This window comes from Cupressus sempervirens, chromosome 4, assembly GCF_028749045.1.
Source record: "Cupressus sempervirens isolate cs-2001-9-10 chromosome 4, ASM2874904v1, whole genome shotgun sequence".
NCBI lineage: Eukaryota > Viridiplantae > Streptophyta > Pinopsida > Cupressales > Cupressaceae > Cupressus > Cupressus sempervirens.
In genome coordinates, this window is record NC_143121.1 from 263,656,479 (window position 1) to 263,800,657 (window position 144,179).

General features: G+C 34.3%; 2 protein-coding genes across 2 annotated transcripts; one reads left to right on the plus strand and one right to left on the minus strand.

Annotated features, from left to right (window-relative positions):
- Positions 1 to 18,544: 18,544 nt before the first annotated feature.
- LOC149561013 (copper ion binding protein) lies at positions 18,545 to 90,076 on the minus strand. The gene is made up of 3 exons (XM_089824927.1): positions 89,689 to 90,076; positions 66,178 to 66,216; positions 18,545 to 18,909 (listed from the first exon to the last, which is right to left on the minus strand). Exons 1-3 carry the CDS (start codon positions 89,821 to 89,823, stop codon positions 18,730 to 18,732), a joined length of 354 nt encoding a protein of 117 aa, XP_089681053.1. The 5' UTR covers positions 89,824 to 90,076; the 3' UTR covers positions 18,545 to 18,729.
- Positions 32,199 to 34,451, plus strand: LOC149561014 (uncharacterized). The gene is made up of 2 exons (XM_089823721.1): positions 32,199 to 32,588; positions 32,693 to 34,451. The coding sequence occupies exons 1-2, from the start codon at positions 32,199 to 32,201 to the stop codon at positions 33,107 to 33,109; spliced, it is 807 nt and encodes a 268-aa protein (XP_089679847.1). The 3' UTR covers positions 33,110 to 34,451.
- Positions 90,077 to 144,179: the final 54,103 nt, after the last annotated feature.

The following is a 144,179-nucleotide window of genomic DNA, read 5'->3' on the forward strand; positions in this document are numbered from 1 at the left end:
TCATACCTTGGTTACATGTTTTCAACATTTGTAATGGGCTAGGCCATGATTGTAATTTGATCCATTTTGTGATCAACATGAAGTCTCAATCGCGTACTATATGCCTCCTCTTGATCCAAGATTTTCTTTCTTCTTTAGGGATATCACATGATGATTGATTTTTACATTGATTTTGATGAGTTGTAGTTCACAATTTGCAAACAAGCGATACTTTTCCTTTCCTTGTTCTTGCACAATTAATTCTTTACTTCTCCCAATGATTCATTACTATATTTAGATTTTCTTTACTTTTTACATTTGATTTAATACCCAAAAATTGTGTGAATGAAAGCATGTCTTGTATCTTGTGAGGAAGGGAGTGATACTTGTCATAACTAGCCACAATCTCTTTATTTGTTGGTAAGGCTATGAGGATTAGCTATTTTTGTAGATGGAGATGAAGCATTAGTATGACTAATTTTCCTTTATTATCCTTTTTTCTATTATCTTATATTTACTAGAAGATATAACTTTATAAATCATTTTAATTTTTTGGCTCATAGCATCAGACTGCCATCCTTCGATACTATTTTGTGGTTGAATTTGTTTATTCAATGCATACTATGATTAATTTTGTTTACATGGCTAGAACCTTTATAAATATTTGTATAGACATTACCAAGTCCTATGGAACATGGGACAAAACCATTAGCGAACCACCATACCATATCCCTACACATGTAACCAAACCCACATAAGGACTGACAACTTAGCTAGAAGATCTTCCATTCATATTTTAGTTGGTGGGTATTCTAACACAACATACATTGAAGTTGTTTAGAGAAACCTTTGTCTTATAAAATAACTCCAAATTTGCATAATTCCATAAAATCATGTGCCTTACTAACTGTCAATTTTCTAGCCACATACTGGTCTAGTAGACCATATTCGGTAATTGTCAATTTACTAGCCACCTATTGATCTAGTAGACCATATTCGGTTAGTAAAATGGAGTTATGGTGTGTTAGTAAGCCCTAGAAAAATAGCTAAAGAGCTTCATGGCCATAACAATGTTCTAAGCTTGCTACTGCACTTCCAATGGTTTGGGCTTTAGCAATATATTCAATTTTATTGTTTAAAATTTTGAGGATGGAAAGGTTCTAATTTTGCTACTACACTAAATGAATGGAAGAAAATAGTGAATCACGAGGGTTGTCAAGCAACTGTTTTTAAAAAATTGTGGTTATGAATGATTATCAATTTATGGATATAATATTAACTCTTATACATTATAAAAGATAGAAGCATAGAAATCTCAGAAATACCTTATTATCCAGTAATTGTCCTAGTAATAAACTTCTCTAAAGCATGAGCCAAGCATATGAGAGCCTATGATAACGTTAGAAGGGTATGGGCATTGGGCTCTTATTCACTTTCATGCTCGGTACATTCCAAAGGTTTTTAATGCTCGATAAAACTCTATCTGGTTCTGTGACAAAATCCAATGGAGAATGAACACCCACATCATCTCTTGCCTATCTAAAATGCTTGCCAAGAAAATTAGAGAGGGTTTTCTTTGGTATGGGTTGAGGCAAGGCTAAGAAAGCCTGTGTAGCGACGAACAAAGTATAGCCGAGAGGCAAATCGACATAGAGCTTTGGGTCAATGTTTGCAATGCAAATTGGTGCAATTGTTGTGTAAAAGACAATAGACCAGAGGGATTTTCCATTGGGCTATTTTTAGCTAGGCAACTGCCCTTTCCTCTTGTCGAACTGAAAGAAAGTGCCAAAACAACGATTATGGTAATGTATCTAGTAGAAATGAAAGTTAATCCATGAACCCTTACCTTGAAAGAAAGTTCCAAATAGAAGAGGATGAGAATGAAAGTTAATCCATGAACCCTTACCTTGAAATCAAGTTCCAAACAGAAGAGGATGAGAATGAAAGTTAATTCATGAACCCTTACTTGAATGACATTGAAAAGATCTCCATCACACCTCTGAAGCCTCCCACCCGCACTTTGTCGCGTGAATAAATGAAGTTTCACTTCTTCTTCTTTTTGTTTATATCCCCAACAACATCAAAATTTTGATGATAAACTTAATGCTCGTCAAAATTTTGACGATAAACAAAACTGTCATCAAAATTTTGACATTATCGAGATCATATTTTTGAAAAAAAAAAGAATTTTACAAGCCAAATTGTTCTACCGTCAAAAATGACCCCCAAATATACTAGTGTTGGAACCTCCAAGTAGACCTTTACCAAGTACTCCCAATTTTTTGGATCCCCAGATCTCAATTTTAGGGCTCTAGAACTTGTTTTGTTCCAATTTTTGACATAGTTTGATAGTTCATTTTCATATTTGACTTGGCCCCTCCTATTGGCTCTCAAGGTGAATTCCAATTTCTTATTTTTATTTCATAAAACTTACTCTGTCGTGTTAGATCTGATGTTTTTGTGTGCTTAGTTATCATATATGGTTCTACATTTATTTTTAATTCAATTTGTCAATCTACGTGCACTAAGAAAACACTTAATAAAATCAATTAATCATATGACATTAAAGGTAAAGAATATTATATAGGAAGAGATCCTTTGAGAATACATCTTGTAAACAGACTTTAATTCAACATTGGCAACTTTTGTATCCTCTTTGTGTAGTGTTAATCTAATTTAGGCCCTTCATAAGGTTATGCTTAAAGGTCCCTCTTTTGCTTTCTCTAATGTACATCTAAAATTAAGGGGTTTAATACACATCACTCACACATTCACATTCTACTCCTAAATTTTATGTTATATTTTGGTGAGCCCAAGTTCTTACAACTCCTCTTTTCTATTGGTGTTAGATCTTAGGTTGCATCATTGTGTGACAGGTTTTCCCTTTTCATACATTTGCTACCTTTTAAATGGCTAGTTAGATCGTGCATTCCTTTCAATTACAACAAAAATAATTTATCTAGTGATTAGATCTACTTTACATTTATAGCATTAGTTTGAATTGTTATAAACAAAATTGCAAACACAATTACATTTCATTTCTTGCATTTGTTATTTAGATCTATACTATATACATTATGATTTTCAAACTTTACATTATATATTTGCTACATTGTCAGTTTCTTTATCTTTTTATGTGTGAGCTTTATCATGTTGAGTCCCACCTATAGTAATCTAATTAAAAGAATTCATAGACTCATAGGTTCCTTTGTGTACCATCTTAAATTCGAAGCACCTCAATTTACTAATGATTTAATGCCCATGTAATGCGAGCTCATCATTTATTTGCAAAAGTTGCATAAAAAATTAGAAAGTTGGAAAGGAAATGGTTGACTAAAGCTAGTAGAATGACTATGATCAAAGCAGTACTTTCAGCCATCCCCACATATCATATGGCATGTTTTCCCCTACCCAAAGGTGTAAAAATTAAATTAAATTCTAAACTTAAAAAATTCTTCTGGGAAGGTACTGGAGATAAGAATAAACAAGCTTTGATAAAATGGGAAAAAAAATGTAGGCCTAAAGAATTTGGAGGCCTAGGCATAAAAAATTTGAGTTGGCAAAATGAGGCGCTAGGGGAAAAACTTATTTCGAGAATGTTTAAAGAACATAATAATAAATGGGCCAAAATATTATTGCATAAATATTTAAACAACAATAACCCTTTGTCTTTGGTTAGAACTAAAAATCCTGCTAAAGGCTCAATAATTTGGAACTTTATGTTCCACCTATGAATAGCTAATAACTTAGATTGGGATATTAGCGTAGGGAAAGAAGTTTTATTTTGGGAAGATTCATGGGATGGGCTTCATTTTCCACATAATGTAAATATACTTATCAACATCAAAAATACTCTTTTAGCTCTATGGGGTAAGAATGCGAGTGATTATAAAATTAAAATTAATGATAATCAGTATAGAGGATGGAAATGGAAAACCCTAGATGAAACTCCACTTTCATCACAAGAAAAGTACATTTTTAATCAATTTTTAAAAAAGTATACAAGTAAATCATAAAAATAGGAAAGATAAACTAATTTGGCGAGCCTTGAAGGACAGAAACTATAAAGTCAAACTAGGGTAAGAAAAGTTAATAAATTCACAACAGTGGGATAGGATTGACATCCCTCTAAATCTATGTTGGGATCTGGCATGCTTTTTGAAAGCAAGTATCTTCCTTTGGGTTTCTCTTCAAACAAGGATTCTAACAATAGATAGATTTACCAAGATGGGTTTTGAAGGACCATCTAGATGCCCATTTTGTGAAAATGAATCAGAAACTTCCAAGCACTTGTTTTATGACTATCCCTTTACTAAGAATCATTGGTATTGGCTATGTGAGTAATTAGATTGGCAAACCACATTCCCTGATAACCTATTAATTTTTAAAAAATTGCTCGAAACATGGTTGTTCTAAGGTTTATAGTAATTTATGGAAAATATCCTCTTCCATACTCATATGGGAATTATGAATAGAAGAATATTTTGTAATGAAAAGATGGATATAACATCTTTGTTTAATGAATTGGAGGCTTTTATTATTGAGGTAGCTAACAATAATCTCATAAACTCATATAAGGAGGAAGGTTCCTTTTCGGACTAGGATGCTGATATGCGTAAAAATTGGGTTAAACTAGTTAATTTACCAATGATGTACATAAAATATAACAATATTGCTAGGAAAGAATATGAATGGGTATCTCCTCCTACAGGATGGTCAAAGTTAAATTTTGATGAGGCCTCTACAGGTAATCCAAGTTCAGCAAGCTTAGGATGTATTATTTATTCAAATAACATATCATGCCTAACTAAACACACCAAATTTTTTGGGAGTATTATCTAATAACTTAGCCGAATTAGAGACCTTGATAGAAAGCTTAACTCTTTATAGAGATATAGGTATTAACAAATTAGTTATTGAAGGAGACTTGCAAATTATCCTAAATGTGTTAAGAAAAAGAGAAACCCCAAATTGGGTCCAAGTAATTCTAAACTTGAATATGCCTTAGTCATCATTGATCAATTTGAAGAAATAATCATAAAACATATTTATAGGGAGGTACTAGAGAAGCGGATAATCTCGCTAACAAAGGAGAAAATGTAGAAAATATTCTAATAAGACAAGATAATATGATAAATATAAGTTAGACACTTGTTCTTGGAGCGAAATTGGTTAAGAACTTTTACTGTCAAAATAAACATATAAATTTCTTTTGATAGGTTCTGTAATGTCTATGTACATGCTTTATGATTCACTAATTTAGCTAATATCATGAAATTTAATGTTAATAAGAGACATATTTTAGGTTATTCAAAACTTTTCCTTATATACTATTTCATTTTAAAATTTAAGTTAAAAGGAGATAAATTTCCTTTTTAATTATGAAGCACATTTCATTTCGTTCTAACAACTTGATCATGGCCAAGTTTAATTTTCAAGTTATATTGACAAGGAATTATCAAGAGCAAAGCTATAAATTTGGAAATAAAAAATAGGCACTAAAATTGGTTAAATTACTCTATGTTATTTATGTAAGGGCTACACCAAGGATACCCATCCATCTCTGGTCTTTGGTGCCTAATTGAGATGATTTTAATCTAAACACAATCTTGGGCCCCATGGCCTCTTATCTATCACAAAAAAACTATGAAAGACATGAGGGCTTCAAAGAAGAGGGGGATGTCTATGACTATTTTGGAGTGGTAATTTGGGAAGATTTGTCAAATAATGTCACAACAATGGCTCTAGGGTCAAGTAGTCATTGTACAAGTCAACTACAATGGAAGCTCTTTATGTCCAACTTTTTTATTTGATATGGTATAAATTTTTTGTATGGAATAGGGTTGAGAGGTCACTACAGAAAGGCATTTTTTGTATTTATTTTTTTCCAATTTTGATGGCTTATCAAGTTAGTTTTGAGGTCATGTAATCATCAATATAAAATATTGTATTTTGATAAATATAATTACTAAGATAACTATTAAAATTGTGCATTTTTTTTTCATCATTAAGAGGTTGAAGCCAGAAAATTGTGCGTTGTTATGTGTATTGACTCTTGTTGCATTAATTCAACTATTAGAGCCAATATGCATGCAAAGATTATAATATCAATATAAGGTTTGAATTAATAATATTGTGGTTTTTTTGTTCATTGTGACTATAATTTCTAGAAATTAAAACTAGGGTTTAATTATTAGCGTTAATATTAGGGTTTTAAAGGTAACTAGAAGAATATTTTTTCACAAAATCCCATTGAAAATATTAATTGTTTAAATTGTATTAGCACAATGAATGGAAACTACAATGTTAATAGTAGACCATAATAGTAAATGTGAAACAATCGTAGATCATAAATAAAAGGGTTTTCCTATGACTATATCAATTTTCTAGTTAAAGAGGCATATGAACACCCTAATACTAGAATGGATTACTAAACCCTAATAATAGTGAATATTCAACCAAACAATGAATATTAATAATGATGCAGAATAACACCACCATGAAAATAGTTGAGGCTTCTACAAAAGAGCATATTTACCTTACAATTTTAATTTTGTTTATGAACACAAATTTGGATATAATGTACACAACAACAAACTGGGGATGTATACCACATTCTAGTTAGTGATAAATGAAAAAATAAACTTAAATGGAATAAAATCCCAAAAATGGAAAATGGAGGCCTTAGTGAGGATATATCCTCATTTGGGTCAAATACTTGGCATCAAAAATGTTTGAAACCATCTTGTGCATCCTCTCCTTCAAACCCTCAAATGTGATCATGCAAGGTGAAATGGAAAGACATGATTTTGCAATGCAGGAGGTACCTTGAAACTAAAGCATGAATAAATGACATCTTGAAACTAGAAAAAAAAATCTACTAAGAACAAGGGAAGAATGATACATGGAGAGAATCATTTCTATCAAGGAGTGTGGCTATTACACAAAACATGTTGAGGTTGCTAATAATGGGATGCGTGCTCTATTTTACAAATGAACCAATAGTAGTTTTCCAATGAACATATTTTGGTGGAAGGGGGCTTCCCCAAATATTATAGTATTACTAATACTCCCAAGAGGAATGCTTTGCCTACAAATATTTCTTCAAATATGGAATCCAAGAAGAAAGATATCAAGAAGACTAATTGTGTTCAACTAAATAAGGTGAAATGTTTTATCTTAGAAAAGTGACCCCTCTTGTGAAATTCAAGTTAAATATTAAACTTAAGCTTCTTAGTGGCCCTTTCCTACAACCTCTTTACAAAAATAAACATTTGGACTCACATTCTCTAAGTATAGGATCTTATAGCTATTGGGGTGATGGACCCTACTTCATCTAATGACGTAAAGATGATAGATGAAAACCATAATGCCAAAGGACAAGGTTAAATAGAAGTTAGGATGAGGATACATATTCATCAACATCACATGATGTCGAGATTCTCCAAAGAAGAGAAAAATGGAAAACAATTGATATTTCTTTGTTTCAACCTTTTGGGATGGAAGATAGGTGTAGGAATGGTGAATTTAGTATACAAGATCTATCTTGTTACAATAAGTGGCAATAATAATTACTTTCTTTTCCATTATTTGGTGATTAGGTGATTATCACTAGTCAAGACCAGTGGATACACCCCTTTTAAAGGGTGGTTTTATTTCCTTTTTTCTAATTTTTATATATGGGAGTGGGCCCCTTGTCCACAACTTTTTATGGATTAAAAAAATAGAGCCTCAATTGAATGAGTCTCCTTCCCCAAGTTTCTCATCATGAATGGTTGTACCTATTGTGTCAAAATAGAACATTGGAGAGTTTCAAAATAATTAAAGACCACACCAATGAGACTAGGGAATTGGCTTGTAATCAATTTCTTGATGATGACATTTTTTTGAAATCACTTGAATTTAGGGATTTTTATGCCCTTAAAAAAGGTGAGTATCATATATTAGTTGTAGGAAAAGTAACAAGGCATCACCCTTAACATGGGACAAAATCTTAAAGAAACTTTTTGGATAAGTTTGAGTCTAGGTTAGGCATTTTTACACTAGAAGATGGGAGGAAATTGGTCAAAAAGAGTGAGCTTCTACTATTATAATATTACGAAAGTCCATTTCTTTGGCATTTGATATAGTAAAAATGAGTATAAATAAGTGTATTTGTCTGAGGAGGAAGTAGAAAAGGATTTATCTAGTCTAGTCACCAATCCACAACATGAAACTCTAGGTGGGCATTTAGTCCCAATACAAATATGTCAAACTTTGTTCTAAATTTACAATACTGAAAAGATATTATGTTTGTCAAAATACTTCTAGAAATAAATAGAAAGAATAGAAAGTTTATACATAGATCACGAGGCTTTAAATAAATAATGTATGCATCATTCCATAAGGAATGAAAATTTTGAAGAACAAATAGAATTTTTGAAAAGAACTCTATTGCATATTGTGTCCACCCCTTCATCTTTTGGTAAAATATTTCCTCTAAATAGAGAGGCGTTATTGACTAAGATCAAGGATTTGAAGGGTGAAGTTGAAGAGTTGAAAGCCAAAAAAATTACCATTGATCTAGTTAACAATAGTTTAACAAAGATAAATGGTAAATTAGATGATGTCTATAAGGTGTATTTTAACCTTACTTATGAAATGGTTAATCGTCATTTTGATGTCAAAAACTTGAAGTCAACCAAGAAAGGTGGATCCCTAGAACTCAAATTTTCAAGGACACAATCAAAAGAGTAAGGTATGATGAGAATAAGCCAATAGAGCCTCCACTAGTTTTGGGTAATGCCCTATTTACTAGTAAGATGGTATTGTACATGATGAAACTTGATAAGAAGCTCAAAGACAAGTTGAAAATTATTTGATCGAATGGAATTTAAGGTACAATCAAGAATCAAGGGTGGCCAAAGAAAGGAGAAGACACTTGAGAAATAGAAATTGGCATTTAACACTACTATTCCAAAGGTAATGAAGATTTTGAAGAACACATAGAATTTTTGAAAAGAACTCTAGTGCATATTGTGTCCACCCCTTCATCTTTTGGTCAAATGTTTCCTCTAAATAGAGAGGCATTATTGACTAAGATCAAGGATTTGATGGGTGAAGTTGTAGAGTTGAAAGCCAAAAAAAATTACTATTGATCTAGTTAACAATAGTTTAACAAAGATAAATGATAAATTAGATGATGTCTATAAGGTGTATTTTAACCTTACGAAATGGTTAATCGTCATTTTGATGTCAAAAACTTGAAGTCAATCAAAAAAGGTGGATCCCTAGAACTCAAATTTTCAAGGACACAATCAAAAGAGTAAGGTATGATAAGAATAAGCCAACAAAGCCTCCACTAGTTTTGGGTAATGCCTTATTTACTAGTAAGATGGTATTGTACATGATGAAACTTGATAAGAAGCTCAAGGACAAGTTGAAAAATATTTGATTGAATGGAATTTAAGGTACAATCAAGAATCAAGGGTGGCCAAAGAAAAGAAAAGACACTTGAGAAATGGAAATTGGAATTTAACACTATTATTCCAAAGGGTATATCTCTTGCTTACACAGATAGATAATTGAGCATGGATTAGTTGAATTCAGTTCTTGACATATGTATGCCTTTAAGGTCATATGTGAAAGGTTTAAAAGAGATTCAGGAGTAGACCTATATGTCAAGCATATTAAAACAATGAAAATGTTATCAACTTTCAAGAGTTCTAGTAGCTTGCAAATATAGCATTTGGAGATGTGGAGATAGAAATTAATGATAAACAATAAGGACAAATTTTCCATTTAAAGAGCTCATCATTTTCAATTACACCAAGTAATCTTGTAGATGACTTGATTCTAACATCTTTCCCTGTAGTAGAATCTCCTCATTTCTTACTCTAAAATATATTTTGCTACTTTTTGAATAGAAGAAGGTTAAACTTTCTCATTTTCATCTCGTCAAGGAAAATTATTTCCTGCTCATATTTTCTCTATCTTCCTATTATTGTCTTTGTATAATTTGAAAGAGGGAATATTAGTATTGATTAACATAGATAGATAGTACTATAAGGTTATCATAGATAGTACTTTTTTTCATCTACACTCATTTACTTCTTGTTTTGTACTTTTTTTCATCCATGAAAGAGGGAAGATTGCTATTGATTAACAACTTTATGTATGTCTAAAAATCTATCATTGCATTCACCAGAAATCTTGTCCTATATTATTAACACCGTTAGTTTTGGGACTACAAAAAATTAGTTGTGAACTCAAAAAATAGTTATGTTGAATATTCCTATGTAGTACAATTGTTGAATGGTACTAATGTAGACCTCTTGAGAATTAGTAAGAGGGTTAGATCTATTGTATTTATCTCATTTTCTACATTGTCTCTTGCATTGTCATGTTGATAGTCTTGTTTTGGACACTAACTTGTTGATCAAAAGTTGATTATTTTTAGTTGAAGATGTTTAAAACATGTTATTTTATACTAGAACCTAGGTCATGGTGCCTAATTTGATATACTTGTGTTATTAATATGTTTATTCTTGAACATAATTCATACTCTTTTTTGTTTATTTCTATATAAAGAAGTGTGTAATGGTTCTCATTTTTACACATGTAAATTACTAAGATTATATAGCTCTTAGATTGCATTAATCTATAAGTTTTTATGATGTATACATTGGGTGATTATGTGATGCTCAGGGGGTCTTCAGTGAAGAGGTGAGACAATGTCATGTGTGTACATAATGGGAAGTTTAAAATAGGGGAAAAAATGGGGCAATATATTTCCTAAATAAAGGGAAGGGGGGTTTTCTTGGGGCAGGAGTGGGGGTTATATAGGAAAATGAGTGTGGGGGTGAGGTGGGGGGGTGTTTCGGTGTGTATTCAAGGCGTATGACAAAAAAGAAGTTTGAGGCGATATTTTTTTAATAAGGTGATTCTTTAATATTGCACGAATACATGTGCTATGAATTGGGTTCACTAAGTGAAGCCTCTTGTAGTCATGCGTTAACTATTATATAGATGTTTTAGGTATTTGTGCATGTGCAGGTACATGATATTTCTCCCCTGAAGAGGTAAGATAATATCATGTGTGTACATAATGGGAAGTTCAAAATAGGGAAATAAATGGGGTAATATATTTCCTGAATAAAGGGAAGGGGGGTTTTCTTGGGGCAGAGGTGGGGTTTATATAGGAAAACAAGTGTGGGGGGTATTGGGTGTGTATTCAAGGGGTATGACAAAAAAAGGAGTTTGAGGTGATTTTTTTTAATAAGGCGATTATTTAGTATGCCACAAACACATGTTCTATGACTTGGGGTCACTAAGCGAAGCCACTTATATTCATGTTTTAACTATTATATACACGTTTTAGGTATGTTTTGCATGTGCAGGTACATGGTATTTCTCCCCTGAATATGTAGTTCAAAGTTATTTTATACGGTGGGTATTTTTTTAGTGTCATAATTTATATCCTTATATATCTTCAACTTATTTTTGGTTCACTTTGGTCGTTGTCCCTCATTCCCCTATTTCATGTCAAGTTGTTCTTAATGCATGGTCATCTCAAGAAGCCCAAAATAATTTTAGGCTTATTGACACGTATCAAAGTTCAAAAGTCCAAGAATATGGTACTTAGTTCCATGGACCTTCTAAACTATAGTACCTAGTTTCATATGCCTCCTAGACAATGTCACTTGGCCATTTTAGGTTAGGAGGCCAAACATGAACTTCTAACGATTGATAGATTAAAGAGTGAAAGTGCTTCCTAATGTGAGACTTCTTCAAAATTTATATCCAAATCATTGTAATTTGTGTAAACTAAAACTCACTCAGTTCATTCAAACATCACCTAGCTCAAGCTATAATTTTCTCTCAAAAGCATTTGATCAGACATCTTTAAGGAAATTGAGGAGAAATTTAAAGTCAAGAATTCAAGCATTGAATTTTAGTAACCATGATCAAGTTTCATGTGTTCATTCATGGATGAATGTGTGTATTAAATTCTACCAAGCAACATCAAGATCTATATGATGCTTCGAGAAAGAAGTTCATATTAAAATTAGTGTAACATTGTGATATTTCTATCAGGATTTAACTATGCAATTCTTGAGTCAAACTCATTGACCCATGTTTCATAAGTAGTGGTTCACATGGACCCATCTCTCATGAGAATGAATGGAACACTTAGCACTCATTGAATCTGAGTGATGCTCACACAAATGAAGCATCGAGACTTCTTGAGAGATCACCCATCCCATTAGCAATATCACAATATGACTTGTGGAAAATATCTCCTAATTATCATTTAATTAGTTTAGGTGTCTTTGTAGTTAATAGTTCATAAGGCACAGCACTTAGTGAAGGTTTTACAAATGGGGTTGCAAGCAAATTGGATTTAACCATTGATGAAACTATGTAGTTAAGTGCACTCAAGATGGAGTAGTACTAACCCATGTTTCATGAGTGGTGAATCATATGAACCCATCTTTTGTGAGAATGAATGGAACACTTAGCATTCACTGGATCTAGGTGATGCTCACAGAGGTGAACTATCGAGACTCCCCGAGAGGTCGCCCATCCCAACAACAATAGCACTATTTGACTTATGGAAAATAGCTCCTTCTTATCAAGTGATGAGCTTAAGGTGCTTTCTAATGAATGATTCATAAAGAACAATACATGATTAAGGTTTTACAAATGGGGTTACAGATAGAGTGGGTTAATCCATGGATGAAACTATGTAGTTAATTGCACTTGAGCTAGAGTAATACTAGGATGGGTGACCTCATATGAAGTCCCAATGCTTCACCTCTTTGAGAATCACCTAGAGCCAATAAGTGCTAAGTTGTCCATTAATTCTCATGAGAAATGGGTTCAGGTGAAACACTACTCATGAAACATGGTTTAATGAGTTTGACTCATGAAATACACAATTGAAACCTAGTAGCAATATCACAATTTACATTGTTGTGGAAAATATCTCCTACTTATCAGTGTCATAACATTTCAATTCAAACATTTCTTTTAAGTTTTTCAATTTTTTCCCTACAGGATAATTGCTCTTCCATCCAACATTGTTACAGTGGAAGCAAAAACTTATCCAAAGCTTAATTTAGGCAAGAACCCATATAGCACAATATTTTCCCTCTCTTTGTGTAGGTTATGAATCTATTATCAATGGTGACATAATTATGCAATGTGGATTGAGACACACAATTCTAGATTTTAAGCAAGAGAAAACCCTAGGATAAAGTGGTTAGCTTTATGGTACAATGGTTTCTAGCTAAATTTTTGAGGAAGTGATCTATAGGAGTAAGACACCTAGCTTCATAGTCCATCATTTATAGGTTTTGATTTCATAAATAGATTCCTCATTCCATCCCCTTGTAGATCTAACTTTACATTTTGGTTTACTATTCTAGATTTATCTATTTATGTTGATATTTGTCTATTTTGCATCATCTTTTATCATAATAATATCAAATCATAAAGTGGAACAATCAAGAAAAATGATTAGCTATCCTCAAGGACTAAATTTGAGCCTAATGGATTATTCCCAAATGAAATTATATCTAACATGGGAAATGGTTCTTAGTTTTCAGTCCTAGGTTTAAAAATGCATTTCTCAATCATTTCATTTTGGACAACTTGCATTATTTTAGATTGATTTTATAAAATAAAATAAAAATAGATTTAGAGATAGTTTTTTGTTCATTGCATAATATATATCATCTCATAACATTTTCTAAGTGAATGTATTATCATTGTTTACATCTGCAATAAATTAATTTAAGGAATTGTGTGCATAAACAAATTTCTTTACCCTTACAACTATCTTTTCTTCTTTCTTTCCTAAATGAATTGTGTGCCAAAGCATATACTTGTTTGTGATTTTCATAACACATTGTTATCAATCAATATCCCAATGAAAATAAATTAGTAACCAACTCGTGACTTCTCATTGTTTAAATGTTAATGGTGTTGAGCTTGAGGCAAAGTGTTAACATATTCCTCACCTAAGAGCTTGGGTGAATCGTCATTTATAGTATAGCACCTATCTTGTCCATCATTACTAAGAATCATTCCCCTCATGCTTCTCATGATGAGTACGACCCTTAAATGCAAGTGTCTAATGAATTATCAATTACAATATAAAAGGAATTGGAAAATATTTTGACAATTTGTGAGTCAAGAGCACTTGGGTAGAGAAGTCTCATTGAGTCAGATTCAAATGAAGTTGATACAAGGTGATGTACACAGTGTACAAGTTCTATGTAGCATAGATCACACTATGAATGAAAATGTTATGGAATTAGCTAGTTGTGTGGAAGTATGGGGAAATTTTGCTCCTCCAACACAAGTGGAGATATTAATGTCTTTACCTATATTAAAAGTCAATGTTTCTACGTACATAGCTTCCATTATAGCTACTATTGCACAAAATGGTAATGTTATCCATGTGAGTAATGGGGCTAATCCTATAAAAGAATAAGTTTATGCTCTACATTCAATAAATCTCCCTTTTGTGTCTCAAAACATGTGTCAACTATCTCCTCTACCCACTTAGCACAATGTTTCACTTACATACCATGTTATTCCTTCAAATCCTCCATGACAAAACAATACCCCCACAAAAGCTAATATAACCCATTTGTTAACAAAATGTATCATCTTTACAACAATTGACCAACATAACCCAGTCTCAATCAATTGTCCCTTCATACATCACAAGTAGTCTAATTTTCATTGAGATTCTTCAAACCCAACTCCCACAAAACATTGAAGTTCCTCATTTTGAGATATACAATAGAAAATGTGAACCTCATATTGAAGTAAAAACATTTTTCATTTTATGCAATTATGTGTTCTTTAACCAAAAATACTTACAAAAATCCTTCATAGATCCTTGAAAGAAACTTTTTGGAAATAGCCTGATAACTCAATTGTGGGTTCTCAACAACTACTCGCTGATAAGTTCTTGCAACATTTTAAAGACAATATTTGGCTACAAGTTACATTGACTAATTTATGACATTGCAAACACAATGCTTAGAAAAAATTGACTAAGTATGAAGATACTAATCAAACATACAAAGGCTTAAGAAAATAAAATAGAAATCATTATAATAAACAACTACAATTCTTTCAACAACATTGGAACTCAAGTTTCCTTGAAACAACTTCAATTGTAGCTTTTTATTCTACTAAATGATTTGAACATCACAACTTTGTACATCTTTATGAGTACTTGCAAGGCATTATGTTTTAATTGATTAACAACAATTTAATGAAGCTTTCCTATATCCATCTTGTAGAAACCTCAAAAATTTTTACCATCTTCCTTCGACTTAAAATCCTTTAATCCACATTTTTGTCATCTTGAGCCTGACATAATGAAATGTATGCATATGAAAAGGAATTCAATACCTTATTCTAATATAATTGTTGAGCATAAGAGGAATAAGTCTATAGTACAACCTAATCAAAACTTGCAAAGCTTTACTAATTGTTTGTCTGCCCACACTAGCAATCTATTTAGCATAAAATGAATAATTATATATAGTCACCAATTACATATCCAATGAAACCAACTACATTATAAATTCGATAGACCAAGAGAAACCTAAGCCTATATGTGAACCCAAAGCCACCTTTATCTCAAAGGTTGTCATAATCGTGTTTAATGGTCTATTAAACATTACTATGAAAATCAAAGACAAACTCTCATATGAAATGCTTATTGATCTAATATGTATAGTATTTGTCAATGGAAGAATATCTTTACACGTGAATTATATCAAGACACGTGATAAATCCAAGGTCTCGATCAAGGTGCATGATGGTTAAATTGAATCAAGTGCTTAGAAGTTTCTTTTACTATTATCTCTAATTTAGACCAATTGCATGGGAAGTTGTATTATCCTTGTCTCACATCCATGAATATCGTAAGTGTTTGAATTTCTCTTTCTATGCACACTACAAAAATGCATCATTGTCTTTTCCAACCTTTAGCTAATTGTAAGAACTTCACTCTTGATTGCTTTTAACCTCAAAAACCTCAACCACTCAGCTTATCAAGATATCCTGTATTCCTTACCTACCAAAAGTTCAAACTCACATACATACATACATACATACATACATACATACATACGTACGTATGTATGTATATATATATATATATATATATACATATATACATATATATATATATATATATATATATATATATATACATACATATATATATATATATATATATATATATATATATATATACATACATATATATATATATATATATATATATATATACATACATACATACATATATATATATATATATATATATATATATATATATATATATATATATATATGTATGTATATTTATATATGTATGTATATTTATATATGTATATGTATATGTATATATGTATATATATATATATGTATATATGTATATATATATATATATATATATATATATATATATATACATATACATATATACATGTATATATACATATATACAGGTACATACATATACATACATATACATATATATATATACATACATACATATATATACATACATACATACATACATACATACATACATACATACATACATACATATATATATATATATATATATATATATATATATATATATATATATATATATAGGTAATAATTTAGGATCCTTTGTGATTGCTACTCTAAAGTATCCTTCATTGCCTATGGAGACAATAACTCTTCCTACCTATGGGTGACTAGTGAACCACATCCTAGATTGGGAATCCTCTACACTCCTAACTCACATGTATTTTTTGGTTCAACCTCGAAAATCCTGTAAAGGAAAATGATGCAAGTTCTCAACACCTCGTATCTCTCAACATTTAGTAGTTCCTTCCATTCTCATTCTTAAAGCAAAGAAAGAAAAGGAATCAATGTTAACCCCAACTTTCTTCTACAAAAGATGAAGTTGTAGTATATGAGAACATTGATGAAGGCAACATGTCAAGGCTCTTGCGCTTGCTAAAGAAAGTAATTATTCTCCTAAATAGCCAAATGTTGATTTGATCCATTTGTATCAACCTTACTTTTGATCTTCCCCTATTGACTTTGTGGATCGAAATACCCCCTCTATATTAAGCCCCAACAAATTGGCCTCTTTTGTCCATATATAATCTCAAAATCATCACTTTAAACCCTAGGATGACATTTAATATTTGTAATGTACATTTCAATGATGCAATGATATGTGGGGGGAAAGCCCCAACCCTACTTCCATTGTATAATGAGCTCAACAACACCAAATGATGTCTTGCTCAATGATACTCTATATGGGTCTATATGAAATTATATTTAAAAGCAACTTAAGTATCAAGAAAACTATGCCCTTATAATAGACTAACAAGAGATGGTAAATGATTTTTACAACTTAAAATTGGAACTCTTTCTAAGTTTGCAATTTTAATACTTACTAAATTCTTACCTATGCATGGTTTGCAATCACATATATAATGTATAGTGTAGTGAGTTCAACAATGGTGATAAAAATAATCATCAATAACTAAATGACAAGTGCATATATTACTGATTTATAATTATTTTCTAATATTATAATCTTTTCATCATTAAATAAAAGTTTATATATGATTTATTATATATTTTTATTAATCTAGATTATTCTCTGTTTATTATATACTTATATTGATTTAGAATCATTCTAAAATAAATATATGAACTTATAAATGAGCTAATTATTTATTTATTTATTTTATTGTTACAATGCCAATAAAAAGAGATTAATAGCTAAACTTTTATTTATTTTTATATGTTACTAATTTATAATATAAAAAATAGATTAATACATATTTGATCAAATAGATTATTAGATAGGCAAAAGATAAACAAAAAAAATGGTTGTGCATCCATGGCAGTGGCACGCCATTCTTTGTTGACCATAGCTTAACATATCGGGGACCACGTTAAATCAGAAAAATTAGAGTAAATTGAAATGTTTTGTAAATAGAAACGCTTCAGAAAGGGAGTCTAATAATGGTACCGGAAGGAGTGGTAGAGTAAACAGAAAAATTATTGGGTGAACCGGTACCAGCAGTCAAATATACTAAAGATAATAGACGGCTAGATTCATGGCACTTCTGATCGGAGATTGGATTTTGAAACTGGACAACTCGAGTATAGGTACGCCTTAGGCGTAATTAGGCGTAATTAAATAAATTATTCAATTTATTAAAGCAAATTATTGGGAAGACGAGACGGAAGCAACGAGGCGGCGAAATGAAATATATCAGGGAACCCTTCATTATCAGATAAACTGAATTTTTTATCAAACTCATTTCCTACATTAGATACACTACGGCTGCTTAAACATAATGACCGAAAAGTGCACATATGTTACTATGCATTCAATCTCTGAACTGGCATCCTGACTGGCTATTTTTAACAGGCTATGAATTGCAAATGAGCCTTTTTGTTTATGATAAAAACACGAGCTTTACTACCATTTTTAATTAGGGGAATTTCAACATGCATGATTGCGCTACAGTTAAAATATCACAACATTTTAAGGTACCGCCACATTTATTATTTACAGTGTCCGAGTCAACAACATAAAAAAGAGTGTTCCTCATCAGCATTACTAAAATATCCCAAGCCCTTCTTTTTTCACATATGGGTGGAGTCAAAGCCAACTGTAATCAAACAAAAGAAAACTGTTGACATCGATAAAATTTAGGCTTGCTCTTTTTCTTTAGGCTTTGAAGAGGTATACCACCAGATGCCAGCAGCAACAGCAGCCACACTGGCAACAATTGCATAGTTCTTCGTCTTGTCCCTTGATACATTTTCAGATGACTGGCTTCCAGCTGCACCATCTGAGGCAGATTGTTTCTCTCCCTGTGGCTTGTGTCCCTGGAAATTCATCGTTAGCTATGTTGTCAGGCCGCATTCAAAAGACATTGGAGTAAAACAAGGTAAATACAACTCGTGTATTGATATCTACAAATACATCGTATCACGTACAATACAAGGGACAACATAAATTTTCAAAAAATCAGGAGGTTATCCTTAAATCTACATTTATTAGAACTCTGGAATTAGTCGTCCTTGTCCAAGCAACAAAATTGGTATTTCATGCAGTTGGATCTGTAGAAGTACCTTCACAGGCACCTAATTAAAGCTACTGAATATTTTACTAATACAGCCTTTAATTTTTAAGCCATTCACAATAGACTTCTAAGTACCTGATGAAGTTACTGCTCTGGTACCACTTGATTAAGGGCCACACCACCCTACCAACTCATAACTGAAAATGCCACAATAAGGAGACAAAGAGATGACAAAATACTTCCTAAGCAATTTTATTATACTTGAAAATCCAATAGCAATTACAATAACTTTTCTCCAAGATCTCTCAAGATCCAATCCAAACCCAAGCTAGTCCAGATCCACACTCTCTGGTAGAAACCTCCGAGATCTCAACTTGTGCTCGCAAGCCACCAAGCAACCTCCTTGTTTCTAAACCGCAGTCACTAGCTCTTCTCCAACTTTATCCAAGATCCAAGTGTAAACTGCCTCCCATTCAGCGCTCTGTCTACACACTCACAAGTCCATCACAATCCTGCTGTAAACTGCCTCACATTCGGGCTGTAAGTTGCCAATTGAAAGATACTATTTTAAGATGCCTGATTTTGCTGGAAACAAAATTGAAATTTGGCTCTCCTATAGTTATGAGGCCAGTATGCCCTTCAAGTCCATCTTGATGTTGCAGAATTTTTATGTGTTTGGTATTTCTTCAGCCTCTACTACTGCAAAAGAAATTCTCCAGTAGCCCTAGTTCACCTGGTTGGACTGTTTTCCTCTCCACTCCAACTGCTCACCCCAACACCAAGTTTACTGTTTTTCTTAGATAAGATGTAATACAATCTGTAAATCCTCAGGAAGATCTGAATCAAGAAGGGATGTGTAATCCCTACCCCTAGTTTACTTTTCATGTTATTTTGCCGAATTATTTTAGGCCATCTTTATGGTTATGTTTTATGATTTAGTAGTACTCAGTTAACTGATTTGATTGGATGTTATTTCATACTTAGTTTATAAATGTGATCAGCTACTTGATACTAAGTTATTTCATGAGTTTATGTTTATCCTTGGAATGATGATGCTTCGTATGTTCATATAGTGATTTCACTTATTTCATGATGATAGTTAGAGGGATGATTTATGTGCAATTTTCTATGGATACTTACCTCGTACTTGCATGTGTATATTGTACATGTAAGTTTTACTTTATGGTTGACGTTTCTGATGTGGTTGAAGGAGGGAGTCGTAGTCACCTGCTAGTTGGGATCTACACAATGCACCACTCTCCACCATTGCATATTCAAGGTTTATTTTAGTGGCGAATATTCACCAAATGGATAATTTCACTCATCGGGGACCCTGAATTTGGCAAAGTTTTTGGCACTTTTTGGGTGGCGACATCGCCCACAATTTACAAAAACTGGATCGGATGCTCAAAACCAATTGCCAATAATGATACATAATCATTTTTATTTTGACGATGACTTCGACAATGGAATCTAATCTTTCCACGTGGCAAATTAAATGTTTTCGCTCACAATTTCCGAAGCATGTCTTAATTGATGGTCACATTTGCCAATCTATGGTAAAACTTTAAGTGAGATTATAGGTAAAGTACATATATTTGACAAGTGTCTCTATTCTAGAGACTTTCTTAGGAATTTTTCATCCTTCTAATCTTTGGCCCAAAATAGATTATACTATGGACAAGTGTCGTTATTTCTGAAACTCTCTCTGAAACTTTCTCTACTTTTAACCTTTTAGCCCGAAATGGGATTTGGACCGTTGATTTAGGATCATCTAATGGTCATTAAATAGGGTTATTATATCTTGGATGATACAAATTTATGGTTTCTATATATTTTTACTTTTGGTCGCGATTTTTTGAAATGATTAAAGATTCGCCACGATTTTACAAAATTATAATAGAACGAGAAAAAAAATCGCCAATAAAATTTAAAAATTTCCGATTTTGGAAAATAAAATCGCCAATTCAAATTAATTTTTTGCCCCTAAAATAATGTTGGATTCGCCACGATTTTAAACATTTTTCCAAGGGGGGATTTTTAAAGTTATCCCTATGCTTGTTTAGTTTAGATTTATATGTATGTGCACGTGCTCAGGTTTTATGGAGATTGCAAGTACCGAGCATCAACTTCCCTGAATTGCCAAGATGAGCGTGCCCTATCAAAATATCTCAATGGTAAAGATGCGAGATAGTTCTCAAGTCCAAATCCTAAACCTAAGCCAATTTTCCTAAAAAATAGAACAAGTGTCTAAGTTATTTACCCTTCTAAATTCATCTAGTGACATGAATTCGATATTTTCACCCTTGAATTTGATTTAGTACTATCTTTAAAATGAATTTTCTTATTTAGTTTTATGGGTTTGTTGTGATTTTCGGTTATAATTATATCAAATTAAAAAAGTATTAAAAGATATAATTTTAAATCAAATTAAAAGAGTGTCAAATGATTTAATTTAACGAAAATTTATAAAGAAAAAATCAAATTTTAATTATATTTAATTAATTAAAAGATTTAATTAAAGTTTCAAATTTGGCGTAATAATATTTAATTTAATTAATTTAAGGCAAGAGCCTACAACGCATTGGTAAATTGCGAACCTCTCATCGGGGAGGTCTTGGGTTCGAATCTACTCGCGATTAACACATAATAATAATTAATCTTAATAATAATAATAAATAACCTAGGCTTCGGCCGCTTATCTATCCAAAAAAAATTATTTAATTAATTTAGGAGTTTCATTTTAATTAATGAACTCTAAATTTTATTATTATTTAAATTAATAAATATACTATTAAATACATCTTGAGACTTGATAAAAAGAAGAGAGAATAAATTAAATAAAGTTTATTTTAATTAAAAGGCAAAAATTTGCACATGAAATTAAAATAAATTAAAATAATAAAGAAAAAAGGTCTGCATGATTGTAAAACCAAAACCCTAAAAGAGAAAGCTCTTTATTAAGAAATTAGAGTCCATTTCTCCACACATAAATTTGAAGAAGCAAATTTCTAGGAAAGGGTTTTCGAGGAGACGGAAATTCTTGCAATGTCCGAGCATTCATCTAGTTAGCATCAGATCGAGGTAGGAATGTTGCTTAAGATTATCAAAGTAGTTGTTTCCGAATCTTTCCTCTGTCTTCTTCATGCTTGTGTGAGAATCTTGTTGTAGAAATGGATTTGTTGAAACCCTTATTTGAGGAATCTTGTTTATTCATTATTGAATTGTCCGTGAGAGAAATCTACTGAGAAATTCTTAACTAGAAATTGGAATGTTTTAGAAATTTAAGATTAGGATAGTGTTGAAAAAGAAAAGGAGTTTTTTATTATTAAATTTGATTGTTTCAATTATGTTGCCCTATCAGATCTATCATGGAATTAAATATATATACATATATAGGAGTTTTTTTATTAAATTTGATTGTTTCAATTATGTTGCCCTATCAAATCTATCATGGAATTATATATATATAACATAGTTATTCGAAAATTGTTGTGGTAATTGCAAATTTATATGATACATTTCCATTTGTTGAGGGGGGGCTGGATTTTTTGTTCTATTTAAAAATATATATCAAAAAAAATTAAATGGGAAACGAGAGCCACGACCCCCCCGTCCCCCCTACTGCTCATGCAACTTGGTGCAGCCAAGGCAATTGTTAGTAGTTGTAGCTGCCACGACAGTCGAGGCTGCCAAAGCAACAACCAAGGTTGTAGCTTGCTACCGTAACCAGCCTACAAGCCTTTAAAAAGTTTTTCAAAATTTTATTATTATTTCGTTTTTAAATGAAATTAGTTTCTACTATATAGTTTTTAAATAATATAATTAATATATTCAATATTATTATTATATTATTAGTTTTAGTAGTTATTGTTATTAATAAAATTCTATGCTTCGTGGAGTTTCTGGGACTGGGACAGGGACGTTTTAGGGGACAGCAACATGTTTCTAGTACGAGTACAGGTCAAAGCCAAAATTTAGGGGGCGGCTATAAAATATAAGGGATTTTAAAAAAATTATATATGGAGTATTATACTTTAGAGATGTATTTCAAATATGCATATCATAACATTGATAAACCATTCACCGTAGAATACATGGAAATCGAAACTATCAAGATTAAAAATATATATTTTTTTAAAACTTTACTCAACACTGACCGCGTGCTGGGAAAAAGGGGACCGGACGAGGTTTTGGGGACGCTGGAGGGACTGGAATGGCGTTCCCGGTACAGATTTTCGTACCCAAGTTTCTAACGAAACAAGAAACGACGTTTCGAGGGCGATACCTCAAATTGCCCATTTGGCACGACACGGGGGATTGCCAAAAGGGGTACCCACGTCCCCGTTTCGTACCCAGTACGGGTACGAGGGTAAAACTCTAGGAAACACCTCCCCATGGAGCAAAGATAAAATTAATTAATATTATTTTATTAATAATTTAATTATTATTATTCTAATAATTTAATAATTATTATTTAATTTTAATAATATCTTATTTGAAGTTTTGGTTATAATTATCACTTAATTTAATTTCAAATTGGGAAATTTTAATGAAGTTTGGATTTTGTTAAATGGTAGTTCTTTTTATATAAAAAAAAATGGGTTTTTATATTTAGATGATTCTTAAGGATTGTTGTCTTTTGAGATACTTGTGAACTTGAAAACCTTATCAACTATAATACTTTGAAAACAAAATAAAACTTGAACCCATTGTAATTAAACTTATATGTTTTCAAACAAATGAACTATGAAAACACTTGTTAAATTACTTGATGTGATGTATGGTTTATTTTATTAGGGTTGGGTTTGACTTAGTGTGGACCAGTTTTGGATGTTTACCAAAGGCCTAGGAGTTATTGTTTTATGATGTTGTATGTGATGTCATGGTTAGGTGTTTGATCTATGAGGTTGTGATATATGTTATTTGGTCATTATCTTTTATTCCCAACCATTGTGATATATTCACGTAATTCTATGATGAGTTTTAATCAGTTGCTAGTGCTTTCCAGATGCTTGTATAGGATTGAGATGAATAGTGTGATTTTCTTGGTGTAACCTATCACGTTTCAATCAAATATCTTTTGGTGCTTTCCAGTTGCTTGAATAGGACTAACATGAATATTGTGATTTTATGAATTGTACTTTTTATGAGCTTAGGGTAGATAATTTTTATGTATGTTGGGAAGTGACTTGCAATGGAGGTCGGAGCCTTAAAGACGCTGCTTGGGTAACCCATTGTAGGTTGTTCTTGGTAAGTGATAACATTTCATTAAATGGGTTTAAAATGAATTAATAAGACATGCCTCAAGTGCTAGTATAGGCTAGGATTGGAGTAGAGAGGATGCTTGGTTGCGACTTTACCTTATTAGCATACCTTGTATGTACAAAAGGATACGGATGCTGCATAGAGTCACTAGGGGGTCGGGGCCCAGAGAGGCTGCCAGGGTGTATAGGATTGAGATGAATAGTGTGATTTTCTTGGTGTAACCTATCACGTTTCAATCAAATATCTTTTGGTGATTTCCAATTGCTTGAATAGGACTGACTTAAATATTGTGATTTTATGAATTGTACTTTTTATGAGCTTAGGGTAGATAATTTTTATGTATGTTGGGAAGTGACTTGCAATGGAGGTCAAAGCCTTAAAGAAGCTGCTTGGGTAACCCATTGTAGGTTGTTCTTGGTAAGTGATAACATTTCATTAAATGGGTTTAAAATGAATTAATAAGACATGCCTCGAGTGCTAGTATAGACTAGGATTGGAGTAGAGAGGATGCTTGGTTGCGACTTTACCTTATTAGCATACCTTGTATGTACGAAAGGATACGGATGCCACATAGATTCACTAGGGGGTCGAGGCCCAGAGAGACTGTCAAGGTAACCTTAGAGTTGACTCATGCGATGACACTTGTCCACTTAAAATAGTAGATTTCCTACGTGTCTGTGATGCCTTTGGGTTTAGATGTTACTTGTGTCTTGGTACCTTTAAGATAGATTTCTATTAGGTTTTCCTTGACCTAGATGTTGGTTATGACTTTTAGATTGATATTCATATGGGACTTGAGATTATCTCCTTAGCATGGTGGGAGTGGGCCATTTAGGTTCCATGAAATCAGGTGGTAGTGTTTCTTATACCATTGAGATCTCACACCTAAACGTCGTTGTTGGATGTACTTGTGCAGTTGTTCCTTTCATTCTGATCTTATGTTTATGTTCGATGGTGATATTTTGATGTACTGTACTTGGTTGTTGATCTTTTGAGAAGATGTATTTATTCATGATGCTTATGCAGCAGGTTATGCCATGCGGCATCTTATGTAATTGTATATTATTACATTGGATTCATACTTGTGGTTATTCTATGATGTGGATTTTGTTACGTATCAAATTTAGTATTAATAAAACTTATGTATGTGATTCAACGTCATAGAACCCTTAAGAGATGTAATTTGTTTATGCTTTGTTTGTATATATGCGAGTTATTGCTTCCACTTTATTATCTCTTGTCTTAATCTTTAAAAAAAAGATTTAACAAACTTAGTAACACTTAAGGTTAATTTCTTTTGGGTTCCATACCAAGGCATTACAAGATGCCAATCATGCACATCATCAGCCACTTTTTTTTGGCCAAATCAATTTTTTCCTTCAAAAGGATTTTATGGAAAGCGCCATTTTCTTTAGGAGGTATGTCCACAATTCCAAAGATTAAGTTCTTGAAATCACATTGGGGTTATTGCACTGTGTGCAATCCTTAATTTGGGTGCCTTCTAGAAACCCAGCCGGTAGTAGGTTTTCAACATCAGAGGCAACTCGGGGATTTTAACATGTAAAACAATTTGTTTGACACTGGTTCTCATCCCATTTGGGGATGCATTGGGAATGGCTTAATGGGTAGAAGGAATTTGGTTGTTAGTTTTGGAGACAACAAAAATATTTGTAAAGGTTTTGTTCAGCACCAATGCCTCAATAGTGAAAGGCAAGTCCTTTCCTCTACCTAGTTTCCAATTTTGTTTTTTCTTCATTCATTTTTATTCTACCATTATCAATGAAATTGGAGAATGTTTGTAAATGTGCTCTGTTTATGCACTAGCTGGGAGAAATCCAAAGCTAAATTATTAATTTTAAAAAAAAGAATATTATATATTTTATATTATTTATTAATTGTTAATTATATAAAATTTTAAAAATTGCAGCCTGATAGTTATGGGAGAAAAAGAGGCTTTTCTAGAGCAAACTATCTTGCTCAAGCTAGCTATGTTGTTTCCCAAACATAAAAATAGTGATATTGTGAACAATTTATCTTAAATACTTGAATTCTTTCATATTTTAAAAATATCTCTAAATATTTAGGTATCATATATAAATCAAAATTGTTGTTAATTTGTTTCAAATGACAAATTGTGGAATCTGAGCTATTCAAGATCACAAATATTGCACTTATTGTTGGTTTTCATGGAGGATCGCTGCAAATGTACTAAGCACTGCCAAATTGGTATGTGTTTTCCAATTGCAGCCACCTCTTATATTTATAAGAGTGTGAGAAAATGGACATGTCCCTATAGGGGACATGTCTATTCATTAACATAATAGATATCTATATATATCTTGATGTAATTTAACCGAGTAATGCTACAAAACACCAACACTCCCTCTTTGCTAGGGAGGATAAACACATGACCATATGTTAACTCAATGTACTATACGAATATCTTCAATTAGAAGATATTCAACATTTTGATATCACATTTGATATGAAGAGTATTGATCTTCCAAAATATCAACACTTGATAGTCACCAAATACTCGAATAAGGTTTGATATCACATTTGATACCATGAGTCTTGGTCCCCCAAAATATCAACATTCGATATCCACCAAGTACTCAAAAAGTTTTGATATCACATCTGATATCATGAGTATTGCTCTCCCAAAATATATGATATTCACCAATTACTCAAAAATGTTTGATATCACATATGATATCATGAGTATTGGCCTCTCAAGGTATCAGATGATATTCACCAAATACTCTTTGAGTAATGGCCTTCCAGAATGTTGAGGTGCAAGCTATTCACCAAAAACTGTGAGTAATGGCCTTCCAGAACATCAAGTCGTGTGATATTCTATAAGTAATTGTTAGAGTTAATAGTTCTTTTCCATTTCACTCTTATACTAAGTTTACTTAAGTGAGCTCATAAATTAGGAGGAATTATGTATTCTTGGATATTATTATTAGGAGAATAATGTGAGTCATCGTTTTGACTCCAACTACTCCCAAGATATCACACGTGGTTAATTCCAATTTGGACACCACCCTTTTAAACTGTAGGTCGATAGTAGGTGGTTGATTCTATCTGGACTCCACTTCCTCCAAGTTAAGACACTTGTCTCAGTCTTGTCCAAGTATCCTCCTAGCTCTTTCCTATCTAAGTAGGCTAGCTCTTATCTATTACATATTAGAAAATATTGATGCTATTATGTCTTGGAGCATTTACATTATCTTTCATTAGATTCAGGTTTTTATTTGTTTTACCCAGATTCTAACATGGTATTAGAGCAATTTTGAAAGAGTGGATTATTTTTATTAGAGGTCTTGGAAAATCGTGTATGCTCTTCTCTTGCATTTCTATATGAACTGGAAAATCATAAAGGATTTATGAAGACCCAATAATCTCTCTTTTGCATATATGTGTGTTTTCTTGATATGTTGATTGCAGCACTTTGGTGGATTCATAGACCCATTCTAACAATTCTATTGCGTCCAGAAGGTTCAAAAAGTCAAAATCGACTTTTGATTCATCCAAATCGGAATTCATTTGCATCAATTACAAACACATGCTTGGAGCTCAGATCTAGAGGAGGGTACACAAAACGGAGCAATTTTAATGCCTAACAGACCCTTCCATTGCATTCAGAAGGACCGAGGAACAAATTCAGCCTATTTCGGTGCTCAAAACTATCTATGGCGATAATTTGCTTGCCTCTACCTCAACAGGAAAATTGAAGCAATATCATTTTTTTAAATTAAAATTTATTTTTTTTCAAAAGATGCGGCCACCCATTTGAAGGAGCATCAGCCATTGGAATGTCAACCACCCATTTTGCAGGTGCTAGCCATAATCAAAGTCAACAAACCGCCCATGTAAAAATCATCCACATTAAAGGGTTGCTTAGCAAGGCCCACAAGCACTCACTGCCCACCAAGTTAGACCACCAACATTTCTTCTTTGTCTAAAACTTGGGCGCTACTCATTTTAAAGCCTTTAAAACCCATTTTCTCATAAATGTGGGACTAAAAGTCTTTGCAATATGCCACCGACCTTATAAGTTAAATTTGACATCCCCATGCCTATCTTTGTGTTTTTCTTTGTCCTGTCGTCCATTTGCCTAGATTTTTGGTTTACCCCTCTTCAATTGTATTTGTATTTTGTTAGTCTAACTTTGAATGGCCCTAACTTGGTCATCCGAACTCCAAATTGTATGCAATTTTTTTTTTTGGTAGGATTCTCCAAACAATGCAATGGTGGTGTTGTTTTTGAGTTTTGGATACATATGGTAATCCAAAATTGCAGGTTTTCATGACTGTACCTGTGTAATCCTACATTTTGCAACTTCTACAACATCGTACAGACTCATATGGACAAATTTTAGAGTGACACTTGTAATGGTTTGGATTCATTGAAATCCTTTGTCCTGATTGTGTAAGTCTTCATTTGCTTCAAATTGGAAGTTTTAATTGCAAAATCAAGTCCACTTTGATCCATATTTTGCAAAAGTGGCAACTATACATGCATTGAAGTATATAGTGTCAAAATCATTGCATCTTGGAGGGGTGAAATATGATCTAGTAAAAAAAGGGGTAGTCTCGTGTGTAATCTCTTGTACTCTCATTACTCTCTTGTGTAAACCTTACTTCTCTTTCATTCTGCACAACAATCTTTATTTCTGTACTAAAATGGATCAATCAACAATACCATTACTCACACCCTATATCTATTATGAGTGGAAGTCTAAAATGAAGGGTTTATATGAGTAACAATGGGTTTTGAAACTGAGCATTACTTGTAGAAAAGCCTAAATAGCACAACAAATGTGATGAAACATATGGTACCTTGTGCATGGCTATATCTCTAGATCTTCTCTTTCATGTGGAATCCTCTACAACTCCTAATAATGTATGGACAACATTAAAAGATTATTTGGAAAGCAAGATGAACTGAGAGGGCATCAATTAAAAAGTGAACTGATACGATTAAATCCACATAAATTTGATACTATTCAAGACTTCTTCAATAAGTTGAAAGCTTTAAGATTGCAATTAAAAGAATGTGGAATTGCGAAGAAAGATTCACAATTAATTCTAAGTATTCTTTCCAACCAAGGCTAGCACAAAATCCTTCAGCGAAGTGGTTGAAGAAAAAAACCACCTTACCTTATGGTGGTGTTGATGTTTGGTAGCTTCAAAACTATGAGACTAAAGTGGAGAAATATTATATTAGTTAGATAATAATGGATAGACATATGTCTCCATGTCTCTTCCTTAATATAAATAAGAGTGAAATTGCTGCCATTGGAAAATATATACCAGTAAGGCAATGTAATTACATATGCAGTGATCCTCCAAATCAACATGGTATCAGAGCCATGGTTGAAAATGCATACTGTAAAGCATGAATAACAGTAAAAAAATTGCAGGACTTTCCAATCATATCTTATTATAGGAAAGAGGATGGCCAAAGAGTGCACATGTGAAATGCATTCATAATATGAAAGTAAAATGCAAGGCACAGTGATTGTTTGACTGGAATTTTTTAGGAAGTTAGTCTTGAAAAGAGAAACAAATCCCATAGAAAAAAACACTCCACGGGAGTCATCCCAAATTCCTTGACAATGTGAGGATGACTCGATGGAGAGTCCAAAGAATTTCACTACAAGATCCAAGTGTTCTTGCGATGTCAGAGAAATTCCAAGGCCTCCTTTGGTTGTGGATCACAGGGATGTATACCAAAAAAATTCTTAGGACTATAGTGCTTCCCAAGATCTTTGTAGGTGTTAAGCATAGTAACGAGAATCGGCGATTCCGCAACCAGATTCATCCTGCACTATTTTTTTTGAATCGTGAATCGATATCGCCGATTTCTGGGCCACGAATCGCCTGAATCGCCGATTCAGGCGATTCATGTAAAAATCGCCAAAATCGCCTTAAAAAATCGGCTATGAATCGCCCGCCGCATGTAAAAAGGGAAGTTGAAATTTTTTTTAAAATCACTTTTTTTTTCACTTTGTTTTTGACCTATTCTCTTTGTTATAACCCTAAAGGGCCTTCTATTTGTGAAGCATGAGTAGAAGAGAGGAAAAGTAAGAAAGAAGAAAAGAAAAGAAAAGCCATAGGTTTCCAACCGACAAGAAGGAGCACCAAAGAGATCAGCAGGCCATTTGGGGAGCCCATCAATTGCTTTGGGAGCATTAAGGAGCCAATATCAACACTCCTCAACTCATTTGCAAGAGGTAAGTGCTTTTTTTTTCTTGCATGTTAGTGTATTATGCATTTTTTGTTAAATTTTTAGTGTATTATGCGTTTTTTTTAAATTTCTATAGTTTTCAAAAATTTTAGTGTAAATCTTGAATGTTCTTTATTTTTACTAAGTTGCAAGCTAGGGTTTGTTGTTTTCTAATTTTTATTAGCTTCAGACTTCGATATTTTACATTAAAAAATTTATTACAGCAACCTTTGCTCTCATTTTTTGCAAATTCCAATGGGTAAAAAAGATGAATGTTGGAAATATAATGAAGAGTTTCCTGGAAGAACCAAATATCAAACAAAATGCATGTTTTGTAAAGAAAAAATAACTTCCGGGGGTATTTATAGATTGAAATTCCACATTGCTGCTATACCTGGACATGATGTTACAGTTTGCACTCACCAAACTCCTGAGGCAAAACGCACTTGCTTAATGGCATTAGAAAAAATTGAAAAAGACAAAGCAAATAGGAAAATGCAAGTTGAAGGGTTAAGGGGTATTGGCTCCCATGTTCCCGCATCCGCTGCCGCATCCACATCTGCATCTGCATCAGCTTCCGCATCCGTAGGTTGTGTTGGAGAGGGTTCTTCTAGGCCTCCTTTTTATCCTAGTTCTTCTGCTCGTGCTACTGCTAGTGCTAGTGCTAGTCGGTCACATACTGAGACAGAGTCCCACACCAACCTATTGCAGCCTAGAGTGCGGAAAAACAGAATGGATAGTTACTTTGTGCCCCGCACTACTCCTGGTTCCCAACCCACGCTTGAGGGCATGGGTTTGAACAAAGAGATTCACGATGCTGCCAGAAAGGAGATATGCAAATTTTGGTACTTTTGCAACATTCCATTTATTACAGCCAGGTAATTGATTCTTTTTTCTTTGTTTTCTTTAAAGCTAAAATTAAAAGTAAAAGTAAAACTTTAATTATATCTACTTGTTTTATAATTTGAGTCTTTGACATCTAAACTTTTATTTGTGACAGGGCTCCTTATTGGCAGAATATGATAGATGCGGTTGCTATTTGTGGTCCGGGGTTTAAAGCCCCAACTGAGGCTGAGTTGAGCGGATACCTCCTGGATGAGATGGTAGAGGACATGAGAGTTGACCTCGAGGAGAACCGAAAGGAATGGATTGCAAAGGGTTGCACCATCATGACTGATGGTTGGACCGATAAGAGGAATAGAACACTCCTCAATTTTCTTGTATCCTGTGGAGGTGATTGATCATTCTACTTTCCTACATACATTGTAAATTTTGATTTGTTGAATGCTAATTCGTTAATGATCCATTTAATATTATAATTCGTTGTTTTGTTACTTGTAGGATATACCATGTTCATAAAATCCATTGATGCTTCCGCACATGTGAAAAATGCCACATATTTATGTGAGGCTATTGAGGAAGTTATAACAGAGGTGGGAGAACAAAATGTGATCCAGGTGGTGACGGATAATGCAGCAAATTATGTTGCAGCAGGTAAACTTTTAACTTTGCAAGTTTTGAAAATAAATTTATTTGAATTTTGAAATTTGAGTTTCTAATTGACTTAAAATTGTTATAGGTAAACTTTTGATGGAGAGGCACCCCACCATATTTTGGTCCCCTTATGCGGCACACTGCATTGACCTCGTGTTGGAGGAAATTGGCAAACTTGAGTTTGTCAAGTCATGTGTGGAAAGGGCAAAAAACATATGCAAATTCATTTATAATCATGCATTTGTCCTTAGCACAATGAGGAAGTACACAAAAGGCAAGGAGTTAGCTCACCCAGGTATCATGAGGCTTGCCTCGAATTTCATCACCTTGCAGTCCTTGTTGACATCAAGGGATGGATTGAGGAGCATGTTTGTTGGGCAGGAGTGGATTTGCTCTTCCTATGCTACGACCACTGTAGGGTTAGATGTGGCGGATTGCATATTTGATGAGGATGGTTTTTGGAAACCCGCTAGAGAAATCCTTAAGGTAAATTTATTGCAATTTAACATTTAATATTTTGCTTTTACTTTAAGTTATATTATTTTATATTTAAGTTTTGACTCAAATTTTTTGTTTTACTTTATATGTAGGTCACTGAGCCCCTTGTAGCTTTGCTACAAACTGCTGATGGGGAGAAGCCCTCTATGGGCTACATTTATGAGGGCATGGATAGGGCCAAGGAGGCCATCAGAGCCCAATATGCAGGAGTGCAGGAGAGGTATGGCCCTATTTGGGACATCATCAATAGGAGATGGCAGAATCAGCTCCATCGACCCATCCACGCAGCAGCTTACTATCTGAATCCGGCATTTTGTTTACGTCCTGAGTTCAAGGCGGATGCGGAGGTTCTCACTAGCTTATACACAGTGATTCAGAGATTGAGTAGCGATGAAAATAGCACTGCTGCGATTGTTGAGCTAGACCAGTTCAACAATAAGGAGGGGCCACTTTTCTCTAGCAGGATGGCCATAAATGCTCAGACAACACTACAGCCAGGTAAAAATTAAATAATATATTCAATGTTCATGAATCTAGATTCTAAACTTAAAGTTGATTATATAATGCATTAATTTTAGAGTTGTAATCTGTAAATGAGACTAATTGTTTTTGTTTTTTCCTTATTTCAGATAGATGGTGGCAAATGTTTGGGGCCACAACCCCAAACCTTCAAAAAATTGCCATCCGCATTCTGAGTCAGTCGAGTAGTGCTTCTGGATGTGAGCGTAATTGGTCCATGTTCGAGCACATCCACTCGAAGAGGAGAAACAGGTTGACAGTGCAGAGGTTGAATGATCTTGTCTTTGTTCATTACAACCTTCATCTTAGGATCAGACAGATTTTGGGCACTGACTCCTCTCCGATCATTCTAGAGGAGATTGATCCAGAATCAGAGTGGATCACAGAGACCGTGGACCCAGTCTTCACTGAGGAAGACCGCGCGTGGGTTGACCAGGTGGATGTAGAGGCTGAGGCTGTTGCCAGGGCAGAGGAGGCAGCTAGAGCACGTTCAAGCATTGGTAGATGCACAAGTGCACGCACAGACGCAGGTCCTAGCGACGTTATTCATGAGCCCATTGCCCATGCAGGGGACATGGCTCGGCGGTCCTCTAGGACCTACCTTACACGCCTTTCCAATAGGCAAACTAGATACTCAAACGCTGAGGTTGAGGCTGCAGCAGAGCTAGAGGATGATGATGAGGATGATGAGGCTTGAGTTGGAGCCTTGTTTTTATATTTTGTTTACACTGTATAGATATTGATAGTGATACTGAATCACTGATAGACATGTTTCAAACTTTCATGGATCTTCATCTTAGATTTATACATACATTTATGACTTGATGTCTTATAGATCTTCATGATTTCATCTTACTGATTCTATGATTTGAATCATTATGATCATTTGATTTTTATTTACTTCAGCTAGCATACAATTTACATTTTAGTACATAATGATAACATAGTTACGTATGTGATGTATTTTATGTTTCATGTTTATGTATGTTAGATTCTATTTGATGATGTTATAGTGTTTTTAAGTTATATTCAATAAAGGGTGCATGAAATAAGTCTTAAATTGTTAAAATCTTTACATTTAAAGGGTTTTTTCAAATTTGCCGATTCACCGGCGATTCACCCCCAATTCACGATTCGATTCGGCCGTGCCGATTCTGATTCACGTTACTATGGTGTTGAGGATACTACTGTGAGGTGCCCAAGCAACATCATTGCAAAGCTTATGGAATTGGGTGAAATGCCAGACCCCCCTGTGTCTCGTTCTCAAAATTTTGGATAAATTTTAAACAAAAAAAATTTCGCAGATGAGCCATTTTAATAATTTTTTCCCTTTCCATTTTAATAATTTATTTCCTTCTCCTTATCCCAGTAAGCAGGGACTCTTGCTCCCCCAAAGCTCTTGTTCATTTAATTGACCAGCCTTGAAAGCCTTAATCTGTTGTCTTATTTAAACAATTTGTAACAACATTACACTGTTTGTCTATCCTTTGTCTCTATTATGCAGATGTTAAATGGTGGCAAGACAGAGCAATTGTAGCAAATAATCCCACTCTTATTGCTATTCGGGAAGCACAGCTCTTGTGGCCGGATACTCGGATTGGGTGCCTTATTTCTTTAAGGGGTGAAAATCTGCCAACTAAGCCTCGAGGGAAAGGAGGATGGCGATATTTGGATACGGGCCAGGTACTGATTGAGAGTGCATGTTCAGTTGAGCGTGTTGAGGAAACATTGGACATTTTGTTTCCTATGCTTCCATATATACAGTATTTCCGTTTTAATCCAGTTGATGAGAGGTGTGGTATGGAGGTAGACGAAACTGATCCTGCAGTCTCAGTCAAATTAGAATCTGCAACTCAAGAGCATGTTGAGGCCAACAATATAGCCTTTCAGGCTGCATGTGAACGACTATTACCACCTCATCATGATGAAGAGGCCTGGTCGGATATAACAAAATCTTATCATTTTCTGTCACAGACCAAGACACTTGGTGCAGTCAATGATGAAACTGGACTGGAGGTGTAGTATATTGGCAGAATCTTCTAAGAGTCTTGACTTACCAAGTTCCATTAATCATGTACGCTCTTTGCAACCCTATTGTTCCCAGCAAGATTGATGAAGTCTAGCCATCTGTTTTTTCCAGAAATGGTGCTTCCTAAGCAACACTTGACGAGATGACAATGAGGAGAATCGCCTTCCTTCAATACCTTTGATGGAATGATTCAAAATATTAAGCTCCCTGTTTGAGTCCTGTGGTGGATCCAAATGATGATCATGTCTGAGAACCCAGGACTCACAGAATTACAGAGAGAAATTGGCTCGGTTCTGTGACATCATATATAATAATTAGTGACTGAATTTATTTGGTAAATGAAACTGAGGTAATGCAAAGACTGATTCTCTTTAGCGCATATCTCACTGCCACTTTGTGAATGAATATTTCAAACAGTTAGATAGCTGCCAAATATTATTTCATCGGGTCTTTCTTGACTGAATCATGGACTTCAGGGAGACAAAATATTCATTGAAGGCTTCATTCTCTGATACAGTCATGGCAAATGTTAGAAACTCAAAACACTTTTAGCCCGGAAATGTGGGAAGACTAATGGAGGCGCCTATATACAAGGAGGGTGCAAGATTCATACTTCTTTATACAAAAGGAGGAAAATCAGTTGGTCAGAAGTATATGAACAAAAATATCTAACGATATATGCAGTGATTTACAATTAGGAGACAACAATCACAGATATTGGCTTCCAAATATACTAACATGTTTTCTAAACTAATTCAATCATCATATGATCGGACACTAACTATACCGAACATATGTGTTTTAATTAAAAAACCCGATTAATTCTTGTCTCGAAAGAGTGATGGTTCATGAAAAACCAACACACCTTTTTGTTTTTATAAATAAGAGAGGCCTGGGTCATAAAAAGGGGCAAGATTAATATTTTGGAATTCTGTGATAAACAACACATTTGAAGGATTTATTAAAAGAAGCAATTTTCATTGTATGACAGCACCCTTGACTGGAATATATTTTGAAGAAAACTAAATTCCACATTTAAAGTATTTAAACAAGAAGAAAATAACAGAATAATCTTCAGGCGTAGACAAATCAAATGATGCAGTACTGATATGAACCGCAAGAACTCATGATTCCTTTTATAGAGCAAGGGAATCATAACATGAACAAGTTTCATTCTTTATAGTCATCGGGAAATTGGTGAGCAATTCTAAAAAAAGTAATTGTAAAAGGATAGATCATAGCATTTTAAGTTAGATTATCAGAATAGAGAAATGTTAGTCCGTTTCCATATCTTTGTCTGTTTTGTCTCCCTTCTGTTGAACTCAAAACTTAAAATTCAATCTGAACATATGTAATTAATCCCTTCCATTTTGATAATTAAATTGCTAATTGTATTAAAGCATACTGTCCTATAAGGTTGTGCACAAATAACTTTCATGATATTGACCCTGTTGCTCACATAAATAAGGCACTGGTGTTTACGTTCTTCATATTGTATTCATTTAATTCGTAACCTGGGAATTGGAAATTGCTTTAATTCTTTCCTTTCAAAGAATTAATTTATTCATTTACTATCATAATTTATGAACATTCATATTTTAAGCATCTTTTCTTTCAAGTAATTACATTCGTAATCATTTGAATTTCAGAATATTGAAGAGCATTTTATCAAAAAGCATGCATATTTTAATGTTATCAATAAGTTGTGAAGTGAATGTATTTTCAGTATTTTCACATATTCAAATAAAGTGGTGCAGATTATTGATTCTTCAGAATCTGGTCATTTGGGGAACAATCTTGTTAGATTTGCGATTAAAATTTCTGCTATAAATACCTTAGGCTGAAGGATTTAGCCTAGGAGTGTGTGCACCTGCCTTGGCCTTGCAGAGCCAAAAGTGCAGAGGATTTCGATCAAATTGATCAATCCTGTCAAGGTGGCCAAAATCTGTTGGAATCCCAGATTGAGTTGGCAAGGCTAATAAGATTCCAACCTGTGGTTTTGGGGATGAACAGATTGGCGACTCTACTGGGGAGAGTTGCAAGTGAACTTTAAAAGTTTTTTGTTTATAGACCAGTGTAGAGATTAATTTATTTAGAACATTGGGGTGAGTTTCATAATTCAGATTTTGAACAATTCTGATTTTTTAATTCAGCATTTAATATTTACTTGTTTATTAGGGCATTTTATTAATTGATATTATTCAGATTTTAAAAGGTTCTGATTTTACAATTCAGCATAAAGAAGTTGATATATGTGATATCATTAAAGCTTTTAAATCTGATATAAAAGAGATTTTGCTTTTTATTAAAGTTCTGATTTTGTTTCAGATTTATATATTTAGAAGAATCTTTATTTCAATTCAGATTTTCGTGGCATATACTCTGTTGAGGAAGAACCTAGAGCTTTTATTTTATTTTCCTTGAAGAGGGTGGCGACTCTGTGATAAGAATATTGTTTCATGAATGAACAATTAATTTGGCATTGAAAGAAAGAAATGACTTAGAAATTTATCTTTAAGGTATATGTGGGGAAGATCGGAAAATTAAGGGCAAGATAATTTCACAAAATTAAACTTCGAAAGGAGGCCAAGAAAGAAAAAGGGTAAAAATCAAGCATCCAACATGATTTGTTCAGGACATGGAAACTTCCATGAAAGGACTAATAGGCAGAATAATTATAATGAAGTAATTAACTCAAATCATAATAGTCTTGAAAAAGAAGACGAGAATTTTAATTCATTCATCCAAATCCCTAATACTAAGCATGAACCTCAATGTGAGATAACACGGGTGGAAGAGGAGGATGAACATTTGCAACAATGGGATGCAATCTTTAAAAAAATGGCCTATGTTTCAAACCAAGAAGATAAATGGCAAAAATGCTTAAAAGACACCCTGATTATATCCTTGGAAATATGGAAATATCAAGGGATTGAATTGCATCTCCACAAAGAATAATGAATAATGGAGAAAAGAAAAAGCAAGAAAGATGGATGGAAGAAAGAAGAGAGCCTGATCAGGAAGGGGCAAATAAAACACCCAAGTATAATCCTCCTCATAAGAAAAATCTAGACCCACTCTTCGGCACTAGTCATGTAAATCTTTTATTTGATCATAGGGACAATAGGAATGAAAGAGCAAATCAGAATGAAGGCTTTGGAAGATATCATGATAATAACCAACATGCCTGAAATTCAGGACCATGTAATGGAGGTATTCCACACAATATGGGCTATTCTCATAATACAAACTTAAGGCAGCCTTAAGGTGGGAATCAAACCAATAGTGGAATGTGGAATATCAATCACAATAACCAAGGCCATGGAATGCAAAATCAAGGGGTAAGAAGCCATATCATAAGACAAACTATGGTTATCAAACGATATAGACAATTGGAATTCGATGGGATAAGAGGATACCCAAATCCGATTACCAATGAGTTACGTACTGCCATTCCGAAATTCTTTGGTAATGGAACCGAATCTGCAGAACAACATATCATCAATCTAAAACGTGTCATTGAAGAAATGGATGAAGATCATGAAGATGTCTTAATGGTATAGGAGTCTTCATGATAGACCTATTACTGGATAGTGTCATTTTGTTGATCAATTTATAGAACAATTTGGGAATCATAATATTACTTCATTTGCTTCAAGAGTTAACGAGTATTAAAAAGAATATGAATGAATCAGTTGGAGAATTCAACAAAAGATTCAATAAGGAATTAAACAGAATCCCAAGAGAGATCAGGTCAATTGATTCCTTCCTAGTTGATTTTTATCTCAGTGCCTTTGATAGCAAAACACATTAAGAGATAAGATCTCGTAGACCTTGTTCTCTACAACAAGCTTTCAAGATAGCCATGACAATGGAGAAAGATAGAAAGGCAGCTGGCAGGGTAAGTAAAAGGGATGATGTGAAGTTGTATAATCCTAGAGCCCCAAAAAAGGATAACTAAAGGAAATCATGGATGTGTTCAAAATTTTGAAAATGAAGCAAAACATAAATGAAAGGCCAACATTCCAGAGATATGATAGACCAAGATTACAAGATATACCCTATCATACAAATTGGAAAGATGGGAAACCAGAAAGGCCTAATTATGTTAAAGATACTCCTGATCCTTTAAAGAAAGTCAACATGGTTGAAGATTATAAGATATAACTTCACAAGGTGTGAAGTTTGCAAATTACCTCATGGATTTAATCGCTATGTTATTGTGTAATCTATTCTAGAAGACGAAAATCAGGAGATGGCAAGATACCATAAATGCTTTATCGTCTGAGCCTTTGTGGGGTAGAGATGATGAATATTACTCAGATGAGCAGCATATTTCAGATTCTTACTCAAGGAGGATGGATCAGCAATATCATGTACAACAAGTGTTTTCAGATGAAGAGGAAGTACGTAATCTAAGAAGGCTGACTAACGAAGAAAAAAGAGCCTATACTATTGCAACCGTTGAGTAGGCCAAACACAAATATCAGCTAAGGAACAAAACTACAAACGCAGATCACAGTAATCCTACTGGTATATTTGCCAAGGTTTTGCAACAAGAAGATACATCACGGAAGGCTAATAACCAAGTTCAAGGCAAACAGGTAGACACGTTCCAGCCACCCAAGTTAACCAAGCCATCAACCAGCAGAATTCTGGTAAGCAAGTTTCTAACTGTCACTCTTATGAACAATGCATTATCTCAAGTAAAGATATCTGTTCTGCTAATGGAAATAATGAAATTTCTTGATTACAAGAAGGAGATTGTGAAGATATTGTCTAGTATAGAAGATCTAAATGATGAACATGATAAAACGGATAATGAGGAACCTTCTATTGTATATTTAAGGACTACATTTAATAAAAATCTTAATCAAGTCGATCCTTTTTATTTAACTTTGTTGATTAACAATAAATTAGTTAAGAATTGCATGATTCATTCTTGAGCAGCGGTTAATATTATGTCTTCTGATGTAATGAAAGAAATTAGTTTTAAAGTTGATACACCTTATGAAAATTGTTGAATTTAAATTTCCTGCATGTCCTCAAATTTCATATAGAACTGGCATTACTGTTGTAGCAATCCCTGCAAATTACGGCATGTTGTTATCCAGATAATGGTCAAACCAGGTTAAAGGACACGTCCAGCTTGACTTATCCTATGCCACTATACCAGTTGGTGGGAAAGAGATTGGAATTGAAAGAGAACCAAGGTCTCCTTGCTTGGTTGAAGATTTCAATTATGATCTTAAGATTAACTTTTGCCACTCCGATATGGACAGCTTCCAGGTAAGTATTTATAAACCAGCCCTAAAGGTTATTGATCCTATTGAAGTGCATGTGCAGAAAATCATGAAGACATATGGCGAATGTACTTTGATGGAGCTTGCAGAAAAGAAGGTAAGAGGGCTGGGGTCATCTTTGTTTCACCATCCAGTAAGACTTTCAAATATTCATTTCTGCTAAATTTTGAATGTACAAATAATATTTCAAAATATGAAGCATTAATCATTGGGTTAAATATTGCAAAAGTATATGGGATTAAGATGTTTTCCATTTTAGGAAATTCTGATTTAATTGTTGCTCAGATCAAAAATATATTCACAACTAGGAATCCAAGGTTAAAACAATACAAGAACTGTGTTTGGGATTTAATTGAATATTTTGATGCAATTTCCATTAAATGGGTAGATAGATCAAGCAACTTTCTTGCTGTCATAACGGCTAACCTAGCTATTAGACATTGATTTTCCACTTGATGAGATTATACAGGTGGAAAGGAAGAACAGACCATCAATACCTAATAATGTGCAGAATTTGCAGGTATTTGAAGATCATGCGGATCTCCTTAGATTCTTAGCCTGCAAAGAAGGATCGGAATATAGACTGGAATGGGTATGTAGAAGTCCAAGATGGTAAGGAAGGCTTGTTTGGTAAAGAGGAGGTTCAGCTCAAAACGAATCAGACTCCTAAAGGTTTCGTAACATTAGAAAAGATTTTTGATGAGCAAGAAAATTTCAAACCTAGCAAATCCACTGAAATTCAAAGTGATGTTGAGAAAATTAATCTTCGACCTAAGCATGCCCCTAAGTACATTTTCATTGGTAAGAGATTATCCTCTAAAATAAGGTCTGACCTGATTTCTTTTTTAAGAGAATATAGACATGTCTTTGCTTGGAGTTATGATGAATTGAAAACCTATAGAGAGAATTTGTTAACCTTTAAAACCTGATGCAAAACCCTTTAGGCAAAGACAAAGGCCTATTAATCCAACCTTAGCTCCTAAGATGAAGGAAGAGTTAGTTAAGCTAAGAGATGCAGGAATTATTAAGCCCATTAGACATTCAACCTTGCTCTTGTTAGAAAGAAAAATGGCGACATTAGATTATGTGTGGATTTTAGAAAACTTAATGTGTTATCTCTAAAGGATAACTATGCCTTACCCAATATGTAGATTTTATTGCAAAAAGCAACTGAAAATGAGTTACTACCCATAATGGATGGTTTCTCGGGATACAACCAAGTCAAAGTCAGGGAGTCAGAGCAGTATAAAACAGTAGTCGCTACTCCTTGGGGTACTTATGTTTATGCCAAGATGCATTTTGGTTTGACTAACGCAGGGACCACTTTTGAAAGAGCGATGGGTGTTGTGTTTGAAGGGTTAATAGATTTTATTTTGGTTGTATATCAAGATGACCTTACTGCTTACTCCACGAAACCAGAAGACCATTGTGGACACTTAATAAGAGCCCTTGAGTATGGAATATCTCTTAATCCCAAAAGGTGTCATTTTGGAGTTATAGAAGGTAAACTATTGGGTCATATCATATCTAAGGAAGGTGTTACGACTGATCCAAAAAGAGTGGCTGCAATTGATAATATTCAAACACCCAAGACAATAAATGCTACCCAATCACTTTGATCAAAATCAATTTTCTGAGAAGGTTTGATACCAACTTTGCAGAAATCATTAAACCTATTGCTAAGATGCTAAAGAAGGGAGCAAAGATAATATGGTACAATGAGGCCTTGGAAACATTTGCAGCTATAAAGAAAGAGGCTCCAGTTCTTAAATCTCCTAACTTCAAAAAAGTACTTCAGATTTTTCTTTTGCATCTTACCTTTCTATAGCAGTAGTTATGCTTTAGAAGAATGAAGAGGGCCATGAACAACCAATTGCATTCTTCAGCAAGTGTTTGCGAGCAGCCAAGCTTTAACTATGATATTAACGACAAGCAAGCTTATGCACTCGTCAAAGCAATTTAATCATTTAGGTCTTATCTAGTTGGAGTAGAGGTCATTGCATATGTACTTAATGCGGCAATAAAGGACACCTTTAGACAGTCGGATACTAAAGTAAACTACTAGATGGATAAACCAAATTCACGAATTCAATATTGATATTCAAATAACAAAGTTGGTAGGAGGACAAGGCTTAGCAAAACTCATGGCAAATGCAAATCTTGAGGCAGCACAAGTAAACCAGGTCAATCATGACCACACTGAAGTCAGCATTGAAAAGTGCCCTTGGTACAATGATATAGTTTACTATCTCAAGCTGATTCTATGCTTAAGGAAATGCATATCGAAGTTTGTGGTGGTCACTTTTCAACCAAAACATTAGCACACAAAATCTTACATGCAAGATATTATTGACCGCAACTTTTTATAGATTGTGGTGCTTATGTATGGAAAAGTGAGGCTTGTCAAAAAGATTTTGGGAAGCTAAAGTGATGGTGCCCTTCCCCTAAGAACTTTGTTTTTCAGATGTGGGGAATTGATTTTATTAGGGAAATTAGTGATAAGTCAAGTGGGGGGATGTCATGTCCCCTCTTTCACGCTAGTTCTTTTGGCGCCTGGTTAATCTATCTCCACATCCGAATAGATTAACGACATTTCCAAAAAGGATGCCTGCTAGTCACAAGGGAAGATTTGTCTTAAGTTCGTCATTTAATGTATTAAAGTACTTTAATAAAGTTACTTTATGTTTTATTAAGACATTCACTTTATAAAGACTTAAGTGACTAGAAGACGAAATTGGTGTTTTATCCCACATCTCATATTCCAACACTCTTTCCTCACTTCGAGGTTATAAAAAGGAGGCTCAGTCTTGGGAAAAGCACAACAAATATATGATATTCCTATAAATCTTAATGGTTGCTTAATGTGACTGGATTCTTCTAAGGACGAAAACCCTTATAGAAGAAAAAGTGAGAGTAGATGCCAAACCTAGTACTCACACCACAGACTCAGAACTAAATTCGAAGGGTCTATTGGGAACCTAGTGGAAACTGGAAATTGAACAACAAATTGAAGAACAGGTCAGTGTATGGCATTGGCATTTACATATCTCTAGGTTGATGCATGAGACGATAGATAGGGAGATAATCCTTCCACAGTTGTAGATGTTGGTGAAGACTCAAGTGAGTATAAGACCTGCCTTTCTGATTTATATTGACAATGTTCACTTCTTGTAGCTGAGTTCTCGAGTTAGGGGAAGTCTAAACAAATCGGCATTTCTAAACTCTTTCCTTAGTGACATCTCGTACGTGACTATCAACATCTCAGGAAGAAGCTATGATAGGAACTAGTCACTATATTAAATGATGATGGCAGAATAGTTTCAGAAACATTAAATGGCAATGGGAAGCTACGACGCATAGTCTAGAAGTAATCATGGGAGAGCTATTGTGTGCTACGGCAGCTTCATCAAGTAGTAGATGTAACATAACCTCCACCAACAACATGAGTATTTCACATCCCTTGTTTTGAGTAATGACATTGGTCTCTTTTTTCCCCCACAGCCGAGTCGGGTCCTTTCCATAGCTCGGGATTTGGCAGAATACACACAGTAATCGAAGACTGACTGGTTAGACACCTGGAAGTGGTGACAGCTGAGTGCTGGTTGTTTTCTCCAAAACCTCTAGACAGCTTTACTCATTGTTATGAGTTTGTCCCTTCTTACTCATTCTGCGTTATTTATAATTGCAAACCTCAGCTATTTGGTAAAGTCTGTAATCGTATTTTCCGAGTATAGATTCATGGCCATTGATTCACTTTATGAATGAAATACATTACCATTAAATTTTGAATCAAGTTCCACTTCAGACTTGCTTGCAAACTTGGTATATTTAGTTAATATATCTATTTCGCAAATTTAGTTTCGATGACACAATACAACGCATGATATAGTAATAAATTGTTCAAGGATTCTTTTTCATAACAATTGTTCGAAGAAACAAAGCCATTATTTCTAAACCAAAACTAGCAGAGATTATTACAAGGGACATAGTTGGATTTCTCAAAATGCAGAAGCTTGAATATAAGCCATCTAAAGGGAGGCATAAAAATTTGTTGAGGACTTGGCACCGATATATGAATCGAGCATTGACCATCCTCTCCAAAATACAATGCATAGGTATGCCATTAGATGATGAGCATGTTTATCAAGATGAAGTAATCTCACACTTGCAAGCTTCAATGGAGACTCCCATGCAAATGTTGGCTAATAGTAGTGATCAGAGAAGAAGTGTATGAGTTTTCTCGTTGGTATTGGAATAGCACAATAATCATGGCAAAGATGTTTGAGTATTTCAAAGAGGAATCCAATAGATTGAGAAAGGTTGTGGGAAATATTCAGTAAGGAATCTCTAACACTATTGAAGCTTTGTTAATGCCAATACTAACTAAGATGATATAAATGTAGACAACGTAAAAGTAAACTGGATTTCTCTTTGAGTTGTGTTTCTTCACCAAAGGTGACTGAAAACTATTTCATATCCTCATTCTCAAGCATATAACCAATGACTCAATGCTGGATTAAGAGAGCATTTTGAGCAAGTGTGAATGAGAGATGACAGTTCTACAGTTTAAACAGGAATCAGCTCCAAGTGGAATCAGTGCCAAGTGTTAATATAGATGAGTTGGACACAATGTTGACCAAATTCCAGGCATTCAAAGAGAAAAGTCATACATGGGCTATTCTCGGCAAAGGAGCATTTAATACATAGTGGGCATTCATGTTACCCCACTCTCTCGCTGGATGGGCATGCATAATGGGCATTTATTACACCACTGAGAAGGTGGTTTTCTCTTGATTGGTTTGTGTGGTCCCATGCATTAATTGTAAATTCTCTTTCTTGGGGTGGGACAATTTGGGTCATCAGTTTGCAAGGAATAACAATGCACAACACACAACTTGGGTGAATCAGTTGTGACCAAATTAAAACATTAAACCATCCATCACTTACCACATTTGTAAACTTAAATGCAATGCAAAGAAAATAACACTAGGTTTTTTTTGTATGGAAACCTAGTTAAAGGAAAAAACACAGTGGGATTCAAACCCACTAGATAATGTACTAGTACATATAATACCCTCTTAAAGGTAGATAAGGAATGCAAATGCATTTAAACACTTGCCTGGAGCTCACAACTCTATTAAAACAAGGGCAACACCCTTAATTGGACAACAATTCAAATAAGTGAACATCAATTCATTTGGACAACAATCCACTAAGATGACCAGACTGAAAGCATCAACTATGCCAATAAAATTCCTTTGAAGTACATTATCAAATTCCACTCATTCCTCTTCTTAATCAAATCTGATCTCTGTCTCTAATCCTAACTCACATAACTAGCTTCGGATCATATCATTCTCTCCATCGCATACACGCACATTTGAATTCCAATGAATTCACCTTGTTACAAAATACATTACATCAACCAATGTGATTTCATAAGTGCTAGCTAGAACACATGTAGAGTAAAATACAATATGAAGAAATATGCTATCATCCAATGGTTATCATAATAATCCAATCAACTTGTTTCTTGACATAGTCGGTCGGGAAATAAATTCCCTTTCATTGTCCAACGAGCAAACTGTAATTCGAGTTATCAATCCTCAAGGAAATCTACAGATAGATATGATTCCAAGTCTTCATGATATATCCTAAATCGCAAACCCAAATTCTACTCCACCAAAAATCACCAAAAGAGTATACTTTGGCCTCTATCTGAAATCATTCTTAATAAATACTGTCAGCAACTAGTCCTCAGCAAAACTTTTGTAACTTCACTAAATCAACTCAGAAACACATGTGATGGCAAACATTGCATGTAGGCTTGTCAAACAATATCCCATAAGGTTTACATGTTGTGGTACAACACACTGTATCTTCACCAAAATTCTTTTGAATTATTCATCAACTAGAACACTATCTCATAGACATATGTTGACATCAATGACAAAACATTAGAACCAAACATAACCAACAACAATTCCTAAAATGAATCTCTTTCAGCATCCAATAATCTCCCAGGGATCTCCCCCTTTGCCATTGACAACAACATATGATATGAAAAGCCTTCAATGCACAAAGTAACATCATTGTCCAGAATATCTCTCTAAAAACTCTTTCCTATAACTCTTTACCTTTGTTCTCGCTCTCACTTTTCTCTGTTTTCCACATAGTTGTCTCTCAAACTTTGACATCAATGGCTAAGGCAGCTCTCCCTTCTACTCAACTACTCCCCCTTAGAAGCAACTCCCAAAACAACACATCTAGATGTAAGTTAAGTCAATTAAGACCATTGGGTGTATGTCATCCTACTTCAATCAATTCTGAAAAGGAGGGGCCATCCATACCTTTAAGATATGCAAAGGCATCCTTTGGTAAGGGCTTTCTAAAGATGTCAACAATTTGTTACGTAGTAGCCACATACTCCAACTTCACTTCCTTCTCATTCACCTTCTCTCTCAAGAAATGATGATTGAAATATGCTTTGTCTTTGTATGTAACAAAATATTCTGTGAAATATTTATGGAACTTGAATTATCAAAATGAATAGTAATTAGGTTCATCATAGATAACTATGATATCATTCAGTACTTCCTTCGTTCAAATAACTTGTGTACAGTTAATAGCAATAGCAACATATTCAGCTCCGCTAGCAGATTGTGAAATAAAATTTTGTTTTTTACTCAACCAAGAGACTAGCGTTCTTCCTAAGAAGAATGCACCTCCACTAGTGCTCTTCCTATCATAAATATTTCTTACCCAATCAACACCAGTATATGCATGGGTGTGAAACTATTAGCTCTGTCATACCATAATCCATAATCCATTGTTCCTTTCAATTATCTAAATATTCTTCTTCTTCTTTTTGTCAACAACATGTGATCCCTTCAATTTAGCATGAAATCTAGAAAAAATTCCAACGCCGTTAGATTAAGCCTTAGTTCATCAACAAATAAAAAATCACCACTATTATTCTTTACCATCAAGAGTTATTGAACCTCTTCCTTTGATCAAGCAAGGAGTGTTGTCACCAAATCTAATAACACCACCATCATGCTTATCGAGCTTTACAAATTTATTAGCATTTCATGTTATATAATGTGAGTAACCACTGTTACTTTGGGTAACTAGGGCTTTTCTTCAATTATAGGGGTTTCACCTTTAATACCAATAAAGACAATTCTTCCTCACTCTATTTAGATTCATCATCAAAAGCACCATCACTAGCAGCATAAGAACATTTCTTCTAATATTTAGGCTTGAAGTTCCTCAGTTTATGTTTAGGAACTCTCTCTAAACATCAAGATACAAAATGAATAATCGCATTGCATGCAAAAAAATTATGGGCAATTTTTCTTCACACTTACCTTCACCTTTTGGTATCCTCTTTGTAGTTATAGCTTGCAATTCTTCAAACTTTTTTTGCTCTTCCTCAATCCCTCCCATTCCTTAGCATATCTACCAAATCTTACAAAACTTGTAGAATTATCATAGTCAATCTTATTCTTTCCCTTAGAAACAATAGCTTTAAATCTTGATTCTACTTACTATAAGGCATCTCCAAGTTTGATCATTTCAAACACAGACAACATTCCAACCAATATATCTCTTGTCCCATTCTGAATTGTTTTGATCTCCTCAATAGCAGCAACCTCAATGTCATGGAAAGATGACAAGGATCTGAGAATCTTTGATACAATTCCGTCTTCTGTAATGGTTCCTCCAATAGCTCTAATTCCACAAACAACTTATCTTCTGCACATATGCTCTGATTGTTTCATCTTTGCTCATCCTCATAGATTCCAACTTTCCTTTCAAGCACTGTAACTTTGTTTATTGCACAAATTTGTCGCCTTCATAGAGTGATTGCAATTTTATCCAAATTTCATGAACAGTCCCATGTTCCATCATAGAGTATAGTCAATATTAGCTAAGGCCCTGAGTATGGCCTCCTTAGAAATCATATTGCCATAAAAATTTATTTGTTCATCTACATTCTCAAGATCTGAAATTTGGTATGGGTACTTTGTAATGTTCCAATGCTTTATACTCATGCAAAATCAAGTGCATAATCATCCTTCCTTTTCATACTGTATAGTTAGTTTCATCATAATTTGAGTTCCTTCTTAGAGGTCATTACAAATCTCATCAAGTGATTAAGCTTCAAAAAGAGGACCAAAGAGCTTTGTAAGCGATCATTAGGAATAAAAATGCACAACACACAATTGGGGGGGTTGAATCAGTTGTGACCAAATTAAGACATTAAACCATCCATCACTTATCAAATCTGTAAACTTAAATACAATGCAGCACAAATAACACCACAACACATAACAAGTCATTGTTGATCTCCTCAAGCGGTTAAGCTTCAAAAAGAGAACCAAAGAGCTTTGGTAGCAATTGTTAGGAATGAAAATGCACAACACACTACTGAGGGGTGAATCAATTGTGACTGATTTAAGACATTAAACTATCCATCACTTATCAAATATGTAAACTTAAATACAATGCAAAGAAAATAACACCACAACACATAACAAGTCATCACAAATCTCCACAAGTGGTTAAGCTTCAAAAAGAGGACCAAAGAGCTTTGATACCAATTGTTAGGAATAAAAATGCACACACACCTGAGAAAGGGGGTGAATCAATTGTGACCCACAACACATAACACCAACCCTTTTTGTGTGGAAACTTTCTTAAGAGAAAAACACAGTGAGGATCAAATCCACTAAATGATGTACATATATACCCTGTTAAAGGTGGATGAGAATGGCAAATGCATTTAAGCACTCGCCTAATGCTCACTTCTCTATTACAACAAGGGAAACAACCCTAATTAGACAACAATCCAAATAAGTGAACAACAATTCAATGTGGATATCAATGCACTAAGATGAACTAACTTAAAGTGTCAACTATGCCAACACGGTTCCTTTGAAGCAAATTATCAAATTCCAGTCATACATCATCTCAATCAACTATTATCTCTATCTCTAATCCAAACTCGCACAACTAACTTCGCATCATATCATTCTCTCCATCACACATGCACTAAATTCACAAATGAATTCACTCTTTTATACAAGTCTCTAAAACCTATAAGGCCGGCTCAATATGAGACCTAATTACAAAATATATTACATCAACCAATGCGATTCCATGAGTGTCAGCTAAAATACATGTAGAATATATTACAATTGTCAATCATAATAATCCAATTAACGTGTTTCTTGAATGAGTCAACCGGGAAATAAATTCCCTTTCACTATCCAACAAGCAAGTTGTCTTTCGTGTCATTAATCCTCAAGCAAATGTGAAGAGAGATGTAATTCCAAGTCTTCACAATATATTATGAACCGCAAACCAAAATTTTGCTCCACCAAAACTCATTGAACCAATATCTGAAATAGATCTTAGTAAATACTATCAACAACCATTCTTCAACAAAACTCCAATAACTTCACCAAATGAACGTAAAAACAAATGCGATGGCAATCATAGCATGTAGGCTCATCAAAAAATCTTACATAAGGTTTGCAAACTATAGTACAACAAGCTATGTCTTCACCCAAACTTTTTTTTAACTATTCATCAACCAAAACAATATCTGATACACATAAATGTTGACTTTGTTAATATAGGATAGTTCTTTAAGATGCTAAGTATTGTTCTACAAATATGATGATCTTCAAACTGTAGGAAGTATATCACATTTATTGATTTTTGACGTGTATCTTCCCATCATCAAAAGCATATATATTATATTAAATAGAAACTTTAGGATCGGTCATGACTCTTAATAGTGAAAGGTCACGATTAGTTGGTGTTCACTAACTCAATCCAATATGATCAATCCATATACAAGATATTGAACATATGTATTATGCACACGATTCATCTTAGACATGTAGCTTGTCGAATTCGAAGTAATTTTTCAGACTTGTTATGACAAAGATATGTATGTGAAACATTAATTGACATATATATGTGAAGCTATCATAAATCAACACTCCCTCTTAGCTAGGGAAGATTAACCAAGTATCACCTTACTTGTGACATCAAGGAGTATATTGAACGTCAAGTCAGCATTATACTCATATATCCTAGTTATGGTATGTGCACTAACATCACATCGCATGATGTCTACCATAACTCATCATGGCATATCCACAAATATTACATCACATAATATCCACCATGATTATCTCATAAAGAACAAATTGATACACAACCAATATCAAGTCAATGTGACATCTATCAATAAGTCCATGTGATGTTAACTATCAAGACATTTCTAAGAATATCAAATTAGCATGATATTCATCATGATAGTAAGCATTGTAAAGTCGTCACCTTACAATGTTGAATACAAGTGTATATTATCAAAAAAATCGTCACCCTTTTGTAATGTACATAGGGGCAAGGCCCATTAAAATCATGGTGTCACACACATGACATCAAAATGTTTACATGAAGTCACCACGGATTCTCTCATGTGGTGTTGTCATGGAATTACACACATGACATCCACCATGAACCATATTAGAGGGTGGATCCATCATTACTTGTATCACAAGGTGGAACAAAGGGCTTTACTTTAAACTTCTCTCTCACAAAGAAGAATCCAATAAAGTACATTTCAAGAAATCATCAATTCTAAGACTCCCTCTTAGCAATGGCTTTATTCTTCACAACTTCAAGCTAGTCTCCAAATGCACAAACTTTAATTTGGTATGAGGCTTGGTGACAATATCAGCCATTCATACTTTAGTGGTTATGTACATTCTCTAGAAACCATCTCCATGGTCTACTCCTTTGAATCACTATGATCAAAGATCCACTTGGCAAATCTTCTAACAACTCTTTATGTTATGATCTAAACATTATTCATAGGAGTAGTTTCTCGTACACAGATGTCCTTATCTAATTTCATAGAAAATGAGTGGATGTAATTAGCCAATATTTTATAATAATATGGCTTCCATCTAAAGCTCCAAGAACATGCATCAACCTTTTGTTCTTCTTGTTCAAGGTTGCATGTGATGGATTTTCGAAGTCCCTTTGAATATTGATTCTTCCTCCTTGAAGAACTATGACCATTTTATATATGAACAAAATTCCATTGTGATATGCTCCCTCTCAATGGAAGAGCCCCTTGGCTCTATTTCATAATCCCAGATGCAAAAATGCCTCAATAACATTCCAATGCATCATTCTTCTCTTATCCCTGCACATCAACATCCTTGATATTTGTTGCACCAATGAAGGTCCATATGCATAAGATCTAAAAATGGTTCATATTTGAACTTTGATGGTGTCCTTTCTCTAAAATCTTCCTTCTACAGATAGTTTGAATAGGAATGGAACATTGGTTATTATCCCCCCCGCAAGTTTAAATTCCCTGTCATTCCCATTTTGTAGAGTTGATTCTGATGATGACCAAACATGGAGCTTTAGCAGACGCACTACTACATGAGTTTGCACTCTCCTTCTGCTACTTAGGCTCCCTCTAAATCACTATGATCGAAATCCTGACTGTTGCCTCTTTGAAGATGCAGCCTCCAACATTTTAGCCATATGGTATATGGAAATAGCAAATGCCTAAATCATAACTCAGTTGAATTGGTCTGCTGATTAGCTAGATTGATTAAGAATTCTTGTAAAAACAACATCAAATTAGGTACAATAAAATGGACAATTAGTTGCTCCCAGCTAGCAGGGTCAAATACAGTTTTCCAAGGTGGCAAAATTGCATATGCAGATGCTTCTCTTGCATGACAGGTATGAAGCACATTCCCCAATTTATAACAAACAATTGGATACCAAGTACTAAATTTGGTAGCAATTTCTACCAAATTTTTAACAAGATGTAGCATAGGTTTAGGGTCCCTAGGCTCCCAGGAATTTGTAGCAGCTATTCTCACTGCTAGAAGAATAACTTCAATGAAGAGTTTGAGTGTAAGGAGTTGAAGAAGAATGTTTTGTTTCAGTGTAAATGCCATAATCACGAGGCTCATTCCCTTGCAATTTGTGCCATCCAATTGATTGATTCACTTTCATAGTCATGCATAGTTAGCAATCTCCTATTCTAATGAAATGGATAGGCTTTTGCAAGAAGATTGAAAGCAGAGCCTCTACAAACAGTGAATATCGTACTGTACTGACATGAGGAATACTAAGATAATCCATTATCCTATTATTGATATCATGCTCTGCAATACCTTCCTCGAGCAGCCCATTTACTGCATGTGAGCTCATGTTTGTAGATATTGCTGATAAAACCAAATAAAGAAAATTCGCAATGTTGGAAATATTTGTAGGTAAGAAAAGAGTCCAAATCAACAATAATCCAAGTAAACCTTAAAAGTCTTTTCTAGATGCCCATACTCATCATTTTTTGTCTCATCAACTTCCTCTGTACTATCAAATATTGGATACATCTTCTTGAACTTGGCATAGGTCTCATTTGTACAGTGTCTATAAAAAAAAAATTGGGCCTTCAAACAAACGAGGGTGTTAGAATGCAAGATCCCAGATCCCCCTGAAATTACAACAAAGACTTCTTCCTCATTCTTTGCCACAAGAGCCTGTGATTTTGAAAGAAAGTCATCCTTTGACACTTCTTCAAGAGCTTGTCTCAATTTCATTTCTTGCTTCTCCTCCAAGCTAGTTGGCTTCATGGAAATCCTTCCCTCCAACCTCTCTTACACTAAGTTTGCAGATTGGACAACAATATTGAACAATGAAACTGTTTCTTCTTATTATGATTTTGAAATCTCGCATAATGATAATTGTTTAATTGACTACTCACACTACCCAGCAATGATTGCCTCATACATTATGGTGATTTCTCAGTAAGTATAAAAGCAATCAATTAGATCATGGGAGAAATATTAAACAATAGCTCCGATTGATTCGATGCAAAGCTTATTACAGTATATCTCTCTTGGCAACCACCTAATCTACTCCAAATGAACAGCTAAGTTACACAGGTAGGATTCATATCATGGCTGAGCTCTCTACACCTAGCCAACGTGGATCTTTAGTTTCAACCTGAAAGTAGACAATTATTGCAGAGCTTTGACATAGCATTGCACATCCACCCAGCAAGCCCAACCCCCCAATAGCGTATAGATCCATCAAACCAATGATGCATCTCCTACTCAGCGTTGTAGTGTCATCCCTAAAGTCCACTCAACAAACACTTGGGAAGACGAGTACTTCTCAAAAAAAAGTGCATCATCTGCAAGGATCTACTCTGTCTATTGCCTATCCTCATCTTTAAATATAGACTGTTGAGTATATTCTAGTGTGCCTTCAAAGCGATCAGCTGAAATGTGGAGTCTTCGAATCATTAATGTAGAGGTTTTATTCATTTGCAAAATCTCCCTGACTAACTTTTACTGAACAAAAGGCATAGGCATGATGAAGCATTACCCTGCATATGACCTAGTCATGCACATTTGCGGTAGATCATTTTTAAACTATAGTTAAACATCATTTTGAAAATGTAGGGACTATCCCCCTACTTGATGTTGATTGTACTGAACATTTGACGTGCAAAATGTTCCCAGAACATTGCATCAGCAAATTAAGCACATCATGAGACATTTACTTGAAGCAACCATATCCAAGCATCATCTGACCCAAACTTTGATCAATCTGCAATGGAAGAAAAGACATCGACATTGCCCACATTTGGTGTTGACTTAAGCACTAACATTAATCAACCATCAAAATTTTGACATTCCTAGCTCGTGGTGCCCGTTAGCATTGACATTGAACGCTCTCCAATATCTCTTCTTGGCATTGTTCATTATATCTCCTTTCGACACAGAGCAGCATTGAAGTGCAAACAACAAAATTGTTGAGCATGTTATGCATCTAGCACAACATTGATAATTGATTGCCTAACTTGCCAAGTTTTTTAGCGTTCAGCAACCTGGACATGGAGTGGGAGCTAGATGTGGTCCCAAAATGCACTACAAATGATAAGGATCTCAGACATCCATGCGAAGGGTGAAGAAGCATTGCATATACATTCATGAGTGACATAGACATTTGATCCATCATTTAAGCTTTCCATCCTATACTATGACCTACACAAGTACGCATCCAAACATTGATCTCACAACATTGCATAGTGTTGATGTGAGTCTTTGTACCACTACATAACATATTAGCAATTGAATATCTGATACGGGATATCAAACACACAATTCCTCTCTTAAAAAGTTAATGTTCATGGGATATGAGAATAACTCCAATGTTCCTTACACTTGTGGATACTCACTCAATTTTATCGATGTGATTTGCTGGTAATCACGTAGGCACCCTTACGCAAATTGTTAAGGATGCTTTGGACTTTGGTGGGATGATGAGATGGTGGTTCAGTGTGAATGTTAGATGATGTCGGTGGGAAAGTTGATAGTGGTGGAGGGTGAATGGTTCTTACGACTGGTATCTATCTAATTTTCTTCTTCTGAATTCTAACTCCTAAACTACTTGCTATTCTACTCCTACTCCTAGGGATGGAAGACTAGCAAATGGACTGGGATCGAACCTAATGAAAGTTAACCAATGGCTCCACCTCCATAAATGCAATGATTCAAAGGAAAAATAAACTAGTTTGCCACACAAGGCTTCCCAACAAGCCACTAGGATGCTAGTGATCTAGTATTGATCCCTATCAAACATATACTAATGCTACCATACAACTATTCATCGACTTTTCTCTTACTTAACAACTTGAAATGCAACCAACTTTAACAACTTGAAAAGAAATTTTACTCTAATTATTTGGAAGTAGAAACCATGCAATAATACCAAAGGCTCTTAATCACCATGCAAGTCACAACAATGTGAAAGAAATAGCGAATTTTGGCATTATCTTTGCAACAATTTTCTCTAACCATTACAAATGAGAGCAAATGACCTTATATAGAGGCCAAAATGTACAACCAATGGTAGAGATAGAGAGGCAAAACTGACGATCTAGATTGAATCCTAGAAATCCTAATTAGGGTTGCCACCCCATCGGCCAATTAGAAGATGCCACCTCATCAATGGATTAATGAAAAAAGTCTAAAAGTGGCAACCAATGAGAAGGCACCAAAATGGTGGCCAATCACAATTAGACACTTGTCCTATCCTAGAAGAAAGAAAAATTCTCGCTTGGGCTTACATCAAATGATCTTCTAATATAACTCTCCATTTTTCTTTCGTTCTTTTAGCTAAGGCAATGAACCTAGCTACTTCTTCCATGAGAGGACAAGGTGTGTGCTTTATCTTGAGCTCCACCGATTTCATCACGATGCTTGTTGCTCGTAGTGTCTTCTCATGATCCTTCTCATACTCCTTTGTGAATCCAATAAAAGCATTTAGGTTGGAAAGGGTGTTCAAATGTTTCTTCTTGATAGCAACCTTTCATAACTCGTCCAATCTCGATCCAAGTCTTGTCTCACTGATATCCTCTTCTCTGATGTCTTCAAAATCAAGCGTCATCCCAACGTCGCTCATCATGGTTGAAATGGAAGTGTTGACGCTTGGGCTGTGCTGTGCAACTGCCTTCGGTATCTCTTCAAGTGTTCTAAATCTTGTAGTCAATGCAACAAACCAAGATTCAACCGTACTCAATCCTCTCTCATCAACCAACTTGGCCTTCTCCAAATATGCCTCTGGTAGCCCAATGAACACCTGTAGCCAGGGAATAGCTAAATCTTTAATGGAAGGAAATCCTTCCACTCTTCTTCAAATAATCTAAACTTGTCTCTAATAGTCACTAATGATCGGAATGTCATGTGGCTGAGTCGATATCTCTTCTAGGTTGCTCCTGCTATCTTGAGGAAGGGCAGCCTAGTGCAACTATTGGATAGGCTAGCAATCTCTCCAATATTTGTTCTCGGTCTCCAACTTTATGATCCTTTCATTTGCCTTCCTCAACCTTTCTCTGATTGAAGCCATACCTTCCTGGATCTCTTCACGTTCTATATCATCTGTGTTTCTTCCCAAGTTGTGTTCCACTATCTCATATTCCTAGGCTACAATTTCATCCACTGCCTTGTTGACGGTTGGTATAGCAATCTGAACCTTTCAATGACCATCATTGTCACTCCTGATTACCTCTGCCATTTGTTTCTGGCTCTCGCTATCGCCTTTTTCTATTAACCCTTGGATGTCTTCAACTGTTCGGGCAATTACCACCTCACATCTTGGCATAAGCATTTGCCTTAACCAGAGTGGTGCGGTGCATCTCCCCAAATCTGGATTTGGTTCGACTAACAAAGCATCACCAACGGCCTCAGGTGCCTAACTTATTGCCTCAATATCAATCGACCCATCTCCTTCTTCACTAGTAACTGCCATATCATCTCCTTGTTGGTTTTCTGAGAGAGGGGAGTATTTGGTGCTTTAACTGTAACCACTTGATTCTGAATCAGAGCTCACCTCTACCGCGGCCCCTTTATCACTTGAACTGACCTCCTGGCTTCTAGCCTCAATTATGCTTTTTCTTGATGGAACTGTATGATGTCTCTTGGTTGGAGGTTACGGATGTTCTTTGCTTTTTTCAACCTCCAAAGCTCTCCTTTTGCCTCTACTTGTTTCCTGTTGCCGACTACTTCCTTCACCCTTCTATCTGACTACTTTTGTTGGACCTTCTTTTGGCTTCATCTTCTCATAGATAAGGGGAATCCTTTGCCTTTGCAGCCTCCTAAATCTTTCATTATACCACGAGTCGGTATGCAAATCAACTGCCCTGGTGACTACCTCCAAAGAAAAATCTTGATGGTCATCCCAATCAACTGGATTCAACTCTATTCCTTCTACCGTATCATAATCTTCTCTCAACACATTACCATCATCTTCCAATTGATCAGGAATATCAAGGCCTCTCCATTTGATATCTCTCATCATGTTCACCGACAATCTTGAGAAGGCGAGCTTTCTCACATGAAAGTCATCCTTGGCATTGGCCCAAAAGTCTTCTATAGTGGGAACATGTTTATATACATTTCCATGAGATACCTTGATAAGACCATTAGGATCGAATCTTGCCTTGCTCTGTACCACCCTAGATGATACCATTCCAATTCCTTCTCCGCAGCTGCAAAGGCGGCCTGATTGGGGCAACTATCATTGCCAATTCCGATTGGGAAGGTAATCCTTGTCTTACCTTCGTTTCTCATCCTATCATAGTGCTCAAGTTGCCAAGCCAATTCCATCAAAACTACCTTGTCAGGTGGGTATCTTGGAAGCCTTTTGGGACAAACTGTGCTTCTTGCTCCTCTAATGTAGGTGAATTGCGGAAATTGGATGAACCAACTCCCAAACTTCTTTATCTTTGATTCCGCTTCCAGTGAAAGTCTCTTAGCAGGTGTCCTTTGTAATACCCTCACTATCTTCATGGCAAAGGCATCGCAAAACATTTTGTAATCCTTGTTGTTGTGCAAATGAAGCTGTGGATAGCATTCATGCACCAAATATTGCCCCTGCCCATTACCAACTTCTCCTAAAGCCTTAAGTCTCGGACTCTTATACAATCTAGCAATTAGGTAAAACAGATAGGATCCCATATAGAATTGCTTTTGATTTTGTACGATTCTAAGTTGCAACTCTAGGTTCTCACTTATGATCCTAGCCCAATCAAATCTTCTTTTTCTCTTTTCTATTTCATCAATGAAGAAGTGCATCCAATTTTCAAATTGCATACCTTGAGCTAGGCCCATGATCCAGCTGAGAAGCACAATGAGATCTCCATATTCTAATTTGAAGTCCGCCACTGTAAGCTTTGATGACTTAGTTACGCCTTTCTTCCCCAAGTGTAGCCAATTCTGCTTTAGATGTGTGAAATAGGCCTCCTAGTTAACCTAAAATGATTTAGCTACCTAATCCATCATCACCACTGTCATGCTCTTGAACTGGGGAATGTTAAATGCTTCTTCGATCGCTTGTCCACCAACAATGGCCAACACTCTCTTCCCTTCATCAAAAATGATGGATTTACTGATCAGATCAAACCTGGATGCGCACTCCATAACCAATTCCGAACAGGGCAATGTAGGAGAAAAAGTTGTTGCGTGTACAATTCCACTTCTATATATCTTCTTTGCCAAGGGGGATCATCCTTCCTTTTACTCTGTCTTTTATCTGTAGCATATTTACTGTACCGACATTGGTATCGATTATTCATTTCATTTTCGAGAAGAAAGTTGTTTTGGGCATCATATCCTTTTTGTCTTTTTTAGTATTTGTTCCCTTAGGATTCTTGCTTGCACTACCATCCTCCATCTCGTCACCCTATTACGGGATGGTAAAGTGGTGGACAATGAATGCAAGAAAAACCAAGGGAGACAATATCTAGACAAGAACGAAAGAAGGAAGTCAGCTTAAGGACCCCTTTCAACTCTAAATGATTAGAAGTCACCTCTACCAATAGCCAGATCTTTCTTTTGAAATTTAGGATCAGACTTTCGAGAATTTCAAATCCCTTGCAAATCAGAATTTTAATCTTTTGGAATCATCCACCTTTTGCCCCAAAAAAAAATCAGACCTTCATTATGTATTTCCTTTCCAAAAAAAATCACCTAGATCTGTAGTAGAAAAATGCAGTCCCTCTAGAAGAAATCAGACCCTAACCATAAACTGCTTAGAGAATAAAAATCAGATCTGCCCTCTCAAAAATGTGCCAAGGATGGAAAATTCTGCCCTCAAACAAATTCGCCCAAGCATGGAAGATGTTCTTTCTCAATCAAAATCACCACACATGAGAGAAATCAGACTGCCCTAGCAAAAAAAATCACCCAACATGAAGAAGAAATCTGTCTTTTTCAAAATCGTCCAAGCATGGAAATTCTGCCCAAAGAAGAAAATCGCCAAAGGAAGGAGAAGTCTGCTCTTGCAAGAAAAATCGCCCAAGGAAGAGCTGCTTGATGGAATGAAAGGAGAAGGAAAGGGGAGATCCCTTTATACTCAACTCCACACTCCTTCCCTAGCTGGCCGACTTGTACCCTGGGAGCAAAAAAAACAATAAGTAATGCACAATTCTGGCCCCCAATTAAATGCTTGGCCAAAAATTAACTTTGCCAAGATGAAATTTACTTTTTTAAAATTGCCAATTAGACCAAAATTGCAAAAAGAAAGTAAATAATGCCTTGGATGTTAAATATTTCCATTTAATGAGGATTTAGCAATTAATATGTCATTAAAATCGGATTTTGGCTAGCCAAAAGCCATTTTTAAATATTAAATTACCAATTTCATTAAGGCTTAAAAATTTTCAAGGCAATTTTACTCTGTTAAAGCCAATTTTTTTGCAACTCAATTCAAATCGATTTTGCCAAGCAATTTTAGTTTTTGACAAAAATAAAATCATTTCTAGAGTCTAAAATTGATTTTGTAATTTGATTTCATCTTCACAAAATTAATTTTCTCACCAATGAAATTCAAGATTTTCCAAAAAACTCAAATTTAACAAAATTATCACTTTTTGAAAATTATCCAAATTTATACAATTACATCCAAATTTCCAAACAAATTGTCTAAGTACAAATTTTACAATTTTATCTTGCCAAGTGTTGTTCTTTGAAAATTTCTCCGGCCTAAGGATGAAATTTGTTATTCTGGAAAATCAAGTTGAAAACGGGTGAAAATAAACCTAGCCCTTCTCCCTTTTGGCCTGAAGGCGTCCAAGGCTTAAAACTCTCAAATATCAAATCAAAATCATTGGACAATTCAAAAAATTTGCCAAGGCAATCGAAAAAAGGGGGTCCCCAAAATTTAGGGGCGATGGTGTGAGAACCTCACAACACATAGGAGATCTGAAACTTGGTACATGTGTTCTCACTTCCTTGACTGGTCCACCTATGCTCCAAATATTCATAATAATTTCAAGTTTATCAGCAATCCATTCCCTATTCAACTTCAGTCCTTTGAAAGACCCCTAAGATAGAGTAGCTCTAATATTGCAATTTTAATCCGGGACTATATAAAGACCTCGTTTTTCATTTGTAAAGGACAGAATTTGAAGATTGTTGCTATAAGCTACTAAGATAATAAAGTTATTATTGAAGTTTGGCGATTTCTTGATGTATCTCAGTGCTTGCATGTTCTCTTTGATCTCTCATTTAGTTTAGAATTTACTTGCTAGTATTTAGATGAAGTGATTGATTAACATTTTTGTGGTGAAGTCGCTTTGCTCATATCTTTTGTTCTTAAGTGATTCTTAAACACAATGCAAGGTTGGTTCTGAGCATTCATGGGGAAACTTTACTTCTATCTTCGATGCATATTATTTGTAATAATGGTATTCATCAAGATATGAAAATCCTTTACACACCCCTTAAAGATTGCACCAAACTTTGCATAGTTGTTGAATTTGGCGAAACAAAGTTTGGTAGAATTCATTGTACCAATGATCATCTTTCAAGTTCTTAGGAGTAGAATAGAATTCCTAAACCCTGCTCCCTTATACTTTCTACATATTCTTGAAAATTCAAAAAAGCACTCCATTGCATTACCATGTGAAAGCTCCCATAGCTAGTATAAAGTCAACTTGAGGTACAGATCGTAAAGCCCCTCCCGATAACAGCATATTACATATTACATTGATCGTTTGGTTTATCCAAAATCAGGAACTAATATAAAAGGAACCTTGGAATCAATTGTCTGATATTTTGCAATTTGATATATTTTACAATTTGAGGATACATACAATTTTGATCAAGATACGATATCTCAAAATTTTGTACTGCACTTTGTATGTCATAAAACACACACTGACACTAATGTGGCTTGAATATGAATGGAGGCATCAATCACCTCAATTCGTATGTCATAAAACACACACCAACACTAATGTGGTCTGAATATGAATGGAGGCATCAATCACCTCAAATCCCAACTTGCACCGAGTACAAATAATGATGTTACATTGTGTTTGACGAGTGAGTCATTGCTCAATGGATGAATGTAGCATTGACAATGACAAACCAAGAAAATGGGGATAACAACGACATTTGTATATATTCCAACAATAATGAATCATTTTAGGGGAAGAGAAGAAGAGGTAGATCTGACAAGGATGGAGGCTTTACTTGGCCCATGAATACACAACACATCCACTTCATTGAGCTCCAACCATGCCAAAATCACAGCCTTACTTGAAGGTACAAGACAGGATATTGTTCCACATAGCAACAGCAAATGCAAAGACAATTGTAGAAAAGAAAAAGAAAAGCATCACTACAAATATAGGCACACCATCCAATCAGATGGCTAGACAAATAGCAGGTATCTCAGACATTATTTTGTGTAGTAGCTTTAAATGGTGAGTGTGTTCTTGTTTTCCATCCTACTAAGTTGAGAATGCAAAGAATTTTGAGTCTAGCGTTAAAGGAGATTGTGTTTTTGATAAGCTTATAAAAAATGTGGTCTATGTTGTGATCAATAATGCAACAACATAAGTGGTGGCAAAGAGACTACTCGAGGAGAGATGCCCAGCATTTATTTTAGGACACCTTCCATTGCCCATTGCCTTGATCCTCTGCTAGAGTGCATAGGCAGATTTGGTTGAGGGAATCTATGGTGGAAGGTACCAATGAACATCACCAAAACATCTAAAATTAAACCTTGGCTACTTAGATTGATGAGAAACACTCGGAGGAGAAAATGTTTGTGCAAGCGAGTGCCACACAATCAACTGATCTTGCAAAACATTTTTAGTTTGTTGTCACTTTTAATTCAATGGTTCAGAAGACTGCAATAGTTTTTTCTGCTAAGCTCTGGTTTTCTGCTAGAATTAGAACCTTGGGAGACATTTTATTTGATGGCAAGATTGGGGTCATGTGAGCTGTTGAAGTAGAAGTATGACTTTTCTTCTTCTCACAGGAAAAGATATGATTGCGAATGCTATGGGTAAAACTACCCGAGCATGAAGTGATCTGATATAGATGTTATTCAGAATATTAGATGGAAAGATGGTACATTTTTTTTTATGTTTCTGTTAAGAACATATGCAATATGCTGATTGAATCTAATGAGGTCTATGACAGGCTTAACGAGTACTGGAACTTCAATTGGTCAGACACCAAATAGCCAAATTGTCTTAACCATATGTCGAACAGTTCTGCGGAGCCTAAAAAATCTGTTTTTGTTGGCTGTTGCTGCTTAAAAAATATTGCTGCTGATAATGTGCTTCACACTTATGGTCTCCCTCCTGGATACTGTGATGCCTGCCAAGTCCCCGAAACTATTGAACATTTGACTTTTGACTATCATTTTGTTACGTCTCTCTGGTCCCTTTTTTTTGGATTGCCTGCAACTTGGAAACCTGATGAAGGCTTTTCTTGGATTGAAATTCTTGCTGGTTATGTGGAAAATTTTGATATTTTCCTCAATAGATTTTGGTTTGTTTTTCCAAAGAAAGTGCTTTGGTTTTACGGGAAAAGGGGAGTGATGAGATTTTTCAGGATAAACAAAACCTTACTGAGTTTAAACGCAAACTCACATACCTCATGATTCTCATACAGGTTTCAGCTTCAATGGAGATTCTTAAGGACAGATTCATGACATTGCTGAAAGATTCATGTTGGTGTACAAGAAAGATATCCAGTCTGCTCATTTCTTCCCTTCCAGGAAGAACATGCTGAACCAGGATGAACTCAAGCTGCTGCATGATTACATCAAAGAGGAAAAGATCACCAAACAGGATATTGACAAAGAGAATAATAAGGAGAAAAGCTCAACTCAGCCGATGGGACACTAAGATCCTCAAAATGCAATAATGATATCATTGGGTCAAGGGATATGTGATGACCAGCCTTTTATCTTAAAATCCTCAATGCGAAAATTTTGAACTCTTTAATCTGCTACTCTAGTGGTTTGTAGTCCTTTTAGTAATACTCTTGGTGATCATTGTAGATCATTATATGTAAAGCTCTTTTGTGCATTATAATAAAAAATATAATAAGAGGATTAAACTAGGAAGGTTGTATCCTCCAATCCTGAATTATAGGCAATCAAGATGCCAACTCTATTTGAGATAAATCGATGGATAAACTAGCATCTGTTCTCTCAAGCCTGGTCCTAATTAAATATGCAATTTTCAAATTAATTTCCTCACTCCAAAATACACCCACACACAATGCTTGGCCAACCCCATTATTAAAATATCAACTTATTACATAGCAACCATAGAACACCATTATTAAAATATAACTTATTACATAACACCCATAGCACCATAATCAAGATATCCAATGTAAACACTTAAACTTGAAAACTTCCCTAAGTTACTTTTTCTGAGCCCATAATAAGAGCTAATACGAGGGCGCCTTTATTATGTTCCCTTCTGCAATATTCCTAAATTTTACCCTAAAATAACAATTCCAATTAAAAATAAGAAATATAAGATATTTAGAAGTATATATTTAACCATTGGAATGCCCTTTCCAACAGAATTCCTTATCTAGGTCCTGCACAAAGTATTGGTCACTGAACATTGTCATTAAATCATAAGCCAATAAAACACCTATTTTTAATAAGCATTAGTAGGCATCATGATATTGATATCACATTAACACCATTCATATTAAAACCTAATTATCAATATCACATTAACATTGTTCATATTAAAACCTAATTAAGGCAATAGTCATTCCAAAGTACTATAATAATCTCATAAGAATTTGTTTTCAAATATTTGCAAACCACAATTTCAGTTTTATCACCCTTGTATTGCTAGAGCATGGGAGGTGGGTTGCCTTTCCATCCCTCAATTCACCTTAGAGGTTGGTCATCCTCCTTGATTTAACCTAGAAGCACGAAAGGATTTCATGTCCATTCCGCCCGAAACCCATGAAGCATGGAAGGCTGATCGTGCATTCCATCTACAGGTGGCGTACTTGATAAGAAGCATGAAGGTCGGTCATCCGTCGTCAACCTAGAAGGCTGGTTATCCTCCTTGCAATTTTTTTCTCCCAAATCAAATAAGATTATATTATACAAATTTACTATTACATATTTATAATAGAGAGAAGCATTTAGATTACTCACAATGATCAAAATTTGTACATGGTATATCTATACATCTATTTATTCATAATCTAATAATATACCTAAACTTATTTCAAATTGGCATTATGGCTGAAGATAATATTTATTGCTGTTGCAATTTCAATTTCCTTCTTGATTGGCAGTTCTCACTTCATACCCCTTCCCAACAAAACATATGCCCTTTTATAACTCCATATCCAAGCGAAGAGACATGGCTTTCTAACAAACTTCAAGCACTACTTTACACTGTCTATTACTAAATGTAATGAATATTAATTATGTTTTATTTGGCTGCCCTAACTAATTGTGTCATTTCAAGGATCACTGGCCATAACATGGGTAATAAGTATTAATGCAGTTGCTGACTTTATTACCTGAGGACTTGCCGCTGATCAACAATATATATTAACTATTATTTCTTCCGCAAGGCCATCGTTGTTCTTGTTTGCTAATTACACAATTTTTTTGGCTGCGATCTGCATGCTGTGAGGTTGGTCAGCGGAAGAGGTATGGCAATCCACCCTTCTGAAGATTGCTTGTCCTCAAGCCCTCAAGCAATGGTGGTTTTCCATCTGGTCTTGGAGATTTACAATCCTTAGGTGCTCCTTGTAAGTAATTAGCTTCTCTGCACAACTCTGATTTATTTTTGTCCATTCCTTTCAGCAACAAACTCAAGAGTTGGAAATTGGCAAGGTTCACAATTTAGAATAAGTTTTCTCTCGAGGAAGGACAAAAAGTCATCGATCTGAAAAACAAGTTCTCTTTTGGCATCACTTATATTTGCAAATGATTGGTTTGGTTGACCCAACATTTGCACAACATCATGGATCTCTTTGCATTAAAACAAGGGAGAAAACACATATTATGATTGGGATTAGAAGCATGACGCACACCTTATGACCTTAAATGCAATGATTTTGTACATGTGATTTTAAGTATATTATTCATTGCAATAGATCTAATTTGAAATAAGAATTAAGCGCTTGTTTTCCATGGAGTTAAAATCAATTGGAAATTTGAAAGATACAATATCCCTGACCAAGGATATTATACGATTGCAGTAGGGTTCATGTCAAATAAACCTTTGTATTTCGTTTGTTAAATTGCAGAACCTATCTTCTGAATTGGAAGCTTAAGGGTTAGACAAACCAGTTACAAATGGCATGCCATGTTAGTGGTCCCAAGAAGATGTGTCTTAACTTGCAACCATCACATAATTAACAATCTACAGAGCTGGAAATATAACGAGCTTTCTTGAGTATACAAATCCATCCCAGTTGTAATCAGAACAGAGCTTGTACAGAACGAGCAGGCCCAACAATGAAGGCTTCTGTACTCGGAATATACTTGCTATAAAGTCACATGTTCAATTATGGGAACAGTAGTATACTAGTAAGTGCAGTTTGGTGTCTCCTGCCTATGCATATCAGGCTTGATTGGGGGAAGGCTGGTCTCATATGTACATGTGGATAGTGTACATTAAATGGCTACTCAACTAAAGTTTCAGTGCTTGAGAAGAACCAAACAGAAGTACTATTACATGCTCAAACCACTGATGAAAAATATCCTTCACTTGACTGAGACATGTTTTTCAAAAAACTCATCTATTTTTTCTTTCATATACCTCCAAATAATGCAACTATCATGTTCCAAAAGTTTGTAGTCATACCTGACGTGCAAGTTTCTCCAACTTTTCCTGCTCCATCTTCTGTGAGATCAAACTCATAGTTAATAAAACATCTCAAATAATGCATCCAAAAACTATTTTGGCTAGAAGCCATATAATTACAATATTCCTGTGCACATGCTTTCAAATTTTCAATTATAACCAAGTAGGCCTCCACAACTATCAAGAAGTCACAAATATATTGGAAAAAAGGGCAAGACCAGAATCAATTAAAATTCAATAAATTTGTGAATACTATCAAAGATTGCTTGCTGTGCTCATAATGATTTAAGAAAAGTCACAGTATTTAGTAAACCCAAAGATACTGCAAGATGCTATTTAGAGATTAAAAACATGAGAAGAATATCACACTTCCCTTTTCAGTTTATGACAACTATTTGTAATTTTTAACTTAATCTACAGCAATCAAAGAATAAGCAATTATGTTTACTTCTCGAAAGGAGTTAAGGAAACTACAAATAATGTCAACTATTAAAATGTTACGATCTTCCAAATTATCAAATCATGTTTTGCATTCAAGAGCTCAATTGACAAGGAAGGTTCTTGCAAGTTCAATGTGCTACATCCATCAGTATAAAATTCCTTCATATTTCAGAAAGCCACATTGCATGTGCACAAATAGCTCGTTGAAGTTAGGCTTGAATATAGTAAATGACTAGCCCAATCAGTGTAAGCAACATATGAATAGATAACAGGGATTTTTATAAGTTAAGCTTTTTATGCATTTACGGTTTTAGCTCGTTCTCTTATTAAAACTGAAATACTGAAAGAATGACATATAATCTTTCAAATATACATACAGGGACACTGATTTACCAGGTATTTAAGCCTCATGAGGCACACTGCAGTTAAAAGCTGAGCAATGTAATAGGCAGTTTGTAATAAATTGTCACATGTACTGGAAAATCCATGCTATTCTATTAGGCATGAGGTAGTTAAACAAAACACATATCCAACGGATGCAGGAGCAAAACTGACTAAAGGACCTATTGATTGCTACCAGTTCAAAACAAAAATTTAAACTAACAATGTCCGATCCACCATTTGAATTTGAATATATCTTCCATCACAGATAACCAACATTTATCTACATATACACTCAACAGTCCATGGCTAAACACTTGCAAACCAAAATATCTCCCTGCTACATCCAATAATTTAATTATTTTTTCACACATTGAGTTCTGTCATATCCTCATAAAAACCAAGAATTAATCTTATTTTCATATTTGATATATTAGTTGATGAATACCTATTATATACTTAGTTACCGATTCGGGATACGAATCCGATTCGGGCACATCAATCGGATCCGTGGATTCGTGATTTTTTTTTTTCCCGATTAGGATTCGTGAATATATATATATATATATATATATATATATATATATATATATATATATATATATATATATATTTCTCTCATTTATTAGTATATATAATGCATAAAAAGGTCATTTTAGCACTAGAAAGCCAAAAAATATATTTAAAAAAGTCATATTAAATAATTTAGACTCACTTGAACCTGTCGATCCTTGAGGATTCACGCTGGATCCTTGAGGATTCATGTCTGGATTCATGCAGATCCGGGCAGGATCCTTGTTTTACACAGTGGATTCATCAAGATTCATGGCCCACAAATCCGGACGAATCCACTGTGTAAAACAAGGATCCTGCCCGGATCTGCACGAATCTAGATCCGGATCAGACCCGAATCCGGATCTGGCCTCTAGGGCACAAATCCGGTAACTAAGATTATATATTATTCATACATATTTGATATATTTAATTCATTACTATCTATTATATGATATTAATATTATTTGATCTATCATCCCAAATTAAGTAATTGATACCTGATATTAAACTATATATTCTCTAACATATTAATCAATATTGGACAGCATTGTCAATGGGCCCAATATTGGACAGCATTGTCAATGGGCCCAATATTGGACAACATTGTCAATGGGCCCTCAGTCTACTAGTCAAGTTGAAAGGTTCCTAAAGAGCCCACCAGAGATCAAGTCCCATTGAGTGTAGCTCTGCCATTGAAAAGGGATGAGGCCAGGATCATGCCCTGGGCAAATTTGGTGGAATGGGTACCCCTTAGTCCTTGGCTCTTAGCTACTGTATCGGATAGCTACAAATATTTTGTGGAGTTCCTCCATCAAAAAAAAAATATTGGACAGCATTGATATGCTAATATTTATATCACTATTTCAGTAAATATCTCCTAGTCAACGACCAGGGAGAATAACCATTTAAAAATTTGGGATCAAATTGTACGGCTAAATGTTTTATTAATAATAAATAATTAATGTTTTTTTCCAGTCAACAACCAAGGAAAATAACCATTTAAAAATTTGGGATCAAATATTCAATCAAATTGTATGGCTCAATGTTTTATTAATAATAAATAATTAATGTTTTTTTTCAAAAAAATATTTATTTAATTAATCTCCTTGTCCTTATCTTCAAAACGAACCAACCTTTGCATAAAACAGGATAAATTTGCCTACGTTATGCTTAGTTGCTCGATGCTTTAAAAGTCCTAACTTAAATGGTTCTCAATGCTTAAAATTTGAGCAGTCAGAAGTTTTTAATGCTTGGAAAGTGAGCATACATAACTAAAAGGTTATTAGTTCTTGGACATTGAGCTTGCATAACTTAGAAGTTTTTAATGCTCAAAAATTGAGCATTCATAACCTATTTGCTTAAAGTGCTCAAAAAGTCAAACTAAGAACTATTATGCTCGGAAAAGTCAAATGCATAACCAGTTCAAGTTATGCTTAGTTGCTCAATACTTTAAAAGTCCTGACTTAAATGGTTCTCAATGCTTAAAATTTGAGCACTCAGAAGCTTTTAATGCTCGGAAATTGAGCATACATAACTAAAAGGTTATTAGTGCTTGGACATTGAGCTTGCATAACTTAGAAGTTTTTAATGCTCAAAAATTGAGCATTCATAACCTATTTGTTTAAAGTGCTCAAAAAAGTCAAACTAAGAACCATTATGCTCGGAAAAGTCAAATGCAGAACCAGTTCAAGTTATGCTTAGTTGCTCAATGCTTTAAAAGTCCTAACTTAAATGTTCTCAATGCTTAAAATTTGAGCACTCAGAAGTTTTTAATGCTCAGAAATTGAGCAAACATAACTAAAAGGTTATTAGTGCTTGGACATTGGGCTTGCATAACTTAGAAGTTTTTAATGCTCAAAAATTGAGCACTCATAACCTATTTGTTTAAAGTGCTCAAAAAAGTCAAACTAAGAACCATTATGCTCGGAAAAGTCAAATGCATAACCAGTTCAAGTTATCAGGCATAAATGAGGTGTAGTTTTAATTGCTCCAAATTCAAGCATTTCTAACTCAATGTTTCAACTCCATTTCAGGAAATGGTTAAGATTTAAATTTCTACATTAATTCAGTTGCACACCTCCTCAAAAAGCAAATTAGATGGTGCTTCACCGAGTTTGAATGGCTTGGGCTGATTAAGTTGGATCTGAGCATTACCCTCAAGGATAATGTTTACAAAACATGGAAGTTCAACTAAGTTTTCAGAATAAATAAGTTTCCTAAATATCGTGTGTGCAAGGAGTCAATGATATAAACATGGAATCATAAATAGTATATCCATTACATGAATAGAGGCACAGATGTTGAAGCAAGTTATTGTGGGTTTAAAAGCAAGTTGCTGTAGATTTACAAAGAACATGGAATGGTGTTATTGAAGGAGTTCACAGTTGTAACCAACTCCACGCCTTTGGCTTCATGGATAGCACGTTTAAATTCTTTGACTGGGTACTCTCGAAGATGATAGCAGCCACTAAACATGGTACGTTTTGATAAATTTAATCAAGAAGTAACATGAGGATGAGGATTCTTCCCAAGTGTTCGACAAAATGCTCCTCGCTCCATATGAAAGAAGCACAATACTGTTTCAAGAAACACCTCTGTGAATGCATGGAAGGCGGTGAATGCTGCAAGGGCACAATAAATTGTAAATTAATGATAAAGTTACTGGTGTATGCAATAGCTGATAGGTGGAGTGGCAATTACCAGCAAGAACTCACCACCTTCTCAGCCAGAGATAATACATATGATATACATATCCTAGCGACGTGAAAGGCTGAAACGTTGATAATTCATGTGAACTCCTGGACTTGGCCAAAGAATTTCTCTTGGCATCGATGCCTAGTGTGAAAGCATAGACAGCAATTGTGAACTGTTTAACAGAAAGTCAGGCATATTCACAGCTTTTGCATGCTCAAAGAATCTTGAAAAGTTGGAGTAATTGGTCAAAGTTCTTAAAATGTTGATAAGATAATCCAATTGAAAAGCGGATGCGTCAGTGCTGTCAAATATATGACAAAATGTCTACATTTTCCTTTGGTTTGAAAGACAAATCCAGCAAATTAGAGACAAAGCTTCGCAGCCAGAGGTTAGTGGAGAAATGTTAGACAAAATGCCTCTGATAAATGTGATCTCATGAAGACAATGGGAAACAATACACAGATGCAAAATCAATAATAGGCGGGCATTCATGAAATTGTAAAGTAACTGACATAGGTGACTCAATTGTATGCTGCATAGACCAAAGTTGCAGAGATGTGTTTAGAAACTCTCAAGCAATTTGTAGTTTTTGAGACGATATGCACAACATAGAATGTGAGGCTTAGCCAGCGCATGGGAACTACTTGACTAAGCGTCTCGCATCTATGTTGCGCAGGGATGTGGATTGTTTGGCAAAAAGCCCAGCCCGAACCAAAGGAATTTGAGCGAATTTCAAAGGAGTGATGGCCAGTTGAAGCATGCATACAACTGTTTGACCAAAATACAAACAGTGATATAACTCTGAGTTACGTTGAATGTTGAGTGTGATAGTTCCAGTTATCATTGGTAGACATATATATGTGAAGTTGGCACGCTAACAAATGTCCAAAAGATTTGAAACAGCACACCCATGTTTAACAAAGAATGCCATGTATGCTAACTGTAACTTGGGATTATCATCTCAGCGACAAGTTTGTTGTGTTGTACATGCTCGACATTGATAAGCGTCTACGTGGCCTGCAGAGAAAAAAAATGCTACATCTGGATTGCATTATCAAACACCTTTTGATTCAATTGTAATTGCCACATTAAGAATGAGTTCAAACCATATGGTGAAATGTCACAGTAATAAAATCAATTGAAAGAGGATAGGAATAGGTGCAATACTGAATTCCAATTTCCTTGAGTGCCAAATGGGAGGTTAAACAATGCACGTGTTCCATTTGATTAAATGTGGTTGTTGTCATCAAAAAGCGGTGTAGTGATTCTAAATTGGTACACAGGGGAAGGAGAAAGTTTGGGTTTCCACAAAACAAGGAATGCAATGCACAAATTGCAATAGCAGCTGCCATGCTCATTGTCAACACCAAATGCCATAGTTTAAAGTGGGCTGAAGTGAACAAGGCCATTGATGGCAATTACTTTGCACATTGAGTATAATGCACAGCTAGGAATGCATTTGAAGTGTAGGAATACATTAGATTTGTTGAAAAAGAAATGTGCTCAAATTGTTGGTTATGAGGCATCTCATCATATACTGCATTGTAACCCAATATAAGAGGATCAATTAAATGGATGATAGGTGAATTTGTTAAAATACTAACCAAGATAATCCTACAGGTCTGACAGTACAGACCGTACCTTCTCTTATATGATAATATATCTAATGATTGGCACTTAATAAATATATATGCTTCTCCTATAGGTGCCAGCGATTTCTAAGAGATGCCTTCGTTTGTTGGTTTACTAAACTAACACTTACTTAGTTAATTACTAATCTAAGTCTCCTTAAAATCGCCGACTTAGGAAAGGTTATAATTATTGCCGAGTTAAGGGTTATGTCCCTTGAGGGACATACCCTCTACAAAGGATATATATTCGGATGTGAATGCAGTTTATGGAACACACAGTACACAACAGTCTGCTCCTATAAGCATCCTACTTCCAGCAAATACTAAGTCTGACATATTCTATTTTATCAGATTGATAATAAGAGCATTGGATCTACATTCAAGATAAATTATAACTTCATCAAACAATCTGAATATTCATAATATTTAGAAGACCATTCTCAGCCATTCAAACTGAACTTAAAGTCTAAGACAAAGAGCAAAGAATTAGCAGAATCTTTACATGGTATTAGAGCCAAGTTATTAAATCTAAAGCTCTGCAAATTCAGTCATCAGACTTTATATATACTTAGTAATTTTCTCCTATCTTCAATTGATGGGAAAGAACACTTTGAAGCCTGGAAATTTAGAATCTTAATGATTCTTGAAGAGAACAATGTAAAACAATTCGTTGATGGAGCATCCAAACAACCCCCCGTTGAACCTCACAAATCCATATGGAGCAATGGAAATAGAAAAGCTATACAAATCATCTTGGATGGAGTTAAAAATGATATCATACCTATGCTTACAAAACATCAAACTGCCTTTGATATGATGAATGCATTATGAAATGCATATGAAGTAAACAACGCAACCAAGGTTCTTGCACTAAAAAGGCAACTGAATCACATTCAAATAAAGAAAGGAGAATCGATAAACTCTTATTTCCTAAGAGTTGTCAGCATTAGAGATGAACTATCAAGCATAGGAACATCATTAATGACACTGAATTAACGCTTATGGCTATAGATGGATTGCCAGATTCATGGGAAACATTCGCACAAGGAATAAGTGCCAGAGATCAGCTTTCGAACTTTAATAGACTCAAGAATGATTGTCTTCAAGAGGAATCCAGAAAACTAAAGAAAAGAGGGAAACCAAAAGTAGAAGATGACGAGCTTCACGTTCTTAATGCAAACTCCTATAAGGGCAAGAAGAAGCATTTCAAGAAGAAAAAAGGAAATCAAAAGAATGGAAAGCCCAACAAAACATCTATCTAAAATAAAGTGTTTCAAATGTGAAAAATTTGGACACTATAGATCTAATTGTCTTGAAAATTTCAAACAATAGGCAAATTGTACAAATGTCATTAGAGAAGAAGATACTTATGATCTTGAGAACCGCGTTTTGTATTCCTCTCTATCAAATGAAATTTCAAACAAAGCATGGGTGATTGATAGTGGATCTTCTAGACATATAACAGGATACAAAGAAACTCTAGATTCTTTATCAGAGAAGGTTAACGGTGAAATTACCATTGGTGACAACTCTGCACGCTCCGTTGAAGGAACTAGAAATTGTACTTTGAAACTAAAATCAAGAAATACTCTTCTTCTTAACGGTGTACTCTATGTACCAGGGATTAAAAGAAACCTAATCTCAATTACAGCACTTGAAGATGATGGACACAATGTTGCATTCATGGATGGCAAAGTATTAACTTGGGATAAGAACTCTTCCATCAAGAAAGCAAAGTTAATTGGTCAAAGAAAGGGATATTTGTATGAATTGAATATAGAACCTAGTCGATCCATTCAAGCCCTAGTTCACGAAGCTGAAGATTCAAATCAAATATGGCACAGAAGATTAGGGCATCTAAACTTTAAAACCTTATCAACTATGGAAAAGATGGTTACTGGATTACCCAAATTAAATAAAGACCACCCTAGTATTTGCAAAGGGTGTGCTCTGGGGAAAAGCACCAGAAGTCCCTTTCATGATAGTACTAGGAAAACAAATAATGTACTAGAATTAATTCATTCATATTTATGTGGACATATGTCTATTCTTTCTCTTGGAGGATTCTGGTATTATATCTTGTTCATAATTGACTTCTCTAGGAAAACATGGATTTATTTTCTAAAATGCAAGGAATCAGAAGAAATCCTACAAAGATTTAAAGAATTCAAAACATTAACTGAAAAAATTTCAGGACATAAAATTAAAACCCTTAGAACAAATAACGAAGGAGAATATACCTCAAACTTGTTTAAAAGGTTTTGTAAAGAATCAAGTATCAAGAGGGAGTACATTGTTCCTTATAACCCAAAACAAAACGGGGTAGCAGAAAGAAAGAATAGGACAATTATAGAAGCTGCTAGGGCTATGATTTTTTACCAAAATCTAGAATACTACCTTTGGGCAGAAGCCTCTTGTACTACTGTATATATTCAAAACGGAAGCCCTCACTCCTATCTTAAAGATAAAACCCCTGAAGAAGTATTTACTAAAGTAAAACCCAATATAAGTCATCTTAGAATTTTTGGATGTCCTGTATATATTCATGTTCCAAAAGAAAAGAGAACCAAGTTAGAACCCTCTCGGAGGAAAGGTATCTTTGTAGGGTATAGTGAAACTTCTAAAGCATATAGAATTTTCATACCTAAACAGAAAACTATTGAACTTAGTAGAGATGTAATCTTTGAGGAAGATCTTGCATTCAAAAGAGCCATAAGTTCTGATGAACCTTCTCCCTTATCGAGTTCTAAAAGAAATAGTGAATCTAAATCCCATGGGGAGAACTTAGAAGAGATCGAAGACGAAATTCAAAATATGAACCTTGAAGAAAATTCAAAGAAAAGACCACTTTGGGCCATAAAAACGGTTGAAGCAGCTCAAGACTTTGTTGCACCTTCAAGAACAATCAGAGAAAGTAAAAGACCTAAAAGATTTTCTGGTTACACAGCAAATATGAGTGATTTATCCAAAACAGAGCCAACCAATCCTTCTGATGCTATTAAACATTCAACCCGGAAAGAAGCTGTGATAGAAGAATACCAATCAATTATGAAAAATGATGTTTGGGAAATTGTTCCAAGACCTAAAGGAAAATATGTTGTTTCTTCCAAGTGGATATTTAAAATAAAGCATGTTGCTGACGGTAGTATTGAGAAGTATAAAGCCAAATTTGTAGCCAAAGAATTTTCTCAGAAAGAAGGGATTGATTATGAAGAAACCTTTGCTCCTATTGCCAGATATACCTTCCTAAGAGCAGTCTTAGCAATTGTCGCATCAAAGGGATGGAAGGTACATCAGATGGATGTAAAAACAGCATTCCTAAATGGAAAGAGTTCAGAAGAAGTATATCTGGAGCAACCTGAAAGATTTGAAACTCATGATCCTAACGTTTTTGTTTGCAGGCTCAAGAAAGCTCTCTATGGGCTTAAACAAGCTCCCAGGGCCTGGTATGAAAGAGTTGATAAGTATCTCACCAGCTTAGGATTCTCCAAGAATGAAGTTGATCCAAATTCATATTATAAAAGAGATAAAGATGATATTGTAATTTTGATACTGTATGTTAATGATCTACTAATTACAAGTGATGATCATCTCATAGATCAGTGCAAAAAAGATCTAACTAGAGAATTTGAGATGAAAGATTTGGGACTCCTTCATTACTTCCTAGGACTGGAAGTATGGCAGAATTCTAATAGTGTCATACTAAATCAAGGAAAGTATACATCGGATATTTTAAAGAGATTTGGAATGTGGAATTGCAAACCTATGTCTTCTCCTATGGAGACCAATCTACATAAACTTAAGGAAGCAACTGCAGAATCACCATCCATAGATTCCACTCTCTACAGACAAATGATTGGGTCTCTTATGTACTTAGTAAATACAAGACCAAATATTTGCTATGCAGTTAATGCCTTAAATCAGTTTATGTGTGAATTGAAGGAGATTCACCTAGTTGTTGTTAAACACATTATGAGATACTTACAAGGCTCTCTTAATTATGGACTCAAATATGAGAAAGTTGCTTTAGACTTGCATGGATTCACTGACTCAGATTGGGGTGGAAGAGTTAAAGACAGGACAAGCACGTCTAGATGTTTCAATTTAGGATCAGCTATGATATCTTGGATATGCAGAAAGCAGTCTGCAGTAACTCAGAGCTCCACAAAAGCCGAATACATTGCAGCAGCGATGGCCTCTCAAGAAGCAGTCTGGCTAAGGAAGTTACTTGTGGGATTATTTGGGCAAGCCATGAATCCTACAATTATTCATTGTGATAATCAGAGTTCCATCAAGCTTTCAATGAATCCAGTTTTTCATGACAAGTCCAAGCATATTGAAATTCCTTACCATTATGTAAGAGATATGGTAGACAGGAATTCTATAAAATTGGAATACATTTACACTGTAGATCAAACAATAGACATACTCACCAAACCTCTATCTAGAGTGAAGATAGAACACTTCAGGAAGAGACTTGGTACGGTTGAGTTGTAATCCATTTGTACTCTCTTGATTATTAATAAAATAATTTTATTTTGCCAAGCTATCGACTGTTATGGGCTCCACCATTTGTATTCATTTGTATTCATTATTTTAAGATGTGACGATCTCTGAAAATTAATGAACACTCATATAAAACATTATGAGAGGTGACGATCTCTTAGATAATGTGCTAAACAATAGAGATTTACTATAAGCTCTAGATGAGTTCAAGATCATATTGTGATGTTAACATTGCTATGTTCATGGGTCACAAATTGGATAAAGGAAGAATCTTAGTATTCTCTAGGTTTATCCTGTATTCTGATAGATCTTAAAACTCAGGATCGTGTTGTGATATGGAAATACCAGTTTCTATGAAATCATAACTTGGATAAATGAAGTGAATACTCTTCATATTTATCCTGTATGATATCACTAGTGTCAGTAATTTGTCATATCACAGGTTTAAGTAATATGACTTTGTATCATGTGTTCTATGATACCACGTAGGAGACAGACAGATATAGAGTATTAATTCTTGCTCACTCATCTGTATTGATGATTGTTAGATATAGTATCTCTCTGCAGGATTATCAGGTTAAAAGGGAGTGTTAAAATACTAACCAAGATAATCCTATAGGTCTGACAGTACAAACCGTACCTTCTCTTATATGATAATATATCTAATGATTGGCACTTAATAAATATATATGCTTCTCCTATAGATGCTGGCAATTTCTTAGAGATGTCTTTGTTTGTTGGTTTACTAAACTAACACTTACTTAGTTAATTACTGATCTAAGTCTCCTTAAAATCGCAGACTTAGGAAAGGTTATAATTATTGCCGAGTTAAGGGTTATGTCCCTTGAGGGACATACCCTCTACAAAGGATATATATTCGGTTGTGAATGCAGTTTATGGAACACACAATATACAACAGTCCACTCCTATAAGCATCCTACTTCCAGCAAATACTAGGTCTGAGATATTCTATTTTATCAGGTTGATAATAAGAGCATTGGATCTGCATTCAAGATAAATTATAACTTTATCAAACAATCTGAATATTTATAATATTTAGAAGACCATTCTCAGCCATTCAAAACTGAACTAAAAGTCTGAGACAAAGAGCAAAGAATTAGCAGAATCTTTACAGAATTTATCTTCAAAAGAGGATGCAGCTGATGAGATGATTGTCGAGGGGGTTAATATGCAGTAATTCATTTGGCGAAAATTTGATCTTGCAAGCCATTAAAATAAGCTTGGCTAAGTTTGCAACAGGTGTCAAGAAGCAAACTATGTAAGACAACTCTTCAATCCTAACAGTTGTTGCATAGGGTTGGAGGGAATGAAGTACAAGTATCATAAATATGACTATGCCCCAATTCTGAAATGTACACTACCTGATATCAATGTCACAATCATGGGTCATGTGGATCTACCTGGATTATGGGAATCAATGGAAACACAGAAGAACACTTTAGTCACCACACAGATGCTCACTGTGGCTTGGCATGTGCAGGCGGTCATCCAGTGTCAATGCAGTGACTGGAACAGGTGCTAGAATGCATGAAAGCTTCAACCTAGATACTTGAGAAGTGATAACACCAGACAACAGGGTAATAGCGAGGTTGGATCCAGCATCCATGGCATTGTGCTCTGATTACTGATCAGGCAGCAATACACCAGTATGAACAAGGAATATGCAAAGAAATATTTTAATGACAATAAAAATGCTTGTCTTAATAGTCTGGCTAAAAATTGTCTTTTAGGGGCCAAAAAGGGGAAATCACAGTTGTCAAAGGTGATTAACCGGTCCTTGCTGAAGGAGAATGTCGCAAATATGGTGATCTTTTTATGTAGAATAATGGGACAAAGCTGGATGTTCCTCTTCATCAACATCATATGCGCGAGTGAACAGTTCATTGACATAAGTGATAACTTGCACAGTTGGTTAATGGGGCTCGAAACAAATAATCCTTTCTATATGACATCTTAGTTTTTTTATGCCACTGCAAGAATGAAAATTTGGTTGGGGTTAAATAAGCATGGTGTATATGATAATGTCACATAATTTACAACTATCATCCTCAATTGCAACTGGAAAATAGTTATCAGCACTTTAAAACAGTGTAACACAGGGACTCGAACCCCCTCCCAAACCTCGAAGTGCTCATCCCTGAGATGTCCCCACACCTGGTACTTGAGTACCCAAGTACCCCACCTCCACAATTCCGCAACTATGCTGCCACTAGGATGGGTACTTGAATTTTTAATTGAATTTTTATTTTTGAATGTTACTATTAGGTATGTAATATGTTACCATGTTTAATGTTCAATGGTTCTAGTTCATGTTGCAATTTTGCTATCTTCAAGTAATTTAATTTTGTATGTTCTTCTAAAACATCATTTTATAACTAGCATTTCAAGTTCTATATGTATACTATACAACACCCCTCCCTACCCCGTCCTCCCCTTGCCGTCATCCCGAGATTGAGGCCCATTTTCCCCATGTCTCGAAAACTCGTCCCCCCAATTCTGGTGTTACACTGCAGTAAAAGGGTAAATGATGCCTTCACTATGTTGACAGTTAGAGAGCTTCAATGTAATATCTGCTCAAGCTTTCACCACAAGCAGCAACAATAGTTCAGTCATTTGGTAGCTACTTCATCCAATTCCCAAAATTCACTTACTTCAAGCTAGCAGGTTATGCTGGATGCCCATTCATGCTCCCCAGATTTGTGGATAATAAATTGCCACTAATTGAAATTTGCAGGCAGGTTAGTCAAATCAACAGGATTTGTTAGAATAAACGAGTCACTAATATTCAATTCCCAATTGGTATTGGTCAATATACTTGTGAATCTTATGCAAATGCTAAAGACATTGAAAGGTCTATCACTAAAATCAACTTAAACACATATGACATGCAATTTCTCTTTGATAGTAAAGGATATGTTGCAAAGGAGGTAGGACTTACCCCTAGATTTTATCACTTTCCTACCATAAAGGATTTTTGGGAAGAGTGTGAGGATGATTGGAAGTCAGGAGGAGAGATTGGATGCAGCTCACAGTTAGACAGGTGATTGATTTCAAGTTAGAATTGGATGTGACAGGCATAAAGGAGGATGAATTAGACCCTGTAGATCCTTTTTACTTTGAAAGGATACAGTTGCTACTGTTGCCGCCTATGAACTGGATGTTTCCAGAGTTAAGGAGCTTGACCAAAAGAACTGTTGTGGTTTTACAGCTACTCAGCCTTCAGGAAGAGGAAGTGCTCCAACAATAAGGAATGACTTCAATGTTAGTAAAGTAGATCTTGGGCCACCATCATTTGATGGAGATTTTCAGAATTTTGAAATCACTGAGATCAATATATTACAGCGAGCTATAAAGGAAAAGAGATCAAAAGAACACTTGAAAGATCAAATGGAAATGTTGATAGCATATATTAATTAGCTCTGTGTCTAAATCCTCAAATTCAGCTATAACAGCTGCTTCAACATCAGCTCTTACAGGTTTGAGTGGAATTCTATAGAAAAGAGTTGTTGAAAATATTCACACAAGTCTCTTACTCAAATGGTAGAAACGTGGATTGATGACATGAAGAAAGAGGCATTAGATTTTGTAACCAAAGCGAAAGAGGTATACGAAAAGATTATGTTACAAGAGCAAGAAATAAAGGAAATTGGAATGACAAAGGAACAAAATTTAGCTTGGTGAAGTTTGACTGATGAGATCAAGGAAATATCAAAGATAAATTTAGAAACTTTGATTGCTGAAAAAGTACTCACCAGTCCACAAGATAATCAATCAGACGTGGTGTAAAAGCATCAACTGGAAAATGATAAACATCAGTCTGGGATTGAGTGAACATGAGAAGTTGATATCTTATGTTACGAAAAGATTATGTTACAAGAGCAAGAAATAAAGGAAATTGGAATGACAAAGGAACAAAATTTAGCTTGGCGAAGTTTGACTGATGAGATCAAGGAAATATCAAAGATAAATTTAGAAACTTTGATTGCTGAAAAAGTATTCACCAGTCCACGAGATAATCAATCAGACATGTGGAATAAAAGCATCAATTGGAAAATGATAAACATCAGTCTGGGATTGAGTGAACATGAGAAGTTGATATCTTCTTGTGAGCAAATGAGAATGAAAGTCTCAGAAGAAGTTTATCAGCATAATCACTAGTTCAACCAGAGTAAAGGATCCTCAGCATATTGATTCTCAAGTTCTTTTAGGCATGTTCACGGATAGGATTAATTCAGCTAAAGTAATTGATGCTAATGTTATGAAAAAATTAGATTTTGTCTCCATAATCTTGGAAGAATGTGATGTACCTGCATATAAACAGGAGTTGGCTGAAATAAAAGACAAATATGTAACTTCAAAGCTAAAGATTGACAATGTTTTTTTTCTGTGATATGAACTCATGAGTGGATTTCTTGATGCATACAGAGCCTACAAAGCTAGATCCATAGGCTTGTCAACATAGATGGCGTTTCAGGAAGATAATTCAAAGTACGGAATATTGCAAAAATCTCAGTCTTTTGTACATTTTCCTAGTTTAGTTCAAATCTTGTCTCATTAATTTGTTTTGAATTGTTTAATTTTGGTCTTTTGGTCAAAGTTAGGAAATTAACCATTTTCGCGCATAATTCACTAAGTTCTTAACCACATCAGAATGTGCATTAAATATTTAGTTACTGTGCCAACCCTAGGTAGTTGCAAGGAGACATGTCAATATAAGGAACATTATGCTATTGTTAAGGGACTTTTTGGAACTTCATGAACTAAAGGGTGCCTATGATAAAGTTTCACAAACTGATCCAAGCAAAGTTTGGAAGGTATATACAATCTTCTTCTTGTATTTAACAGATATTATTGTATTCTTAGTATGGGGATGCAATTATGAATACAGAGTTTTGCTCTTTTTCATAAAAGCCAATTGTCCAGATCTTGGTTCATATTGTAGTGGATGTTCTCACGGTATTTTGTGAACATACATCAGATATTGAATCATGCTCACATTAATGGCAGCCTTTAAGCATAGAATTTGGAAGTTTCTGTTAATGGTCTTTAAACAATGCATGTCGAAGCTCCTGAAAGTTGTTTTTATATTCACTATCAGTGGCTTTTTATCGAATCTTTGTTAATTTGAAAATCTTTATTTGAAAAATCAAAATTCCATCATATGTGGGAGCTGTCCTTCTACACGCAGAGGAAGGTCACGCTCCAAGCAACCTATCCAACTGTTGCAAATTGATTTGTCATAATTATTCCATTGGACCAGAATACAAAAATTCAAAAGCTACAAATCTGTTTACCAACAAACCAATAAATCATGTTTGGTCATCAGGCTACTAAATTATGAAAAGGCGCAACTGATACCTTTGAGAAGAGGAACAAATGACACCTTTGAGAAGCCACACAGGAAGGGACGTGTCTAAGTATAGATGCCAACAGCTGGGTATATATTAATGTCCTTCCTCTCCAGTGAGGAGAAAGCAGAAATCATGCTGGGTCATACACAGTCAGCAATAAACAGAAACAAGGCAGAAAGAAGATATCAATAGAAAGAAAAGGACATCGCACAAAAAAGGTAATCAGCTCTTTGATAACAGCCTGTGTAATGTCCCCTTCTCCACGCTAGCCTTATGGCGCCTAGTTGGTCTATCTTTCCATCCGAATAGGCTAACGGCATACATGAGTTTTGGTTTCAGTTCAGGAGATTTTAAATGGGAAATCCTAAGGTTTAAATCACTTTATTTTATTGAGTTGAAACATAAAGTACTTTATTATTTAAAGTCACTTTAGGACAAAATGACTTAAGTGACTAAAAGACGAAATAGTCTTTTCTCCCACATTGCTAAGATTTTTGTATCTCCCAACACTTCGAGGTTATATAAGAAAGCTTTTGCCTTGGAATTGACACCACGAATTTGTGTTATCTTCTAAAATCTTAAGAGTTGCTTAAATGTGACTGGATTCTTCCTAAGGACGAAACCCCTTAAGGAAATCAGTGGGACTAGACACAAACCTAGAATCTCACTTTTGCACCTTTGAACTGTGTTATCAACTGATGTATTGCAGGTACAAGGAGTATAAGTTCAGAGACATGAGAGAGAATGCAGGTATCTGGAAACTATTTCAATGGACTGATGCGTAGAGGTCAGTATCGGTATTGTTGGACGGTAGAAGTAGGAGTAAATAAATTACATAGCTGGGAGAATCACAGCAATACCTTGCAGGTGCCCATTTGCAAATATGATGTGATTATGATAATACTGGCATTGGTCTAATATTAACACGACAGTAACAGGGTTTACAGACGAGAATAAACATAAAGGTAATGGTGATAGGTTAGCACCCAGCCGACAGTCCAAGCTTGGACAGCATCACTTAGAACAGATACTCATTACATGTAAGGATTAGTGGAGCTCCACGTGAGTGAGGAGCAGTGGACTACTCACGTTTCAAGCAGAAATATTATATATATCAGGTATTCTACAGGACTGTATAACTGGAGGATAATACCTAACGGCAGTTCAGTTCAGAGCTATGCATCTCTAATTCATTTGGAATCAATCGGTAGTGTCGGAGTTGTCATTTTAATCTGGGTGGAAGTCGGAGAACATTTACAAGTTAATTCCAGACAGTTCGTGGGGTCACTTACCTGCCGGCAGCAAAGAATGTCATCAGTATTGCACGGAAAGATCACTTTCAGCGGCTAACTCCAGGTTCCGTTTCTCTTATTTATGTTTGAAGATTGTAATCCTGTGTGCAAATAATGTTATTGAACTCCATTCATTACTTTTGCCATACTTTCAGTTGAACTGTTGTATTCAGTATTAATCTGGAAAAATCTGTTAACATATTTCCAAACACTGCTGTTGTATTGGAGTCCCACATTATTCCAATTTGAATTTCCTTATACTTGAGCATACATCAGTCAATTCGGATTTTCTAGTGAACTCATAGTTCAAAACAGTGTTCACACAACAACTGCTTGACGAAATGTCATCAGCACAAGTCTAAAGTTTCTGACCAGATTAAGCAAGGGTTATTACAGCCTAAGCATATATAAATCTACAATACAGAACCACTGGCAGAGGGCACAGAAAGCAAGGAAGAAGGCAGAAAAAATAAGCACACACTAGGAAGGGATCAAACCAGACAAGGGAATTCGTGGATTCTGAACCACAGTCAGATTTTCAGATGGAAGTTATATATATATATATATCTGTGTGTGTGTGTGTATTACTGTTAAAGTGTTACATAATGTCTGCAGATTTTTAAAATAAATATTTACATAATTACTTCAGATTATATATATATATATATACATATAGACTGAGATACACACTAAATGTTATTTCTATTACACATTACATCAATTATATGCTAATTCTACATTGAACTGTTATGCATCAGATATAGTTTATGCTATCTTAATACAAATAAAATACTGTTGGTTTAATCAAGCTCTGCATATTTTAGTTGCAGTATATATTTATAGGATGTAAAGCATATTCATCAGTTTGCAATAATTAGCCATATAAGAATGTGTGACTTATGTACAATACTATGTGCATTGATACTTTACAATAGATTAGTACCTTGCAAGATAGGTAAGTCCTACGGTTGAATGGACCATGCTACATCATACAAAGGCACTAGATAGGCCTGCAGTGGAAAGGGCATGGATTACATCATACAAAGGCACTATTCATTAAGAATAGTCCATATAGATAGAAATCAATTGCAATAAGGGGAAATGGTGAGACCTCACTAGGTACGCCAACCCCATGAAACAAGGAGCCATAGGATAAGAGTTTCCGCTCTCCGGCCTAGGGTTGAATGTATATGGGAGTTATGTTACATCCCTTCCTAGTGACCTATAAGTTATAACTATGATAACTAATTCCTGTGAAATGTGACTATGGCAGTTAAAAGGATTTAAATTAAATGAAGCTCTGTGAATTTTAATGAGAATGGAAATGTACAATTTATTATTTTTTGATGTATAACCTGTCAGGAAAGAAATTACATCTTTGTTATATGAAAAATAGGAAATGAATCGTTCGTTGTTATAATTTAAGATTATTTGATAGTTGAGTTTATTTCAATGACATGGATATCTCATCCACTTGTGTTAGTGGATGCAGGAGGAGAATCATTCAACAAGCTGGGAAAGAGTATCATCAGCATAGGACCACACAAGTAAAGGTAAAATTAAAGAATGCCATCTGTGCAAGAACCGCAATCGTTGTTATTTCCTTAGGAGGAGCTAGTGATAGTTGAGTGCCTAGGAGGTTAAATGGTCCCTAGCATTTGGTTCCCTTGTCATATTTAATAACAAGCTTAGTAATTCATTCATTAACTATCCTTGCTTTTCATACTTATTATTCTCTTACTTTCATATACATATGTATATATATAAGGAGGGGCTAGTGATAGTTGAGTGCCTAGGATGTTAAGAGGTCCATAGAGTTTGGTTCTCTTGTCAATTTAAATAACAACCTTAGTAATTCATTCATTAATTATCCTTGCATTTCATACTTATTAATATATATTTATATATATAACAGATACAAGCATGCATATAGACAAATGGATAGAATATGTATACATATATACAAATATAAGCATGTTATTTTATTGTTTTGTGTTACTCGGTGCACTCATCAATATATATATATATATATATATATATATATATATATATATATATATATAAGTATGCATACTCATTTATACACACGCGCGCACAAAAAAATATTTGTTTATGTTTCTCACGAGTTAATCTGATTTCATGATACTGGATGTCATGTTTTGGTTTTGATATACTTTTGTTGGGACTCTTGTCAAGGGTGTCAAGAGTCACTCCCACTTGCCACCTTGGTCAGTAATGAGTTGGCATTCTCTGCTCTTGCTTTTAAGAGCTCCTACATTTAGCATCATGCAGGTTTAGCTTTCTCTGGTTGCCACTATGGATATGAATTAGACAGTGTGAACTCTTAAAGCTCAATCTCCCTCGTCATTTGATCACAGATGTGAATGATTATTTGTTTCTGGGAATTTGTTTGTTTTATGATTTATGGTTTGATTGATTTCGTTATGTCTGCAATTCAAATATTCTCAAAAGGTGACATGGAGTTATATTTTTTTAATAAAGAAAAGCAAAAAGGCTGTAAGCCTGATAATATTAATATTAAAAGAAACAGTTTATAATTAAATATATGTCAAGAAAAGGCTCTATATAACCAGACGGGCAACATGAAAGCTCATGTGTATAATCCTTAAAAAAATTGCATCCAGATTCTACTAAATTCTGCAACTTTAGATCCACGAACATAACAAAATCATCATCATAAACATTACTGATGACAGACCCAAACCCAAATTCACATAACTATTAACTTGAAGAGCAAAATATCTAAAACCTAATTTGAAACAGAACCCAAATCATTTGAAAAAAAATATTATCAGCGACCACATCAACTACCTCATCTTCTTCAATTTTCTCATTTGCAGCAGCATATATAGTGGGCCATGAACAAGAGCTATAGGCACACGAACAATTGGCACATTATCCATGTGAACATGGTTATGCTCCAGCAGAAATCATCAGTGCATTGGTCCGCGTTCGGATTGCCTCAACTAACTCAGGACACAGAGCATGACAGAACTGAAAAACAACAGCCTGATGTAACTAAAGCTTCTTATCTCCAATGCAACCTTAACATTATCATATACCATTGTATATGGAGGGCCTTCCAGAAGATGGTGGAATTCAAACAAACCACCCACGTGCATGTTTGACTCCCATAAATCATAGTTTTGAAATCCGACCTACACATATTCAGACACAATACCTTGTTTGAACACCCTCCTGCAGATAATCATAATATCTGCCAGCGACTGGAGCAATCAAAGGCACTTGAAAGAAAAATAGAGAGAATCTGACTAGGATACAGTTCATTTCAATTATAATCTTGATATACAATGTTTCTAATGTTGCCAACAGTATGATATTGCAGAATTAGGATGAAGGATTAAAACTAATTTGAATAAGTTTGAAAATATTGCCACTTGAGGAAGTAAGTAATGTTGCTGCTGTATCTTGTACTTGCACTTATTTTATCTCTGTGCTTTCCAAGATTCATGTTACTCAATAATTATACACTGTAAAATGGGCATGTCTCATGTAGAGGCATGTCCCTATGTGAACATAGTCCACATAGAGACATGCCTTTGCATGAGGCATGTCTCACCCATCTCTTGGGTGATGATTCATAAATTAAACCGATTTGCTTAGTGATCGCTATTTAACCAAAGCATCTTATAATGCCACTATATGTTTGTACTGCTGTTTATCACAGTCAATGAAGATGCATTGAATAAATGATCATCAACTAATATAGTTGACATTGCATGTATTAAAGACAAGAACATGAATATGCAGATTTTTTATCAATTACACATAATTGATAATCAGAGATAATTCTACTCAAAATAAGTTGATAAATTATATCAATACGAGTTGCATGAAATGATTAATAATTATTTAATAACAATATACTTATAAGTGTGTGTATATATTTAATATAAATAAACATATTTTATATTTATATATATATATATATATATATACACAAATATGCATATACATATATGTATGTGTATATGAATGTGTGTGTGTGTGTATAAATGCATAGGTATTATATAAATAATTATTAATCATATGTCATATCAACAATACTCATTATAATTTTGAGTAGGATACAAATGGTAGATAATGAATTGCTTCAAGGCTGAATTCATCAATTTGACTAATCCGACCGACACTACCAATTATTAACAAATTTTGCATGCATGCATAATATTTACATATTTATTCCACGTACATAATTATGTTTAATACTAATATTAGTTTATTTATATTTAATATTAAATTATACAACATTAAAGTTTAAAACTTCAGACTACTAAATAGATCATATATTGCATTCTAATCAAAGGTTTAGGGATGTTAAGCCCCTTCATCCTACATTTTCAATATTCAATTGGTAGTGACAATCAATCCACTCTATGAATCTAAGGCATGGGGAGGATAGCACCAAAGCCAGCACCATTTAACTGAACTTTCCTTCCAATAGATTACTTGTTTCAGATGTTTCTTGTTATCCACCACAACTACACTATTTCAGGTATCCACCATAACTACACTATTATAGGTTTCAAGGTTAAAATAAAAAACCAAACATGTTTGAAAATAATGGATTAGGGTTTTCACTTTTGCCCATTTGAAGAAGTGGAATGCTTTTCCATAGCCTAGGCCCACCTTCCAAATAACATTACAATCACCTTGGATATGCCATGTTGTCGGTGGATTCATTCAGATTTGGCAAGAGAATATTAAACATATCTTGCCTTTTAAAATCCTACAGCCTATTCGCTTCCACAAAGATTTCTAGTAGTACCCAAATTTGAGACATACCATATCCGGAACTGGTAGAAATTGACCAATTCAGCAACATAGCAGGAAGAAATCTAAAAAGTAGAAAAAAAAATGAAAACCCATTGGATTCGTCACAGCAGCAGGGAATCTTCTCAAAACTCATCAAAGGCTCCCATTCCAAATCATAATCTAACTCCAGTACAGACCATACCCAGATCCAAGATCAAATTGAGTCGATAGCATACCTTATAAATCATTCAGTAATATAAAGCAGCAAAATTACATGCCAACAAACAACTACATTTTACAAAATGAAGTCTTCATGCCAACTTAAAAATATTAAAAAAAGATAACACATTAATACTGTGAACATAAAGGAACATTATTTATAACAAAAGACTACAATAGTGAGATAGGCTGACTGAAAAAACCGTCCTAACATCTGAACTTTACCGTGTCCCTTGGCTGTTATCCCCACTTTAATGAGAAAGAATAAACATACACAAAGCTGTCTGAAGTGATAAAATTTGGCTGGAAAGACTCTCCTATCATCCAACTACCTATATCTCTAGGCTGTTGTCCACTCTTCGATTGAAACAGAAAACACACATAAACTTGTCTTGTCAGGTTTCTAGAAACACAAATAATCAGTTAATTTTAAAGCTGGCATTGTAATAATTAACAATGCAAATAAGACATATGTGCATGCCAATATACAACAACATATAGCTTCTCTTTCTAGTCGTTTCTTTGTGCAAATTCTATACAATAGGTATAATTAAGAGAGTTGTTCCTCGGCATCCAAGTCAAGAATGGTACTGCAATTTTTTATTTAATCTACTTATAAGTTATTTGCATGTATAAACCTAAGCAAAAGGTCAGCAGACCTTAGCTTAGAGAGGTAAGGTAAAATGACTGCCATAGAAACTGAAAACATGCACACCGCTGGACTAGATCAGGGTTACCTTAACAATAAATCATCTATGCATCTATTCCATTTCAATAATACATCATCTAGAGGTGAATCTGCCCAGCTAAATCATTGACAGTGGGACATAGAACGAGATCTTAAAATTAAAAACCAGCTGAAACGGTAATGAACGGCAATCCTAGAAGCAAACTAACACCATAATATACAGTGAATCTGCACGTGAAAGGAGTTAATAAAGCTTCGCAAAGCCAATTAGCCAATGCTATGCAGACACGGTTAGCAGCTTAGAATATACACATTCAAGATCAGTTTGCAATAGAAATGTATGAATTCATTACGGGTGCTGCATCTATCCATGATCCCGTGACTATAAACCAAGAGTATGTCTAGTCAACTGTGCCATTGTCTGGCGCTGAGGTATGCATTTATCATGACAATGTGCAAGTTCAAAACCACCACTACGCCAAGATTGCACTACGATTAATCGCAGGTTCCAGTCCAAAGCCCTGGGCGCCAACTCTAAAAAGTATCAGCCTATACCCATTGTTCAAACATCGTAAGCATTTACCCTAAAATAATATAAGCGTAAGTTCCAGAATACAAACTTTGTCCTGGCGTCAGAATCTCTCGACCGGGTAAAAAGTTGCTTAAAGGACCTCTCTATACTTACAAAACACGGATGAAAAGAACTTTCAAATCAAAACACACAGCTCTTCGCACCAGAAAAACTACAAAGCACGAATTAGAGCCGTTGACCATTAAAATCCATACTAAAAACTGAATACCAAACCCAAATTAGGTTACTTCGTTAGCATTTTTAAATAAAAACTCTGCCGATGAAATTTGATTTTAATTCTTTTAAATCAAGGCTAGCTTATGCCTCTGCAAATTTGTATGAGTGTGAGGTGAAGATTAAGTACCTTGATATAAATATTTTCAGCAGCTTTTTCTTCTTCGTTCAAGACTTTACCAGAAGAGGACCAGCGCACCAAACGACTGGCGACCAGCCTATGGGAGAGCATTCTCAGAGGCATTCTGTTGCTTACCATTGTCATCGTATCACGGTAAAATTGTCGCAGAGAAAAGAAATGTGTTATAGCGATCGGAAACAATAGGGTTTATATAGTCGCCATTTTGCTATACCTTTCGAGAGTCTTGATTATGTAGATTTGTATTTTACTGGTTTGTATCCGTCGTTTTTCATTTTCTCTTTTATTACCGTGGATCGGTTCCTTTCTTGTTTACTTTTTCGGAATTCTTATTTCTCTTTTCTAGAAGAGTCCTTGTGCTACTTCTTGGAGTCCTTGTGGATGCAGCAAAATGGGTCGATGGAACATTCCATTTAACGCGCGATTTTTTTTTTTTTTTTTTTTGGGGTTAAGTTTTGGATAAGTTGCAAAAGGAAAAATATTATTGCCAATAGGCTTTCACTTGGACGATAGCCCACCGGTCTCGTTTCACGGTACTCGAAATATCGGTCAGTAAAGATTTCTCGGCTCACATTCTCAACGAGAGGATAGAAGCAACGTGGACAGCCACTGAAGTGGTGGGAGTTCATAATTTTTATCACCATTGGTGCCACATCAAGAGTTTATGTTTGACAATTATCATTCATTTAGGTTGGCACGCACACAACAATCCCTCCATTCTTAACAAACATCACTAGGCGAAGTTTAGATTCACCGCAATGGGGAACTGTGTATTGGTCTGCTTCCTCCCATGATGAGATCGTTCTTGTCTGCCAAGCTTCAATTGTGTTTTACAAATGCTCACATATTTGTGATTAGAACTAAAATTGTGTGTGTTCATTTGATTTGATCTAATCTACAATACATTAATTTTGATTCATTAGTCTTCTGCAGGTTAAACAAGTATTCAAGCTACATGCCCGTTCTCCACCTCTGCCATACAACTTATATTTGGGAAAATTCAATGCTATATGATAGTTATTGTTTTTTGTCAGAGATATTGTTGGAAACCTTTTTTATGGGGTATTTTTAATGTTGAAACTGATGAAAGCTCAACCCCATAGCTCCCAACAATCACCTGCATGCAAACACCTATCATAGAAGAGAGAAGCAAAAAGCTATAGAGGCTGGAATTGTCAAATCCATAGACGAGACATTCTTGATGAGCAAAAAGAGAAATTGCTATTGTTAAAAATGAATCAATGAATACAAAGAGAGATTGTTCTCATAAAGGAGATCAAACCGCTAACAAGTACAACCTAGGTTGCATGATAATAATTAATAAAAGAATTAATTATCATATGCCCAAAGTTTAGCTTAAGTAAATTAGAGATAATAAGTGACTTAATAATTAAATCAATATGATTTAATTAATAAGAAGAAAAAATATATTACTCTAACATTCCTCCCCCCCTCCTTAAAGATAAACTTAGGGAGTAGCTAAAACCTAGAAACTACTATTGAAAGTAAATTTGGGTCATAGCAACAAAATCTGATGAGGTACCCAAACACAACCAAATCTATAAAAATAAGAGAAATAGAGGAAATCACATGGGAAAAACCCTACTCTAAAAAGAGATGGAAATCATGTTAAAAAGAACTAGTGAGTGATTGAAGAAGCCTCCAAATTAGGGAATGTCCTAGAAGATAGGAACAAAAGATGATCATGAAGAAACCACTGAAGCATTAAGCTACAAAGCTTTGTCAATAGTAACTGTTGATTTGACGAACCTCCACTGAAATAGAACCTGACCAGGTAGAGAATACTATAATTTGCATCAAATCAAGAGGCACACAAAGACAAACAACTAAACTCAAAGATGCATATGGCATAAAACACCAAAGCTTGAAGAGTTGATCAACCGAATATAGAAGGCTACAACCAAAGTAGGAATGAAAAGAAAAGTATTTATGTGGTAAATGATCCATCTCACTAAAATGCATAGGTACCCAACCACTAAATCTACCTAGTACATAGGAATAAAATTTGAACACATAGCTCACTCTATCAAACCAGGGAAGCCTGAGAAACAACAGAAGAACCCCCTCTAATGCAAACAAGGGTGAGATGGCAAGCAACTAGAAAAGTGGGCCAAAATAACTACATGTCAAGGAACCACTATCAAGATGCACAAAAGACTACATATGTGTATACTAAGGTGATCAATCTCAGACACGTCATGTTGTTGATGTCATAAAAGGGAAACTCATTGGACAAAGGAAGATGACAAACAAAGGCAAAACTTCAACCTCCTATGGTACTTTAATCAGAGTGGTGCATGTACAATATGGTACAACATATGGTGAATCGTAAGAATACAATAATCTGCACGAGTGTCCTCAAATGACACTGCTCAAATCAAAAGGCAAAACCAGGCAAAACTACTAAAATGAAAATACAGATGCAATATGCACTTTATCTCAGTGTGTTTGCAAAAATGCTTACAAATGATGTCTAAATAAACCATAAGAGACATAAGGTTGATACAATAGATAGTACAACCCATGACGAATCGTGTGAAGCAAAAAAATCAATCCTCAAACCTAAAACAACCAAGATATCCACCAAAATGCAAAAAAAAATTTAAAAATGAATAGAATGTACCTAGAGTATAATCTAAAAAAATAACTAGCATCAATGGAAAGAGTACAAAAACACCTTTCCAATGATATAAAGAATTCCCAAATTGAATATCAGATGCTTAAGATATGTCTCCCAAAGTGTAAAACAAAACTGTTGGTTTTGACTACATAAACAAGAAACCAAACAACATCAAAAGTCCAAATAACCTACTTAATCATGAGGGGCTCAGAAAGAGCTTTTTGATGATATAAGATTTGTCAAAAAATACTTTCGTATGACCAAGATAAGGCCAAAAAACCATAGATAGATTTTCAAGACAAAACAAATCAAAGAAGAGACGATTTGAAGGTCACCAAATTAAGGCTCCAAAATTGTTGACGTCACACCTGCACATGCATCAATACCTAGACTGACATGCGTCAATACCTTGCTGACATATGCGTCCGTCAATGATACAGGCATCACACCATTTTTTTTTAATAAAATAAAAGAAAGCATGTACTTTTCAAAGTGCTTTTTGAATTTTATTTTTTAAAGCATGGGTCTTTAATTTTTAATAAAGTGTTTTTTTTTTTTTTTTTGTGATTTTTTTTAAAATCATCACTTCGAGAAGCTTACCTAGATCTGCGAGCAAATTATTTTGCCTTATCATTCAACTGTGTCCAAATTGGACAAATTTTATATGGAAATAGGGGTTTTGGTGCGACAAATCCAATGGCAAGGTCTATTTGGGCTCAAAATGCACCCAAAAAAAGACCCCCCATATCCAATACAAAACACCTTTTTCTCACTTTCTTCAAAAACCTGAACAAGCTAGAGCAAATTTGGCTCTAATACCACGTTGGAGTTAATGAAGGTTCAACCTCACAGCTCCCAAGAATCACCTACATGCAAACACCCATCACAAAAGAGAGAAGCAAAAAGCTATGTAGGCTAGAATTGCCAAATCCATAGATGAGACATTCTTGACGAGTGTAAAGAGAGATTGTTATTATCAAAAGTGAATCAATGAATGCAAAGAGAGATCGTCCTTATAAAGAAGATAAAAACCCTAATGGGTCTAAGTTGCATGATAATAATTAGTAAAAGAATTAATTATTATATGCCCAAAGTTTAGCTTAAGTAAACCAGAGATAATAAATGACTTAATAATTAAATCAATATGATTTAATTAATAAGATAAAACTTTATTATTCTAACATTTAATTTATTGTTGTTGTATGAAAAGGGGCAAATCGTGTCTAAATTTTTATGTTTTCATTGTTAATGAGTTCAAATTTTGGTTAGGTTGGGGTCGATAAATTTATTGGCGAATCATTGAATTTGTAGCTCTATAATTTGAATCTTCGGTGTGTTCTTTCATCTTTTTGTACAGGAGGATTATAGGGATGGTACCTTTCAGCCCTTTTGAGGTCATTGTGCATCTATTTGGGCTAAGGTAAGGCTCTCAAATCCCCTAGGTTGTATTTTGTTAACATTGATTTCAAAATTAAAGTTAATTGCATGTAATGTTAGAGATCCATGTGTTCCTCAAGCGGCTTGTCTCAATTTGTTTTGGAAGGCCTAAAGTATTCCAATAAAATCCAATGAATTGTATGTTAAAGAATCTAGTTTGCCAAGGGAATATGCATTTTATTTCCAACATCATATCAATGGCAAACTAATAAGAACATGTGTATTGTACCCACATGAAAGTCAAAGCAGAGATAGTGGTATTGCAAAGGTACTCTTGTTGTCTTACAATGTTGTCATGTATTTTTTTTCCCTACAAGAAGCAAATAATGATTTGTAAGTTTGTATGTGCAAGATGCTTGATCTACCATAGAAACAAACTCTGCAACTTTTTATTTTGCTAATGGCTCATTCAAGCTACTAATTTGAAAGTCATAATATAGCATCTGCTGAAATTGAAACCAGACACATGTGGGCATAGGCATTGAGTTGCGAAAAATCCAAAATGTTACAAAGGCAATTTTCTTTTGTAAGACTTTACATTATTTTACTTTTTATGTATTTGGATAGTGGTCGGTTGAGGTTTGAGGTAGAAAATATTTTGCATGTTCTTATATGGCTTTTAATTAATGGTTGATAGGTGGTTGTGGTAAAGTTGGAAGAGCAAACCAAAAATTAGAATTTTGTAGTATGGAGTTTAGAGATTGTATTGGTTGTTGCATATAGTATTATATCTCTCTCAATCACTATGCTCACCTACTATGAGAAATGGGAAGTTGAGTGCCTATGTTATTCCTTGGTGGATGTTATATGTAGTGCAGGTTTTGATCAAGATTAAAATAAAGGTCTACTTTTATGATCTACATTTATTATTTTCTAGATTTACAAAAGATTTTTTTTGTGATCTGTACAAATTGACCCCCAACCTATTGGCTTTACACTTGCATCATGTTTCGGTACAAGCGCTAGTTATATGTTTTTTTTTTTCCTATAAATTGCTCTATTCTGAGGATGGATCATGTAATATGATCTTAAATGTTGATGATGAAAAATTATATACATTTTAATATAGAACATTAATTATCTAATTAATGGACTCTAGAAATTAGATGAGTCTTAATACTATATGAGTGAGTTTAATACCATGTGTAACTAACTTCAAAAGCATTACATTGACACCAATATATCTTGGAAAGAAAGAAAAAAATTATTGCTTAGTTGAGGACTAACTTGCATTAGCTCTGTATTGAGACCAAGTGTTGGAAAACGCTAAAAGAGACATGGGATGAGCATATTTGTCCCTTTTGCAATTTTGGAAATTGGAAACTAAGCACCATTTTGTTGTTGATTGTAATGCGTATAAGGATAACAAAGTCAAATTCATGAATTTTTTTTACCATTTTCTCTTGGCATAACTTATTCAACGAGGAGAACATTGAGAAGTTTGGCACTCTCATCACCATTTTGTATAAGAAAAGACTTGATCTACTAAAGTAGACAGGTTGTGGGCAGGCTATGTTTAGTCTTGTGGATGTTAAAAAAAAATCTTCTTCTTCTTCTATGACTTTGTTTTCTATTTGAAAGTGGATCTCACACAACACTCACTCTTTCATATTTGCAAGCAGTGATGTTTACTCATTATGGTTTGCTTCAAATTGAATTTGGCTAACTTTATTTTTTTGTCATGAGATTGTTCAAATATAGCGATGTTAGATTTATTTTTAGTTATTTTAATATTTAATTAGATTTAATTTTTTCTAGATTATGTTTTTGTTATTAATTATGTCAAGAAGTATTTTATAATGATATAATGGTTGAAACAAAATGTGTTAATAATAAAAATCATGTGTGATTTATTTTGATGTCTTAACTAGCAATACATCTAAGTTGGCTCATAAAAACTTCACAAACTAAAAGTTGACATGTGATGGTCGTATGTCCAAGCTAGCACATAAAACTTTAGGGCCTATTTGGCTATCAAAATAGGAATAGCTATTCTGGAATAGAAAATGAGGCTACCTATTCTTGTTCTTTGTTTGATTCAGCAAATATTTGATGAGGAATTCGTGGACCCCAAAATTTATGTTTTCTAAAATGAATAAAAGTGGAATAAGAATACATATTCCAATAACACCTATTTGGGTGGAATTGCAAAACCTCATTTTTGGGCCAAAATTGGAATACGTATTCCAATTTTACTTCGTATTCCAATTTTGATTTGGTGCACCCAAACAAGGAATTCAAAATTTTAAGAATTTACATATGCCTATTCCGCTTGTATTCCTGTTGCCAAACAAGCCCTTATAGAATAAAAGTTGACATGTTCATGACATTTGAACCATCTTGTGTATGCTAGATAGTTTTCTTGGGTCTAATCAATTGCTACATAGGTCATGAGAGTGGGCATATCACTCCTTAAGTTTGAGTTCTTCAACTACTTTATTTTTCCAAAGGGCTATAAATTTTGTTGAGTTAAATATTTTGGAGAATGTTCAAGTCCCACAAGAAGTGTTTTATGATCATATGAGTTAGGTGATAGCGAAGTTGCCCTCTTTCTAAGGAGTGAATTTGTTACAGGAGGGCAATGGATCAAGAAAATGTTGGATCATTTGATAAGAATTGTTAATCTTATTAAAAAAAAGGGTTGAGAATTATGGACATTTTTAGGAAAATATGCTCTTGTTTGAATTTTCTTATATGCTTATCATGGAATGTAGATTATTGGGTGTATTCAAGCACGCATAAAAATAAGATAATTGATGCAAGAGCATCACAATTGATGACAATCATTATCAACCAAAAAGAGAGAATTTAATTTTAATTTCCTGATATTTTGATAATTTATGTTATACAAAAAAAATATTAAAATATTAGGCAAAAAAAATATCATTCTTGGCATGGGAGATGGGAGTTATGTTTGGTTCCAGCTCATTAATTACTCTTGAATTGTAGGAATTCAAAATATAGGTGCTTAAGTTACAATTTGTGCCCTTATTTGTGACAAGCATGATCCTACTTACAAATATATTTTTAGCAATTTTAAAGGTGGAGTTTGAAATGCTTATATAACATATAAATGCATATTCTAAATTGTAATGCCTTTTAAGGGGTTTTAGCTTAGTCTTTTTGGGCTACCAAACTTTGGGTTAAAGAAACTTGTGTTGAATGTGAAAGTGACAATTTAAATTTTTTGTTACTTCCCAAAATTTGAAAGTGGAAGTTTCATAGGTCTATAATTTTTACAAGAGACCCAAAATGTTTAATTTGTTGGTTGTGGAGGTAGTATTGCAGTCATGCATGATCCAAAATTATTGCTAAAACTATTTTCCTGTATACTAATTTGAATTCCAACTTCTAAGATATCATTGAATGTTTATAGCTACTTTACTGAATAAATCACATTCAAAATGTAATGTATATAACTAAAATTAAACAAGAATCATAATAATATATAGACAATAAATAGTAAGTTGATAGCAAAGTTCACCCCTTAAGGGCTACATCCCTAGTTCCGCTACAAATATGCAACCAATCCATTAAAATTAATGTAAAAATACATCAAATTTATTTTGTACGTAAAATACCTACTGTAATCACCCAAAATTAGTCAATCCTTTAAATGCAGAATTATATCTCATGGTGAAGGTTCAAATTGAATTAATTGAATCAAAGAATAAAATGAATTAATTCAAATCAACTATTACAACCCATTTGAAAAATACACATGAGAATTCATTTCAAATAAATTAAAAATTGGCATTTATCTCCCAAAAATGAATATTTTATTCATTGTGGATGGAAAATAATATTTTATTCATAATGGATGGGAATTAATATTTTATTTATTATGGATGGAAGTTAATATTTTATTTATAATGGATGGAAATTAATATTTTATTCATAATGGATGAAAATTCATATTTTATTCATAATGGGTGGATAATCATATTTTATTCATATTGGATTCATAAATCATTATTATATTCAAAATGCTCAATATTTAATCAAAATGGACTCTCCATTTTGAATAAAATAATCCAAATGGGGCCTTTATTTATGAATTTTTAAATCAAAGTGGATTCCCTTAAAATGATTTTTAATTCATTTTTACCTTCACCATGGAAAATTCTCAATTCTACCCCAAGCCCTTGCAAAAAACGATAAATACGAGGCATTCTAAGAGCTAAAAAGAGACAATTTTACAACAAAGAAACTTTGTTAAATTAAGCATTCTATCTTTCAATTCTAATTCATTTCGTTTCTATTCTAATTCAATTCTAGCTTAATTGCTTTGTTTCTTAGCTTGATTGTACTCAATGCTAGCTTGATTTCATTTCAATTCTAAATTTGAATCTTGCATTCATGCTAGCTTGAATATCTCATTCTAGGGGTGTCATTGTCATTGATTTGGTTTTAATTCTGAGAGCAATTAATTCCATTTACATACTCATTCTTTAGTTCGAGAGCAATAGGATGGTTTCATAGATTTTATGCTCAATTTTGATTCATTATATGTGCTAGCCCTATGATCTAATGTCTTATTGAAGTGTGTTGGTTTTGCAGATACAAGATCCACATTTCTCACACACATTTTTGGCGCCCATCGTGGGGCTTGAAAGCCTCATTATTTTATTTTGTAGGTTTGAAGAAACTTTGGGAAGATACTCAACAATCAGTAAAATCTTTGGAAGACACTTCGAGACTACTACAAACTTCCTCTTCTCCATCTTATTCTTCTATTTCTCATCTTCTTCTTCTTCCTTCTCATGTTCTAAAGTTAAAATAATTTGATCAAAATTCTATTTTTGTAATCTTTTTATGATTTTTCATAAAAATCATAAAAAGTAGACCAAATCTATGAATTTGTGTCTAATTTTTTATTGAAAGTTCTAGACAATAGGGAAAAATCATAGGAAAATTTTTAGATTTTGATAAAAACTCTATTTTTTATATATTTTTAATGATTTTTTCATATACAAATTATTTCAGGTCGCAAAACAACATATTTTGATCTAAATATTTTTTTGTAGGTTTTGGAAAATGGTTGGAGTGCATAGTAAAAATTGCAAAATTTTCAATCTCAAGTCGATTTTTTATAATTATTTTATGATTTTTCATTAAAAAAAAATCTTTTACCATCCAAATCATAGAACTAAAATCTAAAAATTTTACTATGAGTTTATGTTGATGTTAGGATATCCCAATAAAATTTTTATATTTTTTTGATTAAAATTATATTTTTAATAATTTTTTTATTATTTTCCATAAAAAAATTACTTTATGAGACAAATCATAGAATTTGGATCTTAAATTTTTATTGTAGATTTGGGACACTTTCAAGAGCTCACAATAAAAATTAAAGATTTTTCTGATATAAAATCCTTTTTTAATAATTTTTAAAAAAAATTTTAGAAAAAAAACATTAGTTCATGATGCAAATCTTTGAGTTTTAATCCAAAAAAAATTATTGTAGGTCTATGGAAAGTGATAAGGAAGCAAACATGAGAGGATTTTTTTTTTTGATCGATAAACGGCCGAAGCCTAGATTAATTATTATTATTTGTTAGAATTAATTATTATTATATGTTAAGCGAAGGTAGATTTGAACCCAAGACCTCCCACATGAGAGGCTCACAAGTTACCGTTGCATTGTAGGCTTTTGCCTAACATGAGAGGATTTAAAATTAGAAATGAATGAACTTGAATGATTAATCATTTGTCTTTGAATGAATGTTGCAATTAAATTTAAAGTCCAAACACACTCTTGAACGCTTCAAACTTAAAACAATCAAATTCAATCTTGAGTGTCATGGATTAAAACCTACATGTTTTTCATTGGAATGAATACTAAAACACACTCTTGAGTGTCTTAAAGAGAACACATTTTCATTGGAATGCATGTTAGTAACACACTTTTGAGTTCTTAAGGATCAAAGAACCATTGTGATGAAAATATTTGGATTTTGGTGCTTAAAATGAATACATTCAATCTTGAATGCATAAAGCAATTGGCTCTTTTTCCTATTAATTTCTTATGTTGACGATGCTCAATTTACTTTTGTTGACAAAATCTTGATTTATTATTTTGATGATGTTGTAAGTTGGAAAGAACCTTGCATGCTAAACATGAGTGTCTTCAATAGTAGATTACAAAATCTAAAGATTCGTTGAGAAATAACAGTGTCTTTTAAACCCCAAGGCCACTTAATTATTCACTCCTCTTGCACCTTTGGGTGATCTTGAGTGCACAAGAAATAAGCGGACTTGTTTTATTTTTAGGAGGTCTGCTTGGGGATTTCATCACCCCTGGGAAGACCTCAACTCCTGTGTTTTGGTGGAGTATAAATATCAGGAGGTGAATTGAAAGACACCCCTCTTGGAAGTATAATCTTGTCACTCTTGACTAAGCCCCAAAGAACTTTATACCTTTGGGAAGTGAAGGTGGAGATTTGGGTTACCATCTCCTCCTGACTATGTGGCATTATTTTCTTTCATCTACATATTTGTGCCTCATGTACCTTATGTATATCGAGGACACACCATAGTTGATATTTGTATATCCTAGTTGAAAGCCTTCATAGGATTATTGATGTGTTTGACATGCTTGAGTATCCAAAGTCCAAAATTTGCATAAACATCAAAAAAGTCAAAATTAGTGAAATGGTGAGCTAACCATATGATGAGAAACTGCTTGAAAATGATAACTCTACCATCTTCTTGAATCTTCACTAGTCTATGTTAAGAAAACTCTCTACACAACTCTGTTTGCAACTATCTAAAACTAAACTATCTCGATCAAACACTTGTGACTCACATTTGAACTAGTCTCTTTGCTCTACTATTCTACTTGTTTTGTGTTGTTATCCCTTGTTGTCACGATAGTCATATATCTTGGTTGTTCTAGCCACTCCTTTGACTATTTGTACCTTGGAATACATCACCCTTGCTATCACTTACATCTACTTTGAGATGACATTTTAAGTGTGGTCTTGGTCTAAACCTGTCAAACTTTTTCTACATGTGACTATTGCAATAAAGGGTGGAAGAGAATTTTCTTGCTTCACATAAACCTAAGACATCACACTGGCTAACAACAAATGCACTAAATCCAACTTTCCTAGTGAGGAAGAATCCATAATTATTGCAAACATGAAGAAACAACTTCAAACAATAAGTGCTCAACTTCAAAGACTAAAGGAAGAAGAGGACACATCATCAAACGAATTCTCCTAGTGAGATTATTCCCCTTCCTCCAATGACAACAAACCATCAACTTCTTACGATGTTGAATCCAAGCCATCTAAGAACAATGCACAAACACCCAAGAAATTTATATGTATCTTTGAAGGAAAATCTTGGGGACCTAAACCAAAGCATGATTTCACCCCTTTGGGAAAATCTTATGAATCAACTTTGGAAGAACTTCTTGAAAACAAACTCATTGTTTTACGTAAAGTCACTTTGGCTAGAGTCTATTAAATGAGTAAATTGTGTGCCTATCATAGACATAATCTACATGAAACTTCACATTGCATGGAGTTGAAAAATAAAATTCAAGATTTATTTGATGAGGGCATAATTCAAAAACCTAAGAAATTATCTTTCAAAGATACTACTCTCAAGCTTGATCAACATCATGAAGCCATGTCTAGTAATGGTTCAAATGTGACTTCTACTTCTTCCAACATGTCATCACCTTCTAAAGCATCTAAGTTTTCCAACATACCTCCACCAAACAAAATACCCACTGTTTTCGCTATTGACTATGTATACCTTCAAGTGCTACCTCTAAAAGAGACCCAAGCTAATCTTGACTTAGCTGCAAACCTCTCCCACACTATTCAAACTAAAGATCCAAAACCTCCATGTGTTGTTACTCCTATTATTCCTACTCCAACTAGTCCTTCACTATCTCTTCAAGAGCCTACCATGCAAACTCCACATTCTACCTTGTCCTTAGAAGTGGATCCATGTCAAGAGGATTCTAAAAAAGCTAATGATCAAGAACCCTCTTATCTTCCTCATGATGTCAATCCTCCATCTCAAGAGCCACATAGTCCTCCATTTCTCATATCATGCCTCTCTACTAGGCAAGATCATGATATTCTTTCCACCATCCCTAATGAGATTATTAAAGATCAAGAGAAGGATACTTTTCCTATACTACCTAAAATTTCTTGGGAAGATCAAAGTATTCCCTCACTCTCTTGTTCTACTTCTCCACATCCACTTCAAATCTACACTCAAGCTATAAGTTTTCCTATAAAATGTGTTGTTCCTATTAAAGTTATTCATGAGTCTATTAATGGCTCACGTCATGTTGCTCACTCTAAGGATGTTGATATATGTATCCACTAGCCATTTGCATCTTCTAAACCTATTCTTGGTCTTATCCATCTACGCTAAAGCCTTCAAACCTTACATCTATTTTGGGACCTTATCTTCCTCCATCTTTGACATCTCCCACTCTTAGCTCATTACATACTTCTCCTACCCTACCTCAAGATCAACAAAGATACAAATTCTGGAGTCCTTCACTTAAAACTTTCCATCTAAACCAACCATATCAACCTTCTTCATCCACAAGTCCCAAGTCTTTTGGAAGCAATTTGTATGATCAACTTAAGAACAAACACAAGAATCCATTTAAAAATAATCACTATGTCTCCTCTAATCGACATGTGAATGCTAAGAAAGAAAATGCCACAAAAGTCTGTTGTTGAAAAATCCAAGCAAGTATGGGTTCGTAAATCCATTATTGAAGAAATGTATTCCAAAGCATCTAATGAAAAATCAAAAGCTATATGGATTTCCAAGTCTCTTTTGAAGGAGTTGAATATTGAAAACAAATCAAAGTTGACATTCAAGCTTCCAAAGGCTTCTATTTTATCTTCTTCCAAACATCTTACTAAAAAGGTTTCGAAGCCTTCCACTCCACCTTTCTCCAAAATTGCTCCACTACTTCATACATCTAAACCTCAAGATATCTCATCCATATTTACTCAAACATTTCACTACCCTTCAAGGTGTGTGTCTTTGTTGATCTTTCCCACTATCACACCAACCCTTCTACAATCTTTTGCAGCCAACATTTCCCTATTATCCATCCTACATCTATCCATCCAAAACCTACAACCGTATCCTTCATCTACCTTATTTTTTCCTACCATCTCCCTTCCATCACCCTATCAGCATCTTTGAGAATACATTTCTATGGTCTTGGCTTGTCATGACTTATCTTTCCTATAGGAGCACTGTCTAACTTGAAAAAGCTTGAGCACTTTCTAAAAAAAATTTGAAAAAAAAGTGCCTTGGTGAAAACCATTTCTTGTGGCACCTTAGTAGCAAAAGTAAAAGAGAAATAAATATGTCCTATGGTGAAAACCACTTCTTGTGGCACTTTGGACAAGTACCATGATGAAAACCTGACAAATAGACATCATGTGTAATTCTTCCATCACCCATATATCTGCTCTTTCACCTTCAATCTTGACAAAGTTGATTTTCTTGTGAGCATTGGCTATATTATCTACCAGTTTCCCTATTACGATCTTGCATATCCTTCATATCTAGCTCCATCCTTATTTCTCTATCCTATGGCTATCCTATTCACTTGACCCTTTGGCCTTGATCAAAAGGGGAAAAAATGGTTCTCAGAAACCTCTTGACATGTCCATTCTCTTGGATAACTTACATTTCATGACATCATGTCAATATCCTACATGCTACCTTCCATTACACCATAATCTTATATTTCTATATCATTTTACCTAGCTTGGGTGCTCTTGAGGAGTCAGACTTTGAGGATCACTTTCACTTGCTTCATATTCCTTTCTTATCCATCTCTACTTATCCACCAACTTGCTACTACATCTTGTCCTAGACCTTGCTAGACATTGGGGACAAACCAATGTGATCATGCTTGAGAGCTACATATCTCTAAAAAAGTTTTAAAATTCCAAAAAGTCTTGAAAAATTCATCATCCTGATCAAAACTTAGCAATAGACACCTTGATAATACCAAAAAAATCTAAAAATCCAATTTTTTTTTTTAAAAAAATGCTCAACATTCCTATACATCTATCTTTTTCTTTCTTGCTTTGACTAACTTGTTCTCTACAAGTTTTATGCTTTAGTTTTCTATCTTTCCTTATGCATAAGTTCTCAGTCAACTTCATAACACTGCTCATATCTACATGGATTGAAACTGGTCATAGTCTAGGGGGCAACCTACCTTTGCTAGGGGGAATGTCCTACACTCTCAGAAAGTCTCTCTCATGTCAGTCACCAATTGTTCTAGCTGAGTCTATCTACTATCACTCTACTACCATGAGATTCCTTTAGTGTTCTAAGAAAATCTCTCTCACTTCAGTCACCAGTTGTTCTAACTGCATCTATCTACTGTCTCTTTACTACTACAGAGATTTCTCACACTCACACTACGACTTTCAAACATGAAATCAATCCACTTATACCGAACTTGAAAAAAATAGCTAAAAATGTTTGAGCTATGTTGAGCTTTACTTCTGAAAACTACCAAAAACATCCATATATCACAAAATTCAAAAAATTTCAAAAATACCAAAAACATGCACAAAGATTACATGATATTTACTTCTTCTTTTTCAGTCATAATTTTTCTAGCAACTTAATGATGTCTAAGACTAGAGAAGCTAGGATGAAAAATATGAACTTTTTCTTTGTTTTTTGTGTGGTGTTTATTGTACATTTTGTAATTATTGCAAATAAATTTCTTTTCATGTATATATTGGCAAAAAATGATAAAGTATTCATATTTCCATGGTTGAACCAATGGTGATTGTACTATATCATTTTTTTACTGCTAAATGGTGAAAATTATACCATATTGATTCAATGACTAAGTCCTAGGATTGCATTCAGTTTAGGTTTGCATTTCATCTTAGCTGTGCACTACAACATGGCTCCAATATCTCTTTGACTAGCCTTTGACAACACAAGGAGTAGAATATTCAACACAAAATACATTTCATCATCCCCTCCTTAATTTGATCATTGGGAGTTCATTTTTGTGATCAAAATCAAAATATGATATTCTCTGACTTTGAGACAACCATTGTCAAACTTGGTCATATGGACCCTCACATCACTCTTAATGGACTCTACACTTTCTACAATCTATTTTGGTCTATTCTACATTCTTCTGAATCACTCATCATATCTACATCTTCACATCTATTACTCTACATCACTTTTTCTTTTTTTGAAGTATCATCTTTCAATTTTGCTCCCGAGGGGGTAGGATGATTACATCATTGAATCTTACTTCAAAATTCTACTTCAAATCTTGCTTCAAAATCTTTCTTCAACATTTTCTTCAAAATCTTGCTTCAAACATGTTCTTCAAAATTCTTCATTCAAATCTTGCTTCAAAATCTTTCAATCTAATCCTTCTTCAAAATTCTACTCCAAATCTTGCTTCTTCAATCAAATCATGCTTCTTTCTCCAAATCTTGCATTAATTTGTCAATTGAATCTAAACTCAAAATCCTTATTGCTAGAGGCATCTTTGCTTTATGTATCTCGCATCATCTGCTATCTATCCTATCAATTGATCAACTAGTTGACTTTCTATCAATTATCTCAATCAAACTTATGATGACTCAAATCATAGCTTGATGGACAAGTATCAGAGCATTCTAACCCTGACTCTTGAGGATTAAGCATCATTCTAGGGATATTCTTATGACTCATGATAGGTTTTGTCATCTATTTTATGGACTGGTATTGGGGAATTCTAACCCTGACTCTGGAGGACTAAGATTTTTTCTGGAGATAGTCCTAAACTTTTTATCAATTGGTCTTCATACAATCAAATTTGGAACCAATCTCAATTCTCATTCTACACTTCAATTCAGACTATTCTTTGAATCAATGCATTGCTCACACATCAATTCAAAGAGGGGAAAATGTAATCACCCAAAATTTGTCAATCCTTTAAATGCAGAATTATATCTCATGGCGAAGGTTCAAATTAAATTAATTGAATCAAAGAATAAAATGAATTAATTCAAATCAACTATTACAACCCATTTGAAAAATACACATGAATATTCATTTCAAATAAATTGAAAATTGACATTTATCTCCCAAAAATGAATATTTTTTTCATTATGGGTGGAAAATAATATTTTATTCATAATGGATGGAAATAAATATTTTATTTATTATGGATGGAAATTAATATTTTATTCATAATGCATGGAATTTTTTTTGTTTTTTTGTCGATAAGAGGCCGAAGCCAAGATCCATTAGAATTATTATGTGTTGTGATTAATTATTATTATTTATTAACCTTAAGTATATTTGAACCCAAGACCTCACAATTAAGAGGCTCACAATTTACCGTTGTGTTGTAGACTCTTGCCTGATGGAAATTAATATTTTATTCATAATGGATGGAAATTCATATTTTATTCATAATGGGTGGATAATCACATTTTATGCATAGTGGATTCATAAAACATTATTATATTCAAAATGCTCAATATTTTAATCAAAATGGACTCTCCATTTTGAATAAAATAATCCAAATGGGGCCTTCATTTATGAATTTTTAAGTCAAAGTGGATTCCCTTAAAATGATTTTTATTTCATTTTTACCTTCACCATGGCAAATTCTCAATTCTACCCCAAGCCCTTGCAAAAATCTATAAATACAAGGTATTTTAAGAGCTTAAAAGAGACAATTTTAGAGCAAACAATCTTTGATAAATTAAGCATTCTATCTTTCAATTCTAATTCATTTCATTTCTACTTTAAAACTGCTTTGTTTCTTAGCTTGATTGTACTCCATGCTAGCTTAATTTCATTTCAATTCTAAGTTTGGATCTTGCATTCATGCTAGCTTGAATCACTCATTCTAGGGGTGTCATTATCACTGATTTGGTCTTAATTCTGAGAGCAATTAATTCCATTTACATACTCATTCCTTAGTTAGAGAGCAATGGGACGATTTTATAGGTTTTATGCTCAACTTTGATTCATTATATGTGCTAACCCTATGATCTAATGTCTTATTGAAGTGTATTGGTTTTGTAGATACAAGATCCACATTTCTCACACTCTCCTACAAATATAGTTTTTTGGGTTATTCTATGAAGATATAAACTCACTCAGAGTTTATATAAATTCTTCCTAGAAATAAAAACTCTATAAAAAACCTTAGCTTCTCTTAAACTACTTATACAAATCATTCCTGAGCACTTCTCTACTAGAGATAGGCATGTGTTGTAATGACAATACTCAACCTGTATATAGGCAAGGTCACAAGTTCAAGTCTTCTCATTGAACATAATTTTACCTTTATAAAAAAATATTATTTAAATACACTTTCACCCATATCCAAACATGTCTCCACATTTATTGCAATAAATAAGGCTTGTCTTTGCATTCATGAGGTGTTGAAATCCACATGTGAGCATTCCTCTATTAACTTTTCCTCTAGTGTTGAGCTATTCAATAAAGTGCTCTTATTTAAATATAACATTCACGTGTTTGTTATATTGGTCAAGGTGTTGGTTGGTGTGGGGTAGGTTGTGGATCAAATCTTGTCAAATCTACTTTTCATTAGATACTACTTTATCCTCTCTTTAAATTTAAGTGAGTCCTTACATTCATGTGCAAATAAAATGGAGTAATTGTAAAGTCATGGAATAACCTTGCCTTATTTGTGGATTCAAATCTCACTTGTTATGTTTATAAATCATCATTTTGTCTATGTGTCATTATTTTACCATGCCAAGTGTCATTCTTGTAAAATTTCGGACAAATCTATGCTTTAATTTCTAATAATATTTTCTAGAATAATATATTATATTCACAAATATAATATCCTTTCATATTCTTCACAATAAAATAATATTAATTATAGTAGCAATACTGCATATAACTATGCACTTTCTTAGTATATCTTTTTAAATATAAATGAGGGCAAATAACTTTATCACTTTGCTGATGTCACCATGTTGATTGCTGAAAGGAGGAACCTCTTTGCTAATGTCACCATTGAAAGGGAGGGCAAACTTTATATGTTTTTGATGTCTCAAATTAAAGTTCTTAGGAACCTTTTATATAAATCCCGATGGGCGTGACTTGTATATGAGTCACGATCCATCAAGAGTCGAAATATTGCCAACTTAATTAAAAACTGACGGGGAAGATATTAGAATTTTAATGGATAAAGACACATACATACATAGATATAATTTAATTTCAATCATATTAAAATAACATTATCCATTAGATACCTATTATATATATATATATTCATTTTATCCGTAATGACAATAAGAAATTAACACTCCCTCTTAGTCAAGAAGGATAAATACATTTTGATAATCATAGGTAAGGGGCGATTAGTATTTTGAATAACCCAAAGATAATCAATGAGACACTATCTAAGCTCTTAGTTATTAAAATAACTAGTATGCATTTATACAAACAACCCAAAGATAATCAATTTGATGATATCTAATCTCCTAGTTGTTAGTCTCGCAAAATGCATACTTACCACATACCCAATATGCATCTATACAAACAACTCAAAGACGATTGATTTAATGATATCTAAGCACTCAGTTGTCAATCTCACAAGATGCATATTCTCATGATTTAAGTACAACACTTACTCAAAATTTATAACATAGTTATAGATAAGATTATCTCTTTATAATAAATCTCACACATTAAAAAAATCATTTGAAATTCATTACTTTCAATAAATACAACAATATTAAAAACAAGTACAAATAGAAAATAAAATTCACTGAGACTCATTCTCAGGAATCATGATCATACCAAGACCTTCTCTAAATGTTTCTACTTTGGTTTTGGAAAGAGACTTGGCAAGGATATGAACAATCTGATTCTCTATACTGATGTATTTAAGCTCAATTACATTTTTCTCAACCATATCTCCTACATAGTGATATGGTAACTCAACATATTTTGACCTATTATGAAAAACTAGATTTAGGGAGAGTTTAATACAACTCTAGTTATTACAATAGATTATAATAGGTTCCAATGGTTTCTTAAATAGATCAAAGATAAGCTTTCTTAACCGTACTACCTCTTTGTTTCCCATTGCAATGACAATGTATTTTGCTTCAGTAGAACTCTGAGCTACTGATGATTGCTTTCTGCTGAACCATGATAGCATTCCTAGCCCTAAGGATAGGACACATCATGAAGTGCTCTTGAAGTCTACAAAATTTCCTGCCCAATCAAAGTTTGTATACCCTCTGGACTTTAATTCTTCATTCTTGTATTCTAGACCATATCCAATAGTTCCACGAAGATATCTTAGAATGTGTTTTTGCAGCTACTAAATGAATTTGCTTTGGTTTCCTCATGAATTGACTTAGAGCATTTAACTAAAAAACATATATTGGGTCTAGTATTTATTAAATACATTAAAGATCCAATAATTTGACAATATAGAGTGGGGTCAACATCTTTAGAATATTTAGTTTCTTCTTTTAGTTTTAGAATATTTATTTCCATAGGTGTCTTCATAGGTTTGTTTTCCATCATTCCAAATCTTCTTAATATATCCAATGTATACTTCCCTTGATTTAGAAGAATTCTATCAGTATGTTGCCATACTTCTAGTCTCAAGAAGTAATGTAGTAGACCTAGGTCCTTCATATCGAATTTAGAAGCCAAATCTTGTTTACATTTTTCTATAAGATGTTTGTCACCTATTAAAAAACAAATCATCAACATAGAGAACTAATATTACCATATAATTATTTTGTATTTTGCAATATAGGTTGGATGTACACTGTATTTGGAGAATCCAAGTTTGATTAGATGGTGATCTATTCATTCATACCAAGCTCTAGGGGCTTGTTTTAAACATAGAGGGCTTTCTTTAATTTACACACATGTGTTTGTTTATTATGCTATACAAATCCTTCAAGTTTCTCTAGATAGACTTCCTCTTTTATTTCCCCATTTAAAAAGGTTATTTTAACTTCCATTTGATGGTTTTTCAATCCTTTAGAGGCAAAAATTACAATTATAGTTCTAACTGAAGTATATTTGGCTACTGGAGAAAAAGTTTCTTCATAATTGATTCCTTCCCTCTAAGAGAACCGTCTTGCAAAAAATCTCGCTTTGCAATACTTCCATCTAAAGTATGTTTAATTTTAAACAACCATTTTGATGACACAATTGATTTATTTTTAGGTCTAGGAACAATATCCCAAACTTCATTCTTAAGGATAGAGTTATATTCTTCAGTCATGACATTTATCCAATTTTTTTTGCTTCATAGCTTCCTCTACATTTGAAGGTTCAAAATTTAAGATCTCACTCATAAGTGCAATATAATTAGAGAATATGTTTGGTCTATTCATTTCTCTAATACATCCAGCAAGGGCAATAAAGTTTTCAGATTCCTCAATCAATTTCTAGGGCCATCAAGGTCTTTTCTTCTCTTTATGTTCATCAATTGTATCCATAGGTTCAGAGGAATCATTTTCTTCCATTTGAATCTCCCTCTCAATCTCAGGAGATGAATCTTTAATAAGTTCTTCAAATTTGACTCATATTCTACTTTGGACTTTTTTGGATGTAGTATTTTCATAAAAAAAGTTACATCTCTACTTAATTCAATGTTTCTTTGACTTGGGGTCGTAGATATGATAGGCCTTAGAGGTTTCACTATAACCTACAAGGAATCCTCTTTTTCCAGAAGGTTCAAGTTTGGAACTTTTTTCTTTAGGGATGTAGATATATGTAGGACATCCAAAAATTCTTAAGTGGCTAAGATTTGGTTTCTTTCCAAAGAACACTTCTTTGGGGTTTTATGATCAAGATGAGAGTGCAGACATATATTTTGGATATAAACGACAATATTTGAGGCTTTACCACAAAGGAAGGTTTACATATTTTGATCAAGTATCATAGCCTTGGTAGATTCAACTATGATTATATTCTTCCTTTCTACGACCCCATTTTGTTGAGGGTTGTAAGAAACAATTAGCTCTCTCTTAATGCCAACACTTCTACAAAAATTATGAAAGGTTTTAGATACGTATTCCTTTTTGTTATCTTTCCTCAAGATTTTAATTTTCTTCCTAGAAAGGTTTTCAACAAGAGCTTTAAATTCTTTAAATTTTGTCAAGACTTCATTAGAATCTTCACATTTTAGAAAGTAGATCCATTTTTTTCTAGAGAGTTCATCAACAAAGACAATAAAGTAGAGAAATCCTCCTAGGGACACAATAGGCATTGGGCCACATAAGTCTAAATGAAAAATCTCTATGACTTCTTTTGTTTTGGTTTCACTATTATGGAAAGGATTCTTAGCATTCTTCCCTAATGCACACCCTTTATAAATTCCTTCATGATTTGATTCTAACTTGGGTAATCCTATCACCATCTTTTCCAAAGAGGGTAATCCTTGAAAGTGGAAGTGCCCTAATCTTCTATGCCATAGCTCAATTTCTTTGAAGGAATCATGCAATAATATTGTAGAATGACATAAGTTTAGTTTATATAGACATCCATGTCTTGAACCAATCTTATGAGCATTTTTAATGTTAGAATTCTTAGGCCATGCTAGCACTTTACCTTCTATAAATGCAACTCTGTATCCTTCATCTTCAAGAGCTGAGGTCAAAACCAGATTTCTTTTGATGCTAGGAACATAAAACACTTTATTGAGTTCAAGTGCGATTCCTGATTTTAGATTGATGGTACATTTTCCAATTCCTCTTACTGGGTATTTGGTGTCATCTCCAATTGTTACATCATCAACATAATTTTATTTTATTATATCTAACTACTCTTTGAACTCGGTAATGTGTTGAGATGATCCACTATCTATTACCCATGTGTTTGATTTGTTAGTTGTTTCACTAAAAAGTGCAGAATAGAAAGCATCATTTTCTGAATGTCTAATGGGAATGTTGGTTATAACAAAGGATGCATGTTTCTTGAGTCTATCAGGATATTGATATACTGGGTGTCCATATTTATCACATTTGTAGCATTGCATTTTTGAATAGTCTCATTGTTTCCTTTTTGAATCAGGTTTCTTCCTTTTATTTACTTGTGTGGAGAGAATTTGAAAGTCTTCTTTTGAAGCAATGACATCATCCTGTGCTTTTAACATACATTCTTCTTGTAAGAAATCACTTTGATTTGATTGAGTTTAGGAGATTTTTATCGTGAGCACAATCCTTGTCTAAAAGTTTCCCATGATTGTGGTAGACCTTTTAATGCCATTATCGCTAGCTCTTTGTCTTCACATATATGGCCTATTGTGGATAGTTGATTTCTTAGTTAAGTTATTCTCATGAAGTAAGAAGATATGGTTTCTCCTTTATTCATTTTGATGTTGAAGAGGTTGTCTCTTAGAGTTTGGTAGTATGTATCCTCAAGAGCTTAAGCATTTCATGTGATGTCTCTAGTTTTGAAATGATTGGTAGTAAACGAGTTTTAACTGCATCGACAATCAGTCTTGTGGCTTTGATGTTATCCATTTCCCACTTTTTTGGTTCATTGCTTCCCTTAGGTGGTGGATCATAGTTTTCAATGAATTTCTTTAGACCATTTCCTTTTAGTGTTAGTTTCATTTGTAATTTCCATCTTGCAAAATCTGAGTCACCTTCAAGTCGATCCTCTAGCCTCATGCCATTTACCATTTTAGATGATTTGTTTGAATAGATTTTTCCTCAACTTGGCTCTGATACCATGTAAACTTTTGGATAAATCTATGCTTTAATTTCTTAATAACATTTTCTAGAATGATATATTATATTCACAAATATACTATCCTTTAATATTCTTCAAAGGAAAATAATATTAATTATAGTAGCAATAATGCATATAACTATGTACTTTCCTTAGTATATCTTTTAATATATATAAATGAGGGAAAATAACTTTATTACTTTGCTGATGTCATCATGTTGATCGTTGAAAGGAGGAACCTCTTTTTTGATGTCACTATTGAAAGGGAGGACACACTTTATATGTTTTCAATGTCTCAAATTAAAGTTCTTAAGAGCCTTTTATATACAACCTAATGGGCATGACTCATATATGAATCATGTCCCACCTGATGGTTGTGACTCATATATGACTCATGATCCATCAACAGTCAAAACATTACCAACTTAATTAAAAACCAATGGGGAAAATAGTCACACACACATACATGTATAATTTAATTTCAATCATATTAAAATAATATTATCCATTAGATACCTAATATATATAAATTCATTTTATTTGTAATGACTATAAGAAATTAACAATTCTCATCATGTTGTATTTTAGCATGGGAGTGTGTTACGTGTGAATGCATTCCTATATCAACTTCAACTTCTAAATACCATAAATTTTGCATACGATGTTTGTTTGAACCCATTAAAAGTGTGTTGGAAAGCTCTTGATGAGCTCTATAATGTGAAGGGCTTTTAATAAGAATTTGACACCAATATTTTGTCACCATCAATTCAGATCAATTGTAGAGGATCCTACTAGATCAATACTCCCCACTAAGAAGCTTTGGGACTCCCAAAATTTTGATTTTATTCATCAAGTAACTAAGTGTATGACTTCATCACTCTTTTGATTTCCATCTATCATGCTTTACTCGTATGTGTTTCTTTTAGTCCTATTTGAAGATATTTCGTGTCACCTCATTGTAAAGGTCTAATCCATCTATTTAGAATAACATATTTTTGTAACATATCAAGATATTCAAGGGAAAACCCATTAATGGGTTACTAGGGGTTGATCCCTCTAGCATGTGGGACAAGTGTGTATGGTGCCCCTAGAAGAAGGATGGGTGAACATCACTTTTGACGGTGCCTCCAAAGGCAACTTGGGGGTCTCAAGGTGTGGCTACGTAGCAAGAGATGAGAAAGGGAATATGCCCTGGGGGGAAAAAGGTTCCTAGATAGGACAAATAATGTGGCAAAATGCCAAGAAATTATAGATGCAATTCTTTTGGGAATCGAATTGGGTGTAAAAAACTCCACCTGGAAGGTGATTCCCAAATTGTGGTGAATGGTTTATTGAAAGGCCACTTGGATATGCGGTAGTTGGATAAATATGTAAAATAGTTAGATCAATTTTAGCAGAGGTTGATAATTTTTATTGAGTCATACCTATAGAGAAGCAAATAGTATAGCAGATAAATTGGCTAATGTCAAAGCATCAGGTTCATTGGAAGAAAAATACAAACTTTTTGAGGATTTTTGATCCATCAACTTGGAGATAAATGCTTAAAAAGTACATCTTTTTTATTTGTGACACCTAATCACTATTCCTTACCTCTTGGTGTGTGTTTGGATTAATAATGGTACAATTGGGAAGCAGAGAAGGTGGATTATTTTGGTTTGATTTGGTGTACACTTGGACATTAGGGTGTGTGAACTCTTTACCAAAACATGATCGAACATTAATTGTAGAGCTTAGCTTTTTTGGTTTCTAGAGAGTTCCAAGGAGGTATAAGGGGAAGGTAGTGTTGGATTTTGTAGTGCCTTTGTCTAAAGTTGTGGAGATGAGAATGGAGGCCAATTTTTGTTTGAAAAATGTTGGGTGGATTCTATGCTTTGATGGATAGATTTTGGGAAGACGGATTGGCAACATCTTCAAGATTTAGGATGAAGACTTTAAGGAGTCGTTAGATTGATGTTTGGATAAGAGTATTTGGATGTTGAATGGAGGTCACATTTCAATGCTGAGGTTAAATTCTTATTTTTGGCGATGGCAATAATGGTGGACTCGAGCAAGGAGGAAGTGAGATTCATAGCCCAAGCATGGTTAGAGCCACAATGGGTAGGTAGGATGTAAGACATAATTGATAGAGTAGTTTTGGGTAAGGGATTTTACATGGGTGATGGTGGGTAGGAGTGATTCCCCAATTCAACCTCTCATCATTTGGTCTTCATCTTCTCCATCATGGGTTCAGTTGCCAAAGGTGGAGGAGAGATGGGAGAACATGAAGTCATTGTGGGTACACATGTCTAGCTTGGGGAGGTGGAGCAACTTCAAGAAGTGGGAGCAGGCGGGAGTGGGAATGGTAGTCGTGGCTCAAGGAAGGAATGTTCTAATCAAAGTGAAGTCTTAGATCTTTATGGGATGGGTGTATTGCTACTTAAATAGTGCCAAAAGTGGGGGAAAGGTTGTGTGGAGATTTTCATTGAGAAGACTAATGGAAGCATCCTCAATTTCACTGAGGAGGCAACAAAATGGTTCTAGGACTAAGGTGGTCATGTCAATTTTTTTTTCAAAGGTTGTTGTTTGTTTTGTATATAGGCTTATATTTGTTAGACTTGCTTTGTAGTTCAAAGGTAAATTGTCAAGGTTGTTTGGGTCTCACTATTTTTTGAAGCTAGAGAGCTTTTGGGGTTAATCCCTTATTTTATATGGTGGTTCATCAAGTGATGGTGTCATGGGTGTGAGTTTCTTAGGTGGTCATAGTTGTGTCTAGCCCATTTTACCAAGGTGGCATATGGAAACAAATTTAATGTGAAAAGATGCAAATGCTTTTCTAAATCAATGAAATATCTTGTTATTGATAAAAAAAAGATATTAAGGGGAAAACTCATCAAATAAAGGAACTGAAACATTATCACCTTAATCCATGATCATAGGAGGCTCATATAGCTTTAAGTTTTAACATTCACTATTGAATACATTTACATTTATTGAGGTAAATATGACTAGAAGGCATTATTACCAACTTTTTTCCAAAATTATAAATGAACCATACTTGATTGGTTTAAGTTTTTTTCCTTCAAATTTAAGTTGCCCTTTGTTAATGTGTAACCACACTTGATCACCAACTTGTAAATTATGGCTAACTTGATTCTTCACATGCCCACCCTCCCTTAACTTAGCTCTTCTATAATTATTCTTATATAGCTTGGCGAACCAATTAGATATTCTAAATAAAATCTATGCCTTTGACTACATCAATACGCCCATTTTCCACTGAATCTTTCCCAAAAGAAAAACCTAAAGGAGACTTGGGAAAATAACCAAAGCATGTGTCAAAAGGAGAACTTTGTGTACAAGAATATATGTACCATTGTAGGCATATTTTTCATAATGAAAATGTTCATCTCAAATCTTGGTATGCTTGTTAAAATATCCTTGGAGTAGATGTACTATTGTCTTATTGACCATTTCTCTTTGTGCATTAGTTTATTGATAAAAATAAGCACTTTTTTAAAGCTTGGTGTTCATCAATCACAACAAAGTTGACCACAAATCCCCAAGTAATTGAGAATCTAGATTAGATAAAAAAGATGTAGTCCAACCAAAATGAACCCAAACATTCTAAAATAATATTAGATATGCAGTTTTCTCTACTATGATTTTCTTTGTACAAGGCACCAAGACACACATTTTTCCAAATCTATTTTAGTACCACATACAAGTAGTCATTGTCATTTTTAGATATAGGTAGACACCCTAAAAAATTCATAGATATAATTTCCCATGCATGAGAAGGTATTATAAGTGGTTTGTAAAAACAAAATTTAATGTTATTGGGCTTGCTAGTAGAGCACATGACACACCCTTTTACATATTTGGACACGGTTGCATTCAACTAAGGCCAATAACAATAAAATTGCAGTTGATTTATTATTTTTCCTACATTGAAATAGCTATAAATGAGAGAAGTATGTGCTTCTCCAATCACATATACTCTTCCATTTCTTAGAATTCACAACTTACCAAGAAGATAAAGTAGTTTATTACAAACATGAAAATATAATTCCTCTACTTGATTACCATGGATTTGTATTTCATATCGTTCAATATTACTGTACCATCTTAAAATGGAAGCACCTATCTTTTAGGACCTTTTAGCACACATCTAATGGTGACTTCCTAAACCATGGATGGATCTATGCTTGATGTGCACTTCCTCCTATATCTTCCACCTTTTATGAATATGTTTGTAGTCCCTTTGAGATTTTTGGAGGTCATATCTCTTCCCTTCTCTAGGAATAGATCGACCCAAGTTGACATGTTCTAGAAGAGGTCAACCCCAAGTCAACCTATTCTAGAAGAGGTCAAATAGTTTGACCTCTTCCTTAGTAATTACGAGGCTTGGGTCCCAAAATTTATCGAGGTTCCAAATATTAAACTCCCACTTTTAGTTGGATTGTATTGTTTTCCTACCCAAAAACTACTATATAAGGAGACTTGGAGGCTTCATTTTGTAACTTACACAACCATAAGCAACCCATACACATGAAAGTAAGGCACCTGCATTTTTTTACAATAAGTAAGGCCCCTACATTTTGCAGTTAAGGCATTCAAGCATTTTAAGAATTGAAGAAAAGGAGTTTTTATCAAGCATAAAATGATTCTTTGCAAGCATTTCCTCTTCAAAATCTAGCATATTATTGGACATCAATGGAGGAGATCTACATTGAGGAATTCATTATCTTCTTCATTAATGTACATTTACATCCATGGCTCCATAATGTGGTTTTGGTAGATCCCTTGAAGCTTGTGGAGATATCCTACATTCTACATGTTACCTAGACAAAATCCTACAACCCCCTTGGTATGATTTTTGTGATGTTGTCATTATTGGCCAAAAATACATTATATTATACTAATGAATACTAATATATTATTGGGGATACTACAAGGCTTCACTTATCAAAGAAATTAAGGTCTATTAGCATCACAAGGAAGAGAAGGGTCAAAGGAAGTTCGAAGAAGAATCTAGAAACCTTAATTAGGCCAAGAAGTGAAAAGAAGTGTATAAGCAAAGAGAAAAGAGAGAAAAGATAGACAAAAGAGAGAGGAGAAGCTACCGAGAGTAGTATTGTAGTGAAGAGCTATCAGAGAAAGAGACATAAAAATAATCTATTGGTGAAGTGACAAGAACGACAAGCTATAAGAAGGAGATTAGTTGGTGTTAGAAGTAATGGACTATAAGAAATAGGAAATATTGAGAGGGGGTATTGAATCATTATTTCTCAAACTTTTCCCCACTTATGGATATCATTAACAAACTTATAAATTGCATATGAAAGTAAACTAATTATACTGAACAATAAACACAACCATAAATTAATGCAACACATAACACCATATTTTGTTAACTAGGGAAACCCCGACCAAGGGAAAAACCTTGGTGGGGATGATACCCACAAAATGATCGACTAAAGAAATATATTTTGTGAAAGATATTGACCATGTTAAGAGTGTAACATTTTTATAGTGTCTCTATCCTTGTTAGAGGACTAGGCCTTGTTAGAAACCTCAACCCTATTAGGACTTGTTATTATAATCACACAAAGTATGCAAGATGAGCCTGTTGGCCAAACATGCAATATATAATAATATTTTTCAATACATGAGATAAATACAAAAACATCTTACTACTATTGATATCTTCAATATCTGATTTTCCTTTGTTGCTCTTCACAAAACTATATATATATATATATATATATATATATATATATATATATATATATATATATATATATATATATATATATATATATATATATATATATATACACATATATATATATACACGTATACATATATACATGTATACGTGTGTGTGTGTATATATATATATATATACACACACGACACACGTATACATATATATATATGTATACGTGTATATATATATATGTATATATATATATATACACATATACACATAGATATATATAATATATATATATATATATATACATGTATACATATATATATATATAGATCTATATATACATATACATATGTATATATATATATATAATATGTATATATACATATACATATGTATATATACATATACATATGTATATATAGGTCTATATATATATATATGTATGTATGTATACATACATACATACATACATACATATATATATATATATATATATGTATATATATATATATGTATGTATATATATATATATATGTGTGTGTGTGTGTGTGTGTGTGTGTATGTATATATATACATGTATACATATAGATATATATAATATATATATATTATATATATCTATATGTATACATGTATATATATACATACACACACACACACACACACATATATATATACATGTATATATATATAGATATACATGTAGATCTATATATATGTATATGTATATGTATATATATACATATACATAGATATACATGTATATCTATATATATACATGTATATATATATGTATATATGTATATATATGTATACATATATACATGTATATCTATACATATATATATATACATGTATATATGTATATATATATAGATATACATGTATATGTATATGTATATATATACATATATGTATATACATGTCTATATGTATACATATATATATATATACATATATATATGTATATACATGTATATATATACATATATATATGTATATACATGTATGTATATACATACATGTATATACACATGTATGTATGTATATATACATACATACATGTATATATACATGTATGTATATACATATATATGTATATACATGTATATATATGTATACACATATACATGTATACATATATACATGTATACATGTATATGTGTATACATATATGTATATATGTATACATATATATGTGTATACATATATATGTGTATACATATATACCTATGTATATACATATGTATATATATGTATATACATATATGTATACACATATACATGTATATACACATATATATGTATGTATATATATGTATATACATATATGTATACACATATACATGTATATACACATATATGTATGTATACATATATATACATATATATATACGTATATGTATGTATACATATATATGTGTATATACATGTATATATATATACATATGAATATATATGTATATACATATATGTATACATACATGTATATATATGTATATGTATATATACGTATGTATATGTATATATACATGTATATACATATATATATATAGATATATATATATATATATATATGTATGTATATATACATATATACATATATGTATACATACATAGTGCTTTGATCAAAACATCAGAATTCACATCTCAAGCAATCACTTTTCAATGTTATAGACATCTACAAACTTCACATCTCAAGTTATGTCCTTTATATCAAGTTATTCCAAAACAACTTGTATTATTAGCCTTCATACTTTGCATGCTTTCCAAAATACAAAATGAACTCTTTTTGACTTAGGGTTAACATCTAGGATGTCATCCCTAATTAATCAAATTATTATTTTGATAAACAAAATAATTCCTTAATATAAAATATTCAATTCCATGTCTTTACCCTATTCTGTTGGCTCAACACCATCTCTCTAAAATTGGAATATCTCTGTATGTACTAATTGTAAAACCTTTCACACATGCTTGTGGCATCTTGACATACTATACTTAATGTACCTAAGAGCACACATGCCAAAAGTTCCTCTGTAAATTGCACTGATCAAAATAGTTTTTGTTCTAACAAATAAACTCTATGATACTTAGATAATTTTCTAGGTCTTCAACGTAAAACTTTATCTTCAAGATCTCCTAACTCAATCCTTATTATATGTTACCATAATTGACAAGTTTATAATATTTAACCTAGCCAAATTGCCAACATGGACCTATCGAGCAGATGAAAGTCAAACACAGGTCAATTTCTTGTTGTTTTTACCTAACAAGTGAATGAACAAGATTGCGAAATCCTTTTACAAGGTGGTCTGTAACAAGACTAAATAGTTCTTATTTTGAACTCATTTATAAATCCCTTAATTGGGTGAACACTATAAGAGTGGGATTAAATCTCTTAACATAGTGGTCTTTAATATGACTGTTGATACTCTTACGAGGGTATTATACACTTTTAGCAGAGTGTAGTCATTCAAAAGATGACATTATTATAAGCTTTTAATTGAGTACCTTATTACTACAGTGATGAGGTGTGGGTATCATCCCCACCACATTTTTTCCCTCTGGCCAAGGGTTTTCTACAATACTAAAATCAGCGTGTTATGTGTTTTAAGTTTATGGTTCGAAAGTTTGTTTCATTTTATTGATGGAGCTACATTAACTATCAGTTTACTTAAAAGATACAAAGGACACTATGGGGTGAATGTTTAGATTGACTATCGGTTAAAGGAAAGTAAGTGTTTTAAATGGGAGTTGTTAAAGGTACTAATTCACCCCCAGTACTTTATCCTACTTGAGCTTGTGGTTCTCAGAAGGAAGTTTAACAACTTGAGTGACTCTGGGGCTATGACTAGCTACAAATATCTAAAAGAATTGGAAGAAGCCCTACAGGATACAAACAAACATATTTTTTTAATTAAAAGACAAACTGAGATCCTCATTATGAAACAAAAGGAACTCATTGTGAAATTATAGATGATTCTAGATGAGTTGGATAAACTATCGGAAGGAAGTGTCAACTGCAAGGAAGTTGATGCTACAATAAAGGAATTACTGGAAAAGAATGATGACCTACTTGGAAAGAACAAAGAATTGAAAGAAAGGTTAAATCTAACGAAAATAGAACATGAGATTCAGGCAGTTAGATTAATTGAGTTATTAGACAGAGTGGGAACTCTTAAAAGTGAAAAATATGACACTGAACCGAGATATCAAGATGCATTAGAGACAATGATTGGAAAGGACTTAGTCATAGAAAGACAAAGAAATGATATTCATGCACAAGATGATTTAATCAACAAAATCAATGAAAGAAGTTTGAATCTTGAGAATGAAAACTAGAAATTGAAGAAGAAAAATAATGACTAGAGCATTGAATTGAAAGTTGAAAAGGAGGTGAATGTGATACTTATCGAATTTGAAGAGAGCATGCTAGAATTGGATAGACTGTTGGTAAAGAAAAAAGATAAACTAATTTATACCGATAAGACCCCCATCAAAAACACTTCAATAAAGAAAGGTGAAACATCAAATTCTGAACAATCAATGACAAAAGAAGAAGACATAGGAAGACTGGACTACCATCTCATCTATCATTATTGTGGAGAGTATAATCATATGGAAGATGCGTGTGTATATAACAAGAAACTAGTGCAAAAAGAATACCATTCCATGGTTATTGCTACAATTGCAATGCATATGGCCATAAAGCTTGAGAATGTAGAACATGAGCAAACAATAGGATAATTGAAAGGAACTTTAATGGATATTGTTACAAATGTAGTAAGTATGCTCATAAGGTAGGTACATGTGAAATGACATCACTAACAAATAATAAAACTGAGTACTATCTAGAGGAATACAAAATTGAACTTATGAATTGTTATCAATGTGGAGGACAAGGACATCTAACTATCGTGATGTGGAGCCTAATCATAATTGTAGGTTTATTCGATATAGTTTTCCCCCCAAATTATTTCTATGGGGATTTAGGAGTAGTGCCCCCAAGATGGGGCCTCCCTTGTGAGGTCCTGGGTGCTGCCCTAGGTGCTCTCCTTGTCACAGTACCAGGTGGGATCGAGGGGAAATGCCCCCAATGCCCCCAAAGCTAAAAATGACTATATTATTGTAAAAGGCATCGACTATTATTTTCCTATTGGATGACTTATTCTAGCCCTAATTTTGCAAGAGACAAAAAAATATTGTATAGAATGGCTTAGGGTTAGAGAATTCATAAGGTGTGATGAGATTGTAGCTTCTTGCGGTGATATTGAGCTATAAAGGATTGTAGGTTGTAATCACTAGATAATAATAATATTGGACTTGTTATTGGTGGATATATCCTAGAGGTTGGGTGGATCACGTTAAATCTTTGTGTCTTGTGTTCTCTTCTGTGCAATCGATTATGTTTTGATATTGGTTATATTTGCATGTAACTATTATTTTCGTCTGCTGTTAATCCTAACACTAACTTTAGAATGCAGAGCAAGATTAAAATCCCGTTGGAGATCACTTAAGATGCCATGTTACTTTTTTTCAAGATATAGACACTCCATCTTCAGCTGCTAGTATTTATGTAACGTTGGAAATGATCAAGTTGGAAAAGGAAAAGGAACTATAGAAAGAGAGCAAGTAAGAATAGAAATGAAAAGAATATGGGTAAGGAAAGGAGATGAAACTATTGTAGAATTTGATGAAAGCCAACTTCACAGCTTGCCAAGATCACCTGCATGCAAATAACCTATCGAAGAGAAACCAAAGGAGGAAGGGTAGAGCTTGGAGAAACTAAACAGAGTGAGAGAAAAATATTGCAACAATGAAAAATGAATTGCTATACAATATGCTCCATGAAATTACAATAGGAGAGCCCGAATACAAAGGCCTCTAGGAAGCTTCTAGAACAAGCTAGAAGATGCTAGGAGATAAGCATGACAACCAAGCATATGTCCACAAAAAGTGGATTACCCTTCAAGTAGGTGAAAGGATAAGTATGAAAAGGTGTTGACAACACGTACACAAACTCCTATGTTGTCAACAAGTCAACACATAAAAGGTATGCTAACTCCTAGGTGACAACTAATAAATAAAAGCATTTAACCTAAGTAAGCTTAAGTAAAGCATAAATAATAATTGTTTACTCTAACACCCCTACTTAAGTGCAACTTAGGGGAATGCACTTAAGTTCACAACAACTAAGATGAAATGCATAATGGGTCTTGGCAAAAAGGCCATGTTAGGTACCCATGTACAAATGCATAAGAAATGCAATGCAATCTCTATAAACCGGAGAAAAAGAGAAAACCCAGTGGGAAAAACCCCTCTCCAAAAAGAGATAGTGGAAAATCTAGTGAAGGACTGAGGAAACTTCCAACTAGAGGAATGTCCCAGAAAATAGGAACAAGAAGATCATGAAGAACATCACTGAAGCATGAAGAAGTCACAAACTCTATCAAAAGGAAACTACTGATCTGAAGAACCTATATGGAAATAGAAGACAATGAACAAGAAGAGTGTCTATATGGTAGATGATCCATCTCACCAAAATGCATAGGTAGCCAACCACTGTAATCGCCTAGTAAATAGGATCAAATACTGAATACATAGCTTACTCCATTGAACTATCGAACCAAGGAAGCATTATGAATAACAAAAGAACAACCCCCCCTTAATGCAGACAGGGTGAGGTGACAGCCAACATGAGAAAGTGGGCCAAAGGACCTCTGTAGAAATAACCAAGAACAACAAGAGAGGAAGAGGTAAAAACACCTATAAAGGCATGTGCCACAGACACATCATGGGGCTAATTTCATGGAAGGGAAACTCACTTGACAAAGGAAGAGGCCACAAAAATGACAAAAACCCTGCATGGGACTTTATAATATAATGTGAGTACGACTGACTCAGAATAACGTTCAAGATCCCAAAATGCAAGAGTGGCACTTTATCTCAGTGTGTTTGCATAAAGATGCTTACAAATGATATCAAAAATGATCAAAAAAATAAAAAAGCTAATACAATAATTAGTACAGCCAAAAAGAAAGGAGCCCATGCCATGAAAATGATCCTCGAACTTGGAACACCCAAGATATCCACCATAGAGCAAAAATGCCAAAAACATGATAGAAAGATAATGGGGCAGAATATGAAGGAAATGACAATATTTTTGAAAAGTAGACAAAACCAGCTTTCCAAAAATATAACATTTTCAAAAAATGGAGATGGGACACACAAGATATGCTCGCCAAAGTGAAAAATATAATATCCAACTTTGACTACAAAAATAGGCAATAAAATTACATCAAAACCAAAAAATACCTACACCAATGTCTTCATCTCGGAACCAACTTTTTGATGCTTCTTTCGGATCGAAAAATACCTCTGTATGCTCAAGTTATGGCCAAAAAAATGTGAGTAGGTCAAAAAAGGACCTGAAGAGGATGAAGGACTATTGATGCAGTGTTGATGTCATGTTGGTGTCAGCATTCCAGGAGCCTAAAATTGATGGCTAGGAGGCTGTCAAGGCAAAAAAAGACTACCACGTGGTTGCCACATAGCATCCACGTGGCAGTACGCTTTGCAAAAAACTGACATGGCAACCATGTGGTAGGTGCCAACATGGCACCCATGCCACATGGCATGTGCAGGAGTTGCCAACTATGCAGAAGTGTTGGTGGCCACAGGGGTGGTTGCAGCCGGCGGCGCCTCTTGGTGGGCGATGGTTGCGGCATGACGACTGCACTGCCGGCGGCAGCAGCACCCAAGCCATGTAGTGGTCGTGCGGGGGTGGTGCCATGGTGGCCACTCGGTAGAGTGGCCGCTGTGGCCACTTGAACACTTTTTAATTTTTTTTTTGAAAAATGCATCTGTACGACCTCCTGAATATTTTTTTTGCCTCCTAGAGCAACTAAAGCCAATTTTTTTTTTAAATATGAATCTTGATTGTAACTAGCCTTCTAAACTCAATGGCAGTGTCTATTTAGGCCCAAAGTGCCCCAAAAAAATGCTCTTCCTCTCGATTGAAGAAAAAAAGTACAAACAAACTGGGTTTTGTGCCTCCAAATCGCGGCTTCAAAAATCCTTCAACCAAGAAGCAGTAGGGAGGCTCTGATACCATGTAGAAGTTGATGAAAGCCAACTTCATAGCTTGCCAAGATCACTTGCATGTAAATAACTTGTCGAAGAGAAACCAAAGGAGGAAGGGTAGAGCTTGGAGAAACTAAATGGAGTGAGAGAAAAATATTGCAACAATGAAAAATGAATTGCTATACAATATGCTCTATGAAATTACAATAGGAGAGCTCGAATATAAAGACCTCTAGGAAGTTTCTAGAACAAGCTAGAAGATGTTAGGAGATAATGATGACAACTAAGCATACGTCCACAAAAAGTGGAATACCCTCCAAGTAGGTGAAAGGATAAGTATGACAAGGTGTTGACAATACATACACAAACTTCTGTGTTGTCAACAAGTCAACACGTAAAAGTGTTGGCGTAAATAAGTATTTACTTATTACACTTACTTAAGTTTACTTAGGTTAATGCATTATTTAATTATTTTGCATTATTTTTATTTGTGAGACACATAGGAGTTTGCACACCTTTTGAGTTGTCATGTTGACAACACAGGAGTACGCAACTCTATTTTAGCACATGGTGTCTACAACACTGTTTTGCGTGTCACACCCTTGTAGGCTTATCCTCTCATCACCACACTTACTTCCATGCTTAATGGAGGACAATCCATATCTGGTGGACATGTGCTTGGTTGTATTACACATCATGGTGCTAACTTCTATGCATTCTAGAAGCTCTCCTGAGGCCTTTATATTCAGGCACTCCTAGTGTACTCTCATGAGGAACCAGTTATTGAATACATTGTTATTCTGATCATACTCTGTCTACCTTGGTCTACTGTGTGCTTGTGTTTGAGTTCTTAGTTCCTGGGTGAATTTTGCCCTTAAGCAAATTCTTACATGCTATCAGAGCAACTTGGAAATTTTCTCATCACAAGCCATTCGAGACCTCTTGCTTGCTTCATCACCTCAGCTCGAATTCGGAGTGTTGCAAAAATTAGGAGCGTCCAACACTAGATCTAACCTCTCCATTGCGTCCGAAATGTTGAACCGATGAAAATCGACTATAAACACACCTACTTTGGCCCAAAGTCAACCATGAGGCAAATTTTTTTTTTGCAAATCGAAACCCGAAAGCCCCAATTTGCGGTATGCGTATGGTCTTTCATAAATTTATTTGATTAATTTCGGATTGAGAATTTTTTTTAAGTAGACCCATTATTTAGCCTTCGTAGTAGCAGAGAATTTTTTTTAAGTAGACCCAGGCAATAACACCCCAGATCTGTTATTTTGGAAGGTTGTTTTATATCTCATAGGGAATATTTGTTATTGCTATTGCGCAGAGACCGTACTGTGCATTTCTCTTACACAGCGGTCACATCTTCATTTTCGGCAATGGATTCCTCAAAATTCGAGAACATTTCAACGGATATGCCCAGCCCTCCACCGGTGGACAACCGTGATGTTTGGTGGGCACCTTCCACATAACCCATGACCACTGCCTGCCTGAGTGGCTATTTGTTTTAGTGTCGTGGCCTTTGGATTTTATACAGCCTGTAGACCACTACACCCACGATGTGGGACTAAATAGTCCCTTCACCGGCCACATAGATCACTGCAGATTCTGGCACCGGCATCCCTTGCGGCATCTAGACTTTTTGGTGTCTGTTCTATTTTTTGGCTCGCAGCGAATGATTTTTGACTCATTTTTTTATCGCACCCACGTTGGAAGAAATTCGATAAAGTTTCAACCTTTTCTGACTCCCAGCACCGACAATTGCAGGTCTGAACATTGTCCACAGCAGCACAGTTTTTGGCAATCCGCTGCATTCACCTGCACATTCAAAGATCTTGACAATGTCCATGGATTTCGATGTTGCTGTTTACACTCTGCAAACTCCGACGGGCTTTGTAATTCTGACACGACTAATTTCAATGCTGCTCCCAGATTTTTTGGTGGCCCGAAGGTTTTTCGGCTTTTTTTTGAAAACCCTGCTCTAGTTTCTGGCTAGCGCACGTAAGGAGATTCCAGTGGATATTCCATTGATTCATAAACATTTCAGACACGTGTCATCCTTTGGGTGGCCCGCATAGTGATTAATTTTTCATGCGAATTTCAAATCTTTGCCATGCGGCCATATCCGCATTCAACACGTCATCCAATGCCCCATCAGATCTAGGACTGCCATGTCACCTGTGGAACCCGACATTTTGATATGTTTCCCATCTGTACAGTACAAACAATTGAGTCAACTAACATGTCAGCCCGGGCCAAAATTTTTGTTGATGTCACCATTTGCCTAGGTTAAATTTGACACCCATCTGAATGTCATTCCAAGATATTTTTGAACTACTTTGATGACCATTTGACCATCAAATTTATACTCGCAGTTTTCCTTCTAGACCCCTCTCTAGATTGCTTTTCAGTTTGGCAGCCTGACTTTGCGAGCTCATAACTTGGACATTCGGACTCCAATTCAGGTACAATTTTTTTTGAAATCAGGTAGAATTTCTTGAATTTTCTAGTGGTGGTGTTGTTTTTTGGTTTTGGAGCTTAGATTTTGCAAAATTTGCATTTTTTGGTGATTGTACCTGCATAATCCTGCCTTTTGCAACTTCAGAAGCTCCGTACGGGCACATCTGATCACTTTTTTAGATTTTTTTTTTTTGAAAGTGCATTTTTTTTTGTCTACTTTTCAGATCTAAAGTCAAATTCTAGGGTTGTGTGGACAAATTTCTCACTTTCAGAATTAGGCCTTCTTTGGCATTGTAAAGCTTTGATTCCTTTTCAGAATTGTTGTAAAACTAAGCTACAGTGCTTAAGTGACAGATTTTAGCCTTATAAGGTAGTTGTAAAAGCAAAATTAGAAAGTCCACTTTGTTCATTTTGACAAGTGGCTCATTGTAAACGCACTACTTATAAAGTGTCAAAGCATCTTTTTTGGGGGGTTCTTTTGATTGAGTGAAAAGGGGGGGTGTGTACTATGTTCTTGTGTCTCTATTTTGTGCTCTTTCATTTCTACATCATGGGTTTTAAATGTCCTCCTCTAACTTCACACAACTATTCTACTTGGAAAGATATTGCATGGAGTAGATTAATGGAAAAATGATATAGTCTTTATGTAGATGGTACTATTACCAAACCTATTGATGCTAAAGAACTCATTAATTGGCAAAGTCAAGACTGACAAGCTTTAGGTGCTATCAGGAGTTGTGCACATGGGGATCTTCTCTTTCACATTAAAATTATTCAGAATCCAAAGAAGCTTGGGATAAACTTGAACAATTGTATGGAAAAGTGGATGAAGAAAAGGGATTTCAGATTGAGGATGATCTACTTCTCTTGGATCCTAAGAATTATGACACAATTCAGGATTATATCATCAAAATCAATGAGTATAGGGCACTTCTTAAAGATTGTGGAAATCCCATAAGGATGATAGGTTAATTCATCACATCCTAAAGAAGCTACCTTCTGAGTACACCAACTTTGTTTCAAGTTTTAATACTCACAGGTTAACCATGGGATCTGCTTACCAGAAGCCTTCCTTTGATGGATTTGCAAACATGTTGATTGTTGAACAATCTCACTTGGTGGATTTTGGACTTCTCGAGTCATCTAAGATCAAAGCCTTGGTGGCTAGTGATGATTCCAAATCTAGTCAAGGGGGAAAAAGCAACAAGAAGAAGAAGTAGTGGAAGCAGAAAACACAATTTGAGACACAAAAATCCTCCTCTCAACAAGGCGATTCTTCTTCAAATAAGAAGGGAAGTAATGAAAAGAAGGACAAACTCTTTTGTGCATATTGCAAAAAGCCAAATCATTACGAGCATCGTTGCAAGACAAAAAGAATTGATGAGTTAGAAAATCTACTCAAGAAGAACAAGATTCAAGTGCCAGGTACTTCCAAGGACTCTACTCCAACCTCTTCGAAGGTAAAGGTCAAGCACTTATGGAAAACACAAATTCTTCTTTAGAATGGATACTTGACTCAGGTGCCTCTTACAACATGGGTTCTTCAAAGGAAGACTTTTCTTCATTGAAGCAGTCAAAGGTACCACACATCTTCATGGGAGATGATACTAAAATGGAAGTTGAAGGAAAAGGACATGTGGAAATGGAAGATGGGGAATTCAAACATGTTCTCTACGTTCCAAATCTAAGCTCCAATATCCTATCAGTTTACCAAATCACTCACCTAGGAGATGGTCATAAGGTTGAGTTCTTTCCAGATTCAGTGATGGTGCGAAGTCTCAAAGATGATTCCTTGGTAGTAGTGGGGAAAGTCAATGCTGAAAAGAGGCTTTATTCCTTCTCCCACTTTGTGCCTAAGAGTCCTTCCCAAGCCTTGTTAACTCACTCTACTTCAAACATCAATGTATGGCATGAGCGGTTTGGTCACCTTGACTTTCGCTCTCTTCAACAACTTTGCTCAAAACACATGGTCAAAGGTCTACCTAACATTAACTTTTCTAAGGGAGAGTGTTCATCTTGTTCAGTGGATATGAATCTCAAGGAGAAGTATGATAAAGGGAAGTCTTTTAGAGCTCCAGTTGATCTTCAGCTAGTTCACATGGTATTAGCAGGACCCTTTGCAGTGACTTTAGTCAGCCAAGGCCGCTACATACTCACATTTGTTGATGACTTTTCGAGATTCACTTGGGTCTTCTTCCTTCATCATAAGAATGAATTGGTTCATAAGCTTCAAGACTTCAAGACTCTTGTTGAACACAAGTCAAGGAAAGCCATCAAAGTATTAAGGGTGGACAATGAAAACAGATATGTTGATAGAAGACTTAAGAACTTTTGCAAAATTGAGGGGATTGATCTTTAGAACTCACCAACATTCAGTCCGCACAAGACAAATGTTGCAGCTATGAGGATTAGGACTCTCAAGACCATGGAAAGTTGCATGATAAAGGCCAAGTCTCTTGATCCTACACTAGAAGTTGAAGCCATTAGCAATGCTACTCACATACTTAATAGGTCTCCTCATCCAGCCTTAGATGGCAAGACTCCTTTTGAGGCATGGTGTGGCAAAAAATTGGTTGTGAGTCACCTTAGAGTCTTTTGTTCTCCAGCATGGGCTAACCTTTCTTCCAGGAGTAGCAAGGCACCGACAGCTAGGCCTTGTACCTTTATCGGTTATAAAGACAATGTGAAGGCTTACAGACTGATGGATCAAAAGACACATGAGATTTTTGTGGAGAAGGATGTTCATTTTGAGGAAAGTTCTCACAGCTTGTCCTCTGCTCCTCTCTGCACATCATATAGTGGAAACTGATAGTGACACCAGCGATAGTGCTTCAACAGGTTTAGACACGTGGGGTTCTGTCGATAGTTATAGTGAGAGGTCACATCAGTCCAGTCCACGTGCTTACATTGCCATAGTGAAAGGTCCATCTCATCATGGTACATCTCGTCTTCCAGCTCCAGCTTCACTTGACTTGGGAGATAGACTTGAGGACTTACATCTTCTCATTGATGATGATTCTTCTATAGTTATTGCAAGGGCTCACTCTAACCCTCATTTCCATTCTCTACATGATCAATCTGCACAGGTTGGCGTGATTATGGATCCTTATGAACAACAATTAGTGGAGGTCTCTTTGTCAGTTGAGGAGACAGATGGTTCAATGGAACAGGTTCAATAGACATCCTTGCCAGATTTGCATTCATTCTTTTCAGCACAGTTAGAAGGGGTGAATTTTAGTATCAATACATGGATACTTGAGTAGGTTTCAAGGTCACCATACATCTTTAGGATTGTACCTTTGCCATTTTTTCTTCCTAAGGGGAGGAACACCATTTTGCATTCTTGGACTAGCTTCTTCATCAAAGCAACTTTCACTTGTTGGCATTCTTCTTTTGGAGGGGGGGGGGGGGGAGCCTATTCTGTCTCTCTTCCTTCACTTGTTCTCTTATGTATATACTGGATGTATGTCGTAATGGGGGGGGTCTTGATTACTCCATCCATAGATGCATCCTTATTTATCTCTCTTTTTGGGGGAGGGTTTTTCCCACGAGGTTTTCCCTCTTTCCTCGCTTTATGGGAGATTTGCATTTTCATTATGTACTTGGGTACCTAATATGGCCTACCAGCCGAGACCCATTATGCATCTTCATCCTAGTTTGTAAGCTTAAGGGCATTCTTCTAAGTTGCACTTAAGGGGGGATTTTGGTGTAAATAAGTATTTACTTATTACACTTACTTAAGTTTATTTAGGTTAATGCATTATTTAATTATTTTGCATTATTTTATTATTTTTATTTGTGAGACACTTAGGAGTTTGCACACCTTTTGAGTTGTCATGTTGACAACACAGGAGTACGCAACTCTATTTTAGCACATGGTGTCTACAACACTATTTTGCATGTCACACCCTTGTAGGCTTATCCTCTCATCACCACACTTACTTCCGTGCTTAATGGAGGACAATCCATAGTTAAGCATTTGAGGTCATTTTGTGACCAAAAATTGCGACCAAGTTTTTTAAATGGGCAAATTTTTGTTTTTTTTTAATAACTAGCCCGTGTTGGTCGCAATTGCGACCAATTAGTTTTGTCAGAATTGTGACACACAGGGAAGCATAAAACAAAAAACAAAAGGGCAAAACATTTCATTTTGCTTTTGCACGAGGTTCATTTGGCTTTGGCGCGAGCGAGGGTCTCCATCAACATTGGCTCTGCTTCAGATCATTTTCATCTGGCTTTGGCGCGAGGATCTCCATCAACATTGGCACGAGGGTCATCAACATTGGTGCGAGGGTCTCCATCAACATTGGTAGGAGGGCACATCTTGGCACGAGGGCACGTCTGATCTGGTGCATTTGATTGTAGAAATTTTGAGGGCACGTCTGAAATTTTGAGGAGTTCCATGTGATTGCATTAGTATCCTGCCTACGGTAGGAACTAATATGTTTGCATTTCAAAGAAACAACTTTTATCTCTGAATTTCCAATATTTTACTTGAATTAGATGGTTGCATAGGCATTTATAGGAAGCCAAACAACATTACATAAATCTTTGAAGAGATTTCTTCTCAAAGTATTGGGGAACAAATGAGTTGGGTGGTAGGCCACAACACTCATAGTTGAATGCCATTTACACCGCACATCTTTTTCCAAATCTTTTATTCAACAAGACCACATCACACACCATAATAAAAATGGACCTTCCTAAAACTTATTCAATATCTCAATTATATAGCCCATGCAAGACATCGTTTAACATCACAGTCAAAATGGTCATCACGTGGTCAATCTTTCAACTTATTACCGTATACTACGGGTATGTCTATTGAGGGAATGATTGGAAAATTGCACATAAAAATGTAAAAAATTGTATAAAACATGGGTGAATACATAAATCTTAAAATGGTGAAACTAAGGGTAGAGATTTTAGGGATTCAAAGAGATGTTTAGTGACATGATTAGCTTCCGGCATAGATCAGATTACATAATTAGGGATAAGGATTGTAGTCTGTAACTCTTTTTTGGGGCATCCTTTTTATGATATGCACTGTATCATCTCATTAGATTCTTCACTCATACTATGCGACTTTCTATGAATTGCCTATTTGGATTATGTTCATGATCTCAACTATTAGGGGAAACTCTGCACACTCTGTCTTCTCTCGATTGTGTAGGGTTCTAGAATTTTGAACACTTTTGATCTCCTTACAGCTTGAAGAGCCTTATCTTTATCAGGTCTTCTTCCTTTGAAATGGATGTCGTCTGAATTGACACTGAGTTTCTTATCAAATGCAATTGGCTACTTTGCATAATTCAGACTAATAGAAACACCAACACCAACTACTTATTACTCTGCAAGGAAAAAGTGAGCATCTTCTGCACCCCTTTCACAACTTTCATGCAATCTTTTGTGTTTGTTACAAAGTGCACTCCACATTTAATGATTCATCTTGATAGAAGTCCTCTCCTTGGAAAATAACAAGCTTTTTCATTCTTGAATAGGGCTTGACTACTATTCTATTTATCCCAAGAATGCCATGTAAAACTCTCTGCCATATACTGACATATTCAGGTTGTATTGTGTTTTTTAATGGACACTTTTAATAGATTTCTACCAAGTCACTACTTTAAGAATATGCTCTCTTTCGTCAAGATTAATTTCTAGGATAGTTACTAAACTTTTTATGTCAATACTTCAGTTAGAAATATGCTTTCTTGTTCAACAACACAAAATTTTCCTTGTCTTCATAATTTTGTAAAGTTCTATGATGCTCATCTTGCAAAATCAACCTTGACATTTTTAAAAATTCATTGAAACATAGTGCATATTCCTTGTTTCTTGTATCATATTTCATTATTCCACAAAGTTTTTCTCATGATCAAATCATACAATTACATAGCCTGACAGTTCCTTAAATCAAATTAGCATACATATAGAAAAAATGCATGGAGATGGCAGGTTGTGAAAGCAATCATATAGGGCTGCAACGTGGGTGGCCTGTATTAATCCTTGAAACCTGCCATCTAATTCTTGTCATTTTATTTGGAGAAATCTTTAATTCCACCACCTATTCAGAATTTTTAACTGCATGCCAATCAGGACAAAACAAAATTCTTAATAGAAAGTAAGGTCACTATGGTAGCATTTTTCAATGCCAATTTTATAAATTCAATTGTGTTTATTTTTAATTTTAAGACTTTAGACTACTCATTTGTTTTTTCAATTTAAGACTGCCAAACACTTCAGTCATTCAAGTTTCTCAGTACAACCACCCAACATAGACACAAATCTATAAGTACAATGGACCAGTGAAAATTTGAACCTTGATGACAGCCTCACCTATCTATTTTGACCCAGCTCTAAATAGATCACCACAATGTCAATTAATATTTACTTCAATATATTTTTATTATAGTAATATATTATAAGAAAAAATTAAATCTTTACAAAAAAAAATTAATACCAAAATATTTCTTATGAAAAAGATATAGGCTAGTGTAAATGTAAAAAAAATTAACTAATTTTTTCAAATGTTAAAACTAGCACATATGTGAATTTAAAAGATTTATTTATATAATCTATTAATATTTTCTTTAAAATTTATCTCGACTCCAAGGAAAAAGCTAAGGAGTGAGCAAACATAAATTTGAGTGGTAAATGGATCCACCTAGGATTCTATTGGAAGCCAAAGTGGATGCCCGTATTGCTGTTCTTTTTACTAAAATAGATTCAAAATTCATAAGCTTGTATTAGATAAAAGGGAAAACTTTATACAAATTGTCAAAAACCTGTGACTGTCAAATACAGGGCCTTTGATCATTTCTGCCATAAACATTCAATAGAAAAATCTCTTGTCCATAAGTTTTGGCTTCCTTACACTTACAAACACCTCAATTTTGATTTATATATCTGAATTAAGAATCATGAAAATTAATTATAGTTCATAATTTTTTTCTACTTTCTGAGATCTATATAATTCTGATGATGGGTTTGATTTCAAAAATTGATAAAAGCAATTTGAGACAATCAAATTAAATTGTAAATTTTTCATCTTGGAAATCTTAGATTTGAATCTATTGAAACTTAATACATAATAACAAAAACATTTATAACAAAATCTACCTGAGCTTTGAAGACAAGTGGTTTATAGTAAACTGACAAATCCTCAAAATTGAGTATATAAAGACTTTCAGGCCACTCTCCAGACATAATCTCTTCCACAATCTCAATCCTCTCCTCTCTTTCCACTTCCACACTTTTACTTGAACTCACATTGAATGCATACCTCACCCGACCTCTTGATTGCCTTCTCTTCCTTTCACACTGAGATACTTGTGTTGGTAATAATGGCAGTGCAACAAATGATACACACTTCAATTTCACTGCATTTACCAAAGACATTGGTTGTTCCTCTCTACTTTATTATACTCAATTCAATATCTCTTGCATTTTGACATTTATATAGCAAATTAAATGGGCCATACTGAAATAAATGAAAGCTAAATGGTTTCAAAATTCAGCTTCATTTCGTGCAGATATACATTGAATCTTATCTTATATGTGGGTCCATTTTAAGACACATGTCTATACATTGGCAAAGATTTGGAATGCCTTGGTACATTCCTCTGAATTATTGTGTAGTGGATAAGATGGACTAAGTTATTGAAAGAGATTGATGGTAAATTCTGTGGACTCTGATTTGCATGAAACAACTGCGTATTACAAGTGGCTTCTACAATGGAGGACAAACTATTTTTGACTCTTGTAAAACAACTGGCTTCTATCATGGAAAGTGGGGAAGCTAAATTTTAGGGGCTTCAAATGAAGCCAAATCTTTGAATGAAGGTCCCAAGGGGCTTCACTCGAAGCCTCCATGCCGATATTGGTGTGGGGGCTTTGAATGAATCTTAGGGCTTCATTCGAATCTAACATGCAGACCTCGTTCATACTCCTAATAATCGATCGAAAAAGCTTTCAAATCCAACATTTTTTCTTTTTTGTCCCATGGTTTCATGTATGAGTTGGTGGACTAGGGCACTAAGAGAGAAGTTAGTAACATCATACCTTGCATCAGCATCCCTGTCTATGGTGCAGGAGCACCTAACTCTTATGAATTACAACTCAACAACTGTTTGACAAGCTTTAATAATTGACATGTAATGGGTGATTGGTGTCAGGCTACTACGTATGCATTAATCCTGATCTTGAATGCAAAAGAAACTGTGAATTCACTAAATAGGGTCAAACTTATTTTTGTTGATTTAATAGATTTGATTTGAGAATGATGGTCTAATGATTTGAGAGAAAGAGTTGAGAGATAGATGGAGAGAGAGATAATACAAGTGATAGAAAGACTCCTAGATAATATTCTTGAGGACAATGTGTATTATAGTCCTTACCATGTTTTCCTTTGATCTACCAAAAGGATGGTGGCATCCTGCAAATGGCATGGCTCTTTCTACCACTTGTATTATCTCTCTCTCCATCTGTCTGTCCATTCTTTCTCTCAAATCATTTGACCAACATTCCCAAATCAAATCTTGACCCTATTTAGTGGATTCACAACATAAACTTCAAATGCTTTTCCTATCAAATATTTAGATTTCACAATAGCTAAGAAACATAATTGTAGGCATCATGGTCACATTTTTTTGGAAACGTAATTGGGTTGTGTACCCAAGCAATGCAAAGCAACTTCCACACCTTTGATTCCAAGTTGAATTCATTTGTAAGAATGATCGCTTGCCAACAGTTGCTGAATACATCTATAGCTCATGAATACAAGGTCCTCCAACAAATGTATTCAACAACTGTTGGCAAGCGATCATTCCTAGCTCATGAATACAAGGTCCTCCAACAAATCTATTTAACAGATATTGGCAAGCGATCATTCCTAGCTGCTTTTGTTTTATAAGGTTTGTCTCAATCCCAATAGGTTGTAGTTTCATTTTCTAGATGCACTTCGTCGCTTGGGTATACAACTCAATTACATTGATTCCAAAAAAATGTGACCATGATGCTTACAATTATATTTCTTAGTTGTTGTGTCCTAATATCCCTTATGATCCTTTATGACCGTTTATGATCCCTAAGAATAAATCTTAGAGCTCTTAAAATATCGTAAAGGGTCATAAGAGACTCCTAGTAGGGGCCATGATGAGTTTCCACCTTCACGTGGTTGGCCCTGTTAAGTAGAGAATGCTATAGTTTTCACAAAACAAAGAGAAGCTCAATAATTTAAGGTCTTAGTCCATAGACAAATTAAATTAGACTTATTATCCAAAACACATAAAAAACATGCACATAAACATGGTAGGCACTAAATAGAGATAGTTGGAAGAGAATTAAAAAAAAGATTAAGGATTATGTTATTTTAAGAAATATTTAAATAACAATTATAAATTGAGTTAAATCAATAAGTATTTGTTTCTACCTTTTCCAATATAAATTTAAATATTGAATGGTCTCTCCTTTATATCTTAATCCTTCAATACTCATAACTCTTTATTGCATTCATTTTGATCATTCACTAAACTTAATTAAATTATAATTATATTACATGTTATTTTAATTTTTTATATTTTTACTTTATATTTTTATTATTGAATGTCATGTCAAAAAGGGGACATTATAGTGAGATGCATTACAATATAGCAAAATAACAAGAACATTATTGAAACAAACTAATACAACATTCAGATTATAAAATCAGACTGTTGCAACAACACAAATTAACCTAATAGAAAGCATAGAATACCATTCCCACAATGATCGAACATTTACCCACTGAACTACACCTCTTCTAAATAATGTAAGATGCTGATAACACGTTGATACTGCCATCACACATGTCAAATTAGACTGATACACACTAAAAGCCACCCCAATCAATTGTAGCTAAGATCTGGATGCACACTTATAATTGATGTCAATCAAAATACTGAAGGTCTAGAATAGGGCATAGTGGCTGCTGATACAGTAGGTACAAACTCGTAGAAAGCTCACCAGATTCGCCAAAGTCTACATAACTAAGACTTAGCATCAAAGGTTCTCCCTAGGCACCTCGAAACCACCAAATATTGGCCCCAAAATAGGAGCCCTTCATCTTCAAGCTCTCACATACTTGCTCCACTTGGTACAACACCCCATAAAGGTCATCTATTCACTTTCAACTTGGATAGCCTACAATATGATCTTTGTATACAATTCATTTTTTGTCGTTTCATTATATGGTTTGAACAAGTGTGGAAAAAAATCAGATTTTTATTATGAATTTTCTGTTCACCAATCTATGTTAAACTAATCAGCAAGGTCACTTTCCTAATACTTTATGAACTGGATGCTATTCGCAAGGTCAGTTTCCTAATACTCACTATAGTACTTGCTATTCAATTGAGATAGACACGGCTCATTAGTTTGTTTGTATTCTCTTTGGATTTTGTTAAAGAAGACAGTTGAATGCTATATGATGAACTAAAAGTTATGTGGTGTCAACAGGCTTGTGCATCTCTTGAGCCAAATTACCAGCCCCAGTGACATTTGTTGTTGTTCAAAAGCGGCACCATACTAGACTATTTGCAAACAACCATGCAGATAGGCATTCTATAGATAGACTTGGGAACATCTTGCCAAGTCTTCAGTACATAATAAAGCAACTAAATTTCATAAATTATTTTTTTTATAGTCGATTTATTTAAATATTGCCCATCAAAAATTACTTAGTACATCTCATCTTTTTTCTGCACAGGAGCTTGCAGTTCTGAAGAATCTGATAGCGAAGAATTTGAAGAAGATATTGTAGCAAAGGTATATTTGGTGTTCTTTTTTAAGTGAAAATGTGATTGGAAATTTTGTATATTGTCATATTTCACTTGTAGAAAGGTCAAATTGTAAATAGAGGTGAAGTTGTATGGATTTAAGTTTCTTCTTCATTATTTTTAATGCTCTCGATTCCTCCTTTGTAGCTGTAAAAATACTTGTTTATTTTCACCTTTCTAGATACCCTTTACCAGGTTCTTCAAGATTCCAAAATATCTTGGGCTGACCCCACTCCAGCATGTCCTAACTCCTACTTGGTTCAGAGACCTAACTCCTTTTTATATGTGTCTTCCTCTTACTACTCCATCTACAGGTTGCAAACAAATCATCCTTCTTCCACCAACGAGTCATTCCATTCAAGAAAGACCATGTTTGACGATATCAATGCACAAAAAAATAGGGAGGCAATTGCTAGACTGCGGTCTAACTTAAAAAGAAAAGGTGATGGAAAATTTTATTGTCCTTGCAAAATGTGTAAGGGCTTAAAGACTCGAAGATATCTAATCACAATAGATGAGCAACATTGTAGGCAACATGGTCACATTAAAGGGGGAAACGAGTGTCGCCCATTGGTATGTATTTTAATAGTTTATAAATTACATGAGACATGATTTGATGATGACATCATGGTCATGGTTAATATAAGGTCATAATTTTCATATAGGTCAACATCCCTGAGTTTCATGTTATGGACCATGACAATTCGGAGAATGCGGTTTTCCAAACAAGGGAACATGGAGGTGTGAATATTGAAGTAGAAGGTAATGATACCATGGAAGAAGATCAGGATGATAAAGATCACGATGATCAAGATGATAATGATGATGATGATGATGATGATGATGTAGAGTTTGATGTACCTTTACTTGAGAAGGCAGAGCAGCCCCTATATGAAGGCTCCAAAATAACTCTTCTTGCCGTTGTATTGCTATTGGTGAACTTGAAGGTAATGAATGGTTTATCCAATGTAGCAATGACACATATGTTAAGGTATGCCATCTTCTTTCATTATTTTACTCATAGTTCCCTTACAATTAACATTGGGTTCATGTAGCAATTAATATTCTTTAAATTAAGAAATTATATTTTTGGTCGTAGGTTGATAGGTGAGTGTTTGTTACCACCATCAAACATTCTACCTCGCTCGTACCGAGAATTATCTGCCATCATGAAAGATATTGGAATGGAGTATCAAACAATAGATGCATGTCCGAACGATCATATTATATATTATAAACAACATGAATTTGCAACACAATGCCCTACTTGTCATATCAGTAGATATCAATCAGATCGATTAACAAAAAAGGTGCCTCGCAAGGTTCTTCGACATATTCCCATTATTCCATGTCTGCAACGATTATTCAAGTGCAATAGCTTGACACAATTTATGGATTACCATGCATGTAATAGAAGTCAAGATGACATTATGCAAATGCCTGTAGATGGTTCGACATTTAAGGAAATAGAGGAAAAATGGCCATACTTTAAAGAAGAACCTCGTAATCTCAAGCTTTCATTGGCAGCAGACGGTGTCAATCCTTATGGAGAGATGAGATCTACTTACTTAGTGTGGCCTATTTTTGTTATCAACAATAACATACCTCCTTGGTTGTCCATAAAGAGAGAGCACATAATGTTGACACTGATTTTTCCAGGTATTTTTTGATTTAGTGGTCATCTAAATTAATTTATTATTACTAATCCATCAAATGGTCAAAATAATTATGTAATGTTTTTGCTCATCCAACTAGGTAAGTACCAAGTCAAAGATATCAACGTATATATTGAACCCCTTATCGACGAGTTGGTGGTGTAATGGAATGGGGTTACTATGTATGACATTTGTAGACCAATAGGACAAAGACAATTTCAATTTCATGCAATGCTTGTATGGACAATACACGATGCCCCTGGGCTAACACATTTTTGTGGTATGTTCTCTTCTTGACACCTCTTTTTTGGTATGTCAAAGTTAACACATTTAATCCAATTATACACGATCTTGTAGGTCTTCAGACAAAGGGTAAATTTGCATGTCCAGTTTGTGGTCCAAAGATGAAATCTCGTCATTCAAAAAGTTTAAGAAAGCAGGTGTTTGATGAGAATAGACACTTTCTGCACAGAAATCATAAGTACCGAATTACCGAAAAACATCTTTTCAATGGTCTAGAAGAGACTACATCAAAGCCACAGAGAATGACACCTTGCCTATGGAAGTTGGCATATAATAAAATAAATTGTCGAGGTCATGTCATTCCATTTGATGCTTTTTGTTTCAAATTTATATTTCGATATTGTGTTTTGTTTACTGATGATGTGATTGATGGTTGTGAAGGTCGTCAAGACATCAATGTCCAACTTCCAAAAGGACTAAAAATTTATCCTACACAATTTACTAGGTTGTTGTACTACGAGCAACTCCCAATTGTGCATTTGTTTGATCCTATGCATATTGGAAAGAATGTAGCAGAGACATTATGGAAAATCTTGGATGGAAGGTGTGACAAAGATCAAATTGTCAAAACTTGTAGTGACATTGAAGAATCCAACCATGCAATGAAAAATGGTATTCAACCAAATAACAATGGAGACCGGATTGATACAAGTGCCCTTAGTTGGTTATTGTCAGAGCAGCAGAGCAATGCTATAAAAGAAGTCATAAAAAAAATACGATTTCCCACAGGATTTGCTGCGAACATAAACAATGTCATATCAAATAAAAGTGAATTTGGGCCAGGGTTGAAAACACACGATTGGCATACATTTATTAAGGTAATTCATGTTATTTTGTATTCACTATATATTTATATCCTACATGTAGTTTCAATTGCATTCTTTTATAAAATATTGACAAGATCATTTTACAAATATTGCAGTACGTTCTACCTCTATCTCTCCCACGCCACTTTGCCAACAATGTCAAACAGGTTATATATGATCTTGGAAAATACATGAGGTGGTTGTCATCTAAAGAAATCAATAAAGAAGATATAAAATATTGGAAGAGAAAAATTCCTCTTCTGATGTGTGAAATGCAAAAGTGTCTACCTCCAAGTTTTTTCAATGCACAAGAACACTACCTCATACATCAAGTTGAGGAGATTGAATTGTGTGGACTTGTACCAACTAGGTCAATGTGGATGGTTGAGAGGCACTTGAAATTTTTGAAAGGCTTGGTTCGACAGAGAGCACATCCTGAGGGTTCTATGGTGGAGGGATATATGGTATACCAGACCATGGTGTACATTACTGAATATCTTCCTAAGTTTGCAACAAACATCCATGTAGATCGTATTTGGGATCCCAACTCAATTAACAAATTCAAAGGGGAGTACTTGATGGGAAAAGGTAGATCGAGGAAAGTGAGAGGTAAATCTAAGATTTTATTGTAGTTAATTAATTCATATAAATCTTCAATATAAGTTATTTTTAATTGGCGTATTTATTTGAAACAGGTGGTCAAGAGTGGGATGCAATACATTTGTATATTGTGAACAATCTTGATTGGATGACGAAATGGATTGAACGATGTCAACAAAATGGTTGCTCATTAACATGGGAAGGTGTTGCTTCATTGGTTACATAAGCTCATTGTAATGGAGATTCCAATGTTATGCCGATGGTAGTTGATCTAGTAAATGGTTTAAGAGGTGGAGAGGTACGTAGAAATTTATTAATGATCATAACTCGACGTATGTTTTGTATCAACTCACGATGCAAATAATTTACACAGACTTCAAAAATTGTAGGTCAAGCACCACAAAGTTATGTACTATCATGGCCACAAATTTCGCATAAAAAGGTTGGATGACACAAAGAAAACTTGTGATTCTGGGATAACTGCAATTTTTGAGGTCACCAATATATCATCTAGAAGCGACATACATCCTCAACAATCTCAAAATCAATACTATGGCATCTTGGATGATATAATTGAGTGTGAATTTAACACCTTCAAAGTAGTTCTATTCGTCGTCAAATGGTACAGGTTACGACTAAATCAAAATGATCCAGATAGAATGGTTATTCAACATGATAATGGATTTACAATGATCAATACAAGGTTATTTGAGCCAGTTGGAGATGAGCCCTATGTTCTTCCAAGCCAATGTGAGAAAGTGTTTTACTCAGATGTTCCAAATAAATAGGGTTGGTCATTTGTTGTTAGACATGATCCAAGAGGAAGGTCGATAAAGTATAATGTTATGGAAGAAGAAGATATTGAAGATGATGAAGATCAAGATGATGGTGATGACGATGATGGTGGATGTGATGGTGATGATGATGATGATGATGATGGTGATGATGATGATGATGGCGATGGTGATGATGGCGATGATGATGGTGATGATGGCGATGATGATGGTGATGATGGCGATGATGATGATGATGATGATGAAGAAGAAGAAGAAGAAGAAGATAATCAATGACTACAAACGTCGTCACCCCTTCTGTTGACGATCTTGCATTCCATATATAAGGTAAATTTGTTCATGTTTATGATGTTGCATATTGTTCATGTTGTCTTCTAAGTTATTTGTAGCATACATGTATCATGTAATTTTTAGCGAACTTAAGATAAATTATTAACATATGCAAGAAATTTGATTATATATTTATTGTGTTCATTTCTAATGATTACAACATATGTTATTTATAGTTACCAATGTTTATGTTGTGTCTGATTATGACCCTTTTTGTAAATAGTCAATTGACTACAGGTACATCATCACCCCTTCTGTTGACATGTTTCTGATGTTGCCTATTGTTCATGTTGTCTTCTAAGTTATTTGTAGCAAACGTGTATCATGTAATTTTTAGCTAACTTAAGGTAAATGATTAACATATTCAGGAAATTTGATTACATATTTATTATGTTCATTTCTAATGATTACAACATAGGTTATTTATAATTACCAATGTTTATATTGTGTCTGATTGTCACCCTTTTTGCAAACAATCAATTGACTACAGGAGATTTGACCCGTTTGGCGTGGATTGTGCACAGTGACATGGATCAACAGGTATAAGCCAATAAATAGACATAATTTTCTTATATTCTTCTTGTTTATCATTGAGCACGTATGTTATAAATAGACATTATATAACCATATAACATATATATAGACAAAGAAGGTCCGTATAGAAATATAATTGTATAATCACTTTCAACTTACAACATTTTATATATGTCACTTTCACTTCCATTTGATGGATTGCAGGACCCACCAAATAGGTACTTGTCAGGTCTATCTACATCGAATGAGGGAAATGAGGAAATGGTAGATGAAAGCTCTACATGTGATACGACTAAAAGAGGGAGATCAACTAGAGGTCAAAAGAATAGAAAAAAATTTGATAAACGCATGCAATTTTTCCTTGCTAATGGGGGGTCATGTTCTTATGATGATGAGACCAAAGGCGACATCAAGGTGCCCTTTCGGTACTCACACATTGAGAAAGAATGGATACCCAATGAGCTACCTCCAATTAACACAGATTTTTGTGTTAATGAGAGGATATATCGCATTGCTCCATCCTCATTACATGGTTTGGGCCTATTTTCCATGGATGGGATAAAGGTATGTT

Coding starts and splice junctions, on each gene's coding strand:
- LOC149561013 (XM_089824927.1), bottom strand. CDS start 89,823: ATGACAATGGTAAGCAACAGAATGCCTCTGAGAATGCTCTCCCATAGG. Junction 66,217..89,688: donor CTGAAAATATTTATATCAAG/GTACTTAATCTT, acceptor TTGATCTCACAG/AAGATGGAGCAGGAAAAGTT. Junction 18,910..66,177: donor TGGAGAAACTTGCACGTCAG/GTATGACTACAA, acceptor ATGAATTTCCAG/GGACACAAGCCACAGGGAGA.
- LOC149561014 (XM_089823721.1), top strand. CDS start 32,199: ATGGAGAGGCACCCCACCATATTTTGGTCCCCTTATGCGGCACACTGC. Junction 32,589..32,692: donor CCGCTAGAGAAATCCTTAAG/GTAAATTTATTG, acceptor CTTTATATGTAG/GTCACTGAGCCCCTTGTAGC.